Source organism: Mobula hypostoma, chromosome 2 (assembly GCF_963921235.1).
Source record: "Mobula hypostoma chromosome 2, sMobHyp1.1, whole genome shotgun sequence".
Classification (NCBI taxonomy): domain Eukaryota; kingdom Metazoa; phylum Chordata; class Chondrichthyes; order Myliobatiformes; family Myliobatidae; genus Mobula; species Mobula hypostoma.
The window spans coordinates 69,486,576-69,630,754 of record NC_086098.1 but is presented as its reverse complement, the minus strand read 5'-3'; the positions used below and the strand labels follow the sequence as shown (position 1 = coordinate 69,630,754).

The 144,179-nt window shown below is 41.6% G+C and overlaps 1 protein-coding gene and 1 pseudogene across 1 annotated transcript; both read left to right on the top strand.

Moving 5' to 3' along the window:
- Positions 1–14,778: 14,778 nt before the first annotated feature.
- LOC134358817 (cofilin-2-like) lies at positions 14,779–15,312 on the top strand (annotated as a pseudogene).
- A 10,743-nt stretch (positions 15,313–26,055) lies between these two features.
- tpo (thyroid peroxidase) lies at positions 26,056–114,841 on the top strand. Its single transcript, XM_063071325.1, has 14 exons — positions 26,056–26,149; positions 28,475–28,568; positions 31,517–31,689; positions 38,041–38,173; positions 50,136–50,265; positions 70,885–71,094; positions 73,977–74,492; positions 79,218–79,476; positions 79,579–79,749; positions 86,714–86,951; positions 88,430–88,638; positions 91,357–91,527; positions 94,310–94,441; positions 114,604–114,841. The coding sequence occupies exons 1-14, from the start codon at positions 26,056–26,058 to the stop codon at positions 114,609–114,611; spliced, it is 2,538 nt and encodes an 845-aa protein (XP_062927395.1). The 3' UTR covers positions 114,612–114,841.
- The last annotated feature ends 29,338 nt before the right edge of the window (positions 114,842–144,179 follow it).

Here is a 144,179-nt window from a genome sequence, read left to right as displayed (position 1 = left end):
AAGTATTAACTGCTTCTCTCCACACACCTTTTCAGCACTTTATTTTTATACTACAATATGAAATGTGCTTTATTACTAGACTATTTCCCACTGGCGAAGAAGGCATATGACATGCTTACCTTCATTGTTCAGGACATTGAATACAAAAATTGAAATACTTTTCAGCATCAATGAGAGCATGGAACTGATTGTGGATATCATGACGGGGATGTTGTGAGAACACATTCCAGTCCTCACTGAGGGATCAGCAGTGGACATGGTGAGCAGCTTTAAGCACCTGTGTGTCAACTACTCTGAAGAATTATTCTAGATCCAACATGTTGACGCAATTAGGAAGGAGGCATGCCAGGGGTTATATTTAATTAGCTGTTGAGAAAATTCGGTACATCATCAAAGACTCTGGCAAATTTCTACAGATGTACCCTGGAAGGCATCCTGACTGTTTGCCTCACCATCTGGTACGGAGCTGCGAATGTGCAGGATCGGAAAAAGCTGGAAAAGGTTTGTAAACTCAGAGAGCTCCATCATGGGCTCGAGTCTCCCCACTATTAAAGACTTCTTCAATACACGTTGCCTCAGGAAGGTGGCATCTATCAATGAGGGCCCTCACCATACAGGACATGCACTTTTCGTATTGCTCCCATCAGGGAAGAGGTAGAGGAGCCTGAAGACATACACTTAACATTTTGGGAACAGCTTCTTCCCCTCCGCCATCAGATTTCTGAATGGACTATGAACCCATGAACACTGCATCACATTTTGCACTATTTATTTATTTCTTAATATTTATTATTGTAACACAATATTTTTTATGTAATACACTGTACTGCTGCCACATAACAACAAATTTCATGACAAATGTCAGTAATAATAAAGCTGATTCTGATTCGGATGCCATGTTACAATCGTACAAGACATTAGAGAGACCACACTTGGAATACTGTGTGCAGTTCTGGCCGGTAACTTATAGGAATGATATTAAAGTTAGAAAAGGTGTGGCAATGATTCACAAAGATGTTATCAAACTGGAGGGGTTGATTTATAAGGAGAGACTGAATAGACTTGAACTGTTTTTCCCTAATGCATAGAATACTGAGTGGTGTTCCTGAGGTGGTATATAAAAACATGACACCTATCAATATTCAGTCAGCTCCTGTATTAAATCATAATAGTAACTACAGTTAAGCTAATGACCAGAGCTCTGGCCCATCAATCTCAAAAAACAACTTTGAACCCAGCAGTTTGAAGTATAGTCATTGTTTTAGTACAGGCAAACATTGAAGCCAGTTTAAATGCAGCAAGATCCCAAAGGGAAAAAACTGAAGAGATACTTCAAGTTTTTGGGTGAGAGAAAATGATCAGGAGAATTTCCCTTCTTCTAATTACGCAATTTTCAGAAGGCCTTTGACAAGGGGCCACACATGAGGCTGCTAATAAGTTAAGAGCCCTTTGTATGACAGGAAAAAATCTAGCATGGATAAAGCAGTGGCTGATTGGCAGGAAGTAAAGAGAGGGAATAAAAGAGCCTTTTCCAACTGGCTGCCAGTGGCTGGTGGTGTTCCATAGGGATCTCTATTGGGACCAATTATTTTTATATTATATATCAATGATATGGATGACATTGTTGCTAAGTTTGCAGATAATATGAAGACAGGTGGAGGGCCAGGTAGTTTTGAAGAAGTTGAAAGGCAACAGAAGGTCTTAGGACAGATTAGGAGAATGGGCCAAGAAATGTCCCGTGAAATATAGTGTCGGGAAATGTATGGTCATGCACTTTGTTAGAAGAAATGAAAAGGTTAACTATTTCTAAATGGCAAGAATATACACAGAACTGAAGTGCAAAGGGACTTTGGAGTCTTTGTATAGGATTCCCTTAAGGTTAATCTGCAGGTTGAGTCTGTGGTGAGGAAGGCAAATACAAAGTTTGCATTCATTTCAAGAGGACTAGAATATAAAAGCTAGGATGTAATGTTGAAACTTTATAAAACACCGGTGAGGCCTCAGAGTATTGTGAGCTGGTTTGGGCCCTTTATATCTTAGAAAGAATGTGCTGAAACTGGAGTGGTTTAAAAAGATGTTTGCAAAAATGATTCCAGGATTGAATGGCTTGCCATATGAAGAGCATCTGATGGCTCTGGGCCTATGTTCACCACAATTCAGAAGAATGAGGGCTGACCTAACTGAAACCTATCAAATGGTGAAATGCCTTGATAAAGTGGACGTGGAGAGATGTTTCCTATGGTGCATGGTGGCATCCGTTAGTCTCGCGAGACCATGGATCTGCGCCTGGAAAGTCTTGCTTCAGTCTGAGTTAGAGCAGCATCTGTTGTGGCTGTAGAGTCCCACACGGGAGTGACAGTCTCGGCTGCAGCGACTGCACTTGAAGGCACTGTCCTCCAGTGTTGTCTTGGTGCTGTTTTTTCTGACGAGTGTGCTTTTCTTCAGTAGCAAGCCTCAGCTTCTCTTCTCTTTTTAGACCTCTGCGTAGTTCCAGCCTCCAGTGAGAGCGATCGCTTGTGATGTCCTCCCACCTCTCGACGTTCATTTTCAGTGACTTCATGTCTCTTTTGCAAACATATTTGAAACGAAGATGGGGCTGCCCTTGTGCTCGCTTGCCGGAGGCCAGTTCCCCATACAGCAGGTCTTTCGGGATCCTCCCGTCTGACATGCGGTGCACGTGGCCCAGCCAGTGGAGACGGCGTTGTTGGAGCAGGGTATCTGGGCGAAGGCCAGGACCTCATTGTTGGTGACTCAGTCAGTCCACGTGATGTCCAGGATGCGTCTCAGGCTGCGAAGGTGGAAGGCGTTGAGACGCTGCTCTTGTCTGCCGTACAGCAGAGTGCTGAGGACACAGGCCCTGTAGACTGAAAGTTTGGTGTGCGTCGTCAGCTTTCTGTTCTTGCAGACTCTTTTTGTCAGACTGGTGAATGTTGAGGCTGCTCGTCCGATCCGTCTATTGATCTCGGGGTCTAGGGAGAGGCTGTCCGCAATGGTGGAGCCAAGGTGTGTAAACTCGTGAACTACCTCCAGCTCGTAGTTGTTGATGGTAATGGCGGGGGGGTGCTCAACGCCTTGGCCCAACATGTTGGTTTTCTTCAGGCTGATGGTCAAGCTGAAGTCCTGGCAGGCTCTTGAGAAGCTGTCCATGAGGCGCTGCAGTTGCTCTTCAGAGTGTGTTGCCAGTGCCGCATCATCTGCAAACAACATGTCTCTGATGAGTACTTAGCGAACCTTGGTTTTCGCCCTCAGCCGGGACAGACTGAACAGCCTCCCGTCCGATCTGGTGTGGAGGTAGACACCATCAGTTGATGTTCCAAAGGCGTGCTTCAGCATGACTGTGAAGAACAGGGTGGGGGTAAGCACACAGCCCTGCTTCACACTGCTGCGGATGTTGAAGGCCTCCGAAGAATAGCCGTCAAACTGAACGACGCCCTTCATGTCTGTGTGGAATGACTAAACTATCCTGAGGAGCCTCTGGGGACAACCAACCCTGGCGAGGATTTTGAACAGGCCGTCTCTGCTCACAAGGTCGAAGGCCTTCGTAAGGTCAATGAAAGCGATGTAGAGTGGTTGTCTTTGCTCTTTGCATTTCTCTTGTAGCTGTCAAAGGGAGAAGATCATGTCGATTGTGGAGCGTTCCGACCTGAAACCGTAGTAAGACTCGGGATATACCCCTTCGGCTATTTTCTGCAGCCTGTTCAGGACTACTCGGGCGAAGACCTTCCCAATGATGCTCAGCAAGGAGAATCCCCTGTAGCTGTTACAGTCACTTCTGTTCCCTTTGTTCTTGTATATGGTAACAATGTTGTAGTCTCTCATGTCTTGCGGCACTGCTCCCTCTGTCCAGTACTGGCACAGTAGTTCGTGCAGGTGGTTTAGCAGGATGCCCTTTGCACATTTGATGGCCTCCGGTGGAATGCCATCCAGTCCTGGTGCCTTCCCAGTGGGCAGGCTGTCGATGGCTTTACTCAGTTCTTCAGTGGTCGGCAATGCATCAAGTTCCTCCATGACAGGCAGGCATTCCACGGCGTCTAGCACGCTGTCCAAGATGCTGTTTTCTCTGGAGAAGAGTTCAGAGTAATGCTCCACCATCTCTCCACCTGCTTGCCTCTGTCATTGATGGTCTCGCCTGTTATGGTTTTCAATGGTGCTGTCTTGCTCTGGGTTGGCCCAATGGCTTTCTTGATCCTCTTGTACACTCCATGGATGTTGCCTGTGTCAAATGAAGACTGAAAGCTTTCGCATAGTTGTAGCCAGTAGTCATTTGCACCCGCATAGTTGTAGCCAGTAGTCATTTGCACAGCGTCTGGCTGTTTCCTGGGCCTTGCTTCTTGCTGTCCCTAGTGCTTGCAGTGTTGCCTGGGTGGGATGGCGTTTGTGATCTAGTAGTGCAACACGCTTCACCTCGATGACAGGGGTGAGCGTCAAACCAGTCCTGTGTCTTGCCCCATTTCTTCCCAAAGGTCTTGAGTGCAGTGCTGTGGATAGTGTCCCTGAAAGTATCCCACCTCTGCTGAGCATCTCCTTCTGGTGGGTCTGCAAGGAGAGCATCCTCCAGTGACTTGATAAACTCTTCAGCTTTGTCTGGGTGTTGTGTCTTACCGGCATCGATGTGCTTCTTGCCTGGAGGCTTGGCGCAGTGCATCTTCTTCAGCCGAAGTCTGACCTTGCAGCAAACCAGAGAGTGATCCGTGTCGCAGTCGGCACTCTGAAAGGAGCGAGTCATGAGCACGTTTCTCAGGTGACGGCGTCTTGTGATTATCAGGTCTAACTGGTGCCAGTGTTTGGAGCGGGGATGCCACCAAGACACTTGGTGCTGAGCTTTGGTCTGGAAGTAAGTATTGCTGACACACAATTCACGGAGCATGCAAAGCTCGAGCAGTTGTTGCCCGTTGTCATTCTGACTTGGGATCTCCTGTATCATCATTGAGAGCTGGTTGTAGAACTTGTCCTTTGTGTCTTGTGTAGAGTAGAGGGTTGGGGCATAGATGCTGACAAGGTTGACAGGCCCGTTGGATGTGTGGAGTCAAAGTGAGAAAATCCGCTCTGTCCCTTTCTCGTTAGGCTCTACCATCTTCAGCAGCGAGTTCTTCACGGCAAAGCCGACACCATGCTCTCTAGTCTCGTCTGAGCCCTTCCCCTGCCAGAAGAAGGTATAGTCGCTTTCACGTAGGGTTCCCGATTCTGCGAGACGTGTCTCTTGAAGTGTTGCGATGTCCACTGGGAGTCTCGACAGTTCATTGTTAATCACTGCTGTCTTGCGTGTGTCACTGATCGCCTGAAGGTCATCTGATATACCAGTTGTCATGGTCTGTATATTCCAGCATCCTAGTCTGAGTGCAGGCTTCTTTCTATGTCTTCTAGTTGTGCTTGGTGCAGTGTTTACAGTCCGCAGTTCAGGCTACTTGTATCCCTAAGCTCCATGCACCCAGTGGAGTAGGCTGACTGCGGCAGGACAGCACCTAACTGACTGGGGGCTGCCCAGCTTGCAGCGAGCGGTAGCTGTCCAGTGAGACACGATGGTCTCTCCCTCCGTTGAAAGCAACCCTGAGTGCAGACTTATAACCGGTAGACTGCTGATTTCCATGTTGTGCTGTCGCAGTGAGGCGATGCTGGAGTGTCCTCTCCAGGGCGCAGGTGTGGGCAAGGTTGTATGGAAGACTGGCAGTTGCCCATGCAGCAAGTCTCCCCTCTCCATGACGCCGATGTTGTCCAAGGGAAGGGCAAGGGCTGATACAGCTGGGCACCAGTGTCATCGCAGGAGTTGCCAGAATGAGGTTGAAAGCAACGTCGGACTGCCTTAGGGACTGCAGCTCCGGATTTGTCCTCAGGGTTTACTTCCGAAGCCTTTCCCATCAGTGGGTATTGCCACAAGGCAGTGGAGATTTGAAATCAGAGTTTCCCTCCCTTAGATGGACTGCCTTCCCAGGCTGATGAGCTCCATTTACCCGAAGCACTGGTTATAAGGTGCCAGGGCCCGCCTTCGCCTCTTCTCCTGTTAGTAGAAACAGTTCCGCTGGGCTTAGAGGCTAAGCCACATGAGAAGGCCAGGAGTTGGACTTAGTTGTCCGAGGCTATTTGAGGTGCATGCCGTGAGGAGCACTTTTAGGTAGTGGGAGCTTGTTCCCACTGCCACTCCTCGGCTTAACAACCTTGGAACCTTCCTATGGTGGGAGAGCCTAAAACCAAAGGACACACCTCAGAATAGAGGAGCGTTCTTTTAGAATGGAGATGAGGAGGAATTTCTTTAGCCAGAGTGGTGAATATGTGGAATTCTTTGCACAGGTAGCTGTGGAGGCCAAGCCTTTATGTATATTTAAGTCAGAAGTTGATAGGTTCCTGACTGGTCATGGCATGAAGAGATATAGGGAGAAGGCATGAGATTAGGCTGAGAGGAAAATTGGATCAGCCATGATGAAATGGAGGAGCAGCCTCAATGGGCCAAATGGCCTAATTCTGCTCCTTATCTCATAGTCTTACAATCTCGTTCCAGCAGTTGACTCTAAATTGATAAGAATTCAGGTTTCGCAATCAGTCCAAAGGAATGGAACTTGCCTAAACAACAAAAAAATCTACTCATGAAAAATTTATAGGCTCTTGGGTGTAGATGACTTCTGTTCCAACACAATCTTGAATTTGATGTCATCTGTATCATCTAACAATGGTGCAGACTCTAGCCAGTCTGACAATCCAATCTGATTGATCAATTCTACCCAGAAAACAGATGGTTAAAACCATGGATTATAATTTATATTTTGTCTTGTGAAAACAAAATTACAGAAAACAAGTTAAAAATTCCACATTCACAAAGGATTAAGGTAGGAGATGAATTATTATAAGCAGCCAAACAAACATGTAATTTTTAGATAAGTGCAGGGTAACATAACCACCTGCTTTTCCTTCTCTAGCCGAAGTTTCTACTTCTCCTTGAAGTGCCTGGCTGATTGAAAATGTGTTGTGTACCATAACCAATGCTCTGTTGAACCTTATGTTAATGAACTGGAGCATCACACCAACAATGACATTGCAAAAGAATGATCCTCAAGTGTGGTTTTGCAATGATTGTAGGTACTGCTACTGAAGATTTATTAGGGTAAACTATGCAAGACTGTGCAGCCAGAATCCCAGGGCTTAACTTTAATCAGAACCTGGCAATCTTATATTAGTGGACTTCATCAGTTTTATTGTAAAGTGCCAATTTAAGACAGCTGTGCATTATTCAGAATTTATCTCTGATCCCCAAATATTACCAATCTCATCCTTCCAGAGATTTGTGGGTATTCCAGCAGTGTGTGGTTGTAGTAATGTAATATGGCTAGATCTTCTTTCTGCAGCTGTCCAGATACAGTTTCTATCATTCCATCACAAAACTCTATTAAAAGGAGGAAAGCATGAAGGAAAGTAGCTGATGTCTTTCGGATAGAAATTCATGCCATTTTTGCAGAATAGTATATAACAGGGACTGCCACTGGCAATGTTTCTATTGAAGGCTCAAATGGCTTTTTCAACATTTGACAAAAAACCTAAAACATTGAATGTGATGCTTTAGAGTGCCATTTCTTTTTTACTTTGATTTCTAATCACAGCTTGAACAGAAAAGCTTTTGCATAAAAACAATAGTATTTTAAAGCAATATTCCATATTTCACTGTACTTTTATTCCAAGAGTATGAAGTGTGGTGGACATAGTTCTCTTGATGTCCTAGAACAGGTGTTCCCAAACTTTGTTTTATGTCATGGACCCTTGCCGTTAACTAAGGGGTCTGTTGTCCCCACATTGGGAATCCCTGTGAACTAGAATATGATTGTTTCAAAGTCAAAAAACTGTGGATGCTGAAAGCCTAAATCAAAATCTAGGAATGTGGAGAAGTAGAAAAACAGGATTAGTGAAAACACTCAATTAATTGCCAATGCATAGTCAATAAACAGAAAACATTTTTTTTTCTCGGCTCTGTGATCTGGGATTCTGAATGCTGGAAAGACTTGGCAAATATTAAGCAGCATCTCTAGAGAGACACACAATGTTAACAATAGAGATTTCTAAAACAATCTGTTTTCCTCTCCATAGGTGTGTGACTTGCTGAGCTAATGTTTTCTGTTTGCATTTATAATAGTTCTACTGCTGCCTGCTAATGCTTTTTATAGAGATTATGGAAGATAATCAGAGGAGGTTACATCACATTCTCTGAACATTACAGCTGTCAAGGTCTTCATTTCAAAGATCCTTTTCTTTCCACTCAACCTTGGGAACTCATCAATTTCAATTGCATATTTCATTCCATTAGAAAAGGTGGTGCTTCAGTCATATCTCCTAGCAGATAATTTATAGTTTAAATAACCTCTGTGTAAAGATTCTTCTAGTCCTTTATAAATATTTGCTGTGTTTTCCAACTGTTTTTGAGATATTATTATAACAGTTCAGTACCATGAAAATTTCTGTCAGACCACTTTTAATCTTCTCAGCTCCATGAAGCAAAACCAGAGCTTTCCAGTTCAATGCACATATAAAGTTGTTGAATTCACAACTGACTTTACTTTTGGTTAATCTTTGTAGGATCAGTAAATTCTAGTGTCTGTCGAGTCAGGAGGAAAGCAATTTACAACAGAGTATCCATCATTTCCTTCATAAACAGAAGCAACAAAAGACAGGTAGAGATTAGCAGCCAAGCGAAAGCTTTCAGTAGGCTTTGCATAGAAAACAAGGTATAAATATCTTAAACGCACAGAACAAAATTAGATAGCACCATTATTCTCCTGCCTAAATCCACATCCCCACAGCTTTTCCTAAATTAAGAATGAAGGATTGTGCAAAATGTGTTTTGATCATTCCAATAGCTCACTTAATATAATCTTTAACTTGTGTCATCCTTTGACTGGATACTGTACAAGTTAAAGATCATATTAAGAATGTAAGGATTACAAAGAGCAGTGAGGTATTTAGACCTTTGAGATATTTCCACCATTCACTAGGGTCACAGCAGAAGTGCTGTCTCACACATTTTCCAGCACTGACCCTTGCTCCCTTTAATATCCGGCTATAAATGTTGATTTTTTTTATGAACTAAAATGTGGGGTATTACAAAGATTCCAAGGATTCATCACATTTTTTGTGAAAAAAATTTACCTCATCGTAATTCTAATGAACCTACCCTCTATTCTGAGATAATGACCCCTGGTTTTAGACTCCTGATCATTGTTAGGGATTTGGAATTGGGTTTGTGGAGTGGGGTGCCCTAGAGTTTTATGCGATATGTCCAACAGTGTTCAGTGTTCTTAGAAGCACAATGGAAATTGATTCAAATTAAGGGAGGAGAAATTAAAGATCCTGTTCCAGGGAAGCATCTTGACCTGAAATGTTGATAACTCCTTCTCCCAACAGCAGCTTTTCTTTGCTCTAAATTCCACCATCTGAAGTGCCTTGCATCTCTAACCTAGACATTTTTGTTTGGTGTAATGTTTTTTGCTTTATGTCACAACCCCTAATACAGTGAAGCTCATGAAGTACAATATCCAAGAAATATGATGATGGGAATTGTGGTGAATATGGGTTTCGGCTTTAAATTTATGCCACTATTCCCAAACCTACATCCTTCATCCAAGCCATTATTTTCAAGATAGTGGTGCACTTTGAGGAAAATTTGTCCTTGATGCTCTCTGAAATAGAAATAGAAAAGGAGCTGTGTGACTAAGTTTAGGTATTCAGGCACACTGTGTCTGTAGGACTAATTCTTCCATCTGACCTGACAAATTAGAAGTTGCCTGAGCTGCAGTGAAATTTCACCCATCAAGCATGGTAAACTTAACCGGACAAGCACTCACTAAATGAAGCACAGACATTTTCAAAACAAATGTGAGTCAGCTGGAAACCCATAATCCTGATTGCAGCTTCAACCTCAACTATCATTCGCAGACAAGAGCATAGGGAGCAAAAGCCAGTGACCAATACACTGCATCTTCATTCTCCCAAATCCCTGGAGACACTGAAGCATGCTTTACTACTGTCCTTCATCTGAACCTGAGTCCAACATCTGAGCCAAGCCATAATATTCCACTACTTTTCCTGCTGCTGTGTTCAGGCATACTGTATGTTGTGCTTCAGGTGATTTTCACATTCTCTGCGTAAATTACAAATCCAATATGAATGTGCCTTATTTAGTAATACTTCACTTTGTAGCAAAAAAAAACTAATTTGGTGAGGGGTCTCAGTGCATAAAATAAGGGAATTGAAACATCTTCCTGTACTGTTACATTTTTAGTCACTGAATGCTTGGCAGGAATATACACTTGAATACTGGGTATGTGTTCAGCAATTCCAATAATTGCAGTTACTCACAGGCATCTGATCCAGCTGAGACTAAGCTTCCATAGTGGCCATAAGACCATAAGCCACTCAAAGCATTTCACAAGATCATGGATGGCATTAACAGATCTGTTCACACCTGACGATGGAGAGCGCTGAAAAATACAATATGCAGGCATCAGTTGAAGATGGTGTTTGTACCATTGTTTTGTGGCATTAAACACAAGCCTCAAGAATGCCAACTAAAACATCCACCTCATTCTCCTCATGGTATATCAACATGACTAACATGAATTTACTTAATCTGGCCATTAACTCTTACTCACTCAAAAATTACACTGAAACTTTCTGTCTGGGATTCATCAAACACCTATTATTTTCCAGTGACAGATTCCCTACTCATTGATTTACTCTTGTGTCTAGTACTCCGGATACGGTCTCCTCTACATTGGTGAGATCTGTCGTAAATCGGAGTACCGGTTTGTTTATTACCTCCATTCCATTTGCCGAAAGTGGAACATCCCAGTGGCCAAACATTTTAATTATGATTCCCATTCCCATTCTGAAATGTCAGTCCATGGTCTCTTCTTGTGTCATGATGAGGCAACCCTCAGGATGGAGGAGCAACACCTTATATTCCCTCTGGCTAGCTTCCAACCTCCAACAGGAATATCAGTTTATCCTTCCGGTAAAAAAACATTCCATCCGGCTCCCCTCTTCTTCTATTCCCCACTCTGACCTCTTACCACTTATCACTTGCATATCACCTCTCTATGGTAGAAACATAGAAAACCTATAGCACAATATAGGCCCTTCGGCCCACATATAGCACAATATAGGCCCTTCGGCCCACATTGCTGTGCCGAATATGTACTTACTTTAGAAATTACCTAAGGTTACCCATAGCCCTCTATTTTTCTGAGCTCCATGTACCTAAACAGGAGTCTCTTAAACGACCCTATTGTATCCGCCTCCACCACCATCGCCTGCAGCCCATTCCACGCACTCAGCACTCTCTGCGTAAAAAATTATCCCTCACATCTCCTCTGTACCTACTTCCAAGCACCTTAAAACTGTGTCCTCTCGTGTTAGCCATTTCAGCCCTGAGAAAAAGCCTCTGACTATCCACATGATCAATGCCTCTCATCATCTTATGTACCTCTATTGGGTCACCTCTCATCCTCCGTTGTTCCAAGGAGAAAAGGCCAAGTTCACTCAACCTATTCTCATAAGGCATGCTCCCCAATCCAGGCAACATCCTTGTAAATCTCCTCTGCACCCTTCCTATAGTTTCCACAGCTTTCCTGTAGAAAGTTGACCAGAACTGAGCACAGTAATCCAGGAGAGGTCTGACCAGGGTCCTATATAGCTGTAACATTACCGTTCGGCTTTTGAACCCAGTCCCACGGTTGATGAAGGCCAATACACCGTATGCCTTCTTAACCACACAGTCAACCCGTGCAGCAACTTTGAGTGTCCTCCTTCTTGTTCTCCTATGGTCTACTCTCCTTTCCTATCAGATTCCTTTCTCTCCAGCACTTTACCTTTCCTACCCACATGGTTACACCTATCTCCTTCTAGCTATCCTCCTTCCCCTCCACCTATTTGTTTTATTCTGGCATCTTCCCACTTCCTTTCAAATTCTGAAAAAAGGGTCTCACCTGAAACATTGACTATTTGTTCATTTCCTTGGATGCTGCCTGAATTGCTGTGTTCCTCCAGCATTTTGTGTGTGTTGCTTCGGATTTCCAGCATCTGCAGAATTTCTTGTGTTCATTATTACTTTGAAAGCCACTGTGCTTCCCTTGTTCAATTTTGCAATAACACGTATTGAATGGTGAGGGAAAATATCCCAAAGTCCCTGTGAATGATTATATATTACTCTGTAACAGATGTACTCTGCTCCTTTATTCGCAATTCCTAGATCAGGGCATGCTACAAAAATAGTCAAGCTGCTACCTAGTAAGTCTGCAAGAGCAAGACAAGGAAATTTAACCAAAGTTAAGGCGACAGTCAATTAAAAAGAGTATATGGTGTTCTGTGACTTCAGATGTATAGAGAACTTTGAGTGTTAAAAGTAGTCTCAACAAATTTAATTCCCCAGCTATTATCTTAAACAATTCACAAACATGATGGCAAATTTGACAGTAAAATGAGACTAAGATTGGTTAAGAATTGATAATTCTTCACCAGCTTCAAGCTGAAACTATCAGCAATGCTTTTGTTACTACTAATAAACACAATCCTGGCTGGTCGCTCTTGCAGAAACACTTGTAAATTTTGATCCTTTCAATAGTAGATCAAAGTTAACTAATACAATAATAATTCTTACTTTTGCTTTTTATATCTCCATATTCTCTCACCTCCCTTTCTCTGTAGTCCCCTCCAGCCTATTAAAACTCCAAAATATCTGAGCTATTCTAAACAAATCTTTCCAATTCTCAATCCTTCTCCCTCTTTAAGATATTCCTTAAAGTCTTATCCTTTTAATCATGCTTTAGTCATATGTCCCACAACAGTCATAGAGCCATACAGTCATAGAAAAGTATAGCACAGAAACAGGCCCTTTGGCCCATCCAGTCTGTGCCAAACCATTGAAACTGCCTAGTCCCAGCGACCTGCACCAGGATCATAGCCCTCCATGTCCCTACCATCCATGTACCTAGCCAAGCTTTGCTTAAACATTGAAATTGAAATTTCATCCTGCACTTGTGCTGGCAGCTCGTTCTACACTGTCATGGCCCTCTGAGTGAAGACATTTCCCCTCATGTCCCCTTAATCTTTTCACCTTTCACCCTTTAGCCATGACCGATGCTAGGCAAGTATCTGGCAAATTTATTATTTGCTTGCAGTGGAGCCTGATGGTTGAGGGGTAAAAACTTTTGCTGAACCTGGCGGTGTGAGACCCAAGGCTCCTCTACCTCCTGACTTCTGGCGGCAGCGAGAAGAGAGCATGGCCTAGATGATAGGGGTTATTGACGATGGCCGCTGTATTCTTGAAGAAGGTAGAGCAATAGCAAGAGGTAGAATGCTTGGACAGCTTCTGGAGATTCAAGACAAGCTGATGAGTGAACAAAATGTCTATCCCCAAGAACAGAATAGCTATTCTCTCTTCAGTACCTCTGCCTAGCGACCTGTAGTTGGCTGTAATACTTCAATACCTGCATTGATGATGGAAACCAGAAGGGAGGTAAGGCAAAATTGAACAACAAAGTACATTTACATTTAAAGGGAGCTTCACCTAGCACCTATCTAGTACCACAAACTATCCTTCTTCCCCTCCCCACACCTTTTTATTCTGATGTCTTCTCCTTTCCTTTCCAGTCCTGATGAAGTGTCTTGGCCTGAAACGTTGACTGTTTATTCCTCTCCATAGATGCTGCCTGATCTGCTGAGTTCCTCCGTCCTGTATGCCATGGTTCAAAGTTTTGGTTGCTAAGGCTCCGATATCATCTTAGGACATTTTTCTATGGTAAAGCCAAAATATAGATATAGTCTTATTCACACAGCCTTTTTCTATCTGCTATAGCTGGCCTAAAATGTTTTCTTTCCAATCATACGATCAATTTTTCACCTGACCAAAGCAGCCTGTCACAAAAAACAGTGGGTCAATTGTTTAAGAAAAATAACCAGATGGCTTGAGTCACAAAAATAGATGTTTTTATTTACCTCAAAACAAGACAAAAACTGGAAAAAAACAATATATATATCGCCACCCTCAGACTAAACACAAAAGAAAACTAACTCCAACTAATCCCAGTTTTACGGTCTCAAAACCAGTAACTTCAGATTAAGAATGAGGATGAGTGGGAGACAGCATGGCTACCGTGGTCCTGGAGGCCCTTGATGAGGAGACTCTCGCCAGACTCTCCCAAATGCTGATGGAGACTGCAGTTGTTCATAAACTGTGGATTGAACAGCCAGAGAACACTGTCACGTGTCTGGCTCTGAAACCCTACCCAAAGGAACAGGTCCAGAAGCTGCTAAAGAAACTAAAGCTGTTGAAATTGACCATGGAGGAGAGGACATTAGAACCTGTCTCATCACAGTTCCTTCGGCTCAGTCGGTGCTGTGTGAAACTGACTGTACTTCTAATAATAAGCATCATCACTTCAGGGTCTTGGGTTTTCCAAGTAGATGTATATCAAGGGAGATTCATTTTCTTGCAGGCATTCATAGTAAATATTCCGAAGTGCAATAGAATGAATGAAAGACCACGCACAAAGACAAACAACCAATGTAAGAATGTAAAAAAGAATAAACCAAATGATGATGAATAAATAAGTAAAAAAAAGGGTGGGGACTGACTGTCACTCGGTCTTCTCAGTGCGAGAACAGCACGCAGTTTCCTGTCGTCAGAAGGACTCTTGCCGAGCGGAGCTGCAGGCCACAGCGGACGGCTTTATCTACAGGCGGAAGGGATTCTTCTTCTTTTTTCTTTCTCTCTCTCCCCTTTATCTTCCCAAGCCCACCCGCCCACAGAGAAATCGACAACATGGCTCCTGGTGTAAAAATCTGCGACTCTGTTGTTACCTGCTTCAACCACATGAAGGTGTGTAAGGTGTGCTCCAAAGAGGAGAGCATGAAGCGGAAGAAGGTGGTCCTGTTAAAGTTGAATGATTTGGAGGAGTTAGTAGTTGTAGGTGAACAGAATGAGATTCTTGTAGGTGATGTTTTGGAAGGCTCAGTAAAAGACCCGTTCCACAAATTTATAAGTATGCTTCCCAAGGAGTGCTGCTGTTATGCTCTCTTTGATGTGTCCTTCGAGACAAACGAGTCCAAGGAGGAGGAACTGGTCTTAGTTCATTGGAATCCAGAGAATGCACCCGTCAAGGATAAGATGCTGTATGCTAGCAGCAAAGATTCATTGAAGTAGTTTGTGGGCATTAAACATGATTGGCAGTTTGGAGACATGGACGAGATTATAGATGTTAACACATGGAGCCTAGTGTGATGTCTGTGGTGTCTCATAAAGTTGTAACGACCATACAGCAAAGTGTTAAATGTCATTAGAGTCTTGTCCTGTTTTGTTTGGGGCCTACTAAATACCTTCAGTTTGTATATATGTCTTTGACTTCCTAACTGCTTACTTAGCCCTCCTATTTGTGATTGGGACCAGTTATTTAAAGGACACCTGTACCATTGAAGTGGGACCTTCTGTGGGTGGAAATTTGCTGCCAAATTCCTTAGCGTATCCAGGCCTGGAACGATGCGGAACAAATTGCAACAAAAGGGTGGGAGGGTGATCAGTGTGCGTCGAATTTATTGAAAAAAAACAATATATATATAGCCACCTCAGCCAAAACACAAAAGAAAACTAACTCCAAAGCCTTGGTAACCTGAGGCTTATAACCGCTAAGCCCCTCCCCCTAGACCAACCAAAAGCTAATTAACTCAATTATCCAATTAAAGATGATATCCTCCACCACCAGCACACCTGTGCAGGTTACTGCTGCCTCTATGAGACAGCTCCATGCATCAGCTCTGGTTCAGACCCCGTCACTATTACTGTTGGAACTGAGTGTTTTACTGAGTGTGCCATGTGCTGTCCATAGTTAGTGACGGGCCTTCATCACACAGCCCAATGGCCATAAAGCTGCTGCTGATGTCATGGGGTATTATATTTGACCGCTCTTCATGGCAGGCGGGAGGAAGCAACTCATTTAAAAAGTATTCCACTTCAGCACATGGGAGCTGTATTCTAGAGATGCATTCCTCGTATCCCTTTCAAAAAGTTGCTTACTCATTTTGACATTGAGCCTCCACTGGTGAGAGATGATCAACAGGGTAAGATGTGTCATTGACCTAAGGAGAGGTACAGACGGCAACAGCTCATGTCTGAGCAAGGCAAGCATGGTCCAACAACCAACATTAGGCTGACCTGGGATCTCTTGTTTAGGGGATATGAGAGACTGCAGGTGCTGCAAATTTTGAGCAACAGACAAAAAGCTAGAGGAACTCAATAGATCAGACAGCATAAATGGAGGAAGGTGGATGATCAATGTTTCAGATCGATATCCTGGTTCAGCACCAGTTTAACCATATAACTATATAACAATTACAGCACGGAAACAGGCTATCTCGGCCCTTCTAGTCCATGGTGAACGCTTACTCTCACCTAGTCCCACCAACCTGCACTCAGCCCATAACCCTCCATTCATTTCCTGTCTATATACCTATCCAATTTTCCTTTAAATGACAATATCGAACCTGCCTCTACCACTTCTACTGGAAGCTCGTTCCACACAGCCACTACTCTCTGAGTGAAGAAGTTCCCCCTCGTGTTACCCCTAAACTTTTGCCCTTTAACTCTCAACTCATGTCTTCATGTTTGAATCTCCCCTACTCTCAATGGAAAAATCCTATCCATGTCAACTCTACCTATCCCCTTCATAATTTTAAATACCTCTATCAAGTCCCCCCTCAACCTTCTACGCTCCAAAGAATAAAGACCTAATTGTTCAGCCTTTCTCTGTAACTCAGGTGCTGAAACCCAGATAACATTCTAGTAAATCTCCTCTGTACACTCTCTATTTTGTTGACACCTTTCCTACAATTCGGTGACCAGAATACTCCAAATTTGGCCTCACCAATGCCTTGTACAATTTTAACATTACATCCCAACTCCAATACTCAATGGTCTGATTCATAAAAGCCATCATACCAAAAGCTTTCTTCACCACCCTATCTACATGAGATTCCACCTTCAGGGAACTATGCACCATTATTCCTAGATCCCTCTGTTCTACTGCATTCTTCAATGCCCTACCATTTACCATGTATGTCCTATTTTGATTAGTCCTACCAAAATGTAACACCTCACACTTATCAGCATTAAACTCTATTTGCATCTTTCAGCCCACTCTTCTAACTGGCCTAAATCTCTCTGCAAGCTTTGAAAATCTGCTTCATTATCCACAACACCACCTATCTTAGTATCATCTGCATATTTACCACCCCATCATCCAGATCATTAATGTATATGACAAACAGCATTGGACCCAGTACAGATCCCTGAGGCACACCACTAGTCATCGGCCTCCAACCTGACAAACAGTTATCCACCACTACTCTCTTGCTCTTGTATCTCCCATCCAGCCACTGTTGAATTCATTTTACTACTTCAATATTAATACTTAATGATTGAAACTTCCTAACTAACCTTCTGTATGGAACCTTGTCAAAGGCCTTACTGAAGTCCACATAGACAACGTCCACTGCTTTACCCTCGCCAACTTTCCTAGTAAACTCTTCAAAAAACTCAATAAGATTTGTCAAACATGACCTTCCACGCACAAATCCATGTTGACTGCTCCTAATCAGACCCTGTCTATCCAGATAACTATATATACCATCCCTAAGAATACTTTCCATTAATTTACCCACCACTGACATCAAACTCACAGGCCAATAACTGCTAGGTTTACTCTTAGAATTCTTTTTAAACAATGGAGCAACATGAGCAATACGCCAATCCTCCGGCACCATCCCCGTTTCTAATGACATTTGAAATATTTCTGTCAGAGCTCCTGCTATTTTCACACTAACTTCCCTCAAGGTCCTAGGGAATATCCTGTCAGGACCCGGAGACTTATCCACTTTTATATTTCTTAAAAGCGCCAGTACATCTTTAATCATCATAGTTTCCATAACTTCCTTACTTGTTTCCCTTACCTTACACAATTCAATATCCTTCTCCTTAGTGAATACCGAAGAGAGGAAATTGTTCAAAAGCTCCCCCATCTCTTTTGGTTCCACACATAGCTGTCCACTCTGATTCTCTAAGGGACCAATTTTATCCCTCACTATCCTTTTGCTATTAATATAACTGTAGAAACCCTTTGGATTTATTTTCACCTTACTTGAAAAGTAACCTTGTATCTTCTTTTAGCTTTTCTAATTTCTTTCTTAAGATTCTTTTTACATTCTTTATATTCCTTGAGCACTTCATTTACTCCATGCTGCCTATATTTATTGTAGATATCTCTCTTTTTCCAAACCAAGTTTCCAATATCCCTTGAAAACCATGGCTCTCTCAAACTTTTAACCTTTCCTTTCAACCTAACAGGAACATAAAGATTCTGTACCCTCAAAATTTCACCTTTAAATGACCTCCATTTCTCATTTACACCCTTCCCATAAAACAAATTGTCCCAATCCACTCCTTCTAAATCCTTTCGCATCTCCTCAAAGTTAGCCTTTCTCCAATCAAAATTCTCAACCCTGGGTCCAGAACTATCCTTCTCCATAATTATATTGAAACTAATGGCATTGTGATCACTGGACCTGAAGTGCTCCCCCAACACATATCTCCATCACCTGACCTATCTCTTTCCCTAAAAGGAGATCCAACACACAGCCCCTTCTCTAGTTGGTACATCCATGTATTGCTGCAAAAAACTATCCTGCACAGATTTTACAAACTCCAAACCATCCAGCCCTTTTACAATATGGGCTTCCCAGTCTAAGTGTGAAAAATTAAAATCTTCCACAATCACAACCTTGTGCTTACTACAAATATCTTCTATCTCCTTACAAATTTGCTCGTCCAATTCTCGCTCTCTATTAGGTGGTCTATAATACACCCCTATAAGTGTTACTGCACCTTTGCTATTCCTCAATTCCACCCAAATAGCCTCCCTAGATAAGCCCTCTAATCTATCATGCCAAAGCACTGCTGTAATATTTTCTCTGACAAGCAATGCAACACCTCCCCCTCTTGCCCCTCTGCTTCCATCACACCTGAAGCAACGAAATCCAGGAATATTTAGTTTCCAATCACACCCCTCCTGCAACCATGTTTCACTAATAGCTACAACATCATATTTCCAGGTATCAATCCATGCTCTAAGTTCATCCACCTTTCTTACAATGCTCCTAGCATTAAAAATAAATGCATTTAAGAAATTCTCCACCTCTTACACTCTGTTTATCACTAACGGTGCAAACAACTTTACTATCTTTTTTTTCTTCCTTCTGCCCTACATCTGTTCCTACACTCTTGTTCCCCTCCCCCCTTGTATCTAGTTTAAATCCACTGGAGCCTCTCTAGCAAACCCACCTGCAAGAATATTTATCCCCCTCCAGTTTAGATGTAAACCGTCTCGCCGGAACAGGTCCCACCTTCCTTGGAAAACTGCCCAATTATCTATAAATCTGAAGCCCTGCCTCCTGCACCATGTCTTCAGTCACGTGTTGATCTGCTCTATCTCACTATTTCTAAACCTGCCCACACGTGGCACAGGTAGGCATCCTGAGATTGCTATCCTGGAGGTCCTGTCCTGTAACTTGGCGCTTAACTCCCTAAACTCACCTTTCAGGACCTCCTCACTCTTCCTACCCACGTCATTGGTCCCTACATGGACCATGGCATCTGGCTGCTCACCCTCCCTCTTGAGAATACTGAGAACTCGATCCGTGATATCACAGACCCTGGCACCAGGGCGGCAACAGACCATCTGGGATTCTCGATCTTTTCCACAGAACCTCTTATCTGTCCCCCTGACTATCGAATTCCCTATCACTACTGCTCTCCTCTTTTCCCTCCTTCCCTTCTGAGCTGAGGGACCAGTCTCGGTGCTAGAGACGCAACTACTGCAACTTGTCCCTGGCAGGTCGTACCCACCAACAGTATCCCAAACGGTATACTTATTATTGATGGGAACGGCCACAAGGATGCTCCGCTCATTCTGTCTATTCCCCTTCCCTCTCCTGATAGCCCATCTACCTGCCTCCTGGCTTTTAGGGGTGACTATCTCCCTGTAACTCCTGTTTCTTTCTGCCTCTGCCTCACGAATGATTGTTCCTCTCTTGGTTAGCAGGATGTAGGACTCTGCTAATTAATTCCTGTTTCTTCCTCCAACTAATTTATATTTGTGCAAATTTGAGGGCAATAGTTTCAAAATAGAAAAAGAGAATTGAGCATGTTCTTGCATGTCTGTATTTCTATTCATGCTTCATCAGTAAGACTAATATGCCCTCTACCTCCTTCAGCACTTTATCAAATTTTCATTCTACATTCAGTGATTTATGACCATTTACCGAGATGAAATAATAAAACTCTGTGAAACCTTAACAAGCAAGAGGTAAGAACTGTATTATTCTGTATTACAGTGAGAAGTATCTCCCAACCATTGAATGATGGTACAGACAGATAAATTGGGATCTCATGTTTTAATTGAAGAAAATGCTTTTCACAAAATCAAACAACGCGGACCCAGATGAGGAATTAAAACAGACTTGAAATACAAATGACACGTCTTGTAACAAACCCACCAGGGGAGGGAGGCTTTGATGGTCAATCACACAGAAGTAGCAGAGAACAGGGAGAACAAAGGATGAGATACGTCAGTATTCAGGGCTGCGGCTGGAGAATGAGACATCCAGGCAGTTGGAGGAGTCAGCTAGCAATTGGAGCAGGGAGGCAGCTAAGTAGTCAGGAGAGGGAGTATCTAGGCAGTAGGCACCAGTTTGGGTTTGGGCCAAACTAAATTTCAAAATACATTTATTATCAAAGTACATATATATCACCATAAACTATCTTGGGATTCATTTTCTTGTTGTCATTCACAGTGAACACATAGAAACACAATGAAGTCATTGGAAAACTGCACACAACACAAAACAAATGGACAAACAACCAATATGCAAAAGGCAACAAACTATGAAAATCCCAGAAAAACAAACAATATAATAATAATAAATAAACAAACAGGAAATATCTAGAAAGTGAGATGAAGAGTCCTTAAAGTCAGTCCATAGGTTGTGGGAACAGTTCAGTGTAGGGTTGAGTGAAGTTATTCCTACTGGTTCAAGAGCCTGATGGCTGATCGCAAAGTTCTCTCTAACTTGTGTGTGTGTGTGTGTATACACGCACCTTTTGCTACTAGTGCACAAAGGAATTTAAAATGCACACAAAAGATTGTCACCCAATACTTCATTGGCATGTTAAGTATATTTTATGATCGCATACAATCACATTTCATTTTCTGGTTTCTGATGCAAATGATGTTGGCGATGTGGAATTTGCAATAATTTGTCTACAGATTTTAGAATTGTGTTATTTATATCATTTTTATTGAAGAAACTATTCAGTGCATATATGTTTTAAGTGCAAAAAAATGTATTGCACAAGATTTTTACATGCACTGGTCTTAATAAATTAGAGGGAACATTGGCTGAAGGGTAATAACTGTTCCTGTAATGGTGTTTCCAAACCAGACCTTGATGTAACTAGTCTGTGTACTCTCCATTGCATATCTATAGAAGTTTGTCAGAATTTTAGACGACATGCTGAATCTTTGCAAACTATTAAGAAAGAAGAGGTACTGCCATGCTTTCTTTGTAATGGCACTTACTTGCTGGCCCTTACTTGCTGACCCTCTCCATCTCTGAACCCTTGATGAGGACTGGCTTATACACCTCCAATTTTCTCCAAATAAACAGCTCTTTGGTTTTGCTGACATTGAGTAAGAGGTTGTTGTTATGGCACCATTAAGCCGGATTTTCAGTCTTAATCCTATGTGCTGATCTGTTTCCACCTTTGACTTGGCCAATGACAGTGGTGCCGTCAGCAAACTTGAATATAGCTTTGGAGCTGTGCATGGTGATAAGTATAAAGCAAGTAGAGCAAGGGGCTGAGCACACAGCCTAGTGATGTGCCTGTGCTGATGGTGGTTGTGGAGGAGATGTTGCCAATCCACAATAATTCATGTACAGTAAGGAATCAGCTAGTTGTTGTTCTGTGACTTGATATCAGATCAAGTGATTCAAAAGTAAACTAAAATAAAGCTCAACTCTAGTCACTTATCTTGTTATAAATCACAGTTTCTCAATTAGAGATAAAAGGGTTGGATGAGACACAATACTACACATGATCATCTAAATTCTGCAATATCCCTCTACTTCTATTCTTCTTTGTTTCCTGATTTCATATAAAGTTCCACCTCCCATTTAAGGTCAATATGACCACATTTATCATCTTGTAGTCTACAGTTTTCTTCATTGTTCACCCTATTTTGCATGATTCACTTATCCATGCCTATAAAGCATCATTTTATATCAAGGGATCAGGTACTGAGCCCTGTGCTGATCTTCCATTAAATACTTGCACTCAAATTAGTTGTTCAAAGTTTATGTACAGCTCTTGGATACATAAAGCTTGCCACATTGACAAAACTGTCCTAGCTTGACGTCAGTCTCAACAAGCGAGTCCAGCTTTAGTTTGGAGAGTTTTGAGAGTACGTACTCAAAGCTTTTTTGAAAAGTTCATGTAACAGACTGTGAAGAATGTTTAAAGATATGAATGATATGAGGCACTTGGGGTGAAAAAGAACAAACCAAAAAAATACACTCCTAAACTTGGAGAGAGCCATAACTTTGGTAAAAGCCAAAGAAATCAGTCTTAAAGAAAGGAGCTTGAAAAGCAATCAGGTAATATTGGTTTTGCTCTGATTAATCTGTGTGAAATCTGAGGAAGTATTTACTACTAATTGATTTGATTGTGTAAAATTTTCAATTTAGTAACATTCTTTATTTTTTATTGAAGATTTGCAGTTGTTTACTGTTTTAAATGTATGTAATATACGATTACCGAATTAATACCTAGTTCAACACTTAATAACTAATTCAATTATTTTTTGATAATTAATTTATATTTTGTCTAGTTATGGAAATTGGTTTAATTTACAGAATATTTCAATATCTTAGTGTAACCAATGATGTTGAATTGTCATGTGTAAGCAACGTTAGAATGAGTGGTACTTAAAACTTGTAATTACTCAATATGGTCTAATATGCAATCTGAAAATGCCAAGTATAAAAAACTCAGTTTTAACTATTGATTCTTGTAAATTTGTAAACTGGTTAATTGCTTTATTTTTGTGTTACCTTTTCCAAGGTACAGTGAAAAACTTGTCTTGCATATTTGCCATACAGATCAATTTTTTACAACCGTGCATTAAGGAAATACAAGGCAAAACCATAACAGAATGTAGAATAAAGTTTTACAGTTACAGAGAACATACAATGCACATTGAAAACAAGACCTTGTGAAATAGATAATATAATGAGGTTATTGTGAGGTCAAGAGTCCATCTTATCATACTAGGGAACTATTCACTGATCTAATAATGGGGATAGAAGCTGTTCTATAGAAGCCCGGTGGTACATGCTTTCAGGCTTCTGTATCAGGAGGAAGAAAAAAGAATATTCCGGGTAGCTTTATGTTGGTAGCTTCACCAAAGTAGTGAGGTGTAGATAGAGTCTGTGATGAGGAATCTTGTTTCCTAGATGTGCTAAACTGTGACCACAACTCTCTTTAGTTTCATGCCGCCATGGGAGAAGCAGTTGCCATACTAAGCCATGATACATCCAGATAGGATGCTTTTAATGTTGGTATCAATAAAAACTGGCATGAGTTGTCAGGGACATGCCAAATTTCTTTAACCTCCTGAGGAAGTAAAGGTGCTGGTGAGCTTTCTTGGCTGTGGTGTCTATGCAGTTGGACCAGGATAGCCTATCAGTGATTTTCACTTTTCGGAACATGAAGTTCTCAACCCTGTTAACACAACATCATTGCAGTAAACAGCAGTGTGTGCATTGCCAACCCCACCCCCACCCCCACCCTGAAGTTAATGCTTTTCTGACATTGAGAGAAAGGTTGCTGCATTGATACCATGTCACTATGCTGTTTGTCTCCTTCCTGTACTCTGATTCATCATTATTGGAGATACAACCCAGTATGTTTCACCTCCAAATTTGTTCAGGCTGGATAATGAAGCCATTCTGTTTGTTAAACAGACACTGATTCATTCCTCTAGTTTTATTCACCCATTATTTGCTTGCAATTGTGAATAAATGCTTAGGAAAACCACCTGCAGCTCTGTGCTATTAGAGAAAAGGCAAATGTCACATGGAGACACAACCCCACCTCACCCTGATCCACTTTACTAACTCCTGTCTCACCTTTCCCTTTAATCTCTTTATACTGGCTAATTTCCCTTCACATTCTCAATCCTGATGCAGTGTCTCAGCCCAAAATTTTGGCCATCCCTTTGCCTCCCTGTAAGTGCAAATAGCCATCAGTTGGTGTTGTTGCAACGTTCTTCACTTTTAGCTTACTGCAAATTTTGGCATCATCTGCAAACATAGTAATCATCCCACCAGTGTTCTCATTCAGGTCAGTAACATACGTGACAAATAATATAGGATCCAGTACCATTCCCAGTGGCTCACCACCTCTCACAGGTTTCCAATCAGAAAAGTATTCTTCATTATTACCCTCTGCCTCCTACCAGAAATCTAACTTTGTTTCCGGTTTAGCACATGCTGGGTCCCATCATTTTAACTTTCCAAGCCAGCCTACCATATGGAACCTGGTGACATTGCAGAAACATGAATACTACAAAAGGACTTATCCTTTTGCATTGCATTGCGGCACTTCTGTGAGATTCATTGATCTTGAAGGTGAAGTCTTATTTTTGTGAATTTGTCATAAAGCTTTGAGGAAAGTGTGGTATCATGCCAAAAACCGAATCAAAGCAGTGAGGTCAAGGCACCAGAAGGAACTGGATCAACTGAAATCGATATTTGGATGGAGGCTTAAGCACAGGGCTATATTGGAAAGGTTGTGTACAGGCTGAATCGAGGCAGCAGAGTCCAGGTCCCAGAGAGGATCAGGGAGTCTGAGCTCAGTGTTCGGACAGAGATGTAAGTGTGGTGCTGAATCAAAAAGTTCAGTTACAGGCTGAATCGAGACAGCAGGGTCCAGGCACCAGAGCATACAGGAATAACTGAACCCAAGCCAGATTGAAAAGGGCAGGTTGTTGGTGCCCGAGGCAAGGGATGTGCCAGTTCAGATCGGCTCCACGACTCAGCTCTGTGCTGAACTATGCAACTCTATTTGCGAACTTCAGTTCAGAACACTATTTGCTTGCGGTTATTGTTTGCATGATGTGTTCTTTTTCCCTGCACATCAGGTGTTCGATGGCCTTTCTGTTTTGTTAGTGGATTATTTTGGGATTCTTTATTTCATGGCTGCCTGTTAGGAGACGAATCTCAAGGTTGTATACTTGGATAATAAATGTACTTTGAATTTTGAGGGCAGTTGAGTTTACAAGTTGGGAATAAGCAAATGTTAATAGGGTGGTGCTATTATACCCATCACTGTAAAGAATGTACATGCAACCACCCCACCATAATAATTATTCACTCTTGACCCAATCAGCAATTAACCCCAGAAGCATCTTGACGTTGCTAGAATAAAATATAAAGGAAATTAAATATCTCAAATGGAACATAATTACAGTGAGAAAATGAAACATTTCAATTTTGAATTTGAATTTGAACTTAGCTTAAAGAAAAACCCACAGCTCGGCCGAGCACTTGCATCCAGCAGTTTTTTTGTTTTGCATTTCGACAATGCCAATGTATTTTTGTAGCCACTGTTGTAATGGATGAATACTCATCAAAGGTCTAAATAAATTTGATGTAGGTCTATTCAACAAACTGCCACCCGAACAGTAACTTCAACTCAGAGCCTCACTAGAGGCTTGCCACTTGTATATGGCACATTAGTGACTTTTCAATTAACAGAGAAGAGCATTTAGAACTGCAATCAGAGTATTCATAATTATCCTGCCAGTGTGAACATGATCATATTAATAACAGCCTTTGGGGTTCACTTTATCAGTTCACTTCACTAAATAACTAATTTCAAATATGTATTTCTTTCTTCTCTGCTCCACTTCCTTCAGAATGAGATTGATAGCAATGCTGGGTTTTGCAGTCATGATTCTTTGCATGAGATTGCTTGTCCCTTTGAATAAGAAAGGTGAAATGATCACAACAGGTAAGTTTTTAAAGTTCATTATTTCAAAGAACTACTATGAGCAGGGAGAGGGGTTTAAAAAAGCTTTCATTATTACCTTATTAATTCTGTATTATTTCTTTTGCTGACTGTTCATCAGCAGAACTAGGTCAGGAAACTCACTACGTAACTTCTAATTAATTGATGCTTACGCTTTATTGTCACTGGGCCAACAACTTAAGACATGTTCCCTCTGTATCAATACTCACTAAAACCACTTTCCCAATTTATAACATCCAAATAGGAGATCTCCACTGGCCAGACAATTGACACTTTCTTGTCCCAATCCCTGAAATGGGGGTTCTTCCTTGCGATGATGGATCTCTTGAAAGAGCTATCACTGATAAGGCACTCAAACCATCTACTACTATATTCAGAATTTATCAATTCAAATATTGCCTTTCAGTGTCATTGGCTATAGGTCACCAGATTAACCTTTAACACCTTTTTAATGGCTCTGAACCTGAAGTGACAACTGGTGATTTATGGCTCTTTGTTCTGTTCAGTAACCGGCCTGAATCACTCTAGGCAGGCACAGAGCCCAGCATTCACAAACCAGCATGTTGATTCTAACCAAAGAATAGCTGACAAATTACTCCTTATTTGGAAAAGATCTCCAGTTCAGCAGATTACCTGAAGCATTATTTGGTCCACCTTAAAGCACTGAAAGCCAAACAACTTCATCTTGCAAACTGGAGGACATAAAATAGTGCCACAAAATGACAGCCTCAATCTCCAAGCACATGGCAAGAACAAAGATTTCTTTTCTCCCACTGTCCTTGACCCATTGGAGTTTGACGCTTTCTTCCATATATGAAATCTGCCATGGCCACCACTTTTCTAACCTTGTCTCAGAGATCATTGTTGTACTGAAACTTCTGACCAATGGTAGTTTTTTTTTCAAAACATTCTTAATGCCTTTGGAATTTCTGGAAGTGGAGATTTAAGGAGAAGTTTATCTTTGACCATTTATGTTATATCCACAATATTGGCTCTCAATACCCAAAATTTCAGAATTGAGGTACAGCACATACATGTTCCTGCACGTTGGTATATGTGACCAAGGATGATATTTTTTCCCCTAGTGTCTGCCTGGGAAGGGTAGGCTATAATTTTCTATTATAATTTACAATATAAAATTAGAGGCCGTTATCTTTGATTCATTTTGAGTTATATTTATATGCCATGAATATTTTGAATTTTTGTTCTGGATATTGCTTTTTGTGACCCGTCTCCTTCTTAGTTTTGTCTATGTCATTCACTTGCCTTGTCTGGAAAGCTAAACCATCCAATTCCAATAAAAATTGCTGACATAATGGATGGCCACAAACATGGTCTGATCATGTTGCTGATATGATAGAGCTATACATCACAAAAAAAGGTTTTTAACTCACCATACCCATGCAAACTGTAACACCAACCTTTACTAATCCCCATTACCATCACTTATTCTGTAGCTTTCTATGCCCTGATAATACAATAGATTGTGCAGATATGATATTTGGGCTATTAGATACACGCAGCCTCAGTACAGCAATCACTGAACTTCAAAGATTCATCTCAGAATCTGGATTCCGGAATGGCTAGCTTATGACTGGTTGGTGGCAGGCTGATTACAGTTGCTTCACTAAACCATCAGATGTACCTGCCTCTTCAGTTCTCTTTCTCATTTTTCTTTCTGTCTGTGACCTCCTGCATGGTTATAATAAAGTCCAATGTACACTGAACAAATAGCATCTCACCTTCAATTTAAGCACTTTGCAGCTTCTGACCTCAAATATCACATTCTACAATCTCAAATAACTTACCATCTTTGATTCAGCAGCGGTTGCTTCAATTTTACATCATCCATCTGTGACATTGACTCAGGTTTCCCCTCTTAAATAGTACAATCTGACAAGCTGAACACATTTTTAGTCTGTATCTTGCACTATTCATTTCTGTGTTTCTAATTGCCCACATTTGATAATATTTGTTCCATTTTCCCCTCTTTCTAATTGCTCTCATCAAACTATCAATCAAATGACCACCAAAAACATATTTCCGGAGCAATCTTGGTCTCTCTTTATCAGAAGTATGTCCTGTGTTCAATCAAAGCTTCCAACGCCTCCTCTGCAATGTGTTTCCTCTCTTCCCTATTCTCAATCAAGGGTCTCCAACCAGAAACATTAACTCTGTTTCTCTTTCCACGGATGCGGTCTGACCTGATGAATGTTTCTAGTAGTTTCTGATTAATTTTTTTGTTAGTAATCCCATTGCTATGAGATGATTCATAGGTGTGTTTCACCATTTTCTTCTATTCTGAAGAATGTTTAGAGAACCTTGGAGATCCCTTTTTGCCTAATGCAGTTCAAAGAGGATTAGATATGGCTGACAAAGCAATATATCACACAATGAAAAGGTAAGATCAATACGGAAGACAAGTGAACGCTTTGGAAATAAACATTTCTCTTAAAAGGAAATCGAGTTAGATTGCTTGCAGATTTCTACATAGATTCCTTAAATCTCCACAGAAGCAGCCCTTATATCCTGTTCCAATATCATGCAACTGGTAGAAAGAAAATTCTTGATGATCAAACTGAGTAGGATTCTCAAATGCTTTGCAACTCCAGCATAAGAGTCCTTCAATGGTTTGTTGGAGGCATCTCAAAATATTGGTCTGAAAGGTGGAATATTTATCACATTAATAACTGTGGACGGCCAGCACCTGTCCGTCAGCCCCTCCCAATTTTCTCCTATAAGGATATGTGTAAGATCAGACCAGAACCTGTAGGTGTTCTCAGACTACCTAACTTATCGACACAAATTTCTTACCCGTTATTTTGATGTGTAACACAGAAGATGTCAGAGGAACTCAACAGGTTATAGTGAATTCTCTCAATAGAAATTGACTGATTCATGAGTTCCTCCAGTATCTTGTGTCTTACTTTGGATTTCAGTATTTGCATTCCCATGTGCCTTTCTTTATTTTGTGGTATTCCATGAAGAAATGCCTTGCATTCTGTTGCCCTGTTGGGATGCAAAGGACTTTGGATTCCTTCTTTCCCTATGCATTATAAATGTGTGCTTATAATGAACATTTGACTCGTTATACTTGAACTCATTCATCAATGCACAAAAGGTGGAAGGCTACTAATAATCAGGGATCATTCACCTGAGTGTAGTGAATGTAGTAAAATCAGTCTGCATGATCACATTGTAATCCCAATTAAAATATCCTTAACTCTTCCAAGTAATCAATTGTTTGGAATAATCGAATTGTAGGGAAAAATATTTACTTGCACTATCAAAAATGTACTTGAAAACAGGGGCACAAGTTCAACTCTAATTGTCCATTGTATGTTTGGCTTTCCATATCTTCTTGTGTTTTGTAATGTCGTTTTGACAAAACACATCTGAAGGTACAGAGACTGGGCCTCTTTACCTCTCTCTGCAATTAGATCCTCGACATCCAAACTGGAAGACCACAATCTAGGTGTGTTGGTAATAATATCTCCTCCTTGCTCGTAATCAACACTGGCACAACTCAGGGATTTGTGCTTAGCCTACTGCTCTACTTTCTATATACCCATGACTGTGTGGCTGGCATAGCTCAAATGTCATCTATAAATTTGCTAATAATACAACCATTATTGGCAAAATCTCAGATGGTAACAAGAGGGCGTACCAGAACGAGATATACCAGTTAGATGAGTAGTGTCACAGCAACAACCTTGCACTCAGTGGCAGTAAGATCAAAGATCTGATTGTGGACTTCAGAAAGGGTAGGATGAGGGAACATGAACCAGTCCTCATAGATGGGGTCGGAAGTGGAAAGAGTGAGCAATTTCAAGTTCATTGCTGTCAAAATCTCTGAGGATCTAACCTGGTCCCAACGTAGTGATGCAGCTATAAAGAAGGCAAGACAGTGGCTATGTTTCATTAGGAGTGTGAGGAGATTTGGTATGTCACTTAAAACAGTCAGAAACTTCTACTGATAGCATGGAGAGCATTCTGAAAGGCTGCATCACTGTATGTTATGGGGAGTGCTACTGTACAGTATCAAAAGAAGCTACAGAAATTTGTAAAACTATTCAGCTCCATCTTGGGTACTGGCCTCCATAGTATCCAAGTTATCTTCAAGGAGTAGGGTCTCAGAAAGGCGGCATCCATTATTAAGGACCCCCATCATCCAGAACCATGTCATCTTCTTATTGCTACCGTCAGAAAGGAGATACAGAAGTCTGAAGGCACACACACAGCAATTCAGGAACAGCTTCTTCCCCTCTGTTATCTGATTCCTAAATGGACATTGAAACCATGAACACGACCTCACTTTTTAAATTATTTCTGTTTTGTGCTACTTTTAATTAAACTATTTAATATTTATGTATATATACTTACTATAATTGATTTACTTATTGATATATTTTCTAAATTATCATGTATTGCTTTGTATCGCTGCCATTAAGTTAACAAATTTCACAACATGTGCTGGTGATTCAAACCTGATTCTGATATATTGTCAATTAGATTAGATTATAAGGACACTCAGTCCTCATTTAGTGTCATTTAGATTGCATGCATTAAAAATAATACAACGTTCCTCCAGAATGATATCACAAGAAAACACAGGACAGACCAAGACTAAAACTGACAAAACCATGTAATTATAGCATATAGTTATAACAGTGCAAAGCAATACCATAATTTGATAAAGAGCAGACCATGGGCACAGTAAAAAAAAGTCTCAAAGTCCCGATAGACTCATCATCTCATGCAGGTGGCAGAAGGGAGAAACTCTTCCTGCCATGAACCTCCAAGCGCTGCCAACTTGCCGATTTAGCACCATTGGAAGCACCGACCGCAGATGGACTTTGAGTCCATCCAAAAACTTCGAGCCTCCGACCAGCCTGTCCAACACAGCCTCTCCGAGTACCATCCTCTGCCGAGCGCTTCGACCCCGCCCTGGCTGCCGAGCAACAGACAAAACTGAGGACTCGGGGCCTTTCCCTCTGGAGATTCTGAACTACACAGTAGCAGCAGCAGCGAAGCAGGCATTTCAGAAATTTCACCAGATGTTCCTTTATGCTCTCATGTCCATCTCCATCAAATTAGGATTGTGCACAGCACCCTACTTGACAAATAACAGACATCACCACCGGAGTGGCCACTGTGAGCTGCGTCGCGTCGCCATCTTCTCCTCCCTTATATTAGTCTAAAACTAGAATACACAAATTAATCTCAGAGTAATCAACTTTGTTTTGTACTAATTGTATAAAACATAATAAGGGTCATTTGATATTATTTGATCAAATATTTCTACACTTCACTTACAATCTGACATGAGATGACTTTATTTTTCTCTAGCAGGGATATCAATGTGAGTAATGTGCCCTCTTCTATTGAGCTGATGTCTTTTTTCAAGCGGCCAGACTCTGAGAGCGGAAAGATTTCAAGAGCTGCTGAGGTCATGGAAATGTCTTTGATTCTGATCCAAAAGACCGTACTCAAGAAATACAGAAGATCAGTGAATGCTACTGGTAAGGAGGTCTTGTCAATCCCCACAAATCAAAGGAAATTTTGAATGTATAGGAATTCTCCTCTCAAGTGTTCATTTGAGATAAAGTGAAACATTGCCCATATAGTCAGTGTCATTAGTTCAAAGATCAGACCCAACGTATGAAGAATGAATGTCTTCCTGCTATTTCGCTGTTGCCAAAATATATATTTGTGCTCCACCATTATAAAAGTAAATTATTTTATAAATATTCTCCACTCTAGAGTATAACTGAGATTGAATTAAAAAGCAAAACAATTTAGAACATGGGAACCATATGAAATTCCAGAATTTATGACATAATCTTGTTGCTCCGGAGGATAACACAATGTCATGAAGGCCATACCAGGTCAGAACATCAGCGAACCAGCTATGCAATCACAGCAGATACAAGACTTGTGCTTTCAAGTTTATAACTCCAGATTCTAGATTACTAATGGTTCGGAGGGGCTGAGGTGTGCAACAAGAACTGACCGGAGCGGACTGCCAAGGTGAAACAGAAACTGGGACCGTGGGGAGGGGGCTCGCTGTCGATAACGGGCAAGAACCTGGTCATCAGGTGTGAGGTGCTCTCAGGGCTGCTGAACTTGGCGCAGGTGTGGCCCATTCCCCACTCCTACAGCTCGGAAATCACCCGAGCTGTCTTCAGATTCATCTGGGGATCCGAGATGGAGTGGGTGAGACAGACTGTCATGCACAAGTCCCTGGACAATGGGAGAAAAAACATCCCCAATGTCACCTTCACCCTGATGGCCAGCTTCGTGTGTGGCTGCTTCAGGCTGTGCAGGGATCCCAGATACGTGGGCACAAAGTACTACTAAATCTTTGGCCTAAATCTCAGTTTAATTTGGAACTGGGCTGATTCTTTAGAAGGCACAATTGACAAAATAACTTTATTCAAAGATTCAAAAGATTCAAAAAAACTTTATTGTCATTCTAACCGTACATCAGCTCTGCAGGGCAGAATGAGACAGCGTTTCTCAGGAGCAGTGCAATCATAACATAACAAACGCAACACTAAATAATAAACATAATAATAAATAGTAAAACACAACAGCCACATGTCAATTAAAATCAAGTTATAAGTGTCCAGTGCAAGTTAAAAATGTCCAAAGCAGAGTCAGGTAGAGCAGCTACTTAGCAGTCTGACTGCCTGTGGAAGGAAGCTGTTTAGTAGCCTTGTGGTTTTAGTTTTGATGCTCCTGTAATGTTTGCCTGATGGCAGAAGAACAAACAGTTCATGGAGAGGGTGTGAGGGGTCTTTAATGATCTATCGTGTCTTCTGGAGGCATCGACTCTGAAAGAGGTCTTGGACAGAAGGTAGGGAGACCCCAATAACCTTCTCTGCTCCCCTAACCACCCTCTGCAAGGCTTTTTTGTCGACAGCACTGCAGCTGGAATACCAGGTTGTGATGCAAAAGGTCAGCACACTCTCAACCGCGCCTCTGTAGAATGTAGTTAAGATGTTAGTGGGGAGTGATGCCTGTTTAAGCTTCCTCAAAGTTCAATCTCTGCTGGGCCCGTTTCACAATCCCAGTGGTGTTCCTGGACCAGGTGAGATTGTCCGAGATCTGCACCCCAAGGAACTTGATGTTTTCCATTCTCTCCACTGTGGAGTCACTGATGTTGAGGGGTGTGTGCTCAGGCTGAGACCATCTGAAATCGACGATTATCTCCTTGGTTTTGGTAACATTAAGTATCAAGTTGTTATCCCTGTACCAGCTGTCTAGGTGTTTGACCTCCTCCCTGTACATTGTTTCATCATTTTTGCTGATGAGCCCCACCACTGTGGTATCATCTGCAAATTTAATGATCAGGTTCTCCTTGAATCTGGCTGTTGGTCAGAACAAAATTCAAACCTGACTCTGGAATATGTGCTTCAACCACTTTATTGCCTTATTTAATATATTATGACAGAATTTTTAGAAATTACATTTATTAAGCCGATGCAGGAGTATTTAAGGAGCATACTGTCTATTTCAAATTGTCTGTCCTCTGCTGCATAAATTTTCTTTTTGGATGCATTTGAACACTATAAAGTTATTTGAAAATATATTTCCAAGCAGGTTGACAGCATTTTTAAAGAAATTATTTGAGAGTAGCCAGATGATTTATCACTAATATTAGACTGCTTCTGAATATCTATTATTAGTCATAATATTCTGCAGTTTAGCCATGCTCCAGGTAGTTTACTGACACAAAACATATAGAGCTTTATTGCAAAACTTTATGCAAAGATCTGAGTGCAAAGTCATTAATCATACACTTTACATGAATATACAGTATTGAAACTCATGAAGATTATTGCTGTCAATAAATCTAGTCACTCAAAATAACAAACTAGGAAATAGTCTGCATTCTTAGAATTCTTAGAAGGTAAATAGGTTTCCTGAGAATCACACAAACTTCAAAATGATACTACTCACACTGACTATAATGAAGTCAGTTCATAATGTTAGAATCAAATCAATTTTTTTCTCCCTCCAGGAGAACTGATATTTATTAGAAGTCTTTCAGTTGTGTCCTCAGTCAATTATTTCTCAAAGACACATGCTTCTTTTAGCTTTCGCTAAAAGTTATGGGGAGCAGGTAAAGAAATTATTTTTCATTCAAGTACCTATGATCTAGAATTCATTCCCTGTAAGGAAAAAAAGAAACAATCAATGTCTTGAAAAGGGAATTGGATCAGCATTGGATACAGAATAACCTATGAGTCTCTGGAGATAGAGTGGGGAAATAGCCAAAATACTCTCATAGGAGGTAGCACAGATTTAGTTGGCTGAATGGTCTCCTCCTGTGCCTTACCAATTCTATAGTAAGTGTAATTATAATTCACATTTTATAACATTTAAAAAGGAAAAGACTGATAAAGACAAATGTAGGTCCCCTGCAAACAGAAACAGGTGAATTGATTATGGGGAGCAAGGACATGGCAGACCAATTGAATAATTACTTTGGTTCTGTCTTCACTAAGGAGGACATAAATAATCTTCCAGAAATAGTAAGGGACAGAGGGTCCAGTGAGATGGAGGAACTGAGCGAAATACATGTTAGTAGGGAAGTGGTGTTAGGTAAATTGAAGGGATTGAAGGCAGATAAATCCCCAGGGCCAGATGGTCTGCATCCCAGAGTGCTTAAGGAAGTGGCCCAAGAAATAGTGGATGCATTAGTGATAATTTTTCAAAACTCGTTAGATTCTGGACTAGTTCCTGAGGATTGGAGGGTGGCTAATGTAACCCCACTTTTTAAAAAAGGAGGGAGAGAGAAACCGGGGAATTATAGGCCGGTTAGCCTAACGTCGGTGGTGGGGAAACTGCTGGAGTCAGTTATCAAGGATGTGATAACAGCACATTTGGAAAGCGGTGAAATGATCGGACAAAGTCAGCATGGATTTGTGAAAGGAAAATCATGTCTGACGAATCTCATAGAATTTTTTGAGGATGTAACTAGTAGAGTGGATAGGGGAGAACCAGTGGATGTGGTATATTTGGATTTTCAAAAGGCTTTTGACAAGGTCCCACACAGGAGATTAGTGTGCAAACTTAAAGCACACGGTATTGGGGGTAAGGTATTGGTGTGGGTGGAGAATTGGTTAGCAGACAGGAAGCAAAGAGTGGGAATAAACGGGACCTTTTCAGAATGGCAGGCGGTGACTAGTGGGGTACCGCAAGGCTCAGTGCTGGGACCCCAGTTGTTTACAATATATATTAATGACTTGGATGAGGGAATTAAATGCAGCATCTCCAAGTTTGCGGATGACACAAAGCTGGGTGGCAGTGTTAGCAGTGAGGAGGATGCTAAGAGGATGCAGGGTGACTTGGATAGGTTGGGTGAGTGGGCAAACTCATGGCAGATGCAATTTAATGTGGATAAATGTGAAGTTATCCACTTTGGTGGCAAAAATAGGAAAACAGATTATTATCTGAATGGTGGCCGATTAGGAAAAGGGGAGGTGCAACGAGACCTGGGTGTCATTATACACCAGTCATTGAAAGTGGGCATGCAGGTACAGCAGGCGGTGAAAAAGGCGAACGGTATGCTGGCATTTATAGCGAGAGGATTCGAGTACAGGAGCAGGGAGGTACTACTGCAGTTGTACAAGGCCTTGGTGAGACCACACCTGGAGTATTGTGTGCAGTTTTGGTCCCCTAATCTGAGGAAAGACATCTTTGCCATAGAGGGAGTACAAAGAAGGTTCACCAGATTGATTCCTGGGATGGCAGGTCTTTCATATGAAGAAAGACTGGATGAACTGGGCTTGTACTCGTTGGAATTTAGAAGATTGAGGGGGGATCTGATTGAAACGTATAAGATCCTAAAGGGATTGGACAGGCTAGATGCGGGAAGATTGTTCCCGATGTTGGGGAGGTCTAGAACGAGGGGTCACAGTTTGAGGATAGAGGGGAAGCCTTTTAGGACCGAGGTTAGGAAAAACTTCTTCACACAGAGAGTGGTGAATCTGTGGAATTCTCTGCCACAGCAAACTGTTGAGGCCAGTTCATTAGCTATGTTTAAAAGGAAGTTAGATATGGCCCTTGTGGCTACAGGGGTCAGGGGGTATGGAGGGAAGGCTGGGTTCTGAGTTGGATGATCAGCCATGATCATAATAAATGGCGGTGCAGGCTCGAAGGACCGAATGGCCTACTCCTGCACCTATTTTCTATGTTTCTATGTTTCTAACTAAACATGGGATCTCTTGTTGACATGCAGTCAATCACACATGTGCACACATATACTGCATATTATGGCTACAGTTAAAGCTAGTATGCTACTGCTCCAGATTCCTTTTATAGTGATTCCTGTTAGCATACTGAGGTTAAAAATTAATTTGTATACTGAAGCAATTCCATATGATCATAAGACATAGGAGCAGAATTAGGCCACTGAGTCCATCAAGTCTGCTCCATCATTCCACCATGGCTGATTTATTATCCCTCTCAATCCCATTCTCTGCTTTCTCCCCATAACCTTTTGTGACCTGGCTAATGAAGAACCTATGAAGCTCAGCTTTAAATATACCAAATAAATTGGCCAGCACAACCATCTATGGCAATGAAATCCACTGATTCAATACCCTGTTCTAAATGGATGTCCTGCAACTCTGAAATTGTGCGCTCTGGTCCTAGACACTCCCACTATAGGATACACCTTCTCCAGATACACTCTATCCAGGCTTTCAGCATTTGGTAGGTTTCATTGAGATTCCCCACTTATTTTTCTAAACTCCACTGTGTACAGGCCCAGAGCCATTAAACACTCCTAATACAGTAGCCCTTTCATTCCCAGAATCATTCTCATGAATCCCCTCTGGACCCGCGTCAATCCCAGCACATCTTTTCTTAGATAAGAGGACCAAAAGTGCTCTCAATACTCTGTAGTCTGACTAGTGCCACAAACCCATCATTTCCACCATCCAAGTCATTGAGAAATAAGGTGAAAAGAAGTGGTCTGAACACCAACTCATGTGGAACACCACTAGCCAATCAAAAAAGGCCATCTTTACCCCCACTGTTTGCCTCCTACCAGTCAGCCAATTTTCTATCCATACTAGTGTCTTTCCAGTAATACCATGGGTTCTTATCTTGCTAAGCAGCCTTATGTACAGCATCTTGTCAAAAGCCTTCTGAAAATGCAAGTAAACATGTACTGACTCTCCTTTGTCTCTCATGCTTGTTACTTTCTCACAGAATTTCAACAGATTTGTCAGGCATCATCAATCAAATATTTTTCACACAACCTCCTGCAGTCATAAGAAGTATGAAACCTCCTTTTTTCCTTGAATACAGTCAGCTGGCCAAGTGGCAAACCAACATAACAGTATACCTTAAAATTGCTGCTTTATCTCCCACTTGCATACACAAAAGATTCAATTCTTGTTTTAGACACCTGTTCTGACAATCAGTTTTGGTTTAAATTAAATTCTCATTCAGAGCATTTCAGACTTGTAATGAGTCTACGCTTTATACCAATGCCCGTGCTGTGTCAGTGCCTGAGAAACCAACACAACAACATCAAATAACCAGACCAAGGAGTTTTCTGACAGACTGAATTCCTGATGGAAGTTGGTCCAGGTCCTTTACTCAAATTTCAGCATTGTGTGTATCAGGAAACCAAAGCCAGATGTCTGCAATGTTCTCACTAATTCAAGGCTTCAGAAACAGATCTTCTGTTGAATGATCAGTTCAGTGATACGACACCAGAAGATATGATGGTGGAAATTCAAAAATATACTTTCCTAATGTAAATTATTATATCAGTCCAGATGTGATATGTCCTATGAGTAATAAAAGAAACCTTGTCAATTTAAATGAGATTTTTTTCCATTTTGATTTAGGTCTACTCTCTCCGAATGGGTTGAAAGCTCTTCATGCTGCATCAGGATGTCTACCCCACATGCAGCCTCCAAAGTGTTCCAGTAGCTGTTTAGCCCAAAAGTACAGGTCGATCAATGGGAACTGCAACAACAGGTTTCTGGAACTTTCTTAATTTATTCTTCATCTCTTTATTATAATGCTTGGATCTTTTCCATATCAAAGATGTTAAGGTATTTGGATGTTGACATTAGCCAAGTACTTAGCACTACTTTTCCAATAACTAATGTTCCACATGCCTGCTTCTAACATTATTTGATAAAGAGCTTGTGTTCCTTCGAGTGGCTGAACTATTCAACCCTTGAGTATTTTGCTTCACAGTGATGGAGAGTGCCGACATTGAAATATCAACAGCTAATAACCAACGACCAGGAAAAAATATCTATTGTAACCTCATCACTTTTTGTAAAGTCCTGCAAAAATATATATTTTAATGTTGGCGTTGAAAAAGGCCACATTGAATATGAGAGAACTCAGCACCTACAGGAAAAGAGAAATGAAAATCAAGCTAGATAACGCAAACACAAGGAATTCTGCAGATGCTGGAAATTCAAGCAACACACATCAAAGTTGCTGGTGAACGCAGCAGGCCAGGCAGCATCTCTAGGAAGAGGTACAGTCGACGATTCGGCCCAAGACACTTCCTCAGGACTAACTGAAAGAAGAGCTAGTAAGAGATTTGGAAGTGGGAGGGGGAGGGGGAGGGATGGAGCCAAGAGCTGGACAGATGATTGGCAAAAGGGATATGAGAGGATCATGGAACAGGAGATCCAGGGAGAAAGAAAAGGGGGGCCGGGGGAACCCAGAGGATGGGCAAAGGGTATAGTGTTATAAATAAATAACAGATGGGGTACGAGGGGGAAGTGGGGCATTAGCGGAAGTTTGAGAAGTCAATGTTCATGCCATCAGGTTGGAGGCTACCCAGACGGTAGCACACATTTTAATTCCACGTCCCATTCCTGTTCTGATATGTCTACCCATGGCCTCCTCTATTGTAGAGATGAAACCACACTCAGGTTGGAGGAACAACATCTTATATTCCGTCTGGGTAGCCTCCAACCTGATGGCACGATCGTTGACTTCTCTAACTTCCGCTAATGCCCCACCTTCCCCTAGTACCCCATCTGTTATTTATTTATATACACACACATTCTTTCTTTCTCTCCTTTTTCACCCTCTGTCTCTCTCACTATACCCCTTGCCCATCCTCTGGGTTTCCCCCCTTCCCACTTTTCTTTCTCCCTGGGCCTCCTGTCCCATAATCCTCTCATATCCCTTTTGCCAATCTACTGTCCAGCTCTTGGCTCCATCCCTCCCCCTCCTGTCTTCTCCTATCATTTTGGATCTCCCCCTCCCCCTCCCACTTTCAAATCTCTTACTAGCTCTTCTTTCAGTTAGTCCTGACGAAGGTTCTCGGCCCGAAACGTCAACTGTACATCTTCCTAGAGATGCTGCCTAGTCTGCTGCGTTCACCAGCAACTTTGATGTGTCAAGCTAGATAAGATACCTTAGGGGTGTCAAATGTGACTCAGCTGGTGGCACACTCTTTTTTTGGCATATAAGAGTGTGGATTCAACGCCAGATATTTTGAACATAGTCAGCTAAAGCATCGGTGCTGTATTGCCTCAGACAAGGTTTTCAAATAAGATACTAGATCAAGCTTCCGACTGTTTGTGTGCTTGGTTGGAAATAAATGATCTATGGTGCTGATTTTAAGAAGAATAGAGGAATTATCTGTGGTGTCAACAGACAATAAGTGATTTGATATTTAGTTTGACATTTCTGTTTATATTGCCTTGCTGTTCAGAAATAGGCTTCTCACTTCTTACCTCTCAAAATCCTTTGGATTTGTGAACATCATTTAAAATACATCAAACTATGTTTTGATTGCTAGATTAACAAACCTCAAATCTTCAACCATATGTAGAAAGTGATATTTGTAAACATTATTTACAGGTCCATTGTCCTGTTATAAGTCATAATAGTGATGCTGACTCTAGAGCAAAGTCTCAGCTTTCAAAGATTCATTAAGCTATTATAGTCCTTCTGAGAACACCCAAGAGAATCATTTAGTCCAAGGTGTCAGCAAACTAGATGGTGTTTACACTATTTTTTGAAGAATACTTCCTCTCCCTAGTTTACTTGCCTTTTGTTCAACTGGTCAAGATGTAACCAATGTTTCCGCCCTATGGAAGATCTCCATTTCAATCCAGAGTCTATTTCTAGTTTTCTGGCCTCAATCAGCCAGCTGCTGAGATTTCATTAATCACAAAACTTTTAAGCATTGATAATTTCTGTTTTCTCCCTTATTTTTTCAGAAGGTGATAAGGTAAAAATGGAAAGGAAATGTGAAAAGCATTTTTAACTCCGAGAGTCGTGGGGATCTGGAATGCCTTGCCAGGGGTGGTGGTGCAAACAGTGTATAGAAACATTTAAGACATTCTAGTATACCAGATAAATATGCAGAGAATGGAGACACATGGCCTATGTGTAGGGGAAAATAATTAGATTAATTAGGAATCATTGGTTTGATTTGTCTGATACAACATCGTGGATTATCTTGTGCTGTACTGCTCTATGTTTTATGTTCTACATTCTAGTTTGTCATATGAATATTTTTCGTAGCATGTATAATTTTCCATTAGCCATTATGGCTATTTGTGCGTTGCATATTGCAATTCCTACATTCTTATGTCTGATCTTTCTTTCTTCCTGCTGCCATTCACTCATTGATCTGGTAACCTTGTTTGCTTCTTCTCCCCATGGTCATTCTAATTTACTTTATCAGAGACATATCCCACCCCCAGCCAGCCAGCTACATAATAAGCTTCTTTTGTCCTCTTCCCAGTTCTGATGAAAGGTTTCTCTTCCTACCAGAGATGGCCTGACCTGCTGAATATTTCCAGCATATTGTTTTTATTGTAAAATTTCTATCGGACAAGCTTTACTTCTGATTTTCACCTTTTGTGCTCTTTTCAAAAAGATTCCAAACTCATTTACTTTTTCAATTCATGTTTAAAGGATTTATTAATAAAACAAACTGAAGAATTGGCTGGTTCCATGATCTCATCCCAGGGTGAGACACCAAATCAATGGAGTGAAACTTCTAAAGTCCATTTCAACGAATATTCAATCCCATGCCAAATGGCCAGGCTTTCCAAAGATGGGCTCTGCATTCCCATTGTAGTCACTTCTTCCCCTATTCACAAAGACTGAAAATTCACCTCAAATCACTTCTTGTATTAATGTGATAATATATATATATTATGTTTTAAAACAAATGTATTACCTCTTTTGTTACTGTGTAGTGGTGAACAAAGAGTCTTGCTGTGATGTTCAAGCTGCAGTTTTTCAGTGGGAGTCAAGGGGGTGGAATACATTCATTCATTCTAGCATTCCTAATGCCTGAAAATCCATGCATCACTAGTGCATGTGAGATCAAGGATTGACAGTCTAATTTGGTAAACCACATTAGATATTTACATAATGCATTCTATTCTCCCATTTCCAAAAACATGGTTGAAGGAAACCAGCCTGCATATTAGAGAGGAACAGACTTGACCTTTTTCACACCATGTTTTTACGTCCCTCCAGACTGATCTCCCTCCTGACAACTTACCCTTGCATGTGGAATAAGTGCTACACTTGCCTCTACAACTACTCCCTCACTACCATTCAGGACCCTAAGCAGTCCTTCCAGGTGAGGCAACACTTCACCTGTGAGTCTGCTGGGGTCATTTACTGTGTTCAGTGCTCCCGGTGTGGCCCCCTGTAAATTGGTGAGACCTGATACAGATTGGGAGACCGCTTCACCGAACATCAGTGCTCTATCCACCAGAACAAGCGGGATCTCCCATGGCCACCCATTTTAATTCCACTTCCCATCCATGGCCTCTTCCACTGTTGTGATGAGTCCTCACTTCTTAGGTTGGAGGAAAAACACCTTATATTCTATTTGAGTAGCTTCCAACCTGATGGCATGAACACTGATTTCTCAAACTTCCAGTAATGCCCCCTACACACCCCCCTTCACCATTTCCCATCCCCTTTTCCCTCGCTCACCTTACCTCCTTGCCTGCCCATTGCCTCCCTCTGGTGCTCCTTCTGCCTTTTTCTTTCTTCCGTAGCTTTCTGTCTCTTTCACCAATCAACTTCCCATCTCTTTACTTCATCCCTCCCCTCCAGGTTTCACCTACTGCCTGGTGTTTCTTTCACTCCTCTCCTCCTCCGCCCCCCCCACCCCCAGCTTTTAAATCTACGCTCCTGCCTGTTGTTCCAGTCCTGCGAAGGGTTTCAGCCTAAAACGTCAACTGTACTTTTTTTTTCCCGTAGATGCTATCTGGCCTGCTGAGTTCCTCCAACATTTTGTGTGTGTTGCTCAGATTTCCAGCATCTGCAGATTTTCTCTTGTTTATGTTTTTACTGCTGTGAGAAGAAAAGGGAAAGAATTGTAAAAATGAAATATTTTATGTGGCTTAAAACAGATGTTCATTATATTCATATATTTAAAGCAATCATACATTGAAAAATCAAATTAACTAGCCAATCGGTAATACAGTGGAAATCTTTTCAATGACTTAATGAAGGACAATTATATGATCAGTTCAGGCCTAGCATTATCATCATTACTGGATTAATGGCAGAAGCTTCAGAATACTCTGGTTATCAAGATTCTGAACAAAAAAGAAAGCAGAAGTACTTAGGTAAGTGGTTTAACTGCAAGGACAAATATTGGGAGAGTCTAGAGACTGACATTAGTGCTGAGATGTGAACCTGACTTTACCAGTTGATGCTTACCTGCTTATTAGGAAACTAGCTTTCGCTGTCCTCCATTCCCTTCTAAGGTATCCCAGGTCCCTCCATCATTCTCTTGAGCAGATCTGCTGCCCAGAATTGCAGGTACTAAGATTGAAATCTTGATCTGGCTTCTCCAGCTCAAGGCACAAGAATTAGAAGCAGCAATAGGCCATCCAATCCTTCACACCTGTTTTACAATTCCATAAGATAATGGCTGCTTTTTCTTCCTCTTGAGAGCAATTTTTTATCAATAATCCTACATCCCTTGACTATTTTAATTATTAAAAATATATCACTCTCTGCCTTGAACATACTTGGTGACTGAACCGTTACTGTTCTCTTAGAAAGAGAAATCCAAGGAAAATTCACTAGCCTCTGAAGGAAGTACTTTATTCTCATCTCAGACCTAAATGGCTAGCTGCATATTCTGAGTTCTAACTGTCCCAACCAGTAGAAATATCAAGTTACATTCACTCCGACAAGCTCCGTAAGAATATTGTGTTACGTACCCTGTAACTGGGTTGCCAAACCAGCAGAAATGGATCACTCAGTTGGAGTCTGGATTACTGGAACTGAGAAAGTTTTATTAAAGAAATAAGGCAACGCAGTACTCTAATCAAAAGGATAATGAATGCAACAGTTCAGCAATGATAAACACACATGTACACAGAAACTAGGATAATAGGATCAATCAAGCTCCATCGTCGTCTAGGGGTAAATGACCAGTTTCAAAGTGACGCAAAGTTCAGTTCAATTGAGTTCAGTTCAGTTCACAATAATCATTGTCATGGGAGAGAGAGAGAGAAAGTGAATGAATATTCAAAAACGGCTTCCACACAGACCTTCGATATTCCTCACAGTCAGCTTTCGGGCGAGCCCTTTGTAATGTCTTCTGAGGTCACCGACTGTGACCCCTCCGTTCCTCTACAGTGAACCTGGCACCCAGGCAAGGGCGGACACACACCAGGTTCCCGCCGATCATTCCTTTCCACCCTGTGCGTCTATGGCTAGGTCCCGCGACCAACCCTCCAAAAACTCCCACCGACTTGTGGGAGACGCACCGCTTCCAGGGTCTCGTTACCTCGGGGTGTCGTGTGTGTGTGTTGCCTTAGCGAACCTGTCCCTTTTTATCCCCCTGCTGGGGTATCGCCTGTCCATCACTTCAAACAGTTCAGGGTTCAAAGAGGAGCCGATCATGACAGTGCTCAAACCGTGTCTCCTTCCGTTAATCTCTCCCGTCCCTTCATTAACATCTCCAAATGCTGCTCCATTGTTTTTCCTTATCTCTCTTTCTCCTGAAGACAGGTGGCAGACCAACTGCTGATCCCACTGGTGCCAGCACAGGACAGTTAACATCTTAGTCTATGTGTACTTTCGTCACACTCCTCACCTTTTAGGATTTTTACCGGGGTAAAAATTACAAACATGAATACATTATTTGATACACACAAATATACATCTTCATCAGCTATTTGGCTAATACAGCGAATTTTAGGTTGTTAACACCTGACAGACAGTCAGCCATCACATTTTCTGTTCCTTTTATATGTGTTATTAATAATCCCTTAGACCAGGCTCCAACTTAGCAAACTTCATAGTGGCCAAAAACACGGATGAATTGTGATCAATGTAACCTCTCATTGGGTTTCGTCCTGGACCACAATAACAAGGGTAGTCCCATTCCGACTTAGTTTTCTCTCACAAGGGCTTAGTAGGAGGGGGAGGGGTAGTAACCGCAGAGTTATTGAAAAACTTCCTACAGTACCCCACCATCTCCAAGAGCCTTTGAGGGTCCTCTTGTCTGTCGGGGTTGGGATGTCAGAGATAGCCCGCACTTTAGCTTGCATCGCTGCCAGCTGACCCTGTGTCACCATAATTCCCAGATAAGTGACATTCGTGTGGCCGAACTCATTTTTTTCAAGGTTCACTATCAAGCTGGCTTCAGGCAGCCGTATCATATCACCAATACACACTTCTGTGTTCGTTAGCCCTTTCGTCACTGAATTACTCATTCTATAGAGATGTTGCTCACTAGGCTGACCTAGCGTGACAAACACTACCCAACGTCCCAGTTCTTTGCATCGCCTCGGGACAGTCAAACGCACTTGTGCGAGCCATTTAATTACTTCTCCTAAAGAGTCGCTTTGTTCGGGGATTAAGGGAGAGGCCTTATCAGCAGAGCTGGCCAAAACAATAGCCTTCTCCCATCTGGTCGATACCATACTCATCTTTTCAAAATGTTTTTTTTCTCTTATCAGGGGGACCCTAGCTTCATTGATTTCTGCGCTAACACCAACTAGGTTTGTTAGCATATCAAAAGCCTGTGACCGTCTCAGTTTGCGTCTGCCATAATCAATAACATCCTTCCTCCTGTGCAGCCGGTAAACCTCTTTCATGATTCCACCAACTGACCAGTTTCAAAGTGACGCAAAGTTCAGTTCAATTGAGTTCAGTTCAGTTCACAGTAATCACTGCCATGGGAGAGAGAGAGAGAAAGCGAATGAATATTCAAAAACGGCTTCCACACAGACCTTCGATATTCCTCGCAGTCAGCTTTCGGGCGAGCCCTTTGTAATGTCTTCTGAGGTCACCGACTGTGACCCCTCCATTCTTCTACAGTGAACCTGGCACCCAGGCAAGGGCGGACACACACTAGGTTCCCGCCGATCGTTCCTTTCCACCCTGTGCGTCTATGGCTTGGTCCCGCCACCAGCCCACCAAAAACTCCCACCGACTTGTGAGAGACGCACCGCTTCCAGGGTCTCGTTACCTCATGGTGTTGTGTGTGTTGCCTTAGCGAATCTCTCCCTTTTTATCCCCCTGCTGGGGTATCGCCTGTCCATCACTTCAAACAGTTCAGGGTTCAAAGAGGAGCCGATCTTGACAGTTCTCAGACCGTGTCTCCTTCCGTTAAACTCTCCCGTCCCTTCATTAACATCTCCAAATGCTGCTCCATTGTTTTTCCTTATCTCTCTTTCTCCTGAAGACAGGTGGCAGACCAACTGCTGATCCCACTGGTGCCAGCACAGGACAGTTAACATCTTGGTCTATGTGTACTTTCGTCACAATTGTACGAGGTTTCCTATTATTTTTCAAAGTATAGGCCCAATCTGCTTAATCTCTCTGCATGGGGCAGCCTCCTTCCCTCCCTCCTCCTTCTCTTCCACACTGGAATTCACACCACATAATCATACTACACTCATTTGTCAAGAACCAATATAATTCACCTTTGCTGCATTCTTTTTGTCTCAAGCATATCCTTCCTTGGGCTGTGAAAACCAGCAGTTGCACAATATTTCAGACATTCTCACTATTGTCTTGAGTAGTTACAGGAAAGTCTATTTTTACTTGTAGTCAAGTCTTCTTTTTTGCAGTTAAGTTCAACATAACAGTTGTCTTCATACCATCCCATTGTCCTACTTCTGCGTCATGGTCAGCTGGTATAGATAAGGGTGCACTTACATTGAATTTACAAAGAACTGCAATAAATATTCAGCCTCTCACCACCCATACTTAAATCATCCACAATTTTATAATAACCAAAAAAATGTTGAGCAGGAAAATTAATTATAAAAACATCTGTCTTCATAATTTTATTATTTACACTGGACTGTCACAAAGTGTGAACATAAAATCACATTATTCCACAAAATTATGGAAATTTACAGTAAGAGCCCATTATGTTCATGTTGTTCATAAAGGGACTTCAGATTGATCTTCTCCAGCAGCTTCTGATCTATAGGCCCACAAATTAACAATTCTTCAAGCACATAATCTACATTATCTAATGGTAAATTTGTCTTAGTTTAATTCCAGCAATATTTCTCAGTTCTTTGTCCCACATTCTTCATTTTATTAATATATTTCAAACTGATTGATTATTCATTTAATTGGACTTTGTTAGTGCAGATTATTACATACTTCTGCTAATCCCACTGTAACCACTAAGTAATGAAAAAAAATCCTTTAATGGAACAGTTTGAAATGAATAATACACATACAGAAGTATTTTATTTTAATCTGTAAAGCATTTTGCAGGTATGGGGTATATAATTATTGCCTCACCAATCACCTTAGGACAGCTAAAATTCAACCATATTAGTCTGGGATTTGAGTGTTAGGTAGGCCAGAATAAGTAGGTTTTCTTCCTTGGAGAACATTGGCAATGCAATTGGGTTTCTATAACACTCCAGCTGTTTCTTGTTCACTTTTTCTCTCCTGCCAGATTTTTACTTTGAAGGTTTTAACCAAGAAGTTCATATTCTCAAACTGACATTGTAGAATGTGAATTGTACTTCTCAGAATTATTAGTTTGGACACTAGGTTTATAATCCAGAAGCATACTTATTATATTTGTCAATAAATTGGCTCTTTGATTTATTCAACGTTTTGCCTGAGCGTCTCTGGTGGGATTGAACTATTCAAATCTAACAGAATGGCATAACCTAGAAGTCCTTTGAAAGTTTATTAAGGCTGAACAAATACTACAAATAAGATAATACAAATACAAGCATACATAAGAGATGATGCAATAAATTATCAGAGATTTTATATCATATAATGTGCAAAGTATTGTGAATTAATATGACCTTTTTACTCTAACAATTTTACAAAGTTTCTGCTTTACCTGTAACTTCATTTTAAATGTATTTCCCTCAAACTGATTCTGAACATGGTCACTCAGAAGAGCTTGTTCTTGTCTACGTCACTGATTTTCACGATCTGCACATCCCTTACGAGCTGCACTTCAACATTAAATACTACTTACTCCTTAAGTATCAGCAATCACCCCAAAGCAGGTATCCATGAGAGTCCAGTGGATTAGTTTTGTTTACTGCTGCTTGGAAGTTATTGAGTACTCGTTATTTTACAAAACCAAATCAGACTTACAATATTTTGAATGATGCAGTCCACCTTTTACTGTTTACTTGTGCTATCTTTATCCTATTTCTATGGTGTTAGTCCATGAATTGGTCAATAAAAATGTCATTTTCTTTGATATGAGTTGTTTAGTTTGAGAATTATTCCAACAGTAATGTCTTAATGTGGGTAGCCTAATTTAAACATCATCCTGAAAAGTTAGTGAATGGATTTTCCTGAACCAATGATTCTGATGTTTACTACATTGAAAGGCTGTGTGAAAAGGAACCATACACGGATAGAGTATCGGTCTAGTTGTTGCTTGCCTGTTCATCATTATAGAATAATACAATTAAAATACAGAGAAGAATGGAGATAGTTATATTCTAATTTCACCTCCTTTGTTTATTCACCAGTATTCCAATAAATTGGAATGAATATGCACAGTTTTTTATGCAAGGTTGGAGAATCAAGAACCAGAAGGCAGAGGTTTAATTTGAGAAGGGAGAAATCTAGTAGGAACCTTGGATTCAATCCTTTCACCCAGAAAGGGGCCCGTATATGGAATTTAGCAATTAAAGGGTATTTGTACAAGTAGATGGATAGGAAATAATTTTCTAGATCTCTATCATTACCTTCAAAAAACTAGGTAATGCCAGAGATCTAGAAAATTATACGGTGAGCAGGAAGAATGAAATTAGGAGAGCCAGAAGGGGCCATCAGAAGGCCTTGGTAAGCAGGATTAAGGAAAACCCCAAGGCATTCCACAAGTATGTGAAGAGCAAGGGGATAAGACCAATCAAGTGTGACGGTGGGAAAGTGTGTATGGAACTGGAGGAGGTAGTGGAGGTACTTAATAAATACTTTACTTCAATATTCACTACGGAAAAAGACCTTGGCTCTTGTAAGGATGACATACAGTGGACTGAAAACCTTGAGCATATAGACATTAAGGAAAAGGATGTGCTGGAGCGTTTACAAAGCATCAAGTTGGATAAGTCAATGGGACCGGATGAGATATACCCCAGGCTACAGTGGGAAGTGAGGGAGGAGATTGCTGAGCCTCTGGCAATGATCTTTGCATCATCAATAAGGATGGGAGAGGATCTGGAGGATTGGAGGGTTGCGGATGTTGTTCCCTTATTCAAGAAAGCGAGTAGAGGTAACCCAGGAAATTATAGACCGGTGAGTCTTACTTCAGTGGTTGGTAAGTTGATGGAGAAGATCCTGAAAGGCAGGATTTATGAACATTTGGAGAGGTATAATATGATTAGGAATAGTCAGCATGGCTTTGACAAAGGCAGGTCATGCTTTATGAGCCTGACTGAATTTTTTGAGGATGAAAGTAGAGCGGTAGATGTAGTGTATATGGATTTCAGCAAGGCATGCAAGCCTTATTGAGAAAATAAGGAGGCATGGGACCCAAGGAGACATTGCTTTGCAGATCAAAAACTGGCTTGCACACAGAAAGCAAAGGGTAGTTGTAGACAGGTCATATTCTGCATGGAGTTTGGTATTTTTTCTTAGAGAAAATAGACAATGTCAATCTATGTTTTCCTTTGTCAGGGAACAATGATAGTTCTTGCATGAAGAAGTTTCACATTCACAGGTTATAATAAATCAATTACATGTGACTCCAATAAATTAACAAATCTTGTAAGTTAAACCTGGTGGTCAAAGTGCAGGAATATTTAAAACAGGTTTTCTGTATCTAAAGTGATTAAGCATTTTGATACTTTTTACTAAGTTTTAAATTATTTCCTTAATGTATTTCCTGCAACTGTTTTTGCTTAGGAGACTGGATTCTAGAGAGTAATATTGAAATTACCATGTGATTGAATTTGTGAAATAATATCTGAAAATCCTGTCTGCAGTCTGAATCCTGTCCCTTATTGCTTTGAGCAAAGCAGCGTCCAGTAGAAAGAGTATCTGGGTTGTTCTGAGGCAAAGCTTGAGATGAACTATTGTAGGTTATACTTGCTAACGTTTTCTACATTTTTGGGCATAATTGAAAATTATGCATTTTGTTTTGGGGCAAAAAGGACAGCAAAGCGTGATCAGCACCATATATTTGTCAGATGCATGATGATAAATTTTAAAAGCTGGATACAATCTTGTGTAGTCTAAAATAGTTCCAGTCTTTGCCAGAAAGGTAAGAGTTAGGACATGTTTTGTACATTCACAGTAGCTGAATATACTGTGGTATCACTTAGTCTGATCCTTGACAATGTACTGTATCTATTTTAAGGAAAAGCAATTTATGTGGCTGAAAGCACAGCATGAGAATGGCAATACAAATTCACATGAATAAGCAGAAAATTCTTCAAAATAGCTTGAATACAAAAACATAACCTGTATACTGTACTCAGGAATGGCAGTTTTGCTTTGAATCCTCTTTCAGAAATAATACTAGATGGGGTGCCTCGAACACTGCTCTTCTACGGTGGCTAGCTCCAAATTATGAGGATGGATTCAGCCAACCAAAAGGGTGGAATTCTGAACACACATACAAAGGCTTTAAGTTACCACTTGTGAGTACTTCACCTTCTCTTGACTCCAGGGGCTTGAAGGGGAAGCGAACTTTGACTGCTTTTAGAAGGGGTACTTTAAATGGATGCATATTGTAAATGTTCATCTTTCATGCACACAAATCTACAGCTAATGTGTCTAATAATTATGGAGTAGAGTGGAGGAGGTGGACAGGTGGCCCCTGCTGCCTGACCCTTCCCAAACCATCATCATTGTATTCCTCTACTTCGCTCTGAGAGCATTTTCAGAGCAAGAAATGTTTATTTGACTAAAACATTTGTTTTATTTCTAAGAATTTTACCTTAATTTTCCATATTTAACTACCCAGTATTATGTAAAATGAGCGAGCTTCTGTATTACTTAATTGTGTATTAGTATTAATTTGAAGTGTTTCCAAAAGGTCTTGTTTGGAGAAAGCTGCTAATTAATGTACATTTCAATTTGTGATGGAAAAGGCAATGCTGCTTTGCTTAGATGTTGCAATTTGTCTCTTTACTTACATAAGCTTCATGTTAATTTAATTTGTTCACAGATATATTGACCATGGAAAATATTACAGTTTACATTTGATACCTCTCCATTCCTCTCAATGCATATCAGTATGAACTGGTATGTTCCAACCTTCATAACTAGCAAACTAGTGTTCATTGGATAAGTTAGAGACATAATGAAAATGTGTCTTTGAGAATATCAGAATCTAGTTTAATATTACCGGTATATGTCATGAAATTTGTTAACTTTGCAGCAGCAGTACAATGAAATACATGACAAGTATAGAAAAAAATCTGTCAATTACAGTAAGTATATATATGCATATTAAATAGTTAAATACGTAGTACAAGAACAGAAATAAAGTAGTGAGGTAGTGTTCAGGGTTTCAATGTCTGTTTAGAAGTAGGATGGCAGAGGGGAAGAAATTGTTCCTGATTCTTCTTCTTTACCTCTGTCTTGATGGTAACAATGAGAAGAGGGCATGTCCTGAGTGGTGGGGTTCTTAATGATGGACACCGCCTTTCTGAGACACTACTCCTTGAAGATGTCTTGGATACTGCAGATGTTAGTACCCATAATGGAGATGACTAACTGTACAACTTTCTGAAACTTACTTTGATCCTGTGCAGTAGCCCCTCCCCCTCCCACCCACACATACCAGACAATGATACAGCCAGTCAGAATGCTCTCCACAGTTCATCAGTAGAAGTTCTTATGTGTTTTAGGCAGCAAACCAAATCTCCTCAAACTCTTAATGAAATATAGCCACTGTCTTGCCCTCTTTATAGCTGCTTCAATATGTTGGGACTATGTTAGGTCTTCAGAGATATTGACATACAGGAACCTGAAATTGCTCACTCTCTCCACTTCTGAGCTCTCTATGAGGTTTGGTTTGTGTTCCCTCATCTTACCTTTTTTAAAGTCCACAATCAACTCTTTGGTCTTACTGATGTTGAGTGCAAAGTTGTTGGTGCAAAATCACTCAACAAGCTGGTATATCTCACTTTGGTACGCCCTCTTGTCACCATCTGAGATTCTAGCAACAATGGTTGCATCATCAGCAAATTTATAGATAGTACTTGAGTTATGCCTATTCACACATTCATGTAGAGGGAGTAGAGCAATGGGCTAAGCACGTATCCCTGAAGTGTGCCAGTGTTAATTGTCAGTTGGTTGGAGATGTTATTACCAATACTCACAGATTGTGGTCTTCTGGTTAGGAAGTTGAGGATCCAGTTGCAGAGGAAGGTACAGAAGTCCAGGTTCTGTAGTTTTTCCAATCAGGTCTGCAGGTATGATAGTGTTAAACACTGAGCTATAGTCAATAAACAATATCCATTTTAAAATTTTTAATGCATGCATTTCTAAATGACAATAAATGAGGACCGAGTGTCCTCATAATCTAATCTAATAATCCTGACATAGGTATCTCTTTTGTCCAAGTGATCCAAAGCTGCATTGAGATCGCATCTACCATAGACTTGTAGTGATCAGCAAATTGTTGTGGGTCCAGGTCCTTGCTGAGGTAGGAGTTGATTCTAGCCATGACCAAACTCTGAAAACACTCCATCACCATCATTACGACTGTTACTGGACGATAATCGTTAAGGCAGCTCACCCTGCTCTTCTTGGGCACTGGTATAATTGTTGCCCTTTTGAAACAGCTGAGAACTTCTGATCGTAGCAGCAAGAGATTGAAAAATGCCTTTGAATACCCCTGCCAGTTGGTTGGCACAAGCTTATATGAGCTGCCAGTACTAGCCTTCACACATTTAGATAAATTAGTAAATTGGATTATTATTGTTACATATACTGAGGTACAGTGAAAAGTGTTGTTTTGCATGTTATCCATACATCATTTTATTACATAAATGTATCAAGGTAGTACTAGAGAATTAATAAGATAATGCAGAATAAAGTATTACAGTTACAAAGAATGTGCAGTATGGGCAGACGCTAAGGTGCAAGGCCATACCAAGGTAAATTGTGAGGTCAAGAGTCCATCTTATCATTCCAGGGAACTACCTTATTACAGTGGGATAGAAGCTGTCCTTGAGCTTGATGGTACATGCTTTTAATCTTTTGAATCTTCTTGGTGCGACAGGCACAAAAAAGAGAATATCAGCTGCCAGCTGAACTCTCCTCCAAATATTCTGATTCAATTGACTTTTTTAGACATATCAATATGAATACAACCGGTGATCAATAATCATATATCCATTTTGTTCTGGTGAGGACGGATTAATTTCTCCTTTTCTCCCAGCAATTCCCTCTTTGCACTGTAGGAGGAGTGAATTTCATGTGCACTTCATTACCTTCTATATTTGGAAGTGATGGATACTGAACAAGGCTTTTGGAATTAATTAGCTCAGTTTTGGTACTGAAGTAGTTAAACTACTTTAATCTATGTACTGCTGTTGAGAGAATGGGCTGAGACGGCATTTGAAAAAATGTTGGCAAGTATTTTATTCTTCGTGACTATGTTAACTCAGGGTGCAGAATCAGTTATGGAAGACAAGCTCTGTAAATCATATCTAAAATAGGTCAAACTCTGTCATACAATCTTTCCTAGGAAGAAAATCCGATGTTACCAATGGTTTGGATTCTCAGCTGATCTTACACACGTGCTATATGCTAGGCATTTCATGTACATCAATAAAACAATAGATTTTTAAAAATTTCTCATACCTTGAAATCTGTTCAAATTCACTCAGTGGCCACTTTATCAGGTATCTCCAGTAAATAATAAAGTGGCCATTGAGTGTAAGTTTGTGGTCTTCTGCTGCAGTAACACATCCACTTCAAAGTTCGACATGTGTGTTCAGAGATGTTCTTCTGCACACCACTGTTGTAATGCATGGTCATTTAAGCTACTTTCAACCTCCTGTCAATGTGAAGCAGCCTGGCCAATCTACTCTGACCGCTTTCATTAACAAGGCATTTTTGCCCACAGAACTGCTGCTCGCTGGATATATTTTTGTTTTTGTGTCATTCTCTGCAAACTCTAGAAATAGCTGTGCATGGTAAAAGGAGATCAGCATTTTCAGAGAAATACAAACCACCCCATCTGGCAGTCATCCCATGGTCAAAGTCACTTAGATCACACTTCTTCCCCATTCTGATGTTTGGTCAAAACAACAACTGAACCTCTTGACCATTCTGCATTGAGTTGCTGCCATACAATTGACTGATTAGATACTTGCATTAATGAGCAGGTGTGCAGATATACTTAATAAAGTGTCCACTGAGTGTAGTTCTGAATAATGAATCCAATTTAATTTATGAAACCTCTAGCAATGAGAAGTAGAAAGCTAATATTTAATGGCTTTTAGTCATAAAATGCAGTTAAATTGACATCAACAACTCATTTTCTCTAACTCACATAATTATTCCTGGTCCTAGACAAGATAATTGTCAGTATCAGCAGTTGTCATAGGTAATTTCTTAATCTGCTCTTATGGCCCACAATTAATTAGTTATTATGCTTGTTAGCAGAGAAGCATTGCAAAAAGTAAAAAATAATGAAAGAAAGCTTAGTGTAATTGTTGACTTCCTTCTCTTATTGCCATGGAAAAATCACCGCTTCAGATGGTGTGAGCACAATACACTAGTAAAGGTTTTACATATGACATTGCCAACATCAGCAGTAAGTGAATGATCCATAACACTGTAAGAATTCCCGGTACAATCTACAGAATGCTATCGTAAGAGCAAAAAAGGAATTCCACGTGCAGTTAGAGACACAATGAATGCATGTCAACTGTACATGGCATTACTTCATATAGGTGGCTGTGATGCTCCATGTCATAATAATCCTCCAATGATTTAAATTTGTGTCTTACATTGTACTTATTTTTTGAACTGCAATTTAGTGCTGCCAAAGGATAGGTCTGTGTTTCTTCCACAGTAATGCAACTAGTACAGCCACTGCGACACAGCAGCAGAAATCGAAGTTCACCCAGACCTTGAGCACTATCTGTGTGGAGTCCAGATGTTCACCCTGTCACTGTGTGGCTTTCTTCCAGGTGCTCTAGTTTGCTCCCATATTCCAGAATGAGAGTTGATAAGTTAATTGGCCACTCTGGTGTGTCGGTTAGTGGTCGAATCTAGAAAGTGGGCTTTAATGAGAATACAGGGAGAAAGAAAAAGGATCAGTATAGGGTTGCTGTAAATTGGTGGTTGATATTCAACATGGACCCACAAGGCCAATTTCATGTTGTATCTTTCTGTGACTGACATGGTGATACGGTACAATAAGTACCAATAGTAAACTTGTGCTTTTTACAACAAAGCTCCCTATTTGTTGCATACTATTACAAATTTGAATACCATCATGCCTGATGCTGGGGTAGGTAACTGATTAACACCTCATCCCAACATCTGCTCTGATGTGGTGCTGACCCTCTACTACAAATTCTGTCAGTAACAATAAGCAATCACTCCATCATGTCAGACGGTGGGATACAGAACCTTCATCCCTCTAATCAGCCCTCGATTCATTGATAAAGCAGACAGATTCCTTGAACTTAAGGACTGATGCTAAAAAACTATAAAGCACATATGATTGTGAATTAATTCTTTTTGCTGATAGACACATAAATTAACATCTTCAATTAAACTAATAGATCCTTCTCACTTTAAATCTCAGCCTTTCCCAAAGGACATTGTTCTGTCTCTTTACACTATGGCAGTTACTGGAATAAAATGTCCCGTATGCTTCACCAAAATTATACAAATAAACATCCTATGACATAAGGAGTAAAAGGAGCTTGGTGGAATTATTCAAAGAAGAACTTTCAGGCTCTCATTTGATTAGTTAGAGGACTTTTATAAATTTGCTACTCAGTTGAGGTAAAGCACCCTTAGTAATTTTATCACTGACTTCATTAATATTAGTGCAGAGTCAAAAATTCTCCTCCTGAGCTTTATCCAATGATCCTGACTGGAACATATGTGTCCGTTCCATCTGAACACGGGAGTATATTTAGCCCTGCGAAACAAATCCTGGAAGTGAGAGTGAAATTGAATTGAGATCACAGAGTTAAACCGATCAGGTTAAATTCTGAATTTCTCCCACACACTCTGCCCCTTACAACCCACCACCTCACATTCCTTCCCACCTCACAACATTACTTGATTTGCAGGTACTGTCTTCAGTTATTGAGCCTGCTGCAAGACTAATTCATTTTCTTAAAGTTCTTCAGCCTGGCATTTGAGATCTAATCCAGTGAAGTATCTGCATCCTTTTTAGTTACAAAGGCCAGTGAAGCTTGTTCCCTCTACTCAAAAAAAATTAAAGATATCACACCTTGATTTAAAAATGAAGGGAAGCAGAAAGGGTACCCCCATCTAACCTAATCACTGACTGTAAGAACTTTTAACAGGGCAAAGGGGAAAAGTTGAGAAATTTGCCACACGAAGTTGATTTAGTTTGAAATGAGGTACATATAACCACTTAAGTAGGTGTATTAATTTTAGGCCATTCCCCTCAACAACAAGTATACCGCATTGGATACTGTTGCGGGGGATGACTTACCTGGGACTAGCTGCAGTAGCCAGATCTCTGGTGCTGAGTCTGGCTCTGCAGTGCAGAAGGGAGGGGGGAAAAAGAGCAGAGTGGTAGTGATAGGGGACTCGATAGTTAGAGGTGCAGATAGAAGGTTCTGTGGTCGTGACAGAGAATCCAGGATGGTTTGTTGCCTCCCAGGTGCCAGGGTCAAGGATGTCTCTGATCGATTGCATGACATTCTGAAGTGGGAGGGTGACCAGCCAGATGTCGTGGTGCACATCGGTACCAATGACATAGCAAGGAAGAGTGAAGAGGTCCTGGACAGTGAGTATAGAGAGCTTGGTAGGAAGTTGAAAAGCAGGACCTCAAGGGTGGTAATCTCAGGATTGCTACCTGTGCTACGTGCCAGTGAGGGTAGGAATAGGATGCTCTGGAAGAGGAACAAGTGGCTGAGGAACTGGTGTAGGGGGCAGGGTTTCAGATTTCAGGATCATTGGGATCTCTTCTGGGGCAGGTGGGACCTGTACAAGAGAGACGGGTTACACTTGAACCACAGGGGGACCAATATCCTTTCAGGGAGGTTTGTTAGTGCTATTGAGGAGGCTTTAAACTAGATTTGCAGGGGGATGGGAACCAGAGTGCCAGAGCTGACAGTGTGGCTGGGGTGAAAATAAATGATGTTAGAAGTTCAAGCAAATCCGCTGATAGAAAGGTTCTGAGTGGTGGTAAAAATCTTCTGAGGTATATATATTTCAATGCTAGGAGTATTGCAGGGAAGGCAGATGAGTTGAGGGCGTGGATGGACACGTGGAATTATGATGTTGTGGCAATTAGTGAAACTTGGCTACAGGAGGGGCAGGACTGGCAGCTTAATATTCCAGGGTTCCAATGTTTCAGATGTGATCGAGGGAGAGGAATGAAAGGTGGGGGAGTAGCATTGCTTGTTAGGGAAAATATTACAGCAGTGCTCAGGCAGGACAGATTAGAGGGCATGTCTACTGAGTCCTTATGGGTGGAGCTGAGAAACAGGAAAGGTATGGCCACATTAGTGGGATTGTATTACAGACCACCCAATAGTCAACGAGACTTGGAAGAGCAAATCTGCAGAGAGATAGCAGGCAACTGCAGGAAACATAAAGTTGTGTTGGTAGGGGATTTTAATTTTCCATACATTGATTGGGACTCCCATACTGTTAGGGGTCCAGATGGTTTAGAGTTTGTAAAATGTGTTCAGGAAAGTTTTCTAAATCAGTATATAGAGGGACCAACTAGAGGGGATGCAATATTGGATCTCCTGTTAGGAAACGAATTAGGGCAAGTGACAGAAGTCTGTGTAAGGGAGCACTTTGGTTCCAGTGATCATAACACCATTAGTTTCAGTTTGATCATGGACAAGGATAGATCTGGTCCTAGGGTTGAGGTTCTGAACTGGAAGAAGGCCAAATTTGAAGAAATGAGAAAGGATCTAAAAAGCGTGGATTGGGACAGGTTGTTCTCTGGCAAAGATGTGATTGGTAGGTGGGAAGCCTTCAAAGGAGAAATTTTGAGAGTGCAGAGTTTGTATGTTCCTGTCAGGATTAAAGGCAAATTGAATAGGAATAAGGAACCTTGGTTCTCAAGGGATATTGCAACTCTGATAAAGAAGAAGAGGGAGTTGTATGAAATGTATAGGAAACAGGGGGTAAATCAGGTGCTTGAGGAGTATAAGAAGTGCAAGAAAATACTAAAGAAAGAAATCAGGAGGGCTAAAAGAAGACATGAGGTTGCTTTGGCAGTCAAAGTGAAGGATAATCCAAAGAGATTTTACAAGTATATTAAGAGCAAAAGGATTGTAAGGGATAAAATTGGTCCTCTTGAAGATCAGAGTGGTTGGCTTTGTGCGGAACCTAAGGAAATGGGGGAGATCTTAAATAGGTTTTTTGCGTCTGTATTTACTAAGGAAGCTGGCATGAAATCTATGGAATTGAGGGAATCAAGTAGTGAGAGCATGGAAACTGTACAGATTGAAAAGGAGGAGGTGCTTGCTGTCTTGAGGAAAATTAAAGTGGATAAATCCCCGGGACCTGACAGAGTGTTCCCTCGGACCTTGAAGGAGACTAGTGTTGAAATTGCGGGGGCCCTGGCAGAAATATTTAAAATGTCGCTGTCTACGAGTGAAGTGCCGGAGGATTGGAGAGTGGCTCATGTTGTTACGTTGTTTAAAAAAGGATCGTAAAGTAATCCGGGAAATTATAGGCCGGTGAGTTTAACGTCAGTAGTAGGTAAGTTATTGGAGGGAGTACTGAGACAGAATCTACAAGCATTTGGGTAGACAGGGGCTTATTAGGGAGAGTCAACATGGCTTTGTGCATGGTAGGTCATGTTTGACCAATCTGTTGGAGTTTTTCGAGGAGGTTACCAGGAAAGTGGATGAAGGGAAGGCAGTGGATATTGTCTACATGGACTTCAGTAAGGCCTTTGACAAGGTCCCGCATGGTAGGTTAGTTAGGAAAATTCAGTCGCTAGGTATACATGGAGAGGTGGTAAATTGGATTAGACATTGGATCAATGGAAGAAGCCAGAGAGTGGTGGTAGAGAATTGCTTCTCTGAGTGGAGGCCTGTGACTAGTGGTGTGCCACAGGGATCAGTGCTGGGTCCATTGTTATTTGTCATCTATATCAATGATCTGGATGATAATGTGGTAAATTGGATCAGCAAGTTTGCTGATGATACAAAGATTGGAGGTGTAGTAGACAGTGAGGAAGGTTTTCAGAGCCTGCAGAGAGACTTGGACCAGCTGGAAAAATGGGCTGAAAAATGGCAGATGGAGTTTAATACTGACAAGTGTGAGGTATTGCACGTTGGAAGGACAAACCAACGTAGAACATACAGGGTTAATGGTAGGGCACTGAGGAGTTCAGTGGAACAGAGGGATCTGGGAATACAGATACAAAATTCCCTGAAAGTGTCGTCACAGGTAGATAGGCTCGTAAAGAGAGCTTTTGGTACATTGGCCTTTCTTAATCGAAGTATTGAGTATAAGAGCTGGAATGTTATGATGAGGTTGTATAAGGCATTGGTGAGGCCGAATCTGGAGTATTGTGTTCAGTTTTGGTCACCAAATTACAGGAAGGATATAAATAAGGTTGAACAACAGGAATTCTGCAGATGCTGGAAATTCAAGCAACATACATCAAAGTTGCTGGTGAACGCAGCAGGCCAAGCAGCATCTATAGGAAGAGGCACAGTCGACGTTTCAGGCCGAGACCCTTCGTCAGGACTAACTGAAGGAAGAGTGAGTAAGGGATTTGAAAGCTGGAGGGGGAGGGGGAGATGCAAAATGATAGGAGAAGACAGGAGGGGGAGGGATAGAGCCGAGAGCTGGACAGGTGATAGGCAAAAGGGGATACGAGAGGATCATGGGACAGGAGGCCTAGGGAGAAAGACGGGGGGGGCTACCCAGACGGAATATAAGGTGTTGTACCTCCAACCTGAGTGTGGCCTCATCTTTACAGTAGAGGAGGCCGTGGATAGACATGTCAGAATGGGAATGGGATGTGGAATTAAAATGTGTGGCCACTGGGAGATGCTTTCTCTGGCGGACAGAGCGTAGATGTTCAGCAAAGCGGTCTCCCAGTCTGCGTCGGGTCTCACCAATATATAAAAGGCCACATCGGGAGCACCGGACGCAGTATATCACCCCAGTCGACTCACAGGTGAAGTGATGCCTCACCTGGAAGGACTGTTTGGGGCCCTGAATGGTGGTAAGGGAGGAAGTGTAAGGGCATGTGTAGCACTTGTTCCGCTTACACGGATAAGTGCCAGGAGGGAGATCAGTGGGGAGGGATGGGGGGGACGAATGGACAAGGGAGTTGTGTAGGGAGCGATCCCTGCGGAATGCAGAGAGAGGGGGGAGGGAAAGATGTGCTTAGTGGTGGGATCCCGTTGGAGGTGGCGGAAGTTACGGAGAATAATATGTTGGACCCGGAGGCTGGTGGGGTGGTAGGTGAGGACCAGGGGAACCCTATTCCTAGTGGGGTGGTGGGAGGATGGAGTGAGAGCAGATGTACGTGAAATGGAGGAGATGCGTTTAAGAGCAGAGTTGATAGTGGAAGAAGGGAAGCCCCTTTCTTTAAAAAATGAAGACATCTCCCTCGTCCTAGAATGAAAAGCCTCATCCTGAGAGCAGATGCGGCGGAGACGGAGGAATTGCGAGAAGGGGATGGTGTTTTTGCAAGAGATAGGGTGAGAAGAGGAATAGTCCAGATAGCTGTGAGAGTCAGTAGGCTTATAGTAGATATCAGTGGATAAGCTGTCTCCAGAGACAGAGACAGAAAGATCTAGAAAGGGGAGGGAGGTGTCGGAAATAGACCAGGTAAACTTGAGGGCAGGGTGAAAGTTGGAGGCAAAGTTAATAAAGTCAACGAGTTCTGCATGCGTGCAGGAAGCAGCGCCAATGCAGTCGTCGATATAGCGAAGGAAAAGTGGGGGACAGATACCAGAATAGGCACGGAACATAGATTGTTCCACAAACCCAACAAAAAGGCAGGCATAGCTAGGACCCATACGGGTGCCCATAGCTACACCTTTAGTTTGGAGGAAATGGGAGGAGCAAAAGGAGAAATTATTAAGAGTAAGGACTAATTCCGCTAGACGGAGCAGAGTGGTGGTAGAGGGGAACTGATTAGGTCTTTTTCTCCCTCTGTCCCTCTGAATATACCTCTTGCCCATCCTCTGGGTCACCCCCCCCCGTCTTTCTCCCTAGGCCTCCTGTCCCATGATCCTCTCGTATCCCCTTTTGCCTATCACCTGTCCAGCTCTCGGCTCTATCCCTCCCCCTCCTGTCTTCTCCTATCATTTTGCATCTCCCCCTCCCCCTCCAGCTTTCAAATCCCTTACTCACTCTTCCTTCAGTTAGTCCTGACGAAGGGTCTCGGCCTGAAACGTCAACTGCGCCTCTTCCTATAGATGCTGCTTGGCCTGCTGCGTTCACCAGCAACTTTGATGTATGTTGCTTAAATAAGGTTGAAAGAGTGCAGAGAAGGTTTACAAGGATGTTGCCGGGACTTGAGAAACTGAGTTACAGAGAAAGGTTGAATAGGTTAGGACTTTATTCCCTGGAGCGTAGAAGAATGAGGGGAGATTTGATAGAGGTATATAAAATTATGATGGGTATAGATAGAGTGAATGCAAGCAGGCTTTTTCCACTGAGGCAAGGGGAGAAAAAAACCAGAGGACATGGGTTAAGGGTGAGGGGGGGAGAGTTTAAAGGGAACATTAGTGGGGGCTTCTTCACACAGAGAGTGGTGGGAGTATGGAATGAGCTGCCCGATGAGGTGGTAAATGCGGGTTCTTTTTTAACATTTAAGAATAAATTGGACAGATACATGGATGGGAGGTGTATGGAGGGATATGGTCCGTGTGCAGGTCAGTGGGACTAGGCAGAAAATGGTTCGGCACAGCCAAGAAGGGCCAAAGGGCCTGTTTCTGTGCTGTAGTTTCTATGGTTCTATGGTTCTAGGCATGGTGAATGAATTCTTCATTTTCTTTAAAATAATGCTTTATAAATCAAGCCAACAACCATTAATGAAATTATTGCAATTACTACAGGCCAAGTTGAAATCAATGTGTATTTTAAGTCTGATTAATTTGATCAAGATTTATTGATTAATAATTCAACTATAATGCAGAGAACTGAAGTAAGCCCTTTTAATGCATTTTAAGTTTTAGCAACCAACCTGTGTAACAAGTTAGTAAAAAATTAGTAGGAAAAAGAGTGTTAACCAGTGATCAATCCAGACATTGGAAGTTTTGAGAGGAGGGTGACTTCAGTCAGGTCTGCTGCATGAGGATAAAAGGCAGCAGTGGGTCAGTACAGTGATAAAGAGTGTTGACTAGCGACCAATCAGCGTTTGAGATTGATCAGCAAGTGCAAATTAAAGGAAGGCAGGGGCACGCACAGCGACCATTGTCACGGCAACGACTGTGTGAGTGGACAGAGTCAGAGTGATGATCATCAGGCTTTAGCTCTCCGGGGCTTTAATGAACAGAGGCTTCCATCAGAGAAAGCAAAGGAAATAAAAGCTCAAGTTTTTTTTCATTCTCTTCTTTATATCAGCGCAGCTAGGACAGTAGGGATGTCAGGTAGGATGGTGGAATGCTCCTCTTGCAAGATGTGGGAAGGCAAGAACACCAGTGTCCTTGACGAGTACAACTACAAGAAGTATATCAAGCTGCAGCTTCTAACTAACCATGTTAAGGAGCTGGAACTGGAACTGGATGAACTCCAGATCATTTGGGAGACTGAGAGTGTGATAAATAAGACATATAGTGGGGTGGTTACACCCAAGGTGTAAGACACAGGAAAGTGGGAGCCGGTGCAGAGTACCCCTGTGGCCATCCCCTCATTAACAGGTATATCGCTTTGGATACTGTCAGGGGAAGGGTGATGACATAATAGAGGAAGGTTGCAGTGGTCGAGTGCCAGGTACTGACCTTGCCTCTGTGACTCAGAAGGGAAAGGGGGAGAAGAATCATGCGGTGGTGATAGCGAATTTGATATTTAGGGGAACGGACAGGGGGTTCTGTGGGTGAGAATGAGATTCCCAGATGGTATGTTGCCTTGCAGGTGCCAGCATCCAGAATATCTCGGATCAAGTCCTCAGCATTCTTAAGAAGGAGTGTGATCAGCCCGAAGTCATGGTCAATGGAGGAACCAATGGTATTGGTAGGACAAGTGACAACATTTGCATAGGGAGTTCAAGGAGTTAGGTGCTAAGTTAAAGGGCAGGAGCTCCAAAGTTGTGATCTCAGGGCTGCTACCCATGCCTCGTGATAGTGCGACCAGAACTAAAAGTTTAATGCATGGCTAAGAAGTTAGTGTAAGAGGAAGAGCATAAGATTTTTTGATCATTGGGCTCTCTTCCAGGGAATGTGGGGCCAGTACAGAACGGACGGCTTGCACCTGAACTGGAGAAGTCTAATATCCTAGTCGGAAAGTTTGTTAATGCTGCATGGTGGAGTTTAAACTAGAGTTGTAGGGAGATGGGAACCAGAGTGCCAGAACAGTCAGTGGAGAGGTTGTGGAGGCAGATGTTGGTAAGACCGCAGATAAAGTTAGCAATCAAAAGGTTGAGCATGGTGCGACAAGTGTCCTGAGCTGCATATATGTCAATGCAAGAAGTATCGTAGGAAAGGTGGAAAACATGAGCTAAAGATGAGGTAGTTGGTTTACAAACAGAGACAATGTGTAGTGAGAAAAGGCAGTTGATAGGACAAAATTGAAAAGAGTGAATAGAGCACTGAAGATGTTGTATTTGAATGCACGCAGTATATGGAATAAGGAAGATGAACTTGCAGCACAGTTGCAGATTGTCAGGTATGATGTTGTAGGCATCAATGAGTCGTGGCTGAAAGAAGATTAAGGCTGAGTGCTTAATGTCTGAGGAAACACATTGTATCGAAAGAACAGGCAGGAAGGCAGAGGTAAAATGTTAAATCAAATCATTAGAAAGAGGTGACAGAGATTTTGAATCATTGCGAATAGAGCTAAGGAACTGCAAGGGTAAAAAGCTGTATACAGACCCCAGACAGTAGTAACAATGTGGCCTACAAATTACAATGGGAGGTAGAAAATGAATGCCAAAAGGACACTGTTACAATAGTCATGGGGGACTTCCATATGCAGGTAAATTGGAAAAATTAGGTTGGTGCTGAATTCCAGGATCATAACTTTCTAGAGTGCCTACGAGATGGCTATTTAAAGCAGCTCATAGTTGAGCCCACAAAGGGGCCAGCTATTCTAGATTGGGTGCTGTGCGATGAAATAGAATTGATTAGAAACCTTACGGTAAAAGAACCCTTAGGGGAAAGTGATCATAATATGATCAAAGTCACACTGAAATTTGAGAAGGAGAAGCTAAAGTCAGATGTATCAGTATTACAGTGGAGTAAAGAGAATTTCAGAGACATGGGAAAGCAGATGGCCAGAATTAATTAAAAAAGAACCCTGGCAGGGATGACAGCAGAGTAGCAATGGCTGCAATTCAGCAGGCACAGGAAATAAATATACACCCCAAAGAGGAAGAAGTATTCTAATGAAAAGATGACACAACCATGGCTAACAAGAGAAGTCAAAGCCAACAAAAAAGCCAAAGAGAAGGCATAAAATAGAGCAAAAATTAGTGGGAAGTTAGAGGATTGGGAAGCTTTTAAAGCCAACAGAAGACAACTAAGATAGTCAACAAGAAGGTAAAGATGGAATACGAAAGTAAGCTAGCCAATAATATTAAAGAAGATACCAAAATCTTCTTTAGATAATAAAGTGTATAAGAGAGGCGAGAGTAGATATTGGACTGCTGGAAAATGATGCTGGAGAGATGCTGGGGGACAAAGAAATTGTGGACGGGCTGAATAAGTATTTTGCATCAGTCTTCACACGAACAGTATGGTAGAGGTTGTAGATGTCAGAGCTCATGAAGTGTGTACAGTTACCCTAAATAGACAGAAGTTTCCAGGGAAACTGAAAGGAATGAAGGTAGATAAGTTATCTGAACCAAATGGTGTACACCCCAGCATTCTGAAAGAGGTGGATCAGGTTTTTGTGGAGGTATTAATAATGATCTTTCAAGAATCACTAGACTGTAAAATTCCAAATATCACTCCACTTTTCAAGAAGGGAGAGAAGCAGAAGAAAGGCAACCATAGGCCAAGTAATCTGACCTCAGTGGTTGGGAAGATGTTGGAATCGATTATTGACGATGAGGTCGCAGGTTACTTGGAGGCACATGATAAAATAGGCCATAGTCATCATGGTTTCGTCAAGGGAAAATCTTGTCTGACTGGAATTCTTTGAAGAAATAACAAGCAGGATAGACAAAGGAGAATTGGTTGATGTTGTCTACTTGGATTTTCAGAAGGCCTTTGACGAGGTGCTGCACAAGGCTATGTTGTAACATAAGAGCCCATGGAATTACAGGAAGTATACGCAAATGAGTATAACATTTGCTGATTGGGAGGAGGCAAGGAGTGGGAATAAAGGGAGCCATTTCTGGCCAGTGGTTTCCAGTGGGGTCTGTGTCTGTGTTGAGACCGATTCTTTTTAGGTAATATGTCAATGATTTGTATGATCAAATTGTTGACTTTTTTGCAAAATTTGTAGATGATATGAAAATAGTGGGAAGGGCAGCTAGTTTTGAGGAAGTAGAGAGGCTACAGAAGGACTTAAAGAGATCAGGCGACTGGGTAAAAAATGGCAGATGGAATACAATGTCAAGAAATGTACGGGCATACACTTTGGTAGAAGAAATGAAAGGGTTGATTATCTTCAAAAACTGAGGTGCAAAGGGACTTGGGAGTCCTTGTGCAGGATTCCCTGAAGGTTAATTTGTAGGTTGAGTCTGTGATAAGGAAGACAAATGCAATGTTAGCACTCATTTCAACAGGACTAGAAAATAAATGCAAGAATGCAATGCTGAGGCTTTATAAAGCACTGGTGAGGCCTAATTAGAAACATAGAAAGATAGAAAACCTACAGCAAAATACAGGCCCTTCGGCCCACAAAGTTGTGCCGAACATGTCCCTACCTTGTAAATTACTAGGCTTACTCATAACCCTCTATTTTTCTAAGCTCCATGTACCTATCCAAAAGTCTCTTAAAAGACCCTATCGTATCTGCCACCACCACAGTTGCCAGCAACCCATTCCACGCACTGACCACTCTCTGCGTAAAAAACTTACATAAAACATAGAACAGTACAGCACAGTACAGGCCCTTCGGCCCACAATGTTGTGCTGACCCTCAAACCCTGCCTCCCATATAAGCCCCCACCTTAGATTCCTCCATATACCTGTCTAGTAGTCTCTTAAACTTCACTAGTGTATCTGCCTCCACCACTGACTCAGGCAGTGCATTCCACGCACCAACCACTCTCTGAGTAAAAAACCTTCCTCTAATATCCCCCTTCAACTTCCCACCCCTTACCTTGAAGCCATGTCCTCTTGTATTGAGCAGTGGTGCCCTGGGGAAGAGGAGCTGGCTATCCACTCTATCTATTCCTCTTATTATCTTGTACACCTCTATCATGTCTCCTCTCATCCTCCTTCTCTCCAAAGAGTAAAGCCCTAGCTCCCTTAATCTCTGATCATAATGCATACACTCTAAACCAGGCAGCATCCTGGTAAATCTCCTCTGTACCCTTTCCAATGCTTCCACATCCTTCCTATAGTGAGGTGACCAGAACTGGACACAGTACTCCAAGTGTGGCCTAACCAGAGTTTTATAGAGCTGCATCATTACATCGCGACTCTTAAACTCTATCCCTCGACTTACGAAAGCTAACACCCCATAACCAGTTAGTCCTGACGAAGGATCTCAGCCTGAAACGTCGACTGCACCTCTTCCTAGAGATGCTGCCTGGCCTGCTGCGTTCACCAGCAACTTTTATGTGTGTTACCCCATAAGCTTTCTTAACTACCCTATCCACCTGTGAGGCAACTTTCAGGGATCTGTGGACATGTACCCCGAGATCCCTCTGCTCCTCCACACTACCAAGTATCCTGCCATTTATTTTGTACACTGCCTTGGAGTTTGTCCTTCCAAAGTGTATATCCTCACACTTCTCCAGGTTGAACTCCATCTGCCACTTCTCAGCCCACTTCAGCATCCTATCAATGTCTCTCTGCAATCTTTGACAATCCCCTACACTATCCACAACACTACCAATCTTTGTGTCATCTGCAAACTTGCCAACCCACCCTTCTACCCCCATATCCAGGTCGTTAATAAAAATCACGGAAAGTAGAGGTCCCAGAACAGATCCTTGTGGGACACCACTAGTCACAATCCTCCAATCTGACTGTACTCCCTCCACCACCACCCTCTGCCTTCTGCAGGCAAGCCAATTTTGAATCCACCTGGCCAAACTTCCCTGGATCCCATGCCTTCTAACTTTCTGAATAAGCCTACCATGTGGAACTTTGTCAAATGCCTTACTAAAATCCATATAGATCACATCCACTGCACTACCCTCATCTATATGCCTGGTCACCTCCTCAAAGAACTCTATCAGGCTTGTTAGACACGATCTGCGCTTCACAAAGCCATGCTTACCCCTGACATCTACTCTGTACCTACACTCTAGCACCTTAAACCTGTGTCCTCTTGTGGCAGCCATTTCAGCCCTGGGAAAAAGCCTCTGACTATCCACATGATCAGTGCCTCTCATCATCTTATACATCTCTATCAGGTCACCTGTCATCCTCCATCGCTCCAAAGAGAAAAGTCTGAGTTCACTCGACCTGTTTTCATAAGGCATGCTCCCCAATCCAGGCAACATCCTTGTAAATCTCCTCTGCATCCCCTTCTATGGTTTCCACATCCTTTCCTGTAGTGAGGCGACCAGAACTGACCACAGTACTCCAAGTGGGGTCTGACTAGAGCCCTATATAGCTGCAACATTACCTCTGGGCTCCTAAATTCAATTCCATGATTGAGGAAGGCCAATGCATCGTAAGCCTTCTTAACCACAGAGTCAACTAGCGCAGTTGCTTTGAGCGTCCTATGGACTCAGACCCCAAGATCCCTCTGATCCTCCACACTGCCATTACTGTCTTACCATTAATACTATATTCTGCCATCATATTTGACCTACCAAAATGAACCACTTCACATTTATCAGGGTTGAACTAGTTCTCAGCCCAGTTTTGCGTCCTATCAATGTCCCGCTGTGACCTCTGATAGCCCTCCACAGTATCCACAACACCTCGAACCTTTGTGTCATCAGCAAACTTACTAACCTATCCCTCCACTTCATCATCCAGGTCATTTATAAAAATCACATAGAGTAAGGGTCCCACACCACTGGTCATTGACCTCCATGCAGAATATGACCCATCTACAACCACTCTTTGCCTTCTGTGGGCAAGCCATTTCTGGATCCACAAAACAATGTCCCCTTGGATCCCATGCCCCTTACTTTCTCAATAAGCCTCTGCATGGGGTACCTTATCAAATGCCATGCTGAAATCCATATACACTATATCTACTGCTCCTCCTTCATCAATGTGTTTAGTCACATTCTCAAAAAATTCAATCAGGCTCGTAAGGCACGACCTGCCCTTAACAAAGCCATGTTGACTATTCCTAATCATATTATACCTCTCCAAATGTTCATAAATCCTGTCTCTCAGGATCTTCTCCATCAACTTACCAACCACTGAAGTAAGACTCACTGGTCTATAATTTCCTGGGCTATCTCTACTCCCTTTCTTGAATAAAGGAGCAACATCCACAACCCTCCAATCTTCCGGAACCTCTCCCATCCCTATTGATGTACTGTGGTCATTGGTGTACTATGAGCAGTTTTGGGCCCCTTTTCTTAGGAAGGATGTACTAAAACTGGTGAGGATTCAAAAGAATTTCACAAAAATAATTCCACGATTGAATGGTTCGTCATATGAAGAGCATTTTATGGCTCTGAGCCTGTATTTGCTGGAACTTAGAAGAGTGAGGGGTGACCTCATTGAAACTTATCAAATGGTGAAAGGCCTTGATAGAGTGAATGTGGAGAGGAGGTTTCCTATAGTGGGAGAGTCTAAGACCGGAGGACACAACCTCAGAATAGAGGGACATCTTTTAAGAACAGATTTGAGAAGGAACTTCGTTAGCCTGAAAGTTGAATTTGTGGAATTCGTTGACACAGGCACCTGTGGAGGCCAAGTTTTTATGTATATTTAAGGCAGAGGTTGATAGATTCATGATTGGTCAGGGATGAAGGGATACAGGGAGAAGGTAGGAGATTGAGGCTGAGTGGAAAATTGGATCATGATGAAATGGCAAAGTAGACTCAATGGGCCAAATAGCCTAATTCTATTCCTACATCGAATGGTCTTATGGTCTAAAATAAAGTACAGTGCCGATCATAACAAATATGCAAATTGTACTTCCATATTTGTCTCAGAACTTCAACTACTGCACAGAGTCTTGCCATCTTCAGAAGTTTTCTGATGGCTCTGCCATAGTTGGATGCATCAGCAAGGGAGATGAGGCTGAGTACAGGGCTACGGTAGGAAACATTGTCACATGGTGTGAGCAGAATTATCTGCAGCTTAATGTGAAAAAGACTAAGGAGCTGGTGGTAGACCTGAGGAGGGCTAAGGCACCGGTGGCCCCTGTTTCAATCCAGGGGGTCAGTGTGGACATGGTTGGAGGATTACAAATACCTGGGGATACGAATTGACAATAAACTGGACTGGTCAAAGAACACTGAGGCTGTCTACAAGAAGGGTCAGAGCCGTCTCTATTTCCTGAGGAGACTGAGGTCCTTTAACATCTGTCGGATGATGCTGAGGATATTCTATGAGTCTGTGGTGGCCAGCGCTATCATGTTTGCTGTTGTGTGCTGGGGCAGCAGGCTGAGGGTAGCAGACACCAACAGAATCAACAAACTCACTCGTAAGGCCAGTGATGTTGTGGGGATGGAACTGGACTCTCTGACGGTGGGTTCTGAAAAGAGGATGCTGTCCAAGTTGCATGCCATCTTGGACAATGTCTCCCATCCACTACATAGTGTACTGGGTGGGCACAGGAGTACATTCAGCCAGAGACTCATTCCACCGAGATGCAACACAGAGCATCATAGGAAGTCATTCCTGCCTGTGGCCATCAAACTTTACAACTCCTCCCTTGGAGGGAAGTACACCCTGAGCCAATAGGCTGGTCCTGGACTTATTTCCTGGCATAATTTACATATTACTATTTAATTATTTATGGTTTTATTACTATTTAATTATTTATGTTGCAACTATAACGAAAACCAATTTCCCTTGGGATCAATAAAGTATGACTATGACTATGTCATTGGATGGAATCTCGAATACTTTCAAATTAATCTCTAGGGTCGTAAGTCTAAGGTGCACCGCCATACTAGTTTGTTCTCACATTTTAATTCTTAATAATAAAGAAGCAATCCCACTTGATTTTGCTTTCTACGTGTTTATAACTGGCTTACAATGGGGATGGCACAAGAATATCGTAATTAGCATAACACTATTACAGCGCCTGTGACCCACCCAGGTTCAATTTTGCCATTGTCTGTAAGGAGTTTGTATGTTCCCTCTGTGACCACTGGAGTTTCCTCCAGATACTCAGTTCTCCCTCCACTTTCCAATGACGTATGGCTCATGGATTATTTAGTCACGAGGGTGTAACTGGGCTGTGAGTACTTGACGGAATGGAAGGGCCTGTTACCGTGCTATATCTCTAAATCAATCAATCAATCAATAAATAAATAACAAATGGAAATGATTTAATCTTGCTTTGATAGTTAAACTGCTTGGGACCTTACAACATTCAATTAGTTTTCTTGTGTAATATTATTTGAAATTAATATCATAATTTTAGTTACAATTTTTATTATGGTTTCTCATTCCTGGGTAGAATGTGCTTATCAGAAGCCAATCTACTCAATTGCTCTTCCGGGCAATGTCCTTTTGTTATTCCATCCGCAGCCCATCCGATAAAAAGTCTCCAGTTACGCTTCTAATTCAGGGAACTCTGTAATGCACCCTTTTGCCTCATGAAGATGTACATGGAAGCCAAATGCATCAGTATATTTTTTCAATGAATTCTTTCTCTAACAGGTCCGAGAGATAACCAACAAAATTCTTCGTACGACCGATAAGACTCCAATGACAGAAGATCATCTATATTCCCATATCCTCATTGAATGGGGCCAGTATATTGACCACGACTTTGCATTCACACCTCAGAGCACGAGCCAGGCTGCTTTCCAGGGAGGAGTAGACTGTCAATCTACGTGCCAAAATCTGAATCCCTGTTTTCCAATTAAGGTACTCATACAACTTGAAGTGACCAAAGTTGAAAAAAACTATCTGAAGATCAGGTTTCCTGATTACTTTAGGGCTGGGCATAATGTTTTGAGCCAAAATTTTGAAGGCTTCCTCAAGCACTTCAGAGACATAGATCTTGTTTTCACTATTGGTGTGAAAGAAATATATCCTGTGAATTGTAATTTGAATAACAGTCCCTTCAAATTCTTCCTCCTGACCCCAGTGTACTACCCACAAATACTCAATCTGTCCTGCACCATGGTAAAACCATACAAGTGTACAACATGCAAACTGGTGGTTTTCTAATACAACCTAGGACTGAATTAAGGATCTGCTTATAGTTAGATGTTCAATTGACATTGCAGCTGAATATTATTTACTATTTCTTCATGGCAATGATTAATAATAACACTTAGATAGGAAGGTTGGAATGGCCTTCTCTACCTTCCCCTGATTCTGTCATTGCTGCTTCGATTAGGAGACTGCTGCGGATAGGCACAAGATTTAAGAGATGATTTATAACTGTAGTGATAACACAAGAGAGAACTCCTCAAAAATCACTTGAGAATATTACTTGCAGGTAAAGGAGCATTGTGCAAGTGTGATTTTTTATTTAAAGAGAGTTAGCAAAGACTCAGGGAAAGCATGTTCCTCCAGGGTTTATTAATTTTGCCACCTTTGGCTTTCAAATGTTTGATCAAGAAAAGTTAATACAGGGAGCATTCATGGTCTGTATTTGTATGAAGCATCAAGATCAAGTGAAGTTTTGCTTCTCTATTCCACAGAAGGTCTCTGTTCTCCTTAAGCTTACTTTAAGACACCTTCATTTGGGTGTGACACAGTGCAGACATCATGGACTCTTGTGTTTTACTGTTTTATGTTCTATTTTAAGTCTCTTGAGAAACATAGAGGGAGTAAGAAACTACTTAAAAAGGAAATTAGAAGAGAAAAAAAAGAGTCCAAGAAGTATTCTTAAAGAGATTCCTAAGTTATTCAGTAAGTGCATTAGGAGCTGTAGGACATCCAGGGATAGAGCTGGATCAGCTTAGGAATCTAGATGTGGAACCAGGAGATATGAGCATGGTCTGAAATGAAAGCCTCATATATATTCACCAAGAAGGATATTAGGATAATGAGATCAGCAAGGGATACCTTGATTGCCAAGAACGTACAGAATGCTGTACATATTGAAAGGTGGAGGTGTAAGATGTCTTGGATAAATCCCCAGAGCCAGAAGGATCTATCTCCGAATGCATTGGGAAATAAGGGAGATGATTGGTGGCACCCAGACTAAGATTTTTTTTAATCTACATTCATCTTGGGAAATGTATCAAAATAGTGGAAGATGGCTAATGTTGTTCCTTTGGTTAAGAGTGGTAGGTGTCATATTTTAAGTAATTGTAGGCAGATGCACCTTACATTTGTTGGAAGGATATTATAGAACATAAAACATAGAAAATCTACAGCACATTATTGGCCCTTTGGCCCACAATGTTGTGCTGATCATGTAACCTACTCTAGAAGCTGCCTAGATTTTCCCTACTACAAAACCCTCTATTTTTCTAAGCTCCGTGTATTTAAGAGACTCTTTTTCTGAGTCTCTTAAAAGACCCTATTGTATCTGCCTTTACCACCTTCACTGGCAGTGCATTCCATGCACCCACCACTCTCTGTGTGAAAAGCTTACCGCTGACATCCTGTTGTACCTACTTCCAAGCATTAACAAATGCTGGTCTTTAAAACCTTTTTACACATGGATTCCAAGGAGAGCTTCCTAATTGCCTTCCTGATAGGAGGCAGAGGGTGGTTAAAGATGGATCTTGTTTTTGATCAGAAGGCTCTGACTAGTGGTTTATGAAAGGGACAGTGCTGGCAGCTTTGCTGTTTGTGATGTACCTGAACAGGTTGGATATAAAGATAGGAAGAATGAAGTAAGTTTACAGAAGACATGAAAATTAGTGATGTCTTTTGTAGCAAGGAAGGTTTTCTAAAGCTAGAACAGGATATAGTTCAACTGAATGGTTGAGTGGAGCATTGTCAAAAGGAATTTAATCCCACAAGAACAAAGTGATGCACTTTGGGAAGTCAGATAGGGTAAGGTCATATATAGTAACTGACAGGGCACTGAGGAATGTTGATGAACAAAAAGTCCAAATTCATAGTTCTCTGTCACTGGCAACAGATATTAATATGGTGATAAAGAGGCACATAGCGTGCTTGCTTTCAAGGGTCAGGGCACAGAATAAAGATGCTGAGGCATTATGTTACAACTTTACCAAACACTGGTTAGACCACATTTTTCTGCAGTCCTGGTCGCCAAATTATAAGAAGGATGTGATTGTGCAGGAGAGAGTGTCAGGACTGGAAGACTTTAGCTATCAATTGGATAAGGTGGGATATTTTTCCTTCTATCTAAGAAGAGTAAGCAGTGACTTGAAGGAAGCATATAAGATGTTGAAAGGCATAGATATGGTAGATAATCAAAATCTTCTTTGTATAGTAAGGGTAAAAGAGGAGGGCATAGGTTTAAGAGATGAGGAAGAAGTTTTAAAGTGGATCTGAAAGTTAATTTCTTTTTTAAATGAAAATGATTGCTGCCTAAAGTGACCTGCCAGAGGAGGCGGTAGAGTGCCAAGGAATAATTATTAAGAGGCATTTAGACAGACACTTAAAAAGGTAAAATGTATGGTCCTAATATGGAAAAATATGAAGACTGCACAACAGGAAAATTATTGCCATGGATGTGGAGGATCAAAGAGCCCAGATCTGAGCTCTTCACTTCTAGTTTGGTTCATTGAATTTTAATACACAGGCAGGAAGAAAGAAATTTGCAATGGTCCTGCTATTCTTAATTGTGTCTTATTTTAATATTCATCAAATAGATACCTGAAAGTGATCCACGTTCCAGAATCAATGAGTGCATCACATTTTATCGCTCGTCTCCCACATGTGGAGCAGCAGTGCAAGGAGCTGACTTTGAAACGCTGTCAAGTCTGAACTCGCGACAGCAGATTAATGCTGTAACTTCCTTTATTGATGCCTCAACTGTCTATGGAAGCACGCCAGTTCAGGAAAGAAAGTTAAAGGACTATTCAAGCAAGGAGGGCCTCCTTCTTGTGAACAAAAAATACAAAGATGGCAAACGTGAACTGTTGCCATTCGTGGATCAGAAACCATCCCCATGTGCTCAAGAGCCCAATGCTACTCAAAATGAAAGGATAGAATGTTTTCTCAGCGGAGAAAGCAGAGCAAATGAAGTTCTTACTCTTGTTTCAATGCACACATTGTGGATGCGTGAGCATAATCGGTTAGCCAGGAATTTACACAAGATAAACCCTCATTGGACTTCGGAAACCATCTACAGTGAAGCACGCAAGATTAGTGGTGCTCTGCATCAGGTTAGTAGGTTCACTATTCCTAAATTGTTCAAAGATTGTAATGAGCACAGCATGTGAAATATACTACCCAGGAGTTCTACAATAAAATACTAGCCCAGGAGTTCCATAATAAGGAAAAGAAAAGAGGTAGAAGTGGAGTCGGAGTGCCTAATGAATAAGAGAGAAGTGGGAGGGGAAAGATCATCAGAAGTTAGAGAAATCAATGTTCATGCCATCAGGTTGAAGGCTACCCAGATGGAATATGAGGTATCTTTAATTTGGTCAGCGGTAACTAACCATCTCCTTTACTCTCCTACCTCTGTTCTGGTAGTTCCTTGCATGGTTCCCTGGTAAGTGACAACAAAGCAAATCCTCTGTGTGTTTGCAGCAGGTATATCCACTACAGCAACATTATGACCCCCTTTATCTCTCGTTTAGTCTATTTCCCTGGCCCATGAAACTATTGTGCAGTAGATAGATCCCACAGTTATCCCCAAACTAAAACCTCCCAGTGGGCTGAGCTCAGCTCTTCTTTGAGCATTTTCATGAAGGCTAGATCAACATTCCCTCGAGTGCCCAGACCTATGTGTTCCTCATAGGTCAGGTATTCCTGCTTTGCGTAGTCCATGGCAGGTTCACCAGCCTTCTGACCAACTGACATTATCATTCCACAGTTACTCATTCCTCCTCCAAGTCACTACCTCACTTCTTCCTTAAAGTTCTGGAAAATTTCCTTATCGCTGACATTCTCGCGTGTTGTCCATGTTCCATCCTGCACCCCTGGGGTCATACTGTCCTACGTATTACTCAGCTTTAACCAATATGTGTATTGTGTTTGGGGTGCATCTGCTGGATTTCAATCATTTCTTCTAACTTGCACCAAAATTCTCCATTGCCACATTCAGCTCTAACTGAGGGCAGTCTGGATAGAATGTTCCGCTTTTCTACCGTGGTGAAAGACATGTGGATGGTGGTGGTCGGTGTGAGTCGCTGGCTGGGATCACTGGGGTTCCGATTCTGTCATTGCCTGGTCCCTATAGCTGCCATTCTGACAGGCAGTGCTGGGTATAAACTCTCCTGTTTGCGGATACTTACCCACTTGTCATCTTCCTGGTCCAGGGCTTCCCTATTTATCTCATTACCTTCCTCAGCAGTTATTCCCATGCCTGCTATCCAGTGAGCACCCACATGCTGGGTGTTATCCCCTTTACCTCTCAGACTTCCCAGATTCCTGACTGATTCATTCCTGTAATGTTGTAATTGTTCTGACTGTTTTTCACCGACATCTCTCTCTGTAAGTGTTCTAACTTTACCTTCAATCTGCCCAGCTCTACCTGTACACCAATTGAAGTAGCGAGTGAGAGAGTGACATCGTGCAGGACAGGCCCCATTTGAAAACTGCAGGTCTCATTGGGAGTGAGTTTTATTTGAGCCAATAAAAAGAAAGAAGATGTAAGCAGAGCGACCATTGTTGGAGTAGGGCATTGTTAGAGTTGTCTGGCTTTGCTCAACAGGCTTGAGTGAGAACAGGCAAAGACAAAGGTTCTAAGTAAGTTTCTAGTAAGTTTTTTTCTCTCTGTTAGTACATAGCTAGTATGCCAAAAATGGGTTCAGAGTCAGTGGCATGCTACTTGTGTGAGATATAGGAACTTTGGGAGAACTCCAGTCTCCCTGATAACTACATCTGCACAAAATGCACTGAGCTGCAGCTCCTTAAAGATTATGTTAAGTAAATGGAGCTGCAGCTGGATGACCTTGGGCTCATACAGGAAAATGAGGAGGCGACGGATAGGAGCTGCAGGGAACTAGTCACCCCTAAATTGCAGGAGGCGGGTTCCTGGGTAACTATCAAGAGAGTCAAGAGAATAGTAGCCAATGCCAAGTACCCCATGTGCCCATTCCCCTCAATAATAAGTAAACTGCTTTTGATACTGTTGAGAGGGATGACCTACCAGCAAAAGCCACAGCATGCAGGCCTGTGGCTCTGTGGCTCAGAAGAGAAGGGGTGAGAAGAGGAGTGCAGTGATGATAGGGGATTCAATCGTTAGGGAAGTAGACAGAAGTTTCTGTGGGCATGATAAGGTGTTACAATAGTCATGGGGGATTTCAATATGCAGGTAGATTGGGAAAATCAGATTTGTGCTGGATCCCCAGAGAGGATTTTGTTGAACGCCAACATGATGGTTTTTTGGAGAAGCTTACAGCTGAGCCCAGAAAGTCAATTCTGGATTGCGTGCTGCATAAGTAAGCAAATTTGATGGTAAAGGAAGGCACTGAGCACCCCCCTGCCATTACCATCGACAACTATGAGCTGGAGGTAGTTCACGAGTTTACATACCTTGGCTCCACCATCACGGACAGTCTCTCCCTAGACCCTGAGATCAATAGACGGATCGGACGAGCAGCCTCAAGATTTGCCAGGCTGACAAAGAGAGTCTGGGAGAACAGAAAGCTGACGACGCACACCAAAGTTGCAGTCTACTGGGCCTGTGTCCTCAGCACACTGCCTTACGGCAGCGAGACCTGGAGCCTCTGCTACAGACAAGAGCGGCGTCTCAACGCCTTCCGCCTTCACAGCCTGAGATGCATCCTGGACATCATGTGGACTGACCGAATCACCAACAATGAGGTCCTGGCCCGTGCCCAGATACCCAGCCTCTTCACCCTGCTCCAACAACGCTGTCTCCGCTGGCTGGGCCACGTACACTGCATATCAGATGGGAGGATCCCGAAAGACCTGCTGTACGGGAAACTGGCCTCCGGCAAGAGAGCACAAGGGCGGCCCCATGTTCCTTTCAAAGACGTTTGCAAGAGAGACATGAAGTCACTGAACATGAACGTCGAGAAGTGGGAGGACATCGCAAGCGATCGCTCTCACTGGAGGCTGGAACTATGCAGAGGTCTTAAAAGAGGAGAAGAGAAGCTGAGGCTTGCTGCTGAAGAAAAGCGCACTCGTCAGAAAAACAGCACCAAGACAACACTGGAGGACAGTGCCTTCAAGTGCAGTCACTGCAGCCTAGACTGTCACTCCCGTGTGGGACTCTACAGCCACAACAGACGCTGCTCTAACTCAGACTGGAGCAAGACTTTCCAGGCGCAGATCCATGGTCTCGCAAGACTAACGGATGCCATCACCAGGAAGAAGCGTTTATAATATTATAAATTCACCCAGCAGTTTGAGAGAGAAGATAAAGTTAGATACGTCAGTATTATCATAAAACCATAAGATAGGGATAGAATTGGGCCATTCAGCCCATCAAGTCCGCTCCACCATTCCATCATGGCTGATTTCCGATCCCTCTCAACCTTATACACCTGCCTTCTCACCATACCTTTTGATGCCCTGATCAATTAGGAAACAATTAATTTCTGCTTTAAATATACCCAAGGATTTGGCTTCCACCACAGTCTGTGGCAGACTGTCCACAGATTCACTACTCTCTGGCTAAAAAATATCCTTCTTCCCTCTAGCAACCTGAATGGTCAGTACCACCTAATGTAACTGGTGGTCCTGTCTCAACAAACTACCCAGTGCTGTATACACACACAGTCACACATACACAACTACACTTTCACATCTACCTCGCCGGCTCTCCTTCATGGTCTTTGATAGTTGGCAATTGGTCGAAGCGGATTTAAGCATGGAGTGTTATGATCATAAATACTCACCCTCCTTAGACTGCTGAGGTTGCTGGTCATATAACTGGGTCACCAACACATCCCCAACAAGCCCCCAAACACGGTGACTACAACAGAGTCATTGAGGAAACTGGATAAGTTGTAGATATGAAAGTCTTTATTCATCAGGACAAATGGACATTCTCATGTAGAGCCTGCATACTCTCCCAAACTCAAAGTACATGACATCCTTATACACTTAAGATCAAAGGTAATTGTAGTTAATTCAATACAATTTGAAAAGTGACAATGACATTGTTTACTTCAATCTTCAATACTTTGGTTTGGCAATGATTGCTATTTATTGGGAAGGAGGCAGGAGAATGGGATTGAGAGGAAAAATAAATGAGCCATGTTTTGATGGTGGTGCAGGCTCGATGAGATGAATGGCCTAATTCTGCTGCTGTGCCATACAGTCTTATGGTCTTATGGTGTCAGCTGCTAACTGCACTACTAGGGTTTAAAAACATATTGTCCTTTATCACTAGACAGAGTGTCAGGAAGATTTTCCAAGGTACTGCCTGATTGGAAGACTTTGTAAAAAAAGACTGGATAAGCTGGTTTTGTTTTCTTGGAGTGAAGGAGATTACGAAGTGACCTGTTAGAAATATATAAGATGAAAACCATTTAGAGAGTCAAAAACTTTTTGTCAAGATAGAGGTAACAACAAGACAACACAGGTTTAAGGTGAGAGGAAGGATTTTTAAAGGGCATCTGGTGGGTAAGTTTATGTATTTACACAGAGAATGGCTGATATTTGTAATAAGCTGCCAGAGGAGTAGTGGAGTTGAATATGTTTAAGAAGCATTTAGACAATCACTTAAATGAATAAGACATCAAAGGATCTGGTCCTAGTGCAAGCAACTGAGATTTGTGCAGGTGGAAAAAGAATTAGCCTAGTTCTGTTAGTGTGATGTACAAACTCTATGATTCTCAGAACACTTGCATATATCATAACTAAAAGACCACTCCAGACTGATGTTTTAAACTTTTTAATTCAAGATTATCGAAATGGCAATGTCTTTGCTCAAACAGTTACTCACAAGAGGATTTTGCTGGTTTTTTTAGATTATTACATTTAGAGACTATATTCCTAAAATCCTTGGTTCTCAAGCATTTGATCAGTTTATTGGAAAATACGAAGGCTATGATGAAACGATGAATCCCACATTATCCAATGTGTTTGCAACTGCAGCATTCCGTTTTGGTCATGCAACTATCAGCCCCAGGATACAAAGACTCGATGAAAATTACGAAGAGCATCCTACATACCCAAGTATAAATCTCCACAAGACCTTTTTCAGTCCTTGGCGAATCATTAAAGAAGGTGAATGTTAGAGTTGCTGATATAAAACAAAACACATTTATCTCACTGTGTTTACTTACATCAGCCTTTGCACTAAACCAGTATTTCTGTTGTGAATAATAGGTGGTTTAGATCCACTGTTCAGAGGGCTTCTAGCAAAGCCAGCAAAACTTCAAACATCAAGTCAAATGATGATTGAAGAATTGACAGAGAAGTTATTTGCTCTGACAAATTCAGTGGCTCTGGATTTGGCATCACTAAATCTACAAAGAGGGCGCGACCATGGTCTTCCTGGTAGGTGCAACCCCTAAGCTGTTTCAGTCTGCTAGTGTAATTAATCTCTAGTGTTCTTCACTCTGTTCAGTGAATTATGAGCAGCCAATCAAACTCAAACTAACCCAAGGTATAAAAAGATCACTGTTTTTCATTTGGCATTACTCCAGCGCAACGCTTTGTAGACTCAAACTAAATGATTCAGTGTGCCACAAGCACAAGAAAATCTGCAAATGCTGGAAATCCAAAATAACATGCAGAAGATGCTGGAGCAACACAACAGGTCAGGCGGTATCTAAGAAAAAGAAGGGACAACTCTTGTTACACAACTCCTGATGAAGGGTCTCAGCCCAAAATGTTGAATGTTTACTCTTTTCCATAGATGCTGCCTGACCTGTGGAGTTCCTCCAGCATGTGTGTGTGTGTGTGTGTGTGTGTGTGTTGATTCAGTATGTTTTGTTTACTGCATAAGACCATAACACCATAAGGCAAAGAAGCAGAATTAGGCCACCTGGCACATTGAGTCTGCTCCACCACCCAATCATGGCCGATTTATTATCCTTCTCAATCCCATTCTCCTACTTTCTCCCCAGAGCCATCAAACACTCCTCATATGTTAACCATTTCGTTCCTGGAATCACTTCACCTGAACTTCCTCTGGACCTTCTCCAATGCCAGCACATCTTTTGTAGATAAGGTGCCCACAACTGCTCACAATACTCTAAGTGCAGTCTAACCAATGCCTTGTAAAGCCTCAGCATCACATCTTTGCTGTTAGGTTCTGGTATTCTAGAAATGAATGATAACATTGCCTTCCTTACCACCAACTAAATCAGAAAGTTAACCTTTAGGGAATCTTGCACAATGACTCACCAGCCCCATTGCAACTGTGATTTTTGAATTTTCTCCCTATTTAGAAAATAGTTGATGCCTTTATTCCTTCTACCAAAGAGCATCACCATACGCATCCCTACACTATATTCCATCTGTCACATTTTTGCAGATTCAAGACTACCTGCCACTCCACCTATCTTTGCATCATCTACAAATTTGGCGACAAAGCCATCAATTCCATCATGCAAATTGTTGACATATAACATGAAAGGAAGCATTCCCAATACAGACTCTTGCAAAAAATCACTAGTCATTGGCAGCCAACTAGAATAGGCCCCCGTTATTCCCACTCTTTGCCTTCTGCCAGTCAGCCAATCTTCTATCCATGCAAGTGTCTTTCCTGTAATACCATGAACTTCATCTTGTTAAGCAGCTTCATGTGTGGCACCTTGTCAAAGGCCTTCTGAACATCAATGTAAACAACATCCACTGACTTGCCTTTGTCTATCATACTTGTTATTTCCTCAAAGAATTCGCAAGATCACAAGATCACAAGACAAAGGAGCAGAAGTAGGCCATTCGGCCCATTGAGTCTGCTCCGCAGCTCCCCCCATAAGCTAAACTATTCACCCATCTAGATTCCAATTCCCAGCTTTTTCCCTATATCCCTTGATACCCTGACTAATTCGATACCTGTCAATCTCCTCCTTAAACACCCTCAATGATTGGGCCTCCACAGCTGTATGTGGCAACGAATTCCACAAATCCACGACCCTCTGGCTAAAAAAAAATTTCTCCTCATCTCTGTTTTAACTGGGTACCTTCTAATTCTAAGACTATGACCTCTTGTCCTGGACTCACCCACCAAGGGAAACAACCTTTCCATATCTACTCTGTCCAACCCTTTCAACATTCGAAATGTTTCTTTGAGATCCCCTCTCATTCTTCTATACTCTAATGAATACAATCTAAGAGCCGACAAATGCTCCTCATATGATAGCCCCTGCATTCCAGGAATCATCCTCATAAATCTTCTCTGAACTCTCTCCAACATCAGTACATCCTTTCTAAGATAGGGGGCCCAAAACTGCACACAGTATTCCAAATGAGGTCTCACTAATGTCCCATTGAGCCTCATCAACACCTCCTTACTCTTATACACTATTCCTCTTGAAATGAATGTCAACATAACATTTGCTTTCCTTACCGCTGATCCAACTTGGTGGTTAACCTTTAGGGTATCCTGCACGAGGATCCCCAAGTCCCTGTGCACTTCCGATTTTTGAATTTTCTCCCCATCTAAATAATAATCTGCCCAATTATTTCTTCTTCTGAAATGTACAACTGTACATTTGTCAACATCGTATCTCATCTGCCATTTTTTTGCCCACTCTCCTAAACTGACTAAGTCTCTCTGCAACCTTTCCATTTCTTCAACATTTCCTGCTCCTCCACCTATTTTGGTGTCATCCGCAAACTTAGCCACAAAATCATTTAATCCATAATCCAAATCATTGATATACATCGTAAAAAGAAGCGGCCCCAACACCAACTCCTGTGGAACACCACTAGTAACCAGCAACCAGTCAGAATAGGATCCCTTTATTCCCACCTTTTGCTTTCTGCCTATCAGCCAATGCTCCACCCATTCCAATATCTTTCCTATAATTCCATGGGCTCTCATCTTATTAAGCAGCCTCATATGCGGCACCTTATTGAAAGCCTTTTGAAAATCCAAATACACAACAACCACAGCCTCTCCCTTGTCAATCTTATTCGAGATTACCTCAAAAAATTCCAATAGGTTGGCGAGACAAGATCTTCCCTTCATGAAACCATGCTGGCTTCGGCCTATCTTGTCATGCACCTCGAGGTATTTCATAACCTCATCCTTGAGGATTGACTCCAATATCTTTCCAACTACCGATGTCAGACTAATAGGTCTGTAATTTTCTTTTTGCTGCCTCCTTCCTTTCTTAAATAACAGAACTACAGTTGCGACCTTCCAGTCCTCCGGAACCATGCCAGAGTCTATTGATTCCTGGAAGATCATTTCCAATGCTTCCACAAACTCCAAAGCCACCTCCTTCAGAACCCTTGGGTGCACCTCATCCGGACTGGGAGACTTATCTATTCTTAGTCCATTTAGCTTCCCAAGCACTTTCTCTCTAGTAATCTTGACTGTAACTAATTCTATTCCCTGATATCTCTGGCTATCGGGTATATTGTTCATGTCTTCTACTGTGAAGACTGATGCAAAATACTCATTCAGTTCCTCCACCATCTCTATGTTATCCATTATAATTTCTCCAGCATTATTTTCAATTGGTCCCGTATCTACCCTTATCACTCTTTTACTCTTCATATAGTTATAAAAAGTCTTAGTATCCTTTTTTACGTTAATCGCCAACTTCCTTTCATAATTCATCTTTTCTTTCCTAACGACTTTCTTAGTTTCCTTCTGTAAGTTTTTAAAAGTCTTCCAGTCCTCATTTTTCCCACTATTTTTTGCTTCCTTGTACGCCGTTTCTTTTGCTTTTATTTTTGCCTTAACCTCTCTCTTTAGCCACATTTGTGCCATTTATTCATTCATGATTTTCTTTTTTCTTGGAATATATTTTTCCTGCATTTTCCTTATTTCTTGTAGGAATTTCATCCAATTCTGCTCTGCCGTCCCTCCATTTAGCTTACTTTTCCAATCGACTTGGGCCAGTTCCTCTCTCATACCACTGTAATTTCCCCTGTTCCACTGAAATATCGATACACCTGATACCAGCTTCTCCTTTTCAAATTTGAAACTGAACTCAGTCATATTATCATCACTACTTCCAAGGGGTTTCTTTGCCTCCAGCCCCCTAATCGCCTCAGGTTCATTACACAGCACCCAATTCAAAACAGCCGGTCCCCTGGTGGGCTTCTGGACAAGCTGCTGCAAAAAGCCATCCTGTAGGCATTCTGCAAACTCCCCCTCCTGAGATCCATTACCTTCCTGACTTTCCCAATCCACTTTCATATTAAAATCCCCCATAATTATTTTGACATTTTCCTTCTGACACACTTTTTCTATTTCCAGCTGCAACTTGTATTCCACATCCCAGCTGCTGTTTGGAGGCCTGTATGTAACTGCTATTAGTGTCTTTTTACCCTTGCCATTTCTTAATTCTACCCATAAGGATTCTACCTCTTCTGATCCTATGTCCCTTCTTTCTATTGATTTGATATTGTTACTTACTATCAGGGCCACACCACCCCCTTTACCTACCTTCCTATCTTTCCTATACACTGTGTATCCTTGTATATTCAGCTCCCTATCACATCCATCATTTAGCCATGGCTCGGTGATGGCCACAATGTCATATCTTTTAACCTGCAGCTGTGCAGCAAGGTCATCCACTTTATTTCTAATGCTGCGTGCATTTAAGTACAGTACATTTAGATCAGTATCTGTTGCCGATTTTGATATATTTCTATTTTGCAGAGAATTATCCTGTATATTCACCGGCCTGTCCTTCTTGCCATCTTTGCTGCACAGTATTTTTGACTTAATTCTATTTTCCTCTTCGTCGACCCTAACAACTTGGTTTCCTTCCCCTTGCCAACTTAGTTTAATGGCTATATTAAACAATCCCACCAGGATATTAGTACCTTTTGAGTTCAGGTGTAATCCATCTTTTTTGTATAAATCATACCTTCCCCAAAATAGATTCCAATGATTCAAGAATTTAAAGCCCTGCCCCCTGCACCAGTTACTTAGCCACACATTCATCTGCTTAATTCTGCTATTCTTACCATCATTAGCGTGCAGCTCAGGCAGCATTCCTGATATTTTGACTCTGGAGGTCCGGCTTTTCAATTTTCTTCCTAGCTCCCAGTAATATTTCTTCAGGACCTCCTCTCTTTTTCGGTCTTTGTCATTGGTACCAACATGTACCAAGACTTCCGGCTGCTCGCCCTCTCTCCTCAGAATACTCTGGACTTGATCTGAGACATTCCATACCTTGGCACCAGGGAGGCAACACATCATCCGGGTATCCTGGTCCAGCTCACAGAATCTCTTGTCCATCCTCCTTACGAAAGAATCCCCTATAACTACCACATTTCTTCTTGCTCTCTTGATTTTGGCACTGGGCAGAATGCCAGAGTCTCGTTCACTGTGGTCCTCCTCTGTCAGGTCTGCCTCTTCAACAGTATCCAAAACGATATATCAATTTCTGAGGGGGGACTGTCACAGGGGTGCTATCCACTACCTCTCTGTAGGTAGTATCTATCACCTCCTCACTTTCCCTAATTAGCCGAAGGTCATCAATTTCCATCTCCAACTCCTTAACACGATCCTTCAGGAGTCGCATCTCAGTGCACCTGGTGCAGATGTAATCCTTGGGGAGGCTGGGAGTTTCCCAGGGTCCCCACATCTGGCACTCCAAGCACAACACTAATCCTAGATGCATACCTCTAATGCTACTGTTTGTACTAAATACTAAAAAACTGTAACTTACTCCATTACTATGAGACTCAACAGTCGCAGGAAGCCTCTTCCCGTCTCCACCAAAGCCCGTTGAGCCAAAGCCCTTTCACTCTGCACCCTCTCACTCCGCAGCCTGCTCCGATGCTGCCTGCTGGATATGGCGGTTTTCTTTTTAAATTTTTCGCTCAACTGGCTGACGTCACATGCCCGCGCGGTCTGGCCTCTCTCCTACTCCGAAAAATAAAATGTCTTCTCACTGGAAATCCTTATCCTCTTACCACTGTCTTCTTGATCCAAAAAGAAAAAGTCTACGAATTTCTTCCTCTTTTTAAACTGTTCGCGCTCAACTGGCTAACGTCACGCATCTGCGCAGTCTGGCCTCTCTCCTACTCCGAGAAATAAAATTCCTACAGATTTGTCAGGCAAGATTTTCTGTTGACTTTGACCTATTTTATCATGTACTTCCAAGTACCCTGAAACTTCATCCTTAATGATGGACTCCAGCATCTTCCCAAGCACTGAACTCGGGCTAACTGGTCTATAATTTCATTTCTTCTGCTTCCCTATCTTAAAGAGTGGAGTGACATTTGCAATTTTCTAGTCCTCTGAAACAATTCCAGAATCAAGTGATTCTTGAAAAATCATTACTTATCCTTCCATAATCTCTTCAGCTATCTCTTTCTGAACATCAGACTTTCAGTTTCCCAAGCACCTACTCCTTAGTAATAGCAACAACACTCACTTTGCCCCCTGATACTCTCGAATTTCTGGCATGCTGCTAATGTCTTCCACAGTCAAGACTAATGCAAGCTAATTATTAGGTTCCTCACATTTCATTGTCCCCCATTACTACCTTCCCAGCCTCATTTTCCTGTGATCTAACATCCTCTCTTACTTTTCTGTTACACTTTATATATCAGAAACAAGATTTGCTGTCCTCTTTGATATTACTGACTATATATAGGCAACCATAGTCTCATGAGACATCAGGGCACAGGACTGGGCAAGGTTGTATGGAAGACTAGCAGTTGCCCATGCTGCAAGTTTCCCCTCTCCACGCCACTGATGTTGTCCAAGGGAAGGGCATTAGGACCCATTGGCACCGGTGTTATCACAGAGCAATGTGTGGTTAAGTGCCTTGCTCAAGGACACACACGCTGCCTCAGCCAAGGCTTGAACTAGCGACCTTCAAATGACTAGACGAACGCCGTAACCACTTGGCTACGCTTACCTACATATTTCATCTTTTCTCTTCGTATGGTTTCTCAGTTGTTTTCTGTTGGCTTTCGAACATTTAACGTCCCACAAATTCTTGCTGTATTCTATGCCCTCTCTTTTGCTTTTATGCTGTCTTTGACTTCTTTCCACAGTTGCTTCATCTTCCATTCAGAATACTTCTTTATGTGATATACTTATCTTGTGCCTTTTGAATTGCCCCCAGAAACTGAAGCCATTGCCATTCTGCTATGATCCCTGTTGGTGTTCCCTTCCAATCAACTCTGGCCAGCTCTTCACTCATGTCTCTGTAATTCTATTTTCTCTCTTTTTCTACTATCCTAATGGAACAAGTAATTGAGAACGTATCCATTAAGCCACAACATAAAAATTTCCAGTCATCTAATTTCAAGACTAAAATTTGATTTTTCTCATTCCAAGCTAACAAAACTTGTTTTATGTTACTTTTAGGATACAACGACTGGAGGGAATTTTGTCAACTTGAAAGGTTGGAAACCAAAGCTGATTTAAAGAAAGCAATATCTGATTCAGATTTTGTTGAAAAGATAATGGATCTCTATGGACATCCAGACAATATTGACATTTGGCTTGGTGGGCTGGCAGAAGATTTCCTTCCTGCAGCCAGAATTGGCCCATTATTTGCTTGTTTAATTGGAAAACAAATGAAAGCTTTAAGAGAAGGTGATAGGTGAGTTTCTATAATATTGTTTCATCCCAATCCAGTCACATATACAGGCTGTTAGATCACGTCACTCTGGTAAATTGGTTTTGCTTTATTTAACTAGTTTAACACTGATAGATCAAGTATTTTGAAGCAGAACAAATACAACTAAACAAAATCAAAGAACAGTGAAAATGCCAAGCTTCTTTCCTTGGTCAGTTGAAAGGACACAAATTTGCAGCATTATTTTTGGATCCTATATCCTTGCAGTGTTGTTTGCTGGTAATAACTTGGCAGAAAAAGGTGTGTTGGCAGGACTTGGAGCTTTAAAAGAAAACATTATAAATTTGGCTGAAATAATATAAAATTACTTCTCAAGTGTCGAATAAAAACTCAACATATTATATGTTATGCTACTTGACAGTAGATATTTGTCCATGGATGCATAGGAAGGAGCTGAGTGGCTGTTTCTGCCCAACATTATCATTGAGGAACCTGCACCATGACAACAGTGCCTCAAGAAATTGGCTCAGCACTGCCTTTTAAGAGCAATCATGAAGGGGCAATAAAAGCTAGCCTTCTCCGTAAAAGCACAGAATCTGGAAAATGAATAACCTAAAATATACAAACAGAATACAAAAATACAATTATATGGCGTTGACAAAGATCAGTATCTATAACACAAATCCATTAACACTGCTGCTTGGGTCCAGGCATTAGGCATAAGGCATCATTTACCATATTATTTATTTCCTGGGATGTTACAGCAGATTCATTCTTTGCAACTTTATTTTGCTGCAACACAATGTGATAATATATTAAAATGTGCCTGCTGTTTAAAAGCAATTCCTTGACTATAAAGTTCTTTGGAAAGCTCCAAGGCATGATAAGCTTTGAATGAATGCAAATCCTTCTCTCCGTAAACACAGGAAACCATACAATTACAGATTCGTCGTTCCTCGTTCAGCCTTCCAGAAGTATCTTGATGGCTGAGCAAAGCTGGGAAGAAGTGTGACATATAGTTAGCTGTTTCCCAAATAATTTTGATGTTTTTTCTTCTACTACTATGTTCCAGATGTAGATCCTTTCCCAGGTTGCATTTCATCTCTCTACATGGTTTGAGTGCGACTTCACTTGCTCTTGACAGAGGTCTATTTCAGTGAGAGATTACCCCTGTCTCATCCACGTGAATCTATTAATATTTTAATGAAATTGGTGTCTAATTATAACTCAGCCTTGGGAAACTCATGACTGCTTAGGTTTATTTTATCTATCTTTGTTCAACCACGGCACCTTCTGTATCCCAATGCTTGACAGACTGTGATAAGGCTCTGTGACGCCCTATAACTGTAAATGATCCAAAGTGAGCTTCAGTTCTTTCCGTATCATTCTTTCTTCCGGCAAAGTGTTGGACAGTCCTTAGCAATCTTTCAGCACTGAGCATGCCAATACATTTCACTTGCACTTAACTAAAGCTCTAACGAAATCTTCTGTTTGCTTCCCAGGTTTTGGTGGGAAAATCCTGGTCTCTTCACATCCTCTCAAAGAAATGAACTTTACCAGCACTCACTGTCCCGAATCATTTGTGATAACACTGAAATCACTGAGGTACCACTGGATGCATTTAGAATAGGTCGGTACCCTCAACACTTCATAAATTGTGATCAGATTCCTGGGCTGAACCTCCTGGCATGGCATGAAAACCCTCAACAAGGTACTTTGACTGTTACATACTGCTGTACAAATACAGACTGCTTGCAGATTTATCATAAATTCACAGAGGAGCAACAAACTGTCAACTCTTATAAAACATTGGAATAAAGCTAATAGCACAATAAACTGACTTTCAAACTACTTTAATATACAACTCCTGTGAAATTTTATTTTTAAGTCTCATATTAACTTCCTGCATTTCGTTTGGAAGAATTGAAAAATAGTGCAGCACATGGGCCTGCTTCCTCATGGGCCGTAATAACTCAGGTTCATTCCTGTTCCCCAAATGCAGCTTTTGTGGAGTTTGCATGTTTTTCTTGGGACCACATGTTTGCTCTGGCACCCCCACCCCCGGCACCCTGATATCCTAAAGATGTCCAATTGGTTGTTAGAATCAGAAACAGAATCAGATTTATTATTGCTGTCATATTTCATAAAATTTATTGTTTTGCAACAACAATACAGTGCTATACCCACTATTGCTATAGATTATAATAAGAATATATATTTAAAAAAAGAGTAATAAATAAATAAATCTAAAAGGAAGCAAAGGGGGAGGGAGGGAGGGAACGTCGACTCAGACCATGAGAGGCCTGATTCGGGCATTTTCATGCCTTACAAGGCGCAGATTGGAAGTCTATGTGGGTGTGGGTGCCACTCCTCACACAGACACTAGAGCAATGTGTGGTTAAGTGCCTTGCTCAAGGACGCAAACACAGCTGAGGCTTGAACTAGCGACTTCCAGATCACTAGACAAATGCCTTAACCACTTGGCTACATGCCCAACACAGGGAGCAAACTAGAGAGGCAATGCTCATGGAATTCAAGGACCATTTAGAAATCTGATGGCAGAGGGGAAGAAGCTGTTCCTAAAATGTTAACTATGCATCTTTAGGCTCCTGGATCTCTTCCTTGATGGTAATAATGAGAAAATGGCATATCCTGGATAGTGAGTGTCCTTCATGATGGATGCCAGTTTCCTGAGGCATTGCCTTTTGAAGATGTCACCGATAATGGAAAGGCTAGTGCCCAAGATGGAGTATGCTGAGTTTACAATCCCCTGTAGCTTTATTCCAATCCTATACATTGGATCCACCATACCAAACATTGATGCATCCAGTCAGAATGCTCTCCACAGTACATCAGTAAAAATTTGCTAGAATCTTTGATAACAAACTAAATCTCCTCAAAGTCCTAATGTAATACAGCCATTGGCATGCCTTCATGATAATTGCATCAATATGTTGGGCCCAGAATAGATTTTCAGAGGTGTTGATACCCAGGAACTTAATACTGCTCAGCCTTTCCCCTCATTGAGAACTGCTTTGTCTTCACCCAATTTCCCCTTCCTGAAATCCACTATCAATTCCTTGGTCTTACTTAATGTGTTAATTGGTATTGGTATTAATATTAGTATTAGTATTGGTTTATTATTGCTACATGTACCAAACTACAGTGAAAAGCTTTCATTTTGAGTGCCATCATACTGATCATTCCATACATAATTACAGTGAATAACTGAAAAGAAATTGGATGTCAAATATAATTTTGCAATTACAGAAGAAATAGCAGTGCAATTAGAGAATTGCTAATAGTGTGTATCCAAGTAGATGAATTTGGAGGGAGTTGATTGGAATTTGGTGAAAATAAGCAAGGAGGTTAGTGCAAATGGGTGGTCTCGGTGGATTAATTTTCATGATCTTCATGAACTACTTCAGTCATAGTTCCCTTGTGGCCTTTGGCATTGGCTGCTTCTTATTCCTTCTCAGAGGCTTTCTATCAGCTTCACAATGTCTTGCATCCAAACACTAAAGTGCCAAGCTAACATTCAGGCCACAAGACCAGAAAAAGCCCTGAACCTTCCTGACTCCAGGTTTGCTCACAAATAAACCTTTGTGGACCATTGTGGGCCATTTGCTTTTCGTCCTGCTGATAGTTGTTTAGGACACCCCTCTAATAGATTACTTTCTCCCTCACAGCTGTTTAGCATTAGGACCTCCTCTCATCCAATGGTAGTATGGACATAATGTGGACCTGGGGATTTAGGAGAGGTTTGGTAAGGGGGCTAGATGTAGGTGTTGTTAGTGGCAAAAGAAACGGAGCCATGAGCTTCCTTCCTTCTTTCCTGTTCGAATACGGCTGATTTATGATTGTCCATGTCCAATATAGGTGGGATCCACATTACATAAACAAACCAGGTTCAGTTCACTAGGGCTTTATTTGAAGCATTCTGTATCAACATGGCAATACTAACATAAATGAAGTGAGCCTTTGACTTTGTTTGTCTTAAACAGAGTCTACTAGTGAGAAGTATCAGAGTTACTGAATATCACTTCCTACAAAGATTGAGGAATCAAAATAACACTGCCAAATAAATTATTAACTTAGTTTTATATTGTCTTAATATGTCTTAATATTATTGATACACCAATTGTTAAATTGTTATTGAGAATTTACTATATATTGTGTGTATATGTTCACTTCTGTTATCAGAATACATTTAGCGCAATGAAAGTTTAACAATCTATGAGCAGAAGTGAAGAAAATATTAGATCTATAAAGGTCAAAAATCAGCCTATTGCAAAAAAGACAATTTAGATTACAAAATGACAAGTCAGATCAGGTCTGGAAGAGAATATCATTCTTGATAAACTAAGTTTTAATAATTGCAGTAGAAGTTTGCTGACCGTATTTGACAAATCCAATTTACATATTTTAGTAGGATTATGTGGGACCCCACCTCAAATAGAAGATGGAACATTTGTGCTATGCACCAGTGTTGAGCAATCCATCATCTCATACGTTTGTCATCATGGTTTTCAACTGGTTGGAGCAGAGGAGTTGACCTGCAGTATCAGGGGATGGAGCAGTGATCCACCAGTCTGCAAAGGTAAAGATTAGTTTCTTTGTTTTGTGTACAAAGTTTGACATAATCCATCAAACATTGCAAGAATTCTGCAAGCTATGTTTATTTAATCTGAATTCACCAGAATGAGGTGTAAATTCTTGCTGTGCTTTGCAGCAATACTTTTCTAAATCAAATAGCAAGGATTTGATATTTTGAATAAACTACTGGTTGCTTTATAGATGCTGACCTTTAAAGCACTGGAATGGAACACAACTGAACATGTAATGTTGAATCAGTGAAAAAGTGGCATGGAACTGATTGAGACTCACACTCTGAAATGCAGAATATCATTAATTGTGTTCCTCTATGGTTCTACATGTTTCAAGTTGATCATCTTATCATACAAAAGCTAAAACAATTAATGCTATTAGTAGCACTACGCAAGTATCAACTACATCAAGGTTATCCAAATTGTATCCAAGTCAAACATCATCGTTCATGATAAAGTCTGACTTTTGAACGCAAAGGAAGCCTACAAGTGGCTTCAGGCAAAATTGTCACTTTTTAATGTGTCCAACTAAATTATGTCAGCCATCAGCCATTTTGAAGCTTCCAATGGCATTATAAGGGGCAGCTGAATACACTGGGCACAGGAATGAATATACTGTCGGATGCTATATGTTACTGTGGTGCTTAAAATCTGTGCAACAGACATCCAGCCACATAGCTCCTGGGTATTGGCATCTATCCAGAAAAACAATTATTCTAAACCAACTATTTACCAAAACATTACCACTTCCCAATAATCACTTTGGAAGGAGCATTAAGTGAGACGTGCACATGAGAAAGCTGCCTGCTGTTGCTCAGCTCATGATCTGTCAGAACCAAGTCTTATCACAATCTTGATCTAAATATGACTTGAATTAGTGAATACCTGATAATAGAGATAAACTATCTTCAATACCAAAGCAACGTACATCATCCCCCTGTTCAGCTGGTTCCACCTATCACCTACCAACCCTTATCTTGTAAACACATGTTACAACAGTGATGTGCAGAAGAGCCTCTCCGGATGCACAACATGTCAAACCTTGAAGTGAATAGGCTACAGCAGCGGGAGACCATCATCATACACTTGGTGTATGTATGCACTACGTGTTTGTTCTTTGATAACAGACTTCATTTGCACTTTGGACTTAATTGTCAGAATAACACCTTAGCAAAACTGAAGTCAGTGAGAGTTGCAAGTAAAATGCCTCCACTGGTGTAAAGAGTGATGGCCTTCTTAAAGTTCCTCAGTGAAGTGGCCTATGCTCAGACATCTTCAGCTGCTTTATCAGTGATTTTATGTCCCCACCCCCATTGTTCATTAAGTAAAGACAATGTTGGCGAGTAGGGAGCCAAGACAAGAGATCCCAAGCACAGGATCTGTTACGCCAAAACAAATCACAGAAAATTAAACTTCTGCCTATGTAAACTGGTCTATGATCAAATTAAAACTTGAGTTATATTTACGTTTTCACCATCTGCAGCAAAAAGCTTACAAAAAGTTGGACAGGATTGTTGATACATTTCCTATTAGATGAGTTGTGCTGTGCTATCTTCATGTCCGAGTGGCTTGCTCAGATACTTCAGAGAGCAGTTCAAAGGGGGCCATTATTCTGTGACCAATTTGACCACATGGTCTAGATGGCACTGATCAGCGATATTCATCTAGGTCATGGATCAGGCTTAATTGTTCCATAGCTGTGCAGGAATGGTTTATGGAGCATTGTGGGGGTTAGGGATTAGGAATAGAGGTGTGAGGGAGCTAGAGGCTAGAGGCAGTAAATGAAGAGTCTGGGCAGGAGTTCAAGTCCAGGTCAGGTGCTCCACAGATGACTGCTAGCCATCCTGGAGGTCCGCTCACAGACACTGGAGAGACCAGTGATGTCAAGCTGGTGAGCCCTGCTCCCAGTCAATAGTTCGTATGTTTCAGCAGACCCTGGGTATGGGTGAGAATCATGGTGAACATCCAGGTCATCAGGGTTGGAGGCTCATGTCCAGAAGCCGTGGCCTGAAGGTCAAATAAGGTCTGTGAAAGGCTGGGAATTGAGGACCAAAGGTCAAACCTATGATTCTAGGGTCATGGAGTAGATAGACGTCGGCAACGTCCGGAGGGAAATGTATGAATCATGGTGGAAGGCCAGAGCATGGTGAGCCCAGAGTCAAAAGCTTGAAGGTTGAAAAATAATGGTAGAGACCCAAAGAAGTCACAAGCACCTTGGCCACCGGGGTTGGAGGTGTCTGTGACTCTGGGAGTCAAGGTGCAAAGATCAAACCCATGATCGGTGAGTCCTGAGGCAGTCCAAAGTTGGGGGCCTGATATCTGCAAGACTGACATTCCATGGCCAAAGACTGGAGGCCCAGAGGTGACCTGTCCTGCGGTTGAAAGACTGTCTGTCTATGCAAGTTAAAGGAGCTTGCTTTGCTGTTGCTGTCTTGATTTGTTGTTGTTACTTGTGCTGTTCTGCTGAACATTGTGGACACCCTTTGTTGGTGCTGGAATGTGTGGCGGCACTTACAGGCTGCCCCAAGCACATCCTTACTTGTTAACAGAGCCAACGCATTTCATGGTATATTTCATTGTACATACGATAAATCTGAATCTGGAACTGAAGAGGCTGGAGACAGTGTATTCACCTGTCTACAAGAATCTACTGGCCTACTCCTTTACCCTTTGGTTAAAGTGAGAGGTAATATCATAGAACTGTAAGGGCACCCTTTGTTTTTTTTTAATGTGTGTAGGCTTTTATAATTCTGAAGAACTGTCTTCTTATTTCAGACATTAACGAATGTGAAGATGCCACAAGGCCTGCTTGTCACAGTTCTGCAAATTGTGTGAATACCAAAGGAAGTTACAGATGTACCTGCTCAGATTCCCTCCTCCTCTCAGAGGATGGACACAGCTGCTCTGGTAATATTCCATGCAAAATACATTTCTCTGTCGGTGTTATCATTGTAAACAGAACCGATAATTCAGTTTTCTTTGTCAGTAGAACATACTGCAGTTGAACATAGATATATAATGAGCAATCAGATCACAATATCGTCATTATCTGAGGGTAACTCAGCTACCATTACTCCACATGCAGCCTGTTGGATGTTCACAAGGCAGAGTTTTCCTCCTCCTGCTTGATAATTAACGATACACAAACAACAGTTTCTCATTCTGAGAAAACTAAAACCTTATTGAATTATTTGTATTTTATTTTTCATTTGGATGGATTTCTCCATAAAAAATTTATTGATCCAGCACTACAGTGACACGATGTATTCTCTCTACCAGGGAAGTTTGGATTTTTCCCTTTTCTCCCCTATGCCAGTTGTTGAGTGACTTTAGACTTACCCACCAGTTGATCTCCCATTGGCTTTCCTAGAGGTCATTTACCATAGAAACCATAGAAACTACAGCACAGAAACAGGCCTTTTGGCCCTTCTTGGCTGTGCTGAACCATTTTCTGCCTAGTCCCACTGACCTGCACACGGACCATATCCCTCCATACACCTCCCATCCATGTATCTGTCCAATTTATTCTTAAATGTTAAAAAAGAACCCGCATTTACCACCTCGTCTGGCAGCTCATTCCATACTCCCACCACTCTCTGTGTGAAGAAGCCCCCCCCTAATGTTCCCTTTAAACCTTTCCCCCCTCACCCTTAACCCATGTCCTCTGGTTTTTTTCTCCCCTTGCCTCAGTGGAAAAACTGTGTGTTTCCTCCATTTCTCCAAGTGAGATTTCTCTTCAGCTTTTGGCATTCCCTGGGAAAGTGCCTCCTTGTCCAGACTTATAGCGAGAACTATTTTTCACCTCCCCCTTTTGTTTTCCTCCCAACTTTACTGTCAATATTTCGGTTTTAATACTGTAGCATTTCATTCTCTGATCATTGAGCTCCTCAACCACAGGTAGCTTCTCTGGATTATATAAGAAAAGCTTACAGAAGTTTTTTTTATAGAGATTTGCTTCTATCATTCAAGCCCTTGGGATCAAACGTGAGACATATCTCTCATCTTTGTGAGATCTAGGCAATCAGGTGACCATAACAATAATTTCAGGCAATGACTATAAACCCATTTCTTAGTACAAACCTTCCCTGAGTTCATTCATTCTTTCCCATAGGCAACCTGAAAATGCTTGCAAGTATACTACTGGTTTTTGATAAATGATATAATTGAGAGACAGCACACAATTCTGCTGTTCTAACGACCTATTTCTTTAGAGGGCACTTCCATCTCTACAGGCAAACCTGTGTACATCTCACACAATAAAGCAAGTAGAATAGACTTCTTTTGTTTCATCTCTTTGCATCCATCAACATCAGTAAGTTTTTCCGCTACGAGAAATATTGACTTGAGAAATGCACATGAGCCAGCTGAGGTAATTTGTCTACAAAGTCTCACAATTGAAGTACAGTTTATGGCATGGAAACTCAATCAAGAATAAGTAAGTTTCTGATAATAGACAATAGACAATAGGTGCAGAAGTAGACCATTTGGCCCTTCAAGCCTGCACTGCCATTCTGAGATCAGAGCTGATCATCTACTATCAATACCCAGTTCCTGCCTTGTCCCGATAACCTTTGATTCCCCTATCCATAAGATACCTATCTAGCTCCTTCTTGAAAGCATCCAGAGAATTGGCCTCCACTGCCTTCTGAGGCAGCGCATTCCACACCTCCACAACTCTCTGGGAGAAGAAGTTCCTCCTCAACTCTGTCCTAAATGACCTACCCCTTATTCTTAAACCATGCCCTCTGGTATTTCCTGCCCCCATCTTATCCAATCCCCTAATAATCTTATATGTCTCAATCAGATCCCCCCTCAATCTCCTTAATTCCAGCGTGTACAAGCCCAGCTCTCTAACCTCTCTGCGTAAGACAGTCCGGACATCCCAGGAATTAACCTAGTGAACCTACGCTGCACCTCCTCCACAGCCAGGATGTCCTTCCTTAACCCTGGAGACCAAAACAGCACACAACACTCCAGATGTGGTCTCACCAGGGCCCTGTACAAATGCAAAAGGATTTCCTTGCTCTTGTACTCAATTCCCTTTGTAATAAAGGACAACATTCCATTAGCCTTCTTCACTGCCTGCTGCACTTGCTCATTCACCTTCAGAGACTGATGAACAAGTACTCCTAGATCTCTTTGTATTTCTCCCTTACCTAACTCCACACCGTTCAGATAATAATCTGCCTTCCTGTTCTTGCTCCCAAAGTGAATAACCTCACACTTATTCACATTAAATGCCATCTGCCAAGTTTCTGCTCACTCACCCAGCCTATCCAAGTCACCTTGAATTCTCCTAACATCCTCATCACATGTCACACTGCCACCCAGCTTAGTATCATCAGCAAACTTGCTGATGTTATTCACAATGCCTTCCTCTAAATCATTGATGTAAATCGTAAACAGCTGTGGTCCCAATACTGAGCCCTGTGGCACCCCACTAGTCACCACCTGCCATTCTGATGCTGTGAATTATACTTCAACTGTGTGTTCCTGGAGTATATTTGCAATAGGGTTCTGGGTGATGGCTTGCCCAGGGATCTCAATCATTATTCATTAATCTGTTGTGGTGATGGTGGCCACCAATTGACTGAGCTGTCCTCTGATTTTACATTTACATTTTGTGTGTTGCAATTATTCATGCTTTTAATCTTTTAAACTCTTAAGGGTAAACACGATAATCACACCTCAATTTATTGCTTCTGCCTTATCAGGCGTGTAATCATGTAATGTATTTTTTTGGGTGGGAAGGTAATCTCTGTTCCATTCTCCCTGTATGTTTGCATTTCCTACACCATATTCTATTATCGACTCTGAAATCATATTTTGGAGTGTTTTTTTTATTGTTTGTCCTGCAATGTAAAGTCCTACCACAATCACAAAGTTCTTCCAGCACTTCTGTCATTGTACAATTTTGATAATGTTATCTACAACAAACAAATAATTAGGATCCTATTATCAAATAATTTGTCCCAATTGATGGCACACTTTCTACAAACATATGCAAAGCGTTTGCCATGATGCCAAATCCTTCCATTCTTGAATACAGAGATTCCAGCTTAACTGATATTTGCATCCTCAGTTATTCCCCAGAAAGTCAGTTGGGAAGAACTTATCTTCTCAAATCCAGCTGTCCAGGTAAACATTTCCAAGTACTGTACTAGTGTTGCTGCTTTTTATCCACATTGTGAATTAGATTAGGTATATTATCAGCTCTGGATTGGACAATTTGACGATGTGTACCATGTCTTTTTGTTGTAGTTTTGTGGCATAGACTGAGGCTGTTAGGTTCCAATGTGAACAGCTTGCCTTAAATAAGTTGGCTTTGGCAAACGTTACTGTTCTACTCTTCAAAGGATCATTTATTATCAACGTATACAATGCAGAACTGTTCTAATGTAAAATGCAAATTATACAATTCATCACAAGGTGTCCAGAGGTCAGTCAGCTTCTATAAATATAAATAGTCAATGTTTCGAGCTGAGACCCTCCATCATGACTGAAGAGGATGGGGAAGAAGCTAGAATAAGAAGATGAGGGAGGGAAAGGAGTATAAGCTAGTACGTGATAGGTGAAACCAGGTAAGGGGGAAGGTGGGATGAAGTAACCAGCTGGATGGTGATAGGTGGAAAAGGTAAAGGGCTGAAAAGGAAAGAATCTGATGGGAGAAGACAGTGGACCAAGTGAGAAAGGAAAGAATGGTGGGGCGGGGGGCACCAGAGGGAGGTGATGGGTAGGGGACGAGAAAAACAGGTGTAAGAGCGTAACCTGAATGGGGAATGGAAAAAGAGAGAAGTGAAAGGGGAAGAAATTACCAAAAGTTAGAAAAATCAATGTTCATCCCATCAGGCTGATGCCTACCCAGATGGAATATCAAGTCATGCACCTCCAACCTGAGTGTGGCCTCATCGTGGCAATAGAGGAGGCTATGGACGGATGTTTCAGAATGGGAATGAGAAGCTGAATTGAAGTGGTCACCAACAAGTCCCGCCTTTTAGATGGAGTGAAGGTGCTTGAAGCGATCCCTCAGTCTATGTCGGGTCTCACCAGGAGCACTAGGTACAACAGACAACCCCAGCAGACTCCCAGGTCAATTATCGCCTCACCTGGAATTGTTTGAATCCCTGAATAGTGATGAGGGAGAGGTATAAGGGTAGGACTGGCATTTGTCCAGCGTTCAGGGATAAGTGCCAGGAGGGAGATCAATGGAGAGCGATGAATGGACAATGGGGTCACATAGAGAGTGATCTAGGTGGAAAGTGAACATCCCTCTGGCTTCTTCACCTTTCACCTCCAGTCCTGATGAAAATCTATTTAGATGCTGTCTAGCCTGCTGAGTTCCTCCGGCACTTTACATTTGTTTTTCATGATTTATGGCATCTGCAGAATTCTTTGTTTATTCAATTTATCAGGAGCTACTGCTTCTTCCAAGGGACTTCATAGCTCAGGGTTTAGAACACTGGTCTTATGAACCAGCAGTTGTGCATTTATACCTAACAGGGGCCAAAATATTTTTTTGGTTGGTGCCAAGACAGCGTGGCAATTAGCATGATGCTATTACAGGTCGGAGCATTCTGGAGTTTGGAATTCAATTCCAGCGTCATTTTGTAAGGAGTCTCCACTTATTCTCCCCACGGAAGGCATACATGTTCGCCGGGTACTCCGATTTCCCTCCACCGGAATTGCAAATTGTCCCAAGATTAGGTTTGGGTTAATTGGGTTTGTCACGGGGTTGCTGGGGCAGCACGGCTGGAGGAGATAGAAAGGCCTACTCCATGCTGTATTGTAAGACCATAAATCCATAAGATATAGGAGCAGACTTTCTGACAGCACCTTATTTGTATCCTTCTTTCTGTATAGATTCCAGCTTTACCTCAGCCTCATTTTTGTGCCTGAGTTCTGCCTGTTGCTACATGGGGTGATTGATAAGTTCGTGGCCTAAGTTAGAAGGAGTCAATTTTAGAAAACCTAGCACACTTATTTTGCAACATAATCCCCTCCTACATTTACATTCTTAGTCCATGGTTGTGGAGTATACTGATCTTGGATCTCCAGAAAGTGCCCACAGATTGATAAGTTCGTGGTCTAAGATAGATGGAGATGAGTTACACAGCTCTCGTTACATGCACATGCAGTTCAACTCTTTGAGTGATTATGCAGAACTCATCTCCTTCTACCTTAGGCCATGAACTTATCAATCACACCTCGTATAGAATATTCTCACTCAGCCTAACCATAAGGCCATGAACTTATCAATCACACCTCGTATAGAATATTCTCACTCAGCCTAACCATAGTAATGGCTTTCTCCAGTGTGAGATTTGCCTGCAACTGAATTCTCTCTGCCTATGTGGTGTCTAGCAGCCCAATAACAATCCTATCTCTAATGAGCTCATCTCTCAGATTTCCATATACACAGTTGTCTGACGGGGCATACAATGCTGTGATGAAGTCATGAGTTGAATTTTGCCTTCTCATATATCATATTTCACTTCCATATAAAATTATCTTTGAATTTGTCCTGCACTGTTTTGTACTCCTTTTTCTGACTATCTGTCAGTCCTAATCTACCCATGATATCTTTTGTTTTGTCACCCATGCAATATATTTGTGTTCTTTCTTAATGCTCTTCTGAAGACCTGAGTGAGACTGCTTGCAACCCTAAATCTCTCAAAATGTCTGAGTCATCTCTCAAAGTCCCCAGGTTTAGAGAAATCAAATGTCTTAGGGTGCTTTATTAGGCAAGTAGGTGTAGGTACTGCAGGTATTTTCTCCATTTTCCCATTTATTTGTTCATTTGTTATTTTATTTACTTGGACTACAAAAGTTATCTTTCCTTCCCTGAGAGTTTGACTGACTTCTCTGTTGTGTCTGTGTTTCTGTGCATGTCCCCAGGCTAGTAGCCCACAGAATATTACAACATATCCATTTTTGGGTGTTGCTTGAAGGCATTGCTTAGCAACCCTGGTCCTTTCTCAGCTCATGCCTCATGTTGCATACAGTTAGCAAACTAGCATAGGCAGTTCAGATTGGTACGTCTTTGGATTTTTTTCATAGATGCAGTATATGTGAACAAGAACAGTCTTACTGTAAATTCCTTCTTGTTGGGAATCTCACTTGGTCTTTAGCACTGATCAACCACTTCTGGCACAATGCTGTGTTCACTTTTGTGGGGAAGTACAGAACACACCAGGACACCAGAACGCAGGTCTCAACTGAACTTTATCGATAACCCTGCTTGTACAGTATGGAACTCATGCCATGTTGGAGTAGCTAACTGAGTGTCATGCGGGTATCATTATCAACTCCCACTACGTTGCTTATCAAATATCTATCTACCTTTGCCTTAAAACATTCAAAGGCTTGTGCTTCGAGAATCCTTTGAGAGTTTCTTCAAGAACTCATGGTACCTTAAGAGAAAATCTTTCATTTCATTCCTGTCTTAAATGGGCAATAATTTATTTTTAAATTGTCAATCTTCATACTGCCACCTCACAAAGTTAAATATTCTCTCTACATTAACCGAGTGTAGTATCTCAGGAACTTCAAATTTTATCCATGTACCCTCTCATTCTTCTGAATTCCAGTGGATATAAGACTAACCCATCCAATCTTTCCTAATATGACAAATCATTGTTCCAAACATTAATCCTGGTACTATTAATTGTTTCATAGAAAGAAAGGAACAAATCCTGCCCAACAAAGAATATACTTTAACCAATTGTCTGTCCTCAAAATTCCATTAGTTCCACAATGTCCGAATGTTTATGTTGATGGTGAATAAATCATTGAGGGCAAGGCTCTTGCTTCTTGCTACCATTTTGATGAGCAAAATATTTTGTGAATAACATTATGAGGATGTTAAATTTCCTAATGAAACTTCATTATGTTAATCTGCATCAAGGGACATCCTGTAAATCTAATCAAAAACCATGGATGGTTGAAGTATATTAGGAAATTGAATCACTAAATCTATTAATCTGGGACTTGCATAGCTCGAATATAAGCTGGTTGAAATTATTGGTCGATTTATGGTCATGTTTAGTGGAACTTTACCCATTAGGTTGAGTAATAAAGGGAGCATAGGAATGTTTCTTACTGTTTTTCAGTGCATAGCTGTAGTGAGCAGGCCATCTGGCTGAACCTCTGCTGCCAATACATACCCAGAAACCGATGCCCATTGCCATCAGGTAGGTTATTTAAAAAAAGGCAATATAAATTGGTTGACTAAACAAACAGGTTTGTTTCTGAAAAGAGATAGAATTGTGGTATGTTTTCTGAAAGCAGTTTTCTTCACCACTTGATTTCTCAAAGTAGAGGCAGTCTTTTGGTATGTGTCAGCTTTGTGATGTATTGCAATTTGTTTAATATTAATTGTCAGCATTATGTACCAGATACAAATTCAAATATGCATTGGTTTATTCTGTTTGCTTGCAGTAGTAAAATTCTGATAAGAAACATTTTCCATTTATTTAGCATTATTAATATTTTGTTACAGGTATGAAGAAACACCAAATGAGTTTTTGATTAATGTGCATTTTCAACACATATAACGCTCTAACTTCCATATAAACACAATGACGTAATTTATATATCTAGATTACCCTAGAACAGGATATTTTTAAAAAATCTATTTTTAAATCTGATTTAATTTAATTATAAATTCAAATTTACAAAACAAATAAGAAAACTGGAAATACTCATGTATAATATAAATTTTACCCTGTTTCTAGAATACTTGTCACTTCCCTTGATATATTTTCTCTGAGATCATTTCCACCTCCTGAAGAAGATATGAATGCTGTCAATCAACTTACTAAACTGATAATGTGAGCTTTGCTATTTTTGCACCAACACTCGACCATTAATTGCAAATAAATTCATGGGACCATTAAAACAATGCTGATTGGAAAATTTAGGCCATTAACTCAAGTCTGCAGGCGTTTGACAATTTCACCATGCTGCTTAGAAGAGCAGTTTTCCCATTCATTTCAGGAGAAATCAATGCCTGAACCAATGCACAAAGGTGAAAATCATTTGAAAAAAATAACATGGCCATGAACGAATTTTCCTAATTTTTATCCATAAAGAGGTCTGGTGGTAGGCAGTATTATTAACTCTTTGTTCATATTTGGTAATATTTTATAATGCCAATCTCATGTATCTGTGATATAGCAGACATTACGAACAAAATAAACAGTAGATAACAATAGCGTTGCAATTAAATTAAAATTAATAAACTGTATATGCTTGAAATCTGAAATAGAGCATAGAAACATTGAAAACCTACAGCACAATACAGGCCCTTCGGTCCACAAAGCTGTGCCGAACACGTCTTTACCTGAGAACTACCTCGGCTTACCCGTAACCCTCTATTTCTCTAAGCTCCATGTACCTATCCAGGAGTCTCTTAAAAGACCTTATCGTTTCCGCCTCCACCACTGCTGCCGGCAGCCCATTCCATGTATTCACCACTCATTGCGTAAAGAACTTATCCCTGACATCTTCTCTGTTCCTACTTCTAAGCACCTTAAAACTGTGCCCTCTCGTGCTAGCCACTTCAGCTCTGGGAAAAAGCCTCTGACTATCCACATGATCAATGCCTCTCATTATCTTGTGCACCTAAATCAAAGCATAAAAAGCTAATAATATCCAGCAGTTAGACAGACTTTATGGAAATAGAAACATGTTTCAGATTTAAAATGCTTGTTTGAAATGGAAAGCAAAGAAAGCTTGTTCTGAATAAGGGTCATTGAACTGAAACAGTCAGATAGCAATGAAGTCAGACAGCACAGAAACAGGCCCATCAGCCCAAATGGTCCATGCTGACCAAGATTCCCATCTAAACTAATCACATTTTCCCTCAGTTGATCCATATCCCTTTAAATTGTAAACTTTGTTTCTCATTCCATGGACACTGCCTGTCCTGCTGCATGTTTGTCACTTTACAGTTATTCTAGACTCACAGCAGTCAAATGTCATGTTCAGATTGGGGACAATGGTATTAGTATATTACCGCTCTGGGTGTAGTGTTTTATAACACAGTCTAACATGAACATTTGCTCTGATATTTATTAAGTAACAGACACAAAATGCTGGATGTAGTCACTAGGCCGAGTAGCATCTATGGAGAGGGAATAAATCATAAGAACACAAAATATAGGAGCAGAATTAGGCCATTTGGCCCATTGTGTCTGCTCTACCATATCATTATGGCTGATTTATTATCTCTCTCAACCCCATTCTCCTGCTTCTCCCCATAACCTTTGACACCCTTACTAACCAAGAGCCTATCAACCTCCGTTCCAGATATATTCAATTACTTGGCCTCCACTGCCATATGTGGCAATGAATTCCACAGATTCACTACCCCCTGCCTAAAGAAGTTCATTCTCAACTCTGTTCTAGGTCGATGTTCTTCTATTCTGAGGCTGTGCCCTCTGGTTTTAGAACCCCTCCCCCCCCATCATAGGAAACGTCCTCTTCACATCCACTCTGCAGAGGCCTTTCAGTATTCAATAGGTTTCAAGGAGAAACACCATTCATTCTTCTAAACTCCAGTGAGTACAGGCCCAGAGACATTAAATCCTTCTCATATATTAACCCTTTAATTCACTAATTCTTGCAAACCTCCTCTGGACTCTCTGCAGCACATCTTTTCTTACATAAGGGGTTCAAAACTGCTCACAATACTCCAAGTGTGGTCAGACCAATGCCTTATCATCACATGCTTGCTCTTATATTCTAGTCTTCTCAAAATGAATGCTAATCTTGCATTTGCCCTCCTAACCAACTACTCAACGTGCAATTTAATATTTGGGGAATCTTGCACAAAGATTCCCAAGTCCCGTTGCACCCCTGATTTCTGAATTTTCTCCCTGTTAAGAGAATAGTCTCTGCCTTCACTTCTTCTACCAAAGTGCACTACCATACACTTCCCCACACTATATTTTATCTGACACTTTTTTGCCCATTCAATCTATTTGTCTAAGTATTTCTGCAGACTCCTTCCTTCCTCAACACTATCTGCTAAACAGTTGACATTTCAGGCCAGTACCTTTCATCAGGACTGGTAAAGAAGGGGAAAGAATCCAGAATAAGAAGATGGGTACAGAGGAAGGTGTACAAGCTTGCAGGTAATATATGAAACCAGGTGAGTAGTCAGGTGGGTAGATTGTGGAGAGGTTATGAAGATAGTACCTGAGAGGTGATAAGTGGAAAAGAAGGACTGAAGAGGAAGGAATCTGAGAGGAAAGGACAGTAGACCATGGAATATGGGGGTGGAGAACGGTCAGAAGGAGATGATGGGCAGGTAAGGAGAAGAGAAGGGCTGAGCCAAAATGGGAAATAGTAAAAGAGAGAAGGGGCAGGGGAAGAAATTACTGGAAGTTAGAGAAATCAATCTTAATGCCACCTGGTTGGGGTCTGTCCAGGTGGAATAGGAAATGTGACCCTGATGCTTATTTCCTTTTTCACATGAGTTTATTCCAGCTATTAAAACAAAAACACTCACCAACTTGTGGGCACTTAGCTTCAAAACTGATAAATTCACCTAGCACAACTCAACATAAAACAAATCACATCAATGTATGCATAAAAGGAAAGATGCTTACAATCCTGTAACGAAAACAGAAAATGTGACAATTATTCTCACTGTTTTCCTTTTATATGTTTATTGTCATGCCTTTCACATCTTTAGTTTCACAGCAAGTAAGTTATCTCCAAGGGTAGTTACTTTTGCTATTGACTTTTCTGATAGCCAGTTTGTACACAATAAATTCCGAAAAGTGGAATAGTCAGTGTAGCTCAGAAAGGCTCAGTGGAGGCATAGTTAATAAGGTAGAAGCTCTGGAAGAAACTAACCATGAAAAGACGGTGTGAAAAGAAATAAAAAATCAGGGTTATGAGAAGGCAATGAATGTAAAATAAGTCTAATTTTATGGACTATCTATATATCAGTACATGGAGCTCATTGAGGTTTGATTAGAACAAGTTGTCATAATAGCAATTACTGAAACACGGGCACAGCAATGTTTAGCTTGGGAATTAAATACTCTGAATTATAAGACCTTTAAGAGGGGCAGCAAAGAATGAAAGTGAGGAGAGATAGCAGCCTAATTAGGGAAAATATCACTGATTTTTTGTAACACAGTAAAGCATCATTCTTATCTTTGAAAGGGCAAACAAGCTCATATCAAGGCTCGTTCTCAGATTTTGAGCACAAACATGTAGACTGTGTTAGGGATCATTCTGGTGTTATAACATTATGGATAGCATAATTATGTACACAATTTAACTTCCAATTGACACGTTGTGGCTAGTGAGTCCAATCATTCTTATTCTGTCCAATTGAAACTCCATGGGAAAGCCAATAGATGAATGTTCCTGCTGTTAGGATGTTATTAAAGATGTATCCTTTTCACTTAATGCACAGTTCAGTTCAGATCTGTTTTGTCACCTAACCACTCTGGTTGGTTGTGTATTCATTTAATATCCTCCTCTTTATAACCTTACTAAATTGAACTATGTAGATTATTTCTCCACTCTTTCAATTTCTGTCAACTTATATTCTGTTGCTCTTTTTGCTTTGTGATCAGCACATTCCCTTTCTGCTCCTCACTCTCCCCTCTCTGGAGTGCCCCTAATTTAAGTGATGCAGGTAGCTGCACTGCTTCTTACAGTTCATGTCTACGTGTTGCCCCTAGCCATAGGACCTCCTGGATGTTGCACGCAGATTTTCCCACCTCCTATCCCTGCCTACCAGGCTTGCTGCCTTTCTGTTGTCTGCTCGGTGAATTATACATGTTCACTGTCCCTGTTTTGTCCGTGTTATTCCTACCTTTTCAGGAACTATAACACCTTCCTTATTCAGTGCACCTATCCCCAGGACAGTACCCTAACACCCAAAACTCCACAGGAAGCTGCACTCCCTCTACTTCAAGTACTTGAGGCTCACTCCCTGCACTGATAATGTAAATCAGCTTTCTAATTGTGGGTAAGGGTAGATCAGTTATTGACATTGAAGACCCTGTGTCCACTAACCTTTCTCAATGCTGGGTCTCCTAATAAACCTTTTGTGTATATTGTGGATGATCACCACTGACCATGGAGGTTGATTGTCCTCACCAGCTCTATGATCTGCTTAGCAGTCAGATTGATCAGAGAAGGCACTGCTGTGGTTTCTGCCTGTTTTGATGAATGACTCTCACACCTCTTCTCCTTCAACACTACCTTCAACCGTGGCCTGAGAGGCCACAGCAGTAACAAATAATCTTCTTTACTCTTCTTAGCCTATTCCGGCCATGCCTTTGATAGGTGCGCCGATTGTTGGCACACAAAGCAAGTCCTCTATGTCTTCACAGCAGTAACTTTTACCACAGAAAATTTACAAATTCTCTTCCTACTCTGCTGGTCTATCCCCCCCAGCCCATGATACTATTGCTGAGTAGGTCTTCCCACTACTATGCCCAACTCTAAAACTTCCTGGTAGGGTGGGTTCAAGCCTGCCTTCAGTGTTTTTCAGAAAGACTGGATCATCTCTCCATGGACTGTCCAGCCCTGAGTATTCCCCGTATGCTCAATATTTAAGCTCTGCATAATCCATGGTGATCTTATCATCTCTTAGAACCACTGACATTATCATTCCATAGTTACTCTCACCTCCCCTTTCTCCCTTAAACTAGCAATACCTTTTCTCATTACTAGCACAGCCACTAGTTGCCATGTACTACCCAGCACACTTCCTGGGCTATAGTGTCCCACATGTTCCTCATTCATTTAGCTTTCACTAATACTGCACATGTACATCTTCTGAGTGTATCTGGTGAATTTCATTCACCTCAAGCTTACAATAAAATTCTGCATTCGCACAAACTGTGAGGACAATTCAGACAGGATGTTCCGCTTCTCCCCAGGGATGAAGGGCTTAAGCACGGTACTAAACAGGGTCATGGGGTGGCTGGGGTCATCAGCATTCTCTAGCTGCCATTGTTCGACCTCATCCCAACAGATATATCTGTGCATACCTCTTCCTCACATACCTCCACACTGATTTCCATATTAAACGAACGACGAGGGAAGGATAAAAATAAAATATTATATACTTAAGATCCAAGAGCATGTACTTTGCCACTGAACATGATGCCTTTTGTATTCCCTTTCATTTTAAACTCTGTTACCCCAAAGTTTTAAACTTATTCTTCACACACACAAACAAGTATACTTCTATACATTTTCCTGAATGAGTGTACACGCACCCCTCCGCTGACTGAAAAAATTAATAACCACCTTTTGCAAGTGGTGTCCTTGTCTCACCAAATATACCTGTACAGTATGATAGCTGATCTCTCTCTCTCTCTCTCTCTGTCACACACACACACACACACACACACACACACACACACACACACACAATCACACTCACACTACAAATTTATATCTACCTGTTTAGCTCTCCACTGTGTTTGTTGATACTTGTGATTCCATTGTTATTGACTTGAATAGAATATTTACCCTCTTTGTAGTGATGTTTTGTATTTCTTCAGCACAAAGATAGCTGACTGAACTGAGCCACATGGAAACAGTAACTGGGAAATATAAAAGTCTTTATTCATACAACAAACCTCCAGAAGAGAGAGTCCAGGAGAAATATGCTTCCTGACATAATCTTTCACACTTCTTCAGCAAAAAACTACTTACTACAGTTTCAATTCATATAAGCTCATACTTAATTTGAACATTTTGAATATACTCGGGTAAATTTACGGCATTACATATTTACAATATCTCAACTAGCAGAAACCTTTTGAATGTTTAATATTGGTGTCTGTTCCAAAAACCAGTCACCCAAAATATACTCTTCTTATTACATTGAGGACATATATACAGAAATGTGTCATAAAAAGCCAGTAACATCTTGGAGGATCCCACCCACCCTGCTCATGGACTGCTTATCCCACTCCTATCGTGGAGGAGGCTATGTAGCAACAACAGCAGGACCACCAGACGTAAAAACAATTATTTCACCAAGCAGCAAAGCTGATCAACACTCCCATCCACTAACCCTCCTCTCTACTCCTCCACCACCATTGCTTTATCATTTCCTGTCAGAGTTATCTTATGTACTGATACTCCTGTGACTAGTGTCACTTTATGAATGTACAATCAAGCTATGTATATATATATTATGTATTCATATTATATTTTTGTTATTATTGTGTTCTGTATCTTACTGTGTTTACTTTTGTGCTTGCATCAGATCTGGAGTAACAATTAAAGTTCAGAGTTCAAAGTAAATTTGTTATCAAAGTACATATATAGTATATCACCATATATAACACTGAGATTCATTTTCCTGTGGGCATACTCAATCAATGAAAGCCCCTACCAACTTGGCCATTCAACCGGTGTGCAAAAGACAACAATCTGTGCAAATACAAAAAGAAAGGCATAATAATAATAATAAATAAATAAATAAATAAATAAGCAGGAAATGTCAAGAATATGAGATGATGAATCCTTAAAAGTGAGCCCATAGGTTCTGGGAACATTTCAATGATGGGGCAAGTGATGTTGAGTGAAGAAATCCCCTTTGGCTCAAGTCCCTATTGGCGGAGGGGTAATAACTGTTCCTGAGTCTGGTGGTGAGAGTCCTGAGGCTCCTGTACCTTTGTCCTGATGGCAGCAGCCAGTCGAGAGTATGACCTGGATGTTGGGGAGGGAGGTGGTAGGGGGTCTTGATGATGGATGCTACTTTCCCGTGACAACGCTTTATATAGATGTGCTCAACGGTGGCAAAGGCTTTATCCATGATAGACTGGGCCATGTCAATTACTTTTTATAGCATTTTCTGTTCAAGGGCATTGGTGTTTCCATACCAAGTTGTAATGCAGCCAGTCAATATACTCTCCACTACACATCTAGAGAAGTTTGTCAAAGTTTTAGATGTCATGCCAGATCGCTGCAAACTTCTGAGGCAGTAGAGCCTCTGATGTGCTTTCTTTTTAATTGTACTTATGCGCTGGTCCCAGGACAGGTCCTCTGAAATAATAACACCCAGGAATTTAAAGTTGCTAACCCTCTCCACCTCTGATCCTCCACTGAGGACTGGTTCTGAGTTCTTCCTCCTGAAATCAAAAATCAGCTCTTGGTCTTACGGACATTAAGTAAAAGATTGTTGCTCCCTCCTAAATGCTGATTTGTCACCACCTTTGATTTGACCTATGCCAGTGGTGAATTATTTCATTCTCATTTACACTTGTAAACTGGAATTATCATTAATCAATGTTGAATCTTGAAAATTGTGTACAGGTTTTATTTCCTGAAGATTGGTACTCATTGCATAACGCATAATTATGCTATTCATATTGCCATAACTCCAGAATGATTCCTAACAGATTCTACACCACCAGTGTTCTCTCCAATTCTCTTTGAAAATAAGTGTGAAGAGTTGCATTATGCAAAGACAAAACAAGTTGGACTTTCACAGTCAATGGTAGGGCTGTGGGGAGTGTTGTAAAAGAGAAGGCCCTTGCAGTTAAGGTAGATAATTCCCTGAAGAGGATGTCACAGTGACATAAAATGATAAAGAAGGCTTTTGGCATGCTGGCCTCCATCTGTCAAGCATTGTAAAAATGGTTGGGATGTTATGTTCCAGTTGTACAAGACATTAGTGAGGCCCCACTTCGAGTAGACAACTCAAGTCGCATCCTCTTGCTACTGCTTATAATGATTCCAGCAGGTGCCCTGTCACCCCTGACACACTGCCAATTCTTTCTAACTCTGATCAGCCAAAACAAGATTTTCAAGGTAGTTGGTCACATCTTTTACAACTAATCTAATCTATTTTGCATGCAACTCCAAGGCAAAGTAAATAAGACTAACTATGAATGATAACATAAGATTATAAGGCAAACAGGAAGGAGCTTAAGAAGGAAATCTATGCTCGGTGTCAGATGTGGGAGGTCCGGGAGTCTCCCAGCCTCCCGGACGGCTATATCTGTACCCAATGTTTCGAGCTGCAGCTCCTAAGGGACCCAGTTAGGGAACTGGAGATGCTGCTTGATGACATTCGTCTGGCCAGGGAGAGCGAGGAGGTGATAGAAAGGAGTTAATGGCAGGTGGTCACACCGGGGCCACAGGAGACAGACAATTGGGTCACAGTCAGGAGACGGAAGGGGAAGAGTCAGGTACTAGAGAGTAACCATGTGGCTGTACCCCTTGATAATAAGTACTCCTGTTTGAGTACTGTTGGGGGGGACAACCTACCTGGGGGAAGCAACAGTGGCCGTGCCTCTGGCACAGAGTCCGGCCCAGTGGCTCAGAAGGGTAGGGAAAGGAAGAGGAATGCAGTAGTGATAGGGGACTCTATTGTTAGGGGGTTCAGACAGACCATTCTGTGGATGCAAGAAAGAAACTCAGATAGTAGTTTGCCTCCCAGGTGCCAGGGTCCGGGATGTTTCAGATCGCATCCAAAATGTCCTGCAGAGGGAGGGAGAACAGCCAGAGGTCGTAGTACATATTGGTACCAATGACATAGGTAGGAAAAGGGAAGAGGTCCTGAAAAGAGACTACAGGGAGTTAGGAAGGAAATTGAGAAGCAGGACCGCAAAGGTAGTAATCTCGAGATTACTGCCTGTGCCACGCACCGTGAGTGTAGGAATAGAATGAGGTGGAGGATAAATGCATGGCTGTGGGATTGGAGCAGGGTGCAGGGATTCAGATTTCTGGATCATTGGGACCTCTTTTGGGGCAAGTGAGACCTGTACAAAAAGGATGGGTTGCACTTTAATAGTCATAGTCATAGTCATACTTTATTGATTCCGAGGGAAATTGGTTTCCATTACAGTTGCACCATAGATAATTAAATAGTAATAAAACCATAAATATGTTTGTAATTAAATAGTAATATGTAATTATGTCAGGAAATAAGTCCAGGACCAGCCTACTGGCTCAGAGTGTCTGACCCTCCAAGGGAGGAGTTATAAAGTTTGATGGCCACAGGCAGGAATGACTTCTTATGATGCTCTGTGTTGCATCTCGGTGGAATGAATCTCTGGCTGAATGTACTCCTGTGCCCAACCAATTCATTATGTAGTGGATGGGAGACATTGTCCAAGCCCAGGGGGACCAATATCCTGGCGGGGAGGTTTGCTCAGGCTACTGGGGAGAGTTTAAGCTAGAATTGTTGGGGGGGGCGTGGGAACTGAACTGAAGAGACTGGGGAAGAGGTGGTTGGCTCACAAATAGAGAAAGCTTGTAGACAGTGCGAGAGGGAGGATAGGCAGGTGATAGAGGAGGGACGCGCTCAGACTGACAGTTTGAGATGTGTCTATTTTAACAGTGTATCTTTTGGCGTTGTCTGTCTATGTAATGAAAATAGCAGTGGACATTGTGGGTTAGCGTTGTATTTTTCAGTTGAAAAGCACGCATTTGACGCTGATTGCGGGATTGGTGCGTGATTCATGCTGTGGGTCGGATGCTCTGTTGGTTTGTTTGTTTATGCTCTGTGTAGCCCGGGTTGTCTCTGGTGCTGTTGACACTGTCACAGTTCACTTCTATATTAGATCTATCAATTGCTGTGCTTGTGAATCAACAGAGGCATTTATAGTAGGCAAATAATGCTTGAAACTGACTTTTGAACGCCATGCGTCTGGCCTTGCGAATACATATTAACATATAGTACATCCCTCAGCACCATCACTGAATAATTCAGCCCCACTGTAGCATCAGCAAGAAAAAATCTCTGGCGCTGCCAGTGACGTGAAAGAATAGGACCTATCAAGTGTGACAGTGGAAAAGTGTGTATGGAACGGGAGGAAATAGCAGAGGTACTTAATGAATACTTTACTTGAGTATTCACAATGGAAAAGGATCTTGGTGATTGTATTGATGACTTGCAGCAGACTGAAAAGCTTGAGCATGTAGATATTAAGAACGAGGATGTGCTGGAGCCTTTGGAAAGCATCAAGTTGGATAAGTCGCTGGGACCAGATAAGATGTACCCCAGGCTACTGTGGGAGGCGAGGGAGGAGATTGCTGAGCCTCTGGCGATGATCTTTGCATCATCAATGGGGACAGAGAGGTTCCGGAGGACTGGAGAGTTGCGGATGTTGTTCCTTTATTCAAGATATGGAGTAGAGATAGTCCAGGAAATTATAGACCACAGAGTCTTACTTCAGTGGTTGGTAAGTTGATAGAGAAGATCCTGAGAGGCAGGATTTATGAACATTTGCAGAGGTATAATACGATTAAGTATAGTCAATATGGCTTTGTCAAGGGCAGGTCGTGCCTTACGAGCCTGCTTGAATTTTTTGAGGATGTGACTAAACACATTGATGAAGGAAGAGCAGTACATGGAGTATATATGGACTTCAGCAAGGCATTTGATAAGGTACCCCATGCAAGGCTTATTGAGAAAGTAAGGAGACATGGGATCCAAGGGAACATTGCTTTGTGGATCCAGAACTGGCTTACCCACAGAAGGCAAAGAGTGGTTGTAAACGGGTCATTTTCTGCATGGAGGTCAATGACCAGTGGTGTGCCTCAGGGATCTGCTCTGGGACCCTTACTCTTCGTGATTTTTATAAATGACCTGGATGAGGAAGTGGCGGGATGGTCTAGTAAGCTTGCTGATGCCACAAAGGTTGGGGGTGTTGTGGATAGTGTGGAGGGCTGTCAGAGGTTACAACAGGACATTGATAGAATGCAAAACTGGGTTGAGAAGTGGCAGATGGTGTTCAACCCAGATAAGTGTGAGGTGGTTCACTTTGGTAGGTCAAATATGATGGCAGAATATAGTATTAATGGTAAGACTCTTGGCAGTGTGGAGGATCAGAAGGATCTTGGGGTCTGAGTCCATAGGACGCTCAGAGCAGCTGCACAGGTAGACTGTGCTTAATAAGTCATACGGTGTATTGGCCTTCATCAATCACGGAATTGAATTTTGGAGCCGAGAGGTAATGTTGCAGCTATATAGGATCCTGGTCAGACCCCACTAGGAGTACTGTGCTCAGTTCTGGTTGCCTCACTACAGGAAGGATGTGGAAGCCATAGAAAGGGTGCAGAGGAGATTTACAAGGATGTTGCCTGGATTGGGGAGCATGCCTTATGAGAACAGGTTGAGTGAACTCGGCTTTTTCTCCTTGGAGCTACGGAGGATGAGAGGTGACCTGATAGAAGTGTATGAGATGATGAGAGGCATTGATCGTGTGAATAGGCAGAGGCATTTTCCCAGGGCTAAAATGGCTGCCACAAGAGGACACAGGTTTAAGCTGCTAGGGAATAGGTACAGAGGAGGTGTCAGAGGTAAGTTGTTTTTTTTTACGCAGAGAGTGGTGAGTGAGTGGAATGGGTTGCCTGCAACGGTGGTGGAGGCGGATAGGATAGGTTCTTCTAAAAGACTTTTGGATAAGTAGATGGAGCTTAGAAAAATAGATGGCTATGGTAACCCTAGTAACTTTTATGGTAGGGACATATTTGGCACAACTTTGTGGGCCAAAGGGCCTGTATTGTGCCATAGGTTTTCTATGTTTCTATAACATAAGAAACTGAAAGATTATCAATATTAGGGTTATATTAAAATAGTCATTGTTAGTTGGAATTGCTATTGAGCACTTGCTAACTTGAGAAAGTTTCCATACTGTTCATCATGGCCACCAGAAGATCAACACAAACATTTACTGACAACCGAATGGAAGGAATATTGCCAGCAATGGTAATACCAAGCTTCAATTTAGTGGTTAGTACTGTATGACTACCGTTTTGACTCAAGTAAGAGCAAAATAATTTGGGAGGAAACAAAGGAATGCATACAGAAATTTTAAAATATAATGAATGCTACATTTCTTTAATTTTATTTGATTATCTACTTCATTTTGGCTCTGTGCATTTCTCTTTTTAATGCAGTGTATGACAAAGTACTGTTGTGTTATATTACGCACTTGTATATATCATGACTGCTTTGTGCCCTATTGTCTGGTCTTCTATAATCATCTGAATAGTAATCTTATTTAACATTTCTTGCTTTCTGCACTCTAAAAGTGACTGAAATTTCTCTTCCATCATTGCAGTCAAGTAATCTCAAAGGAACCTTTCCTGGAGCAAATGGATGAAAGAAACCTGAAGAAATGTGATTGGATGGGGATAATTGATGAGAAGATTGCCAAAATCAAAGCTTCTAAGAACAATGATCAGGACTGGAAAGTTTAACAGGAAGATGGAACTTTATGACAGCTGTTTGAGTCAATATCATTGCAGAGTTTAGAATAAAACAGAAATATCAAAATTATTTCTAACATAAATTTTAGGAATAGAAAGGAAATGGCTTAATTCAATACTTCTGTGAGAACACCTTATTTGCCTTGGACTGTCAAATAGACCACAACATATTTACTTTTATGGTGAAGTATGAATGAGATAGATTGAGAAAAACAATTCCATAGCAAAAAATATAGTTCAAGCTTTCCTATTAAATTATTAGCAAATATAAGCAGTGACTATGGTTTATTTGCTGGCATGACAAGTGAAACCTTTCATCAATTTTCTCTGTACTTAACACAAGCAATGGATAAAAACATCACAGTACTGTTTTCAATTCTTCAAATGTCATTTTGACTTCAGTGCTGGATTTTTATTGACAGAGTGGAGACATGCAAATAATTATAGCTTCTGGAGCTATCAAATAAGGTCAATATTTGCCTAATACATGTTTATTTTAATATGAGCAAAATAACCATTAAAAAAACTTTTGATCTGTGAATGACCTTTTTTTCTTGTATTTAGTCAGACTAGATTCTAGACCATTTGTTATCCATATATATCTGGAATGGAATGGAATTGACTTTATTTCTTACATCCTTCACATAAATGAGGAGTGAAAATCTTTACGTTATGTCTCCATCTAAATGTGCAATGAACAATCATAGTAATTTATAATAAATAGAACAGTCAATGTAATATAGAACACACTCAAATCAGCGTGAGTTAATCAGTCTGATGGTCTGGTGGAAGAAGCAGCCTTTTGGTCCTAGCTTTTATGATGTGGTACCGCTTCCCGGATGGTAGCAGATGGAATAGATTGTGATTGGGTTGACTGACTCGCGTCCCCAATGCTCCTACAGGCCCTTTTTACACACCTGTCCTTGTAAATGTCCTGAATCTTGGGAAGTTCACAACTACAGATGCGCTGGCCTGTCTGCACCACTCTCTGCAGGGCCCTGTGATTAAGGGAGATACAGTTCCTATACCTGGCAGTGATGCAGCCAGTCAGGATGCTCTCATTTGTGTCCCTGTAGAAAGTTCTTAGGATCTGGGGGCCCATACCAAACTTCCTCAACCATCTGAGCTGCCTTTTTCACCACACAGCTGGCGTGTACAGACCACATGAGGTCCTCGGTGATGTGGATGCCGAGGAACTTAAAGCTATTTACCCCCTCAACCCCAGATCCATTGATGTCAATGGGGGTTAGCCCATCTCCATTCCTCCTGTAATCCACAACCAGCTCCTTTGCTTTTACGACATTGAGGGAGAGGCTGTTTTCTTGACACCACTGTGTCAGAAATCACTTCCTCCCTGTAGGCCACCTTGCTATTGTTTGAGATTAGGCCAATCAATGTAGTGTCGTCGGCAAATTTAATTAACAGATTAGAGCTGTGGGTGGTGATACAGTCATGGGTGTACAGGGAGTAAAGGAGGGGACTCAGTATGCAGCCCTGAGAGGCTCCTGTACTGAGAGTCAGAGGGTTGAAGGTGAGGGAGTCCACTCTTATAACCTGCTGGCGATCTGACAAGAAGTCCAAAATCCAGCTGCACTGGCAGGGTCAAGGCCAAGGTCTCTGAGCTTCTTGTCAAGCCTGGATGGAACTATAGTGTCGAATGCTGAACTGTAGTTCAAGAACAGCCTTCTCACGTAAGCATACTTCTTCTCCAAATGTGTAAGGACAGTATGTAGAGCAGTGGCTATTGCGTCGTGTATCAGTAGGCGAATTGTAGGGGGTCCAGTTTGGATGGTAGCAAGCTGCAGATGTAATCCTTGACCAGCCCCTCAAAGCATTTGCTTATTATTGAGGTGAATGCAATAGGACGCCAGGCGTTCAGGCATGTTACTTTGGTCTTTTTTTGGTATAGGGACAATGGTGGATAATTTGAAGCTGGAGGGCACTCTATACTGGGAGGGGAAAAGATTAAAAATGTCAATAAACACACCTGCCAGTTGTGCTGTACACATCCTGAGTACTCGCCCCGGGATGCCATCTGGTCCCGCAGCCTTGTGACTGTCCACTCGTTGGAAACATCTGTGTACCTCAGCCTCAGAGATGACCAGTCTGCAGGCTGTAATGGTGGCTTTCCTCAGAGGCTCAGAGTTAGCCACATCAAACCGAGCATAAAAGTGATTGAGCTCATCTGGGAGGGAGGCCGTGATGTTGGTGGCACCACTACGTTTGGCTTTGAAGTCTGCGATGGTATGCAGCCCTCGCCACAAGTTACGTGTGCTATTTGTTGTGAATCTTGACTCAAACTTGTCCCTATATTGTTGTTTCGCAGCCTTGATAGCTCTGTGCAGATCATAGCTGCTTTCCTTGAGCTCTATTTGATGGCCAGTGATGCAAGTTCGATGTCGTGCTGTAAGTGCTGCTCGCACGGAATTACTGATCCAGGGTTTCTGGTTTGGGAAGACCCTGACCAACTTCTGGGGGACAACATCGTCGATGCACATGCGGATGAAGCACGTGACTCCAGCCCTGAACTCAGAGACATCCTCATCATGGAAGACATTCCAGTCAATGCCATCAAAGCAGTCCCGCAGCAAAGAGGCTGATTGGTTAGACCATCAGTGGACGGTTTTAACTATGGCCGCCTGTTGTCTCAGCTTCTGCCTGTACGTTGGTAAAAGCAGGATCAAAGACTAATCTGATTTTTCAAAAGCTTTGTAAGAATTGCAGAAGGGAGTGGAAAAATGGTCAGGTGTCTTATCTCTACGAGTGCTCACCTGGATGTGCTGACAGAACTTTGTCAGTGATGCTAGGTTATGGTTAGCGACGACGATGAAGGCAGCCTCTGGGTGTGCAGTCTCCAGCGTGTTGTGGTCTTGTACAGTTCATTGAAAGCCAGGTCAGTATCAGCCTGTGGTGGAATGTACACCGCTGTGATGATAACAGCCATAACATAACTCCCTAGGCAAGCAGTAAGGTCTGCACAGCAGCACCAGGTATTCCAGGTCTAGGGAACAAAAGAATTTGAGTTCATGCACATTCTAGGGGTCGCACCAAGCATTATTGATCATGAAGCATACTCCTCCTCTTTTACTCTTCCTAGTGAGGTTTTTCGACCTGTCCGCCTGGAACAGGGAGAGCCCAGAGGGCTCGATGGCATGATCCAATATCTCCTCTATCAGCCAGGTCTCCACAAAGCACAAAACGTTGCATTCCTTTGTTTATGGCTGATAGGAGATTCTGGCTCTCAGTTCACAAAACTTGTTATCCAGGGACTGAATGTTAGCCAGGAGTATGCTAGGGAGCAGCAGCCGATTTGCATGCCATCTCAGCCTTACCAGGACACCGGTCCTTCTCCCTTGCCTCCGGCACTTCTTCCGAGGTAGTGGCAGCTTAACTCTCCCATGGGTCGAGCAAGCAGGGGATCCCAGTGTAGGAAAACGGCACACGGTGGATAAACGCTGTCTTTCTGATGTTCAGAAGGGTAAGTCTATCATATCTGATGTGACTATCAGCTAGTTGAATAGAAAATGCTAAGAAAATCATAGAAATTAGTAGCATACTGTAGACTTGGAACGAAGCTCGCAACATGTCTGCCATATGTGGCGCCATCTTGATATGTAGAACGGAGCCGGGAATATCAAACAATTTAGATATTGTGCAAGCATCCCAATCACAGGGAGTGGTAATTCAATATAAATCAGCTCTCTCTCTATTAAAATGAGCAGTCTATATCACAAACTGAGTTCTTGCTGTGATGGAATTGAGCAACACTTTTGAGACCTTGCTGTCAGCTATGCAGACAATGTGGCCTGTCCTTGAAGTTGGTTGAGTGATCTTTAAGGAGAAACATGATGTTGATTTGCCTTTCGTAACAACAACTGAACTCTTTTCATGTGACCAGTGGACTGAGATTAGGTGTGCAATGAACCAGCAAATTAGCTGCTCACCGTTCCATGACAATGGCCTCCAGCACAAGTCGCATCACAACTACATTTGACATCAGCTGTCAGTTTGGAATTAGTTGAGCACATATAGCTTCCAATAAACATATGCCCTAGAAACAAGTTTTGCAGCTGCTCATTTTTCAAACCTTTTCTGTAGAAGTAGTTTAAAAGCTCCGAACAGTGAAAAACAGTGACTCAGAAGGGAAAGGGGAAGAAGAGGTGAGCTATGGTGATAGGGAATTTGTTGATTAGGACAACCGAAAAGAGGATCTGTGGGAAAGAACGAGAGTCCCAGATGGTATGTTGCCTCCCAGGTGCCAGAGTCCAGAACATCTCAGATTAAATCCTCATAAGTCTTAAGTGGGAGGTTGACAGGGATGGGTCATGGTCCATGTAGGTACTAATAAAATGGATTGGACAAGTGACGAGGTTCTGCATAGTGAGTTCAGGGAGTTAGGTGCTATGTTAAAGGGCAGGACCCTCCGGGGTTGTGATCTCAGGATTTCTATCCATGCCACCTGCCAGTGAGGCTGGAACTAGGAAGATTATTCAGGTTAACAGGTGGCTAAGGAATTGATATAGTCAGGAGAGCAAAAGGTTTTTGGATCACTGGGCTCTCTTCCAGGGAAGGTGGAACCTGTACAGAAGGGACAGTGTGCACCTAAACTGGAGGGGGATTAATATCTAGCAGGAAAGTTTGCTAATGCAGCATGGTGGAGTTTAAACTTGAGGTAGACTGGGGTGAGAACCAGAGTACTAGAACAGTTAATGCAGAAGTTGTGGAGACAGACATTCATAAAACCTCAGACAAAGTCAGGAATCAAAAGGAATCATGCAAACTGTGCACTCGGATTTAAAGCTGCATATATTTCAATGTAAGAAGTGGCGTAGGAAAGGCAGATGAGTTCAGAACATGGATCAACACATGGAATTATGACATTGTAGCCATTAGTGAGACTTGCTTACAGGAGGGGCAGGACTGGCAGGTCAATTTTCCAGGGTTCCATTGTTTTAGATGTGACAGAGAAGAAGTGTTTGCTCGGATCCTGCAGGAGGTAAATGCAGAAACTGCCATGGCCCTAACAGAGATATTTAAGTCATCCTTAACACCAGCAGAGGTATCAGGGATGGAAGGATAGCCACCACTGTTCCACTATTAAAAAAGTCTCTAAACAATAACACGGAAGTTATAGTCCAGTGAATCTGACATCAGTATGCAAAAGTTATTGGAAGGTATTCTAAGGATAAGGGGGAGTGCTGGTGTTAATAGTCAGGAAAAATGTCACGACACTGCTCCGTCAGGACAAACTGGAGAACCTGACTAGTGAGGCATTATGGGTGGAACTGGGAAATAAGAAAGGCATGACCATGTTAATGGGGCCATATTGCAGACCACTCAACAGTCCTAGGGATTTAGAGGAGCAAATTTGTAAAGAGATCATAGACTGTTGCAAGAAACATAAGGTTGTTACAGTAGGTGATGTTAACTTTCCACATGTTGACTAAGAATACCATACGGTAAGAGGACTAGATGGAATAGAGTTGGTCAAATGTGTTCAAATAAAGTTTCCTTCAGCAGTACGTAGAAGTCCCAATGAGAGAGCATGTGATACAAGATCTGCTATTAGGGAATGACACAGGGCAGGTAGCAGAAGCTTGCGTAGGGGAACACTTTCCATCTACTGACCACAATGACATTAGTTTCAAATATGTAAAAAGATAGGTCTGTTTCATGGGTTGAGATTCTAAATTGGAGGAAGGCCAATTTTGATGCTATCAGAAAAGATCTGGCAAGTATGGATTGGGGCAGACTGTTTCCTAGCAAAGGTGTCCTTGGTAAGTGGGAGGCCTTGAAACACAAGATTTTGTGAGTACGAAGATTGTATGTGCCTGTCAGAATAAAAGGTAAAGATAACATGTGCAGGGAACCTTGGTTTTCAAGAGATATTGAGACTCTTGTTAAGAGGAAAAAGGAGGCGCCTAGCAGGTAGTGGCAGGTAGGAACAAATAAGGAGCTTATGGAGTATAGGAAATGCAAGAAAACACTTAAGAAAGAAATTAGGAAGGATAAAAGAAGGGATGAGGTTGCACTAGCAGACAAAGTGAACAAGAATCCTAAGGTATTCTACTGATCTATTAAGAGCAAAAGGACTGCAAAGGAAATAATTGGTTCTCTGGAAGACCAGGATGGTCATTTATGTGTGGAGGCAAAAAGGATGGGGGATATCTTAAATGAATTTTTTGCATTTTACTCAGGAGATAGACACAAGGTCTATAGAAGTGAGGCAAAGTGACCTTCATGGTTCTTGTACAGATTACAGAGGAGGAGGTGTTTTCTCAGATCCTACAGGAGGTAAATGCAGAAATTGCCAGGGCCCTAACAGAGATATTTAAGTCATCCTTAACACCAGTGGAGGTGACAGGGATGGAAGGATAGTCAAAGCTGTTCCACTATTTAAAAAAGTCTCTAACCAACAACCAGGAAGTTATAGTCCAGTGAATCTGACATCAGTATGCAAAAGTTATTGGAAGGTATTCTAAGGATAGATAAGTACTTGCTCAGACACGAACTAATTAAGGATAGTCAGCATGACTCTGTGCATGGTACAGTAGGTCATATCTAACCAATCTTGTCAAGTTTTTTGAGGAAGTTGCCAGGAATGTGGATGAAGGCAAGGCAGTGGATGTTGTCTACATGGACTCTAGTAAGGCATTTGATAAGGTCCCTGAGAGGTGGCTGGTCAAGAAGGTTCAGTAGCTCGGCATTCAAGATGAGGTAGTAAATTTGGATTAGACATTGGCTTTGTGGGAGAAGCCAGAGAGTGGTAGTAAATGGTTGTCTTTCTGACAGGAGGCCTGGAACTAATAGTGTGGGTCCATTGTTGTTTGTCATCTCTATCAATGGTCTGGATGATAATGTGGTAAACTGGATCAGCAAATTTGCAGGTGACACCAAGATTGAGACTGTAGTGGACAGTGAAGAAGGCTATCATGGCTTGCGGAGGGATTGGCCTCCATTGGAAAAACAAGCTGAAAAATGGCAGATGGAATTCAATGCAGACAAGTGCGAGGTTTTGCACTTCGGCAGGACCAACCAAGGTAGATCCTATGCCATGAATTGTATGGCACTGAAGAGTGTGGTAGAATAAAGGAATCTGGGAATACAGGTCCATAATTCATTGAAAGGTGGCGTCGCAGGTAAATAGGGTTGTAAAGAGAGCTTGTGCCACTTTGACCTTCATAAATCAATGTAATGAGTAAGGAAATGGGATTTTATGTTGAAATTATATAAGATGTTGATAAGGCCTCATTTGGAGTATTGTGTGCAGTTTTGGTCACCTACCTGCAGGAAAGATGTTAAAAAAGGTTGAAAAAGTACATAAACAATTTACATGGATTGTGCCGGCTCTGGAGGACCTGAACTATAAGGAAAGATTGAATAGGTTAGGACTGTATTCTTTAGAACGTAAAAGATTGAGAGGACATTTGATAAGGGTATACAAAGTTATGAGGGGTATAGATAGGGTAAATGTAAACAGTCTTTTTCCACTGAGGTTGGGTGTGACTACAACCAGAGATCATGAGTTAAGGGCGAAAAACGAAATGTTGAAGGGGAACATGAGGTGAAACTTCTTTACTCAGAGGACTGTAAGAGTGTGGAATGAGCTGCCAGCACAAGTGGTGTATGTGAGCTAGATTTCAACATTTAAGAGAAATTTGGATAGGTACATGAATGGTGAGGTTGTGGAGGGTAAACGCCCCGGTGCAGGTTGGTGGGAGTAGGCAGTTTGAATGGACTAGACGGACCAAAGGGTCTGTTTGCGTGTAGTATTCTCTAGAAACAAAAAACAATAAGTGGAAAGAAATTTCTTTTGCACAGGGCAGAAAAAGGCTCAAACAATTAGCTTGTATTTTTGAAGCATGAATTTCCTGATACGTTGTATTGTCCGGTAAATGACTTTTATTTGTTTGACTGGAAAATTGTCTAAAGCTTCAGTGGCTTGCACCATTTAATTTGTCATTTTTGCCATTCTTGGTGCTCTAAACCCTAAAGCAAGCACTTTCACTAAAAGTACAATAATAATTAATTGAAACTATTGTCACTGAATAAAACTGAGCAACACGGAAGTTGTAGCTGGGAAATGCAGTCAGTGGCCACTTCATTAGGTGGACCTGTACATCTACTTAATAATTCAAATATCTAATCAGCCAACCATATGGCGGCAACTCAATGCATAAAAACATGTAGTCATGCTCAAGAGACAAACAAGAGAAAATCTGCAGTTGCTGGAAATCTGAGCAAAACACACAAAATGCTTTCTGGCCTGCTGAGTTCCTCCAGCATTTTGTGTGTGTCATGGTCGAGAGCTTCAGTTGTTTTTCAGACCAAACATCAGAATGGGGAAGAAATGTGATCCAAGTGACTTTGACCATGGAATGATTGTTGGCACCAGATGGGTGGTCTAAGTATCTCAGAAAGTGCATATCTCCCCGAATTTGGATGCAGAACAGTCTCTAGACTTTACAGAGACTTGTGCGAAAAGCAAAGGACTTCCAGCAAGCAACAATTCTGTGGGAGAAAACACACTGTTAATGACAGAGGTCAGAGGAGAATGGCTGAACTGGTTCAAAGTAAGCACAAAGTTCAAAGTTCGAAGTATATTTATTATCAAAGTGCATATATGTCACCATATACAAAACTGATATTTATTCTCTTGTAGCATTCACAGTAAATTCAAAGAAACACAATAGGATCAACGAAAAACTACACACATGACAAACAACCAATGTGCAAAAGTCAACAATCTGTGCAAATAAACACAAAAAAAAAGGAATAAAGAAATAAGCACTAAGCATTGAGAACATGAGATGAACTGCCCTTGAAAGTGAGCCCAGAGGTTGTAGGAACAGTTCAGTGTTGGGATGAGTGAAGTTATCCCCTCTGGTTCAAGAGCCTCATGGTTGAGGGATAATAACTATTCCTGAACCTGGTGGTGTGGGTCCTGAGGCTCCTGTACCTTCTTCCTGATGACAGCAGCGAGAAGAGAGCACTGCCTGGATGGTGGGGTCCTTGGTCCTGCAACAGTGCTTCATGTAGATATGCTCAACAATGGAAAGGGCTTTACCCATGGTGGACTAGGGTGTATCCACTACTTTTTGTAGGCTTTTCCATTCAAGCTGACAGGACGGTAACAGTATTTCAAATAGCCATACATTATCACAGTTTCACTTTGCTGTAATCACCTACTTAACTTTCAAATTTGTAATAAAGTCAGATAAATTTACAGATCTACATACTTACAATGGTAGTACGTCCTAATGAATAAAACATAGTTGAATATTTATTACTGGCGTCTGTGCCAAAAGCCAGACACCCAAGATATACCCCTTTTAGTTCAGTGTTGAAGGATGGCTCCATGAATACACAACTAACCAGAAGGTTCAGTGACAAAACAGATCTATCCTGATCTCTGCCTGAAGTGGTGGGATATATCTTTAACAACGTCAGAATCAGAAGCAGGTTTAATATCAGTAGCATATGTCATGAAATTTGTTGTTTCATGGCAGCGGTACATTCCAATACATAGAAATTAAACAAAAACTATAAATTACAAAAAGTACATATAAAAATTAAATTGAATAAGTAGTGCAAAAAGAGAGAAAAATACTGAGGAAGTGGTCATGAATTTATTGCCCATTTAGAAATCTGACGGTGGTCCTGAATCATTAAGTGTGTGTCTTCTGCTCCTGTACCACCTACTTGGTGGTAGCAATGAGAAGAGGACATGTCCTGGATAATAGGTGTCCCTAATGGATGGAAGCTGCATCGCCTTTTGAAGGTATCCTCGATGCTGGGGAGGCTAGTGTCCAAGATGGAACTGGCTAAGTTTACAACTTTCTGCAGCTTTTTCCTATCCTGTTCAGTGGCTTTCCATACCAGATGGTGATGCAACCAGTTAGAATGCTCTCCATGGTAAACCAGTAGAAACACGCAAGAGTCTTTGGTGACATACCAATTCTCCTCAAACTCTTAATAAGATATTTTCCTAAGCACTGACGATCATAATTTGAAAAACTATTATATTTTTAAACAGAAGGAATTGATGTGGAAGTATTATTATTGAAATGTTTTGCACAGTAATTATTTAAAAAATAGACCTTACACCGCTGGGTATCTGACAGATCTGATCTTTGGATTTACATATTTACTATCTTTCTTCAGAGAAAGGGAATCAATAGTTTTAATTTGTGTATTTGCTACAACATTTTTTAGAAACTGTGATAACTTACTGCACATGGCTGTATGACAGCTGCAAACTGCTGCGGCTCTTAGAAGTGGTGCTCAGAACTGGAAAGGGAGCAGTTTTCTGACCCTGGGGGCATTTAAGTAAACCAAGGATGCAAAATTAATAGGGTGAGTTTGGTGGCTTGATACTTATCTTAAGGTAGGCTATGATAAAGAGATTATAAATCACTTCAAACTGAGGTGAAAAAAAAATTAGCCCATTAACACAGACAACAGGTTACAAATGCAACAAAACTTCAATCTGCCATCAAATGGATTCCAGTGGAACAAGCAGAAACAGATTGAAAGTGGGTAATAGAGCTTCCGATAATAATGCAGCATCAAAGATCAGTCTGAACTACAGTTACATCCCCTGGCAACCCATTCTCTCCCATTTAATTTACTATCAGACATAAATAAGGAATAAGCAGTGATAGCTATTAAAGAACTTGTCACAAATCCAGTTAGTCCACTGCAAAAGGCAAGATATTTGAGGTTATTGTTGCCAGTATATGAACTTCTACCCACCCAGGGCAGTTGGAATAAAATGTTAATCTCTGTTGGATTAATTCACTGACAAAATTTTGGCAACTGCTTTAACCATTCACAAGACACTTGTGACTGACCCATTTGTTTCCAGTAAAGGAGTATGTATTCATGTATTCATGCAAATAGAATTTCCCATTGCATTATGAGGATTCTCAGTGGATTTAAACACCACCCATTTCATATGAATGTGTGAATTGAAGCAGGAATAAGCCAAATGGCTCATTGAGCTTACTCCAGTTGTGATGGATATTCACTGACCAGGTCTTCCAGGCAGGGTGGGGGGGGGGGGCAGGTGTGCTACTTGCCAAGCTGAGCTTTCTACCACAGCAGCTGTCTCTTCCAGGGATCACAGTGGTTTCTGAGTCAATTAAACTTCCAATCTTCTTTGACAAAAGAAAATGGGGAAACAAAAGGAAATCAGGAATGATTTACAATATCAGTTAGCTGATGACCCCCCCCCTCAATATTCTAACACATCAACTGCAGAGAAAATGCCTCCACAGTCACCTTCTCCAGCAACGTCAGTGGAACATAATGATCCAAATATATTTTAGTTCTACACACTGATAATAATTTATGTGCCTGAAGAATACACATCAGAATTTAATCAATGTAATGCAGAGAGATCCACAAGACTTTGACTTTCCATGTGAAGCAAAGGATAGTTCTTGTATTGCCAACAATCAATCACCATTTAGCAACAGGCAATCATTATGCAAACAAAATCCCATTACACAGATCACTTGAACTGTTCATTAACAACATAAATACCCACAAGAACAAACTGTGTGTTCAATGGGCTAAAATCCAATTCAATGTTTGTTTCTTGAATTGTTCATTAACACAGGAGCATCAATACTCACAATCTTCTACAGATGAGTAGCAGAGAGTATCCTAACATACTGCATCAGTGCATAGTATAGAATTTGCACTGTGGAGGAAAGGAAGGCTCTTCAGTGGGTAGTCAAAACTGCTCAACGCATCACTAGCACTAGCTCACCTGCCATCAAGGACATACATACAGAAGGGTTCCAGAGAAAGGCCAGAAATACCCTGCTCATGGACTGTTTGTCCCACTCCCATCAAAGAGGAGGTTACATAGCATCCACAAAATACTCTGCAGATGCTGGGGTCAAAGCAACACTTACAACACGCTGGAGGAACTCAGCAGGTCAGGCAGCATCTGTGGAAACGTTGACTGATCGTTTCCATGGATGCTGCCCGACCTGCTGAGTTCCTCCAGCATGTTGTGAGTGTTACATAGCATCCACACCAGGACCACAAGTCACAAAAGCAGAGACTTTCCCCAAACAGTATGGCCAATTAACACCTCCACCCACTAACCTACCAACAAAACCCCAATCACCAATACTTTATCATTTCCTGTCAATCACCTTATGTACAGGCACCCCTGTGCCTAGCATCACTTTATGTCCAAACAATCACTCTACGTATTGTGATGGCATTGACCACAAAGTTCTAAACGCAAACAAAGACCTTAAGCCCTATCTAATATAAATACCAATAAGTACCCTCACTAGAGGGAGATTACACTGCAACTACCTAATCTTCAAAGACTAGTTCATTTTCCTGTTTATTCACCACAGTGGACTGTGGCGTTAGCTGCCAATACCCACTATTTGAGTGGTGGGTACCTGCTCACTATCAAGAAGAAAATACTTTCAGCTTACAAAGTACTGTAGTTTAAAATACAGTTCATTTATTTTAGATACATGTTTAAATCCAGGCAATATTTTTAAAACACATTTCAAACTCACAGATGATTTCTATCTTATAAAGACTTAATAATTACAAACCATTTCTAACATACAAAGGATTTTCAAAACACAGGTACAACTACTATAAGCTAGAAAGACATACCAATGATGAAAATGAGCCAGACGTCCATCACGGAAATCAAAGCCAGGGCATTCACTCTAGTTCACCTTGTGTTTCTTTCATGCTTCTTGATGTTTTTTACCCCATTCCTAATAAGCCTGAACTTCTCTCTACATTTGTAGTCTCTTTTCCACTTGGGTGACTTCACACACATGTGATATTGCTTCAGATATCATTTAACACAAACAGCCTACAAGCATCTTGGAGACACTGTTAGCAGCTACCCACAATGAATGCTGTAATAAACATGCATAAACGTGCCAACATTTATAGATCAGTTATTGATATGCTAAATGATTGCCTATGTCTGATTTGCAAGTTTCCTTGAATTGAACAACTTTGCCAGAGTTGTCTAGTTTGAAATAAACCAAACTAAGTAGCCCATATTGCACCTCTTCAGCAATTAGACAGGAGTGGTGACTTAATATCTTGCTTTCTATCGACAATGCATCTCCAAAGCTATGTTTTCAAACTCATTACTAATAATTGATTTTCATATATTTTTTAAGAACTGAAGGCTGGCTCCCATTTATGACCAGAAGGTGTACAGCTGTTTGATCTTTACAAGTGGCAACTACTGTGATTAGAATGCTAAGCTTGGCAAAACAAGAGACCCTTCCCCCGCCAACCCCCCCAGACCTGGAAGCGAATATCCATCAAACAAGTTTATGTCACAGATGTCTTGATGTTCCTACCCCCATTCCTAATAAGTCTTATCTGTTCTCCAGTTCTCATATTGACAGATGCAACATACTCTACATAGTAACACACATCAAAGTTGCTGGTGAATGCAGCAGGCCAGGCAGCATCTCTAGGAAGAGATACAGTCGACGCTTCGGGCCGAGACCCTTCGTCAGGACTAACTGAAGGAAGAGCTAGTAAGAGATTTGAAAGTGGGAGGGGGAGGGGGAGAACCAAAATGATAGAAGACAGGAGGGGGAGGGATGAAGCCAAGAGCTGGACAGGTGATTGACAAAAGGGATATGAGAGGATCATGGGACAGGAGGCCCAGGGAGAAGGAAAAGGTGGTGGGGGGGGGGGACCCAGAGGATGGGCAAGGAGTATAGTCAGACTGACAGAGGGAGAAAAAGGAGAGAGAGAGAAAGAATGTGTGTATACAAATAAATAACGGCTGGGGTACGAGGGGGAGGTGAGGCATTAGCGGAAGTTATAGAAGTCAATGTTCATGCCATCAGGTTGGAGGCTACCCAGACAGAATATAAGGTGTTGTTTCTCCAACCTGAGCGTGACTTCACTTTTACAGTAGAGAAGGCCGTGGATAGACATGTCAGAATGGGAATGGGATGTAGAATTAAAATGCGTGGCCACTGGGAGAACTCTCCCCCTCCTCCTCCTCCTCCTCCCACTTTCAAATCTCTTACTGGCTCTTCCTTCAGTTAGTCCTGACGAAGGGTCTCGGCCCAAAACGTCGACTGTACCTCTTCCTAGGGATTCTGCCTGGCCTGCTGCGTTCACCAGCAACTTTGATGTGTGTTGCTTGATTTTCCCGCATCTGCAGAATTCCTCGTATTTGCGTTTTGAAATAGCATCTGCTGTTGTTTAGAAAGCAAGCTTGGTAAACATGAGTAAAAGAATAGCTATGATATTCCCCTCTAGCCAAGCAAAGACTTCTAACATAGATTCTTCTTCTGAATATCAGCTTTGAGAACAAAACTTCTGCAAAGATTCCTCTTGGGAACAGACATTACTCAACCAAACTTTCCAGTAAGTTACCAGTGCTAGAAAAGCTCTTATTGATCTGATGCTCAAATAACTCATCGAGTACTTCCCAATGGATGGGATTTCTGTATGATTTTCTCTTTAGAATTTTCACTTCCTCACTCTCTGCTGCACGCATCTTTCAAACCTCTAAGGAATATTACCACTATAATTTTCCATAAATATGTGTCAACAATGCATTAATATCCATATTCTAATTCTACATCAGCATGTTAGACTATTTTTAAAATATTCTTCTCAACAAACAGTTCTTGCCAAGTTTAGATTACTATGTCTGTTGCCATTAATTTATCAGTTCAGCAGGCAATGTCTTTCACTCAGCTAAAGATTGTTAATCTCTTTCACATTCACTTTGCTTTTAATCTGGTGCACATCCTTACTCAGATTTTATGAAAATCAGACTTGTAAACAAATAATGTACTGTTATCATCTTTTGCCTAAAGATTGGTTATCTCATATTTTATTAATAGAACATGTAATAAACTCTTCAGGCCTAGGCAAGGCACCAGAGGGCACTGGGCTCCAAGGTTTTTAGAGCAGCTGAATTGGCCAATTGTTTAATGAGAGTCATTAACTGTTTAGAGTTTCTTGTGTTTTTCTTTATAATGCAGTCTCCTGGTGCTTTCTGTTTAAGCTTAAGTTTATTTTGATAGGCTTGGGGATTCTGTGATATTTGTATTATTTAAGAGGATGCCCAATTAGCACTAACTGGGGGGTCCTACTTCAGAGTTGTTACTTTCTGTGGTATCCCTCAGCTGAGCCAATGATGTTCTTTTGGAGCTATTATGTATAAACTCTCATTGACATCACGACATCAAAGTCTGTTTTTCCTCTGTACCTGGGTTACAATATTGCCAATGAACATCAGGACAGAAGGACCGTGCCAAGTAATGGACCCAGCAGAGGATGACCAGAGGCATTTTGACATCGGTTGACTGTAGGTAAGAATACCATTCATTCTCAAGTCCATGTTCTAAGTCTCTCAAGTTTACGTTCCAAAAGTCGCATTAGTCTATATTCTGAGTTTCTCTGGTAGATGGACAGGTAGTTTTGAGGAAGCAGGGTGTCTGCAGAAAGACGTAGTCAGATTGGGGGAACTTGCAAAGATGTAGCAGATGGAATATAATATAGTGAAGTGCATGGTAATGCACCTTGTCAGAGGGAATGATGGCATGGACTATTTTTGAAATATGGAGAACATTCAAATATCAGAGGTGCAGAGGGACTTGGGAGTCCTTGTGTAGGATTCTCTAAAGGTTAACCTATAGATTGAGCCAGTGATAAAGAAAGCAAATACAATATTAGCATTCATTTCATGAGTACTAGAATACAAAAGCAAGGATGTAATACTAAGGCTTTATAAGGCATTGGTCAGACCACACCTGGAGTAGTGAGAGCAGTTTTGGGCCCCTTATCTAAGAAAAGATGTTTTAGCATTGGAGAAGGTCCACAAGAGGTTCACAAGAATGATCCCAGGAATGAAAGAGTTAACATATGAGGAGTATTTGATATCTCAGGGCCTGTACTCATTGTAGCTTAGAAGAATGAGGGTGATATCATTGCAACCTGTTGAATATTGAAAGGTCTGGATAAAGTAGATGTACAGAGGACGTTTCTTGTTGTGGGGGAGTCTAGGACCAGAGGGCACAACCTCAGAATTTAGAACAGATGAGGAAAGATTTTTTTAGCCACAGTTTGGTGAATCTATGAAATTCATTGTCTCAGATGGCTGAGTAGGCCAAGTCATCGAGTATACTTAAGGCAGAGGCTGATGAGGATCTTGATTAGTCAGGAAGTCAAAGTTTATGGGGAGAAGACAGGGAAATGAGGTTCAGATGGATAATAAATCAGCCATGAAGGAATAGCGGAGAAGATTTGACAAGCTGAACGGCCTTTGTCTGTCTTGTGCTCTAATCTATCACAGTGAAACAATTGTCGTAGTAAATGTGACTTTGTCTGCTAAAACAGAAAATGGTAAGTAAGGGAGCACTGGGTTATATCGTTACACTTTTAGTATTTGTGCTTATAACAAGAGCAACATTTCTCCCTGTTCCTAAACATGTGTTTTATGCTTTCAATACATCTCATTCCATCAGGGTGATGGGGTTCCATGCTGTTTTAATATAAGGGTTCCACTCATTCGGGGGGATAATTGCTCCTGGGGCATGTTTCATTTTATTTATGGAGACAGTTTTACTTAGTCTTGTTTCTCAACCCAGTCTCAATTGCCACAGTCCTATCATTGATAACCTTGGTAATGTGACAAGGGGGCTTCAATCTAGGATAGAAACTACTGTTGAAATTATTTTACAGAATATCATTTCTTGAACCCAATCCTCTTTTGTGGTTTCCACACTGTTTTATCAGGTTCTTTTGCTTTCTGTTGAACACCCATAAAGGTGGGAGGAGGCGATAGCAGCGCCACGAGCACGCAGCTCTCCGGTGAAAATGATATCGTATCCGTTAAATAGGGGCTGTGGACAATTCTGATTTTATGGAGGCAGACGTGAAAGCACAGAGGAACATCTGGAGAAATTTCTGAAACACTGGATCGCTGCCGCTGTTACAGTGCGATCGAGAATCTTCCGGAGGGAAGGCCTCAAAATCCCCAGCTTTGCCTGCTGCTGGCAACCAAGACTGAGGTCGAATTGTTCGGAGAGAGATGGTACTCGGTGTCGGAGGGCTGATCAGAGCTCGAAGTTTTCGGACGACTCAGAGTCGGACTGTGGTCGGGTATAGCAGGGAGAGTATTCTTCCTTCTCCTGTCTGTGTGTGATGTGGGACTTTCGAGAAACTTTAAACTCTTTTACTGTGCCATGGACTGTTCTTCATCAAGTTATGGTATTGTTGCACTGTTGTAACTATATGTTATAATTATGTGGTTTTGTTAGTTTTTTCATTCTTGGTCTGTCGTGTGTTTTGTGATATCACACTGGAGGAATATTGTATCATTTCTAAATGACAATAAAAGAGGACTGCGTGTCCTCATAATCTAATAATCTAATAATCTAAACTCTCTCAATTTCTTGAGGAGAGATGGTTGGCCTGAATTACTAATCAGGGCTGTATTTACGTGCACATTTACATTAAGAATTGTAACATCCTTGCGTACTCCTAATTTTGCAATTGGAATTTTGTCTAAGGACAGTTGCACTTCAGGGACAAGTGTAGCCTACTTTGACTCGGGAGTAGACTAGTTTTGCCAGGACTCATTAATCTTGGCAGCATGTAGCAACCCTAGTAGCATGGTAGAGATTCCTTTGCTCTACCATGCTACTTGATTGCAGGTGCTATGTAGTACTATACTCCACTTGTATGGCTGCGTGTTGGAGTCTGAAGAGATTTGGTATGTCAAAAAATACACTCAAAAGCTTCTATAGATGTACCATGGAGAGCAAGCATTCTGACAGGATGCATCATTGTCTGGTGTGGGGGCGGGGCTACTGCATAGGGTCGTAAGTTTAGTCGGCTCCATCTTGGGTACTAGCCTACACAGTACCCAGGACATCTTTAGGGAGTAATGTCTCAGAAAGTCAGCATTCATTATTAAGGACCTTCCGCACCCAGGGCATGCTCTTTTCTCACTGTTATCATCAGGCAGGAGGTACAGAAGCCTGAATGTTCACACTTAGTGATCCAGGAACAGATTCTTCCCCTCTGCCACCTGATTCCTATATGGACATTGAAACCCTAGACACCACCTCATTTTTAAAAATGTATATTATTTCTGTTTTTTGCACTAGTTTTTAATCTATTCAATAACATTAAAGGGGATACCAAAAGCTTCCACAGATACATAAAGTGTATAATACAGGACAGAGTGGATATCGGAGAATGAAAATAATGCTGGATAGGTAGTAATGGGGGATAAGGAAATGGTGGATAAACTGAAAAAGTTTTTTGCATCAGTCTTCACTGTGAAGACACTAGCATTATACAGGAAGTTCAAGACTGTCAGGGGTCAAAAGTGTGTGAAGTTGGAAGAAGGTTCTTGGGAAACTGAAAAGTCTGAAAATAGATAAGTCACCTAGACTGGATGGTGTACACCCCAGGATTCTGAAAGTGTTGTCTCAAGAGATTGTGGAGTCATAAGTAATAATCTATCAAGAATCACTATATTCTGGAATGGTTCTGGAGGAATTGAAAATTGCAAATTTCATACTCCTTTTCAAGAAGGGAAAGAGGCAGAAGAAAGGAATTTATAGGTCACTTAGCCTGATCTCAATGGTTGGGAAGATGTTGGAGTCTATTGATAAGGATGTAGTTTTGGGGTACTTGAAAAGACGATAAAATAGACTATAGTCAGCATGACTTCCTCAAGGGAAAATCTTGCCTGACAAATCTGTTGAAATTCTTTGAAGAAATAATAAGCAGGATAGACAAAGGAGAACCAGTTGATGTTGTGTACTTGGATTTACAGAAGTCATTTGACAAGGTGTTGCACATGCTACTTAACAACATTAGAGCCCATAGAATTACAGGAAATATACTAGCATGAATAAAGCCATGGCTGATTGGCAGGAGGCAAAGAGTGGGAATAAAAGGAGCATTTTCTGGTTGGCTGCCAGTGATTAGTGGTGTTCCACAATGGTCTGTGTTGGGACCGATTCTTTTTACGTCTTGTGTCAATAACCTGAATGATGGAATTGATGGATTTGTGGTAAAGCTTGCAGATGATATGAATATAGGTAGAGGGACAGGTATTTTTAAGGAAGCAGAGAGGCTATAGAAGGGCTTACACAAATTAGGAGAATGAGCAAAGAAGTGGCTATTGGAGTATAGTATCAGGATGTGTATGGTCATGACCTTTGGTAAAAGAAAGAGAAGTGTAGACTATTTTCTAAGTGGAGAGAAAATTCAAAAATCTGAGATACAAAGGGACGTGGATTCCTTGTGCAGGATTTCCTAGAAGTTAATTTGCAGGCAATATCAGTGGTGAGGCAGGCAAATGCAATATTGGCATTCCTTTCAAGAGAACTAGAATAAAAGAGAAAGGATATCATATATCATTTATAAAGCACTGGTGAGGTGCCACTATGAGTATTGTGAGTGGTTTTGGGCCCCTTATCTTAGAAAGGATGTGCTGAAACTGGAGACGGCTTCAAGGACATTCATGAAATGAACCCCAAGGGATGTCCATCAATGGCCATGATGCAGATGCAGGGAGAGACAGACTTAGCAGGAAGTCCAACCTGCACACAAGAGGCTGGAGGAAGTTTAACAGATAGAAGGCCTCTCACCTCTACCTAGTGGTGCCATTTTCCTGGATACAGTGGGTATTTGATGCGTGGGTAATCAATGGCTCCTCGGTAAGCGTACTAGTTGCTTCTCCACCAGTGTTCACACTCTTGGGGGGTTAATAGCTCTCCTTAATTGCATGAGTTCTGGAGGCATTGATGATGAGGGTCCTATATCCTGGAATTGACAATGGAACCAGAGTTCTAGCTGATAATCTGGACTGTTGTTCCATAAGATGCTTGATAATTCAGAGGACCAGAATGATGAGGTGTTTGAAGTTGGTGGGCATCTCCCAGATAGACAGTTCATCTTCCATGAGCTTCAACGATTGTAATGGGCCAGCTACATGTCCACATACCTTTTGCACTCATCTGCAATGATCCTGAATTCCACGGTGTAATCCGGCACCAAGCATAAGCTTTAACGTAAGTGAAGTATCCGCCCTGTTGCTCCCCTTCCACTCCCAGATAGTCAAAAACCCAGCGAGTATTTGAGGTGAATTCCTCATATTTACCGTGGTGGTTGTTTATTGTCCCAGTCAGAGTTGGGCCGGGTCAGAGCTCGCTTAATCAAGAGAGAGGTGACCTGGGAAATCCTTCCTGAGTCCATAGAATAGAGAGGTGGGTGGAGCTCAAAGTGTAAGATGCAATAGGACAGGAAGTTGTGCCATCAGGTTGAGGATCTGCTAAATGTTCGAGAACTGAAACCTGGGGCTCTGAGGGAAGATGGTGACTGTCATAGGTTTACTGTATCAAAACAGAGTTGGAAGAGAGTGATGAGCAGATAATCAATGATTTCTGCTATGTAATGTAACTCTGGGAGATAACTCAGGTATGTTTGTTTTTACCTTATGCAAATGTAGGATGAGGCAGCATAATGACATATCCCATTTACGCACCATTACATGTAACCTGCAAAGCATTATACAAACAACAAAGAATGCTTTGTCAAACAGAATGCTTACAATATTACTCAAGGATTACTGAAATATTAAATACTCAACACACCTCCCTGAATAGCTATGAAATTCAACTCAACATAAAATGCATCTCAGCGCGCGCGCACACACACACACACACACACACACACACACCAGATTGCTACCTAATACAGCTACTATATAGACATCTACACCATAGTAAATTTTAAATTGTCCCATTCTGGTCTAAACCCCCATCAGAGGCTTTTTACCCTTGCAGTTCCTTAGCTCTATTCACAATGACTCAACACCTTCCAACCCTATGTGACCTCTTTTTAATGATTTGATTTCATTTATTACCAACAGAACAATGCCAGCATCTCTGCCTTCCTGCCTGTCTTTTCAATACAATGTCTACCCTTGGACATTAAGCTACCAGCTATAATCTTCTTTCAGCCGTGATTCAGTGATGCCTAAAATATCATAGACGCCAATCTGTAACTGTAGTACAAGTCCTTCTACCTTATACTGTATACTGTACACATGTAAATATAACACCTTCAGTCCTGTATTCAGCCTTTTTGATTTTGTCCATCTTTTATGTTGCAACTCAGCCTGTTGTCTGATCAACAGCCACTCCTCACTACACACTGCCTGCATTTGTAATCCAACTACCTTAACTTCAGCATTATCACTCTAGTTCCCATCCCCCTGCCAAATCAGTTTAAACACTCCTGAAATACTCTAGCTAACATGCCCGCAAGGAGATTGGATACCCTCTGGTTCAGGTGTAACCATCTCTTTTGAACCCAGAAGAGATCCCAATGATTCATAAATCTGAAACCCCAACCCATGCACCAGTTCTTCACGCATTCATCTGCTAAATCATCCTATTATCACCCTCACTGACACGTGGCACAGGTAGCATTCCAGAGATCTTTATTACTACCCTGGAAATTGTTATAGATGCACAGTAGAAAGCATTCTTCTAGGGTGCATCACAACTTGGTATGGAAGTTGTCCTGTCCGAGACTGGAAGAAGCTGCAGAAGATCGTGAACACAGCCCAGCACATCACACAAACCAATCTCCCGTCCTTGGTCTCACTTTACACCGCACGCTATCAGAGCAGTGCGGTTAGGATAATTAAGGACACAACCCACCCAGCCAACACACGACAACCTCCGGGAGAAGGCTCAGGAGCTTGAAGACTCATACGGCCAGATTTGGGAACAGCTTCTTTCCATCTGTGATAAGACGGCTGAACGGATCATAGAACATAGAACATAGAATAGTACAGCACAGTACAGGCGCTTCGGCCCACAATATTGTGCTGACCCTCAAACCCTGCCTCCCATATAAGCCTCCACCTTAAATTCCTCCATATACCTGTCTAGTAGTCTCTTAACCTTCACTAGTGTATCTGCCTCCACCACTGACTCAGGCAGTGCATTCCACGCACCAACCACTCTGAGTTTAAAAAAAAATCCTTCCTCTAATATCCCCCTTGAACTTCCCACCCCTTACCTTAAAGCCATGTCCTCTTGTATTGAGCAGTGGTGCCCTGGGGAAGAGGCACTGGTTATCCACTCTATCTATTCCTCTTATTATCTTGTACACCTCTATCATGTCTCTTCTCATCCTCCTTCTCTCCAAAGAGTAAAGCCCTAGCTCCCTTAATCACTGATCATAATGCATACTTTCTAAACCAGGCAGCATCCTGGTAAATCTCCTCTGTACCCTTTCCAATGCTTCCACATCCTTCCTATAGGGAGGCGACCAGAACTGGACACAGTACTCCAAGTGTGGCAGAACCAGAGTTTTATAGAGCTGCATCATTACATCGCGACTCTTAAACTCTATCCCTCGACTTATGAAAGCTAACATCCCATAAGCTTTCTTAACTACCCTATCCACTTGTGAAGCAACTTTCAGGGATCTGTGGACATGTACCCCCAGATGCATCTGCTCTTCCACACTACCAAGTATCCTGCCATTTACTTTGTACTCTGCCTTGGAGTTTGTCCTTCCAAAGTGTACCACCTCACACTTCTCCAGGTTGAAATCCATCTGCCACTTCTCAGCCCACTTCTGCATCCTATCAATGTCTCTCTGCAATCTGCGACAGTCCTCTACACTATCTACAACATCACCAACCTTTGTGTCATCTGCAAACTTGCCAACTTACCCCTCTACCCCCACATCCAGGTCATTAATAAAAATCATGAAAAGTAGAGGTCCCAGAACAGATCCTTGTGGGACACCACTAGTCACAATCCTCCAATCGGAATGTACTCCCTCCACCACCACCCTCCGCTTTCTGCAGGCAAGCCAATTCTAAATCCACCTGGCCAAACTTCCCTAGATCCCATGCCTTCTGACTTTTTGAATAAGCCTACCGTGTGGAACCTTGTCAAATGCCTTACTAAAATCCATATAGATCACATCCACTGCACTACCCTCATCTATATGCCTGGTCACCTCCTCAAAGAACTCTATCAGGCTTGTTAGACACGATCTGCCCTTCACAAAGCCATGCTGACTGTTCCTGATCAGACCATGATTCTCTAAATGCCCAGAGATCCTATCCCTAAGAATCTTTTCCAATAGCTTTCCCACCACAGACGTAAGGCTCACTGGTCTATAATTACCCGGACTATCCCTACTACCTTTTTTGAACAAGGGGACAACATTCGCCTCCCTCCAATCCTCTGGTACCATTCCCGTGGACAACGAGGACATAAAGATTCTAGCCAGAGGTTCAGCAATCTCTTCCCTTGCCTCGTGGAGCAGCCTGGGGAATATTCCATCTGGCCGCAGCGACTTATCCGTCCTAATGTATTTTAATAACTCCAACACCTCCTCTCCCTTAATATCAACATGCTCCAGAACATCAACCTCACTCATATTGTCCTCACCATCATCAAGTTCCCTCTCATTGGTGAATACCGAAGAGAAGTATTCATTGAGGACCTCGCTCACTTCCACAGCCTCCAGGCACATCTTCCCACCTTTATCTCGAATCGGTCCTACCTTCACACCTGTCATTCTTTTTTCTTCACATAATTGAAGAATGCCTTGGGGTTTTCCTTTACCCTACTCGCCAAGGCCTTCTCATGCCCCCTTCTTGCTCTTCTCAGCCCCTTCTTAAGCTCCTTTCTTGTTTCCCTATATTCTTTAATAGACACATCTGATCCCTGCTTCCTAAACCTCATGTATGCTGACCCAGATCTGGGCCGTACCCTCCAAATACCCAGACCTGCCTCTTGGTTTTTTTGCATTACCTTACTTTCCCTTTTCTATTTTCTATTTATGATTTATAATTTAAATTTTTAATACTTACTATCAATTTGTACGCCAGGGAGCGCGAAGCACAGTATCAAATATCGCTGTGATGATTGTACGTTCTAGTATCAATTGTTTGGCAACAATAAAGTATAAAGACAAGACCTCCTCGCCTTATCTACCTATGTCATAGGTGTCAAAATGCACGAAAACTGGTTGCTCACCCTCACCATTGAGAATGCCATGGGCCTGATCAGAGACATCCCTGACCCTGGCACCAGGGAGGCAACATACCATCCAAGTGTCTCTATCTCGCCACATCTTTATTCCTTGACTAGGGAATCTCCTATCAGCACTGCAGACCTCTTCATCTCTCTGCTCTTCTGAGCCACAGCACCAGACTCAATGCCAGTTACCTAGTCACTGTGTCTCTCCCCACCTCCTGGTAGACCATCCCCCCTCAATAGTATCTAAAGTTGTATACTTATCATTAAGGGGAACAGCCCAGGTGTACTATGCTTTTCCCCTCCTTCTCCTAACAGTCACCCAGTTACCCATCTCCTACAACCTAAAGGTGACTACCTCCCTGTAGCTCCTACCTAATTCCTCTTCATGAGTTGAAAGTCATCGAGCCACAGCTCCAGTTCCTCAATGTTCTCTCAGGAGCTGAAGTTTGGTGCACCTGGTGCAGATGTGTTTATCTGGGAGACTGGAGGTCTTCTCCAGACTTGCCACATCCCACTACAGTACAAAACACTGCCCCTGGAGCCAACCTTATTAAATTATTATGCCCTAACAGATGAGAAATGAACAAATAGGAACAGAAAGAGAGAAACATACCAGATAATTTACCTCACCTAAGCCTGATGAGCCAAAACCACACACACAACAATGTCTGCTCAAAGAATGGCCACTCTGCTTGCACCTGTGCTATTTTTATTGGCTCTTTCAAATGAATCTCTCGTGCTGATTGGTCGCTCATCAACTTAGAGAAACTGCCATGAAGCTTGCCTTCCTGATTGAAAGCTAGCTCTGATTATGTACTCCCTGACATTGATTGTCCAACTCAGAGAAAACTGCTGTAAAGCTCTGCTAGCACATGGACAAATGTTAAAGTAGTTTATCTCTGTGTTTTCTCCATCTGGTAGATGACCAGATGGGAAAATCTCTTTCTACTGCATTTGTAAAATAATTAGAGTCAGTGCATATTACGAGTGATTCTATTGTACTTACTTGTTGTGGACATAATTCCAGGGCTTTAGTCTCCAAAGGGTTCCCTAAAGGGTGTGTTTTCAGCTTGTGAGGTTCAAATTCAATTTATGAAAAAAATCTTTTTTTTAATCAGGAGCAGAGATTATAATTGAGTGGATCCATCATTTTGGGTTTTCATTGATGATCTGTAGCAGTACCATATTTGAGAATAATGCTATAAATCATGTTTGTGCAAGATTGGGTTGTGGAGAAGATGGTTCTGTGTCTTTTATGACAGAGAAGGAGAGTAAGTCATAGCTCCCACTTTAAGGCATCATCTTCTAAACATATTGTATTTGCTATTTCCCATATCTCGTTATGGTAGCTCTCTATTTATTTGCTGGTGATTTGCTATCAGCTTTCAAAGCCACAAACTCTGTTTGTGTAATAATTGTTTTGTCCCCTGCAATGGTGGTACTGCAGTAAGTGTCTGTAATACAATAATAGAAAGACCTTGTTCTGAGGCAGGTATGATGTTGTGGCCATCACTGAATCATGGCTGAAGGATGGTTGTAATTAGGAGCTGAATGTCTAAGGTTACATGTTATATCGGAGTGATAGGAAGATAGGCAGAGGGGTTAGTGTGGCTCTACTGGTAAAGAATGGTATCAAATCAGTCGAAAGATTTGACAATGTATCCCAAAAATGAAGAAATACTCAAATGGTAAAATAGTACAACCGTGGCTGACAAAGGAAGTCAAAACTATTGTAAAAGCAAAAGGAAGAGCCTGCGACAAAGCAAAACTTAGTGGGAAGATAAAGGTTTAGAAAGATTTTAAAAGCCTGTACGTTAAAAATAAAATAAAAATGAGAGTGGATAGAGGACTGCTAGAAAATGCAGGAGAAATAATAATGGGGAACAAGGAGATGGCAGCTGAAATAAGTAAGTATTTTGTGTCAGTCTTCACTGTGGAAGACACTAACAGTATGCCTGATGTTGTAGTGTGTGAAGGAAGAGAAGTGGGTGCAGTCACTATTACAAGAGAGAAGGTGCTCAAAAAGCTGAAAGACCTGAAGGTGCATAAGTCACCCGGACCAGATGAACTGCACCTTAGGATTCTGAAAGAGGTAGTGTTAGAGATTGTGGTGGCATTAGAAATGATCTTTCAAAAACCATCGGACTCCATTGTAGTGTCAGAGGACTGGAAAGTAGCAAACTTTACTCCACTCTTTAAGAAAGGAGGAAGATAGCAGAAAAGAAATTGTAGACCAGTTAGCCTGACAACAGTGGTTGGGAAGATGTTAGAGTCAATAGTTAAGGATGAGGTGATGGAGTACTTGGTGACACAGGACAAGATAGCACAAAGTCAGCATGGTTTCCTTCGGGGAAAATCATGCCTGACGAACCTGTTGGAATTCTTTGAGGATATTACAAGTAGGATAGATAAAGGAGATGTAGTGGATGTTGTATATTTGGACTTTCAGAAGGCCTTTAACAAGATGCCACACATGAGGCTGCTTACCAAGTTAAGAGCCTATGGTGTTACCAGAAAGTTACTAACGTGGTTAAAGCATTAGCTGATTGGTAGGAGGCAGCGAGTGGGAATAAAAGGATCCTTTTCTGGTTGGCTGCTCCTGACTAGTGGTGTTCCGCAGAGGTCAGTGTTGGGACCACTTCTTTTTATGCTGTAATGATTTAGATGATGGAATAAATGGCTTTATTGCCAAGTTTGCAGATGATATGAAGATTGGTGGAGGGGCAGGTAGTGTTGAGGAAACAGGTAGGATGCAGTAGGACTTAGAAAGGTTAGGAGAATGAGCAAGAAAGTGGCAAGTTAAATACAACGTTGGAAAATGCATGTTCATGCACTTCGATAGTTAAAAAAATGTGCAGACTACTTTCTAAGTGGGGAGAAAATCCAGGAATCTGAGCTGCAGAGGGACTTGGGAATCCTTGTGCAGAACATCCTAAAGGTTAACTTGCAGATTGAGTCGGTGGTGAGGAAAGCAAATGCCATATTGGCATTTATTTCAAGAGGTCTAGAATACAAGAGCAAGGATGTGATGCTGAGGCTTTATAAAGCACTAGTGAGGCCTCACCTTGAGTATTGTGAATAGCTTTAGGTGTCTCATCTTAGAAGCGATGTGCTGGCATTGGTGAGGGTCCAGAGGAGATTCATAAGGATGATTCCAGGAATGAAGGGGTTATCATACGAGGAACATTTGCTGGCACTGGGTCTGTACTTGCTGGAATTCAGAAGAATGAGGGGGGATCTCATTGAAACCTGACCAAAGGGTGGTGAATTTGTGGAATTTGTTGCTACATGCAGCTGTGGAGGCCAGGTCGTTGGGTGTATTTAAGGCAGGGATTGATAGGTTCTTGATTGGACATGGCATCAAAGGAGAAGGCCTTGAACTGGGGTTAAGGAGGAGATAGAGAAAAGGATCAGCCATGATTGAATGGAAGAGCAGACGCGATAGACCAGATGGCCTAATTCTGCTTCTATGTCTTATGGTCTAAATTACTGTTCCATTGGGTTGACAATATATGAGGCATGGTATATGAGGCATGTGGGCTTGTGCTTGTGCTTCTCCTTCATTGAAGCAGATGGCAAGAGCAGTTTCAGAAGAAAGAAAAATTCATAAAACAAGAGATTTTGTTAGATCTCTGGTCCAGAGGTCTACTTCTTGCTGTACTGCTTTCATCAATTTCTCTAATGTCTCATTATCTTCTGGGCTAAACAAAAAAACTTTTCCATTTTTGGTGTACATCTGTTATATAATCGTTTTGACAATTGAGCAAAGTCAGGCATGAAAGTTCTAGCACAATTCAATAGGTCTTTGGTTGTCTGTAAGGCTTTAAGGGTCTTTGGATATCCTACTCAAGCAACTTTTTGTTTAAATTCAGGAGTTAAACCATGTCCCTAAATGGCAATATTCATACCTAGGAAATTTAATTTTGTCAAAGTCTATATACAGTAATTTGCATTAAAAGTGTCTGCAGAGTTGAGATACTTTTAATGCAAATTACTGTATATAGACTTTGACTGTTAACCTTTTAATGACAGTTTCAGCCTGTTGGCTGAGGGCATTCCTTGGGTAATGAGGTTCCTTAATGATGCTGCTGCCTTTTTTGAGCATCACATTTTGAAGATGTACTCGATGCTGGGGAGACTAGTGCCCATGATGGAGCTGGCTCAGTTTACAACTTTCTGCAGATTTTTCTGATCCTGTGAAGAGGGTTCTCCATACCAAATGGTGATGCAGCCAGTTAGAATGCTGTCTATGGTAAACCTGCAGAAATTTACGAATATGCTTGATGACATGCTCAATCTTTTCAAACTCTTAATGTAACATAGTCACTGTTGTGCCTTCTTTGTAATTGTCTAAATATATATTGGGCCCAGGATAAATCCTCAGAGATTTTGAGACTCAGTAGTTTGAAATTTCTCACCCTTTCCACTGCTGATCCCTTGACAAGGATTGGGGCATGTTCCCTTGACTTCCCCTTCCTGAAGTCCACAATCAATTCCTTGGCCTTACTGTCGTTGAGCGCAAGGTGTTGTTGCAACACTACACAATCAGCTGGTCTACCTCACTCCTGTACACATCCTCATCACCATCTGAAATTCAGCCAACAATGGTTGTGTCGTTGGCAAGTTTATAGATGTCATTTGAGCTGTGCCTCACCATGCAGTCATGGGTGCAGAGGTAGTGGAGCATTGAGCTAAGCGAGCATCCTTGAGGTGCATCAGTGTTGGTTGTCAGTGTTATCCACACCGACTGCGGTCTCCCGATGAGTAAGTTAAGGATCCAGTTGCAGAGGGAGATACAAAGGCCCAGGCTTTGAAACTGGTTGATTAGAACTGAGAATTCGATTGTGTGGAACACTGAGCTGTAATCAATAAACACCAGTGTGGTGCAGGTATTGCTATTGTCCTGGTGATCCAAGACCAATGCAGAGCCGGTGAGACTGCATCCGCTGCAAGCATATTGTGATATGCAAGCTGCAGTGGCTCCAGGTCCTTACTTAGGCAGGATTTGATTCTAGCAATGACCAGCCTCTCAAAGCACTTTATCACAGTAGATGTGAGAGCCACTGAGCGAGAGTCTTTCATTCAGCTCAACCTGCCCTATTTGGACACTGGTATGATTGTAACCCCTTTGAAGCAGGTGGGAACTTCTGACCACAGCAGTAAAAGTTTGAAGATATCCTTGAACATTCCCTCCAGCTGGTTGACACAGCTTTTCAGGGCTTGATGCCTTGCGAAGGCATCACCCTCTTGAATTGTGTTCTGATGTCAGCTGCCGAGGCAGAGAGCACAGGGTCACCAGATGCTGCAGGAATTCGCACATGTATTTTTAGTCTCCCTTTCATAGC

What these genes read in the sequence shown, in the direction of transcription:
- tpo (XM_063071325.1), top strand. Translation starts at nt 26,056, where the DNA reads ATGAGATTGATAGCAATGCTGGGTTTTGCAGTCATGATTCTTTGCATG. An exon ending in ATATATCACACAATGAAAAG is followed by an intron (nt 28,569 to 31,516) that starts GTAAGATCAATA and finishes ATTTTTCTCTAG; the next exon opens with CAGGGATATCAATGTGAGTA. An exon ending in GCATGAAAACCCTCAACAAG is followed by an intron (nt 88,639 to 91,356) that starts GTACTTTGACTG and finishes TACATATTTTAG; the next exon opens with TAGGATTATGTGGGACCCCA.